Genomic DNA, 144,179 nt, shown 5'->3' with positions numbered 1-144,179 from the left:
AGTAATGTCGGGCTAATTGGCTACTGTGGGCAGAAGGGATACTGTCATACCCAAATCAAAGGCACATGAATGTATTAGTTGCATATTTATAACGCGCTTAATACCCGGAGGTTTCTAAGCGTGGACCCGGGGATCGAACCTGGGTTGCTTCATGTCGTCTTGTTTCCATGGCGAGCATGTTGCCGTGAGCTATCCTCCCGGGACAAGGAAGCACATGGGTGACCCATGACACTCAGGAGTACACACCCTCACAATGGCACTCAATCAGAACCCGTCACCCAAACAGCATACACATGGATTACACACACATGCATGGGCACTCACCGGACAATGCCTCGTAATCAGGTAGCTCTCCCACGCCTTGGATCTGTTTCTCTGTGACGAAGGTCCCAGCAACAGACTCATGTTCAGTGAGTTTGTTGTCCTCTGGTGGAGACCAACCGCCAGTCACCAGAGTAGCGGCATGATTTGAGGCCAGCTTGTTCTTTGCTCTGCGTTTCAAATCATTCCACCACTTGTAGCAATCATCAGCTGTGCGCCTCACAAATCCAAGGGCACTTATGCGATCTGCGATGGTCTGCCAGTGAGCCCTACATTGACCAGGTGTGGTCTTGCACCCTGCAGTCACCACCATTTTGCGGCTATGTGCCGACACATAGGTCACACGTGCATCAAGTTCGGGGTCATTAAAGCTAGGCTTCCTTGACGTGCCGGAATGTGTAGCCGTGTCTGGGGTCTCAGCCTGTAGTGCCAGAGCACCCTTCTTCCTCTTCTTCAAAGGTGGAGCAGAGCCTGAGTGGGTTGCGCCGCTCTGGTCAGTAGGGGCAGAAGCACAGGTGGACTGGGTACTGGAAGTGTGCAAATGCACAATGACCATAGGTCTTGATGCAGGCATTGGCTGAAGTGTGATGTAAGCAGGGGCAACGTCAGTTTGATGGACCAGGACTGACACTGTCCCGGCTGAGAGACTCAGAGCTGGGGTGGATAGAGCTGCAGCTGCCCCTGCAGCCTCCCCACCCTGCCTACTTGGGGCAGCAGATGACATCGCTGCCCCAGATCCACGTGGCCTGGTGACACCAACTTGCACCGGCACACGTGGCTTAGACTTGCTGACCTGGAAGTCAGCCTGGGAGTCATCCTGCGCCAGGTCAGGTGCCACAATGGGCTGGTCCAACAAGGGCTGAGCTGGGATGGTGTCAGCCAGGTTTCGCTTAACCATGGGGCGGGGGAGCATGGGTGTCCCTGATTGGTCCTTCACACATGGGGGTCTAGGGGCACCCTGCAAATCCTGGCCATGTCCCCTACCGCGCCCACCATGCCCACCTTTTGGAGGTCGGCCACCTTTGCCTCCCTTACCGCTTGGTCGCCTCCCAACCATGGCACTGATGTTGTTGTGCGTGTGGGAATTGCAGTAAACAATTGTCCTGGGCAATTGGGGGTGAAAGGGGTAGGGTACTAGATGGAATTCGTACCCTAGTGCTTTAGCAAGGCTGTCTGTGACCCATGGGGGAAGATGACGGGTCACGCAACGCACAGGCACCCCGAAAACAAAAAGTAACGTGCACGCAACCCCTCGTAGACCACGTGCGTGGAAAAATGAACCTGCACTACGCTGTGGCACCCAGAAACACAAAAATAAGTGTATGCATGTTACAAGCAGCCTACAATGACCTCTGAAGGGGTATGCGACACACGGGGCAAGGACAGTTGGTAAATCCGTGCGCGACTCACCGTCTGCCTGGAAAAAGAACGTGAAAAAAACGCACATGTGCACGTTGGCAACACCCCTGCTGAAAGAAGATTTGTACACTGTCTGAGGAGACAGGACAAAAGAAGAAGTGAACGCTGTTTGAGGAAACAGGCCCAAAAAAAAAATGAACGCTGTCAGAGGTAACAGGGAGTACGAACTTGAAACGCTGTGAAGTAATTGCGTGTGAACCGACAAGAAGTACAGAATTCATCCACTCGCTCTCCACGAAAAGCACGTACAAGGAAATGGGGTCCACGTACCTTTTAAAGTGGCCCACATGTACAGCGTCACTTAGGCGTGTACGCGCTAAGGCCCTTTCCTCCAATTGCACGAGCTGACACTCGGACGTGCAGTTTTTGGACGTGTACGATGAACATGCACCGTGTTGATTTAAAACACCCATGTGCGGGAAAAGGGGGCGCTGCTGCGCAACAAGATGGCCGCATAGCCGAGGAGCTCCGCTCCGGCATGAATCCTTGTAAACATCTTCACCCGGATCCAGAGTGCGTCGAACCCCCCAAATAACTGGGCTGCCTCTCGCCATATCCGGACTCCTGTGGGGAAAATCCCGGCTGAAATCGGACATTGTGAGCCCACGAATGAGTGAGGGCCGCGGGCTCGCTCGCCTGGGCCGCCACGCAGCTCCACGGACTGCTGCGTAAGAGCCGCGGCTGGGACCGCCCCTGTACTCCTGTCCTGAGGCCCTTGTGGACGTGAACAGGCACCCGCTGAGCTGCGGCCCAACTTCCCGGACTCGATCCTTCGGTGCGAGACGAGACGGTGAACCCCTGGCGCTGCCCTGGGGCCGGAGAGGGCGAGCGGAGACCGCGCTGCCCCACAGGTACGTGGTCGGGCAGGCGCCGGCGTGGCGATCTTCGAGCCCTGGTGGGTTGTCGGGTCTAGCCCTGCGCCGCTACGTGGGAGAGCAGTAAAACAAACATACTGAGGGACATCCTCGAACCGCCGATACTCTGCGCGGCGTCGTTGGGCCCTCCGGCTAACACACCCGCCACTTGTGGACGAAACATTTGGCTGGGAGAGGGCCCATCGTGGAGCTTACCCTGCCCCGACGCTGTGAAGGAAGTACTGGGGAGATCATCCTGTAACGCACACCAGCGCTGGCTGGGAACCAACCTGTTTATTGCTGACTCGCACGTAGTTCGTTACTTTCCTGCATTGGAGCTGGGCATTGTCGTCCTATGTGTACACTTGGGGAGACAAAGTGCGTCTGATATAATACGACGAGCCCCTGGACGACCCGTGGTGGATGTGACCAGCGCCTTCTGATTCACTGCGGGCCCCCTCGCGGGTCAGCCCTCGATCCCGTTGCTGCTCCACACAAGTGTCATTAGACAAATCTCCTACTGCGACACGCTGAGGCACGAACTCCAGACTCCCTCGTATCCCACACTATGCCCAGCAAGAACTCAAATAAGAACAGAAGGACCGGCCCTATGGATTCGTTCACCAGTTCGCAGACACCTCCTGTAAGTCCGGATACACCGCTCCCCACCACATCCGTACTGTCGGAGGACTCCAAATTCGACCACCTACTCACCACAGTGCAGAGCGGATTCCTGGCCATAAATGTCAAGCTCGATGACATCGTATCCACAATTGGTTCACTGAAGACCCGAGTAGACAAGGAAAGTGCCAGGATCACCGAAGTGGAGGGTAGAATTGGTTTGAACAAGGACTCCACCCGCCAAAACACCCAGGACATTACCCACCTGAAGGGGGAAATGGACAAACTCCGTAGCAAATGCGACGATTTGGAATCTCGTTCCAGGCGGAACAATATCCGCATTGTCGGCCTTTCAGAAACGTGCTGCAGGGGCCCAATGGAACTTCGGATTGAGGACTTGCTGAAATCCCTCCTTGGGGAAGAGGCCTTTTCATCTCAATTTCTGGTAGAGAGGGCCCATCGCTCTCTCGCCCCGCCGCCTAGACCTGGGGCCCCACCCCGTACTGTTATAGCCAAACTGTTAAACTACAGGGACAGGGACGCTGTCCTACGACTGGCCAGGGAGAAAGGTCCCCTAAGAATTGGAAATGATCACATCCATATTTACCCGGACTTTTCAGCAGGGGTCCAGACTCAAAGACGGTCCTACGAAATAATTAAACGTCAACTGCGACTACGACAAGTCCCCTATGCCCTTCTGTATCCTGCTAAACTCCGAATACAGCATGGCGGAAGAGCGCACTTCTTCGAATCCCCTGCAGCCGCCCTGTCCTACATGGAAGCTTCGATACCCCTTCTGCCAGGGACGCAGGGTGCCGACCAAGATGGCCTGCAACAACCGGTGTAGCCTGAATACTCATCTTACAACGTGCGGCCGGATAATTTGGGGGTCAAATGAATTGCCAACGGCAAGGGAGTCGAGGGGGGGTGGAAACGCACCTCTGCCTTCGATCCTTGAATGTAGCCGGATGTGTTGCTGCGCACGACCCCTTTCTTTGGGTTCTCCCACAAGTTAGTAATAAGAAAAGGGATCATCATCAAGTTTGGTTCGATGATGTGGGAGGGGGTGGGTTATGGTGTTATGGGTTGCCACCTGGTTCAAGAGGCCGCTGTTGATGCCTCAAGTTTCCCCTGTTGGGCTCTCGACACAAAGCTTCTCTTAGCTGGTTATCGGTTACTTTTGGTTAAAATTGCACTCACTGGCTCGCTCGCTGTTCCATGTTATCACTATGTATACAAATGGCACAAACCACTAGAATACCCCAGGGGCTGCGATTGAAACTAATCACGTGGAACATTCGAGGGTTAAACAACAGAGCAAAGGCTAGTAAGGTGGGCGCATACATTAATAGACATCATCCGCATATTGTAATGCTCCAGGAAACCCACGCACTGAAGCCCACACACGAAAAAATACTTAGGCAATGGGGTGGCAATAGACATTACACGGAATATTCCTCTCAGAGTAGAGGAGTCATCACACTGATACACCCCTCTTTGGGGTTCTCCACCGAAAAATGCAGGATAGATCCACAGGGAAGATATGTGGTGGTCTGGGGTAGCTTGGCTGGGACAAAACTCGTTTTGATAAACACATATGGCCCGAATGTCGATGATCCGCAGTTCTACATACAGCTTCTTACAACGATAGGCCTTACAACTAACGCCTGGGTCCTTTGGGGAGGAGATCTAAACACCATTCTCGATACTACATTGGATAGGTCCTCCAGCAGGCCTAGAGCTCTCACTAAAGCGGCAAATGTTATTCGACACGCCCTTGAAGAGTTCACCCTCTCTGATGCCTGGAGGGGTATACATCCCACTGAGAGGAAGTACTCATTTTACTCCTCAGTGCATGACACTGAATCTAGAATAGACTATTGGCTAATTTCGTCCCCTCTGGTCACTTACACAGAACAATGCGAAATCCTTCCCCGTACGCTCTCAGAGCACTCCCCAGTCACCTTGGCCATACTGTTCCCTGGCACAGATCGCCCAGCACAAAGATGGAGGATGTCCCCCAACATATTAAAAGACCCAAATGTCGTGGAAGCTCTCCACACTGACATAGAGGAATTTTTCCAATTGAACAATGGCTCAGTGGACAGCTGGGCGATCTTATGGGAAACATTTAAGGTCTGGGTGAGGGGCATTCTGATGTCCAAGACGACTGGTCTCCTTAAAGCCGTGAGAAACGAACTGGACATCACAGAATCGCACTTGCAGATACTCGAAACTGAATACAGTATGACACACGACAGGCATATCCTGTCTGACATCAGTGCACATCTCCAAACGTTCAACGATCTGGCGACCAGGGAGCAACAGTACATGGCCACTCCCGTCAGAGCACGCAGATATTGGGAGGGTAACAGAGCAGGTCACCTCCTAGCCCGTATGCTCCGCAATGAACGCTCCCATACCCCAATTGCGAGCATCTTGACAGAGGGAGGTGCAGTTGTCAGTGGCGAGAAAGAGATAAATGACGAATTCTCACGCTACTATGCTGACCTATATTCCAATCATGATAGTAGTACACAAGAAGAAATACGTATATACCTGAGTAAAATTGATCTCCCTAAATTAAGCTTGGAAGATAACCAAATCCTTGAGCAGCCCGTAACCTGTGATGAAATAACTGAAGCAATCAAATCACTGACTTCAGGTAAAACCCCGGGCCCGGATGGGATAGGTGCTGAGTTATACAAATCCTTCTCAACGATCCTTGCTCCTGTCCTCACCCACATATGGGAAGAGGCTATCGTATCTGGCTCGCTCCCAGAATCAATGACAGACGCTGTCATCACAGTACTCCTGAAACCTAGACGTCCAGCCCATGATCGTTCCTCTTATCGTCCCCTGTCATTGATAAATACGGACGCCAAAGTCTACGCAAAAGTTCTTGCTAATAGGCTGCTTCCTAAAATGGCTACACTGGTTCACCCCGACCAATGTGGTTTTATACCCACCAGATCCACGGCACTAAACTTGCGTAGACTGTTTTGCATTCTAGCACAGATTAAACCACAAGCGCAGGTTGTAGCAATATCCCTAGATGCAGAAAAAGCGTTCGATTCAGTTTCTTGGGTGTATATGTTTGAGGTCCTCCATAAATTTGGATTCGGCCCTTATTTAACTAGTTGTATTGGGCTCCTGTACGCGTCACCCAAAGCCAGGGTATTGACCAACCGAACACTGTCTAATCAAATCTCACTACACAGAGGGACAAGACAGGGATGTCCCTTCTCCCCTATACTATTTGCTCTAACAATTGAACCTGTGGCGGCAGCAGTTAGGGCAGTACAGGAATCCAGAGGCATATATATGTCAGGGGCATACCAAGCCATCTCGCTGTATGCTGACGACGCTCTGTTTTATGTTCGAGAACCTGAGAAAAACTTACTTCCTATACTGGCCTTAATAAATGACTTCACCCTACACTCGGGGTACAAAGTTAACAAGACCAAATCCGAAATCTTCCCATTGACCAATGCCACCACCCGTCCTACAAACACGTATGGTCTCGCATGGGCTCCTGAACACATTCGATATTTGGGTATACAGGTCTCCCGTGACAGCACCTCTCTATATATAGACAATCATGAGACCACTCTACAAATCATATATTCAAATCTCCAGATCTGGGCTAATCTCCCCATATCCCTGGCTGGCCGAATAGCGGTGCTCAAGATGACCGTGTTACCTAAGCTCCTTTGCATCTTCTGCAACGTTCCTATCTGGCCGGGCAGACCATTTTTCGACAACCTTCGATCTATGGCTACAACCTTCGTTTGGAATGGAGGGGCAAATAGGATAAGCTGGGCCAAATTGGTCGAACCTTATGAAAAGGGGGGCTTCGCGGCTCCTGATTTCGAACTATATTGTCAAGTAGCACAAGCCCACTATGTGAAATTCTGGCAGGACCCCTCGGACACTACACCACACGTACCCATAGAACGCCACTCAGTCCGCCCAACAGACCTGCGTTCAATCATTTACTCAAAAAGACATAGAGATGACTGCAAATTTGACCCAACCTCCTGCACGATCGCAGCATGGAATGCAATCAGTAAACGACTTGGCATAGATGACCCCTACGACTCACAAGCCCCGCTTTGGAATTTCCCAGGCATCGCACCCACATATGACATTGGCATTCAAAAGAATTGGCTCCCAGAATATGATTTCACAATGAAAACTATGTTCCCAAACGGTAAATTTGTGACTCTCGAAGATTTCGCAGAATCGGTCGGTGAGACTCCCCTCACAATCCTGCAGTTCCACAGAATGAGGGCAGCGTTCAAGAAGCGCTGGCCCACATTTCCAGACGAACCTCCAGAGCACGCATGTTACCAATCTTTGCACTCCCAGACTGGCACGGGGTTGTCCAAACTGTATACCCTAGTCCAGACGCATACTGACACCTTGAACACCATTAAGGCATCTTGGGAAAAAGATATGGGCACTGTTATTGAGACAGGGAAATGGTCTAGATACTGTCTACTATCCAAAAAGATATCGTTGAATGCGGGCTTAAGACTAATACAGTTCAAAATCCTGAACAAACTTCACTTCACCCCGGCAAAGATGGCAAAGTGCTACGCTAATGTGCCTGACACCTGCCCAAAATGCCACGCCCCTGGCGCAGACTCCTTCCATATGTACTGGGATTGTCCTCCTGTAGCAAAATTCTGGAGTGAAGTAGCAAATACCCTAGAAAGCATCACACAAAACCCTGCAAGCCTTCACCCCCCGAAATACCTATTTGGAGACATCGGAAAGGTCTCGGAAAAAATTAGGCGATTATTTAATGTTGCCTGTGCAGTTGCAAAGAAATGCATCCTACAGAAATGGAAAAGTACGCAGGCCCCGACATTGGGACAATTTCTCTCTACACTGGTATATGTGAATGAATGTGAAGAAAAGTATGTGGGATTGTTGCCCACTCCATGCAAACCGAAAGACATTTGGGCACCGCTCAGGACGTATCTAACCGAAAACTCCTCGGATACAGAGAGCTCTGATAGTGACAGTGTAAACGAACTATAATGCTTTTCAACCCTATGTAGCACTTTTTCTCTCCTTACGCACACTTCTGTCTGTTTTGTACCTACGACGTCGTATGCCCGAAAATATAACATTAATCAGGAACAACTGATGCAAATCTGAATGTACATATTATGTTTGTAAAGAATGTGTGAGTTGCTCAGCGAGATAGCCGTGTTATGCAACCAAAAATAAAGTTTTTTAAAAAAAAACACCCATGTGCGTCACGTCACTTACGCACGTAGGCCCGTACCTCGGATTACACGCATTCACACGCGGACGTGCAGTTTTTCACACGCTCTGAACCACTATGCCCACGTCACGCTGGAAACACCCGCGCGAGTCACGTCACAGACGCGCTTACGCGCTAAGGGCCTTTGGTCCAATGAAACCACGTACTTGTGCTGATGCGCTTACGCGCTAGGGGCCTTTCCTCGAATTACACGCAGACGTGCAAGATTTTCACGTGCCAAATCACTCTGTATCAAGCTGGCCACGCAACAACACATGGAAGACCACGCTCCTGCCCAGAAGGCCAAATTACTGCCCCCCAGTGCCCTGAGCACACTCCCTCCTGCCATCTGCTGCTGCCTGACTGCCTGCTGCCCACTTGTCCTGCTATTTGCTGCCTGCACGTCAGCCAGGTGTGCAGTTGCTGTGACCACCCCTGCTGGAACCAAAAGCTCCCGACTGGGATACCATCCCTCCACAGCCTAGCCCCAGGGCCCAGTTGCCCACCCACTCCTGCCTCTGGGGTTGCCATGTCAGGCACAACACCATCTGCCACCACTGGCAACCCCCAGCCCCAGAGAGGCAGAGGGCCACCAGCTTCAGTGCCAGGAAAGTTGGTGTCCTGGTGGAGCAAGTCCTGGGGCAGTATGATGCCCTCTTTGGAAGTTCACGTGCAGACAATGAAGGGCGGACCAGGATCTGGATGGACATCATGACTGCCATCGACGCGGAGGGGGTGGCAGTCTGCGATTTACAACATGTCAAGAAGCGCTGGGAGGACTTCAGGTACAGGACCCTCAACAAGGCCCGGCGCCTCTTGAAGGCAGCGGATGCCAAGGGCTGCCGGGGCCACCTGTCTGACCACCAAATGAGGGTCCTGGAACAGATATGCCCAGCACTCCACGTCCAGGTCCTTGAGAGGCAGACCCATCTGGAGTCGAGCGGTAAGTGTACATGTATACTGATTGGACACTGTGCGTGTGTCACAACCGCGGGCTCCTGGCGTTTGTGGAAGAGGTGGAAACATGGCGGCCGTCAGACTGTGCCGCCACGTTATGCTCCCAAACGTCGCTAGCGGTCTAGTCATTTCCATCATGGCCGCCGCCGAGTGTATTTACCAGCTTACGCTCGGCAGCTCTGCGCGTTGCAACTTTCGGATTTTCTCCTTTGTTGCTTGCGCTCCTGTTCAGCTCACTTGGCGGTGATCCGCCCCTGTCCTCTTGTCCTCCCCCTTGCCTCTCTCTCTCCTAGTCTCTCCTCCCCTTGGCCACCGTTTCTCAATAGTGGCTCCGTTCCCTTCTCTCCTCTTCCTCTTGTTCTCGTACACCCATTTGTTTCCCTCTCAGGTTCTTTCTCTCCTTGCCTGCTCCGGTTCCCGTATTTCCCTGCTTCTAGTTTTGGCTCTGTTTTGCTTACCTGTCCAAGTTCTTGCCGGTCTTCTACCTACTCGGTTTGGATTGCCTCCACATTTGTTCCTACACATCGGATTCCTGCACTCTGAAGGGCTTTTTGTGCCGCAAGGCTTTTCCCCTTGTCTCGCTTTTCTGTCGTGGGGGAAGGTCACTGTTGATTCTTTCAAAGAGTCACGGTGGCTTCCTTCCGAGGCCGGCCCTATCTACACAAGAAAAAGGGAACTTCTACACGCCGATCCCGCGGAAGAAAGTTGGATTTCCCGTCATCATCAGGTGAGGAGGAAGGGGAGCTCGAAGACTCTCAGGGCTCGAGTGGGGTGGAAGATATAACGGATGTCCAAGTTGGTACGTCCTCACAGTCAGACATCCCTGATAGCGTGTGGTGGTGTGCCAGTAGTGTGCAGGTTGCACATGTGTTTTCGTAGGGCCATGTAGGGATGTGTATGAACAGGGGCATGAGGCTGCCACATGTGAGTCCTCTCAGGTGTGAGACACATCGATGGTGTATGTATTGGTAAGCATGCTGTGCAAATGCAGGTGTGGGAGCGCACATGTTTGAATTTCTGTGTGTGTACGTTGGCATGGTTGTGGTGTCACACATGGATGGTGGTTCCTGCTGCATGTATCTGCACTGTGTACATGTGCATGTGTGTGTATTTGACAAGTGTGCAACTGTGATGCAACATGGATGCACGTGACACTGATATGTAGAAGGCTGAATGCCAGATGTGACATGTATGGCGATCTCATCCCTGCGACAGTTGGAGGAGATGTAGACATGCATGTAAGTGTGGTGGCGTGTGTGCATGTCTAGTGCACTCCCTGTGTTTCATGTGATGTCAGGCTCACCTTCGGCTGTTCATGCTGTTGTATGTGTATGGATGGTGCTGCCTGGTGCAATATTGCTGTGGAAATGCTCATGTGTGTGAGTTGAAATGATATGTGTGTCGTGGAGTGTGATGCCATGTCTGAAGTTTGACACTGCCACTCATGTGCAACTGTCATGTGTGTATCAGTCCATTGTACAGTGCCCTAATGTCTGTGTTTTATCTCTCCCTGTCTGCAGTGTCAACTGATGAAGAGGGCGGAGAGGGTGCTGAGGAGCACAGCAGCAGGGATCGCACCACCAGCCAGAGATGCAAGGCCCGGCTCCCCTCCCAGATTGTCATCTCATCGGGGAGTGAGGAGTCTGGTGCCGTGTCCCAGGCCGTAGCTGCCGAGGGTAGGTCCAAGAGGCGGAAGTCTGAGGTGGACTCCTCGGCAGCAGAAGGGACAGATGAGACTCCACTGGGTCCAACGGAGGAAGATGGCACAGAGTCATCCAGGTTGGTGGGGGGTTTGGTGGAGGAAATACATTATTTCAGCACACATATACATTTAGTGGTATACATTATGTGGTATACATTAGGTTGGTATGCGTTATTGGTGGTATTTCTGGTGAGCATAATTCCTTTGTTTTATATGTGGCCCCAATATCCAGAACCCCTTATTTTTGCTTAGTTTGTTTGTGTGATCACTAGAGAGGCCTCAGGCTTACATTTCAGGAACACCACATTTTCAATTGGAGTGCCACCATGGGCTGTCCTCACTGGCTTATCTACAGCAGCGAGCTAACATGTGGTATTCATCACCAACTTATCTACATCAGTGAATTATGTCCAGGGCCTCTCGTTCTGCTGATTCATGTACCTCCAGCAGCAGTCTATTTCATTATGATATTATTATGTTCCGTTCAGAAAACATACACTTATATACTGAATGGAATCATGCACACAGCTACCGCTCAGTCTTATTTTTAGCTAGCTTAAAAATGACAATTGCACTGTCTAAACCTCTCCCCATATTATCATTACTGTAATGGTAGATGCACAAATAAAAGAGAAAAATAAAACACACTATCCGTCTGCTTTCAGATATTTTTTGTGTATTATAAAAATTGCATTTCAACACGATCTTACTCTTTTTACAGTAATAAATGGAAATTGCACAGTAACAACCTTATCTGTAACAAAATGAGAAGAGAGCGGCGAGAACATATTCAATTCGCAACATTAAACATGTTGATAAAACACTGCAGTTCCCTCTTCCACGCTGACTGAATAGTTTCGCACACAAACACACTGCCCCCACACTCTGTAATATAATTAACAGGCCTGTTCAGCATGTGAAATACGTCGGCCGGTCGCCTTCTGGAAGTGGTTCAATGAATTCTTCTTAAATCACCTCAGCAAGGACGAGCATCTGCCGTCACTCAAACCGGGGCTTATTGACTGGAATTCACAGTCTCCGCAGCAGTGCACTGGGATCTGCTTTTTCAATCAGGAAAATCCCCAGCCACTAGCCAGGTCTTTCTCCCAGCTGTGTAAAATGTCTTCTCCTCTCTTCTTCCCCGAGATTCATTAGCAAAGCTCTGTTACAGCCTGCCAAACGAGTTCAACCAATGAAATTCTATCATGTCCTACCCTCCTTTTCTTTAACAATGGCTTGGCTTATACAGTTGCAACTGTAACCAAACTGATTTCCTGCTTATTCAAGTCTTTGCTTCCTGCAAATACTGTGGGCAGAGCGCAGATAGAAGCAAAGAAAAAAAATCTGGATGCGCGTTTAAAATGACTTTCAGAGCCTGTCATTTTCCATCTCATTTTGCACTGGAGAACACATTATATTATTAAAAGCCTTAGTGGATCACATTAGACAGGATAAAGATGAGATTGTTTCAGAAATGCAGATTTCATGCAGAACAAGAAATGGTTAAAATGATTCAAGAAAGAGACAAGAGAAACAAAGAATTCAATGAATGCCAAATGCAAATGTGCGACATGCAGGAGGTAATAAATAAAATGAGTGATGAAAACAATTATCTGCAAAATGAAGCATGCAGGCTCCTTAAGACTGCTCATTAGACTGTGGACAGAGGGCAAATAGAAGCAAAGAAAAAAAATCTGGATTCGCGTTTAAAATGACTTTCAGAGCCTGTCATTTTCCATCTCATTTTGCACTGGAGAACACATTATATTATTAATGAGTTAGAATCGTTAGTATTGTTAATGAGGTTAGTTCATTAATACTCAAATGTGTCTCCTGCAACAGAGGAATTTCAGGTGAGAAAAAAATATATGCTTTTAACTGTAAAAAAAAAAATATTTGCATTTTAGATGTAGAAATCGTTTTTGACTGAATAGCCTGTTTTCATTTACATGTCCATGTCACACTGGCAACACATGCCTTGCTGTACCGCATTATAGCAATGCACCAAACCCATGCAGTGGTGTTGCATGAAAAAAATGCTAAATACTCTTACAGACCACATTGACATTCTGGGACAGGTCACCAGTGCTGGATTCAACCGTGTGCTGGACCATCTTGCGACCCCCTCCTCACCTGAACCCCCTGCGCGCCAGTCGTCCTCCATGTATCACCTGGGTACCCTGTGCAGCGGCCAGGCTGGTGGAGGACACATCCCTGCCACAGTTGGGAGTCGGACGTCCAGCAGGGGTGGCCACCACGACAACTGCACCCCAGCCGGAGGAGGATGTGCAGGCAGCAAGAGCCAGGGCGCAGGCACAGCAGCAGCAGCTACATGGTGGGAGCAATGATGGCTCGGGGCCTTCAACATCGGAGGGGCAGGCATCGGCCAGAGGGCAGGAGGACCCAGGATTTCAAGTGTCTTCCGTGTGGCAGCGGTTGGGCCACGCCATAGATGCGGAGCAGCAGCGGGCAGAAGAGGCACAGCTCACAATGGTCAGGGCGGAGAACTCCATGCGGAGGGCACTGAGGCGGGCCAAGTGCCTCGAGGCAATTCGCAGGGAGTTGGAGGTGAACATGTCGTCATCCCTGCGAAGCCTCGGGGCCATGGAAGCGGACCGCCTCCAGGACATTGAGCAGGAGTTTGATGATGACCTGGCCCGGGACATCAAAAAGTGAGCCGTCGGACTAGCCCGCTGCCATTGTAAATAGTTTTTAGAGTTAGGTTTCCTTTTCCTTTTTCTTTGATTTGTGGTGAATAGACTATGCCACACACATTTGTATATAGTTTTTTTATTAGGTAGTTTATTAGGTAGGTTTCATTTCTTTCGTTGGGCTCATGGACCCTTGACAATGGATTGTACATAGTTGGACAATGGATGATTTTGACCTTTTTCATTTGATTTCACCACGGATCAATGGATTTTTCTTTTTACGTTTCCTTTGGATTTGCGTTGTTGGAGGGAAAGTTTGGACTATTTTTCCTTTCGGATTTCTTTGGATTGGTTATACTTTTCATTTACTCATATTTTGCACATGCTTTTCATTTCATGTTTGCTATTTTTTTATGCTTTCATGTCATTGCTGATTTTTTGTACATAATACATTTTCATATTTTAGTTCCATGTGTGGGATTCGCTCATTGGGTTGATGCATGTGAAAATGTGGGTTTACACAATCAATGCCAACCAGTATGTGTGTGTGACGGACATGTGTTGAAGTACATAGTTGGCTATTGGTTTGTGTCTTGAGATAGGCATGTCAGTGTGTGGTGGATTGGGAAATCATTGTGTCTCAAGAATGGGGTGGCGTGCTGTGGTATTTTGGTGTAGAAGTGGGCCATGATTGTGCATCAGTATTTCAAGTAGGGGGGGACATGAGTGGGGGCCTGCTGGCAGGTGCCCCTGACTGCTGGGAGGTGGGGGTGCTGTGGGACATGAGTGGGGGCCTGTTGGCAGGTGCCCCTGACTGCTTGGCAGTGGGGGTGCTGTGGGACATGAGTGGGACATGAGTGCGGGCCTACTGGCAGGTGCCCCTGACTGCTGGGGCGTGGGGGTGCTGTGGGACATGAGTGGGGGCCTGCTGGCAGGTGCCCCTGACTGCTGGGGGGTGGGGGTGCTGGTGGGCATGAGTGGGACATGAGTGGGGACCTGCTGGCAGGTGCCCCTGACTGCTGGTGGGTGGGGGTGCTGTGGCACATGAGTGGGGGCCTGCTGGTAGGTGCCCCTGACTGCTGGGGGGTGGGGGTGCTGTGGGACATGAGTGGGGGCCTGCTGGCAGGTGCCCCTGACTGCTGGCTGGTGGGGGTGTTGTGGGACATGAGTGGGGGCCTGCTGGCAGGTGCCCCTGACTGCTGGGGGGTGGGGGTACTGGGGGACATGAGTGGGACATGAGTGGGGGCCTGCTGGCAGGTGCCCCTGACTGCCGGGGGGTGGGGGTGCTGGTGGACATGAGTGGGACATGAGTGGGGGCCTGCTGGCAGGTTCCCCTGACTTCTGGGGGGTGGGGGTGCTGGTGGACATGAGTGGGGGCCTGCTGGCAGGTTCCCCTGACTGCTGGGGGTGGGGGTGCTGTGGGACATGAGTGGGGCATGAGTGGGGGCCTGCTGGAAGGTGCCCCTGACTGCTGGGGGGTGGGGGTGCTGGTGGACATGAGTGGAGGCCTGCTGGCAGGTGCCCCTGATTGCTGGGGGGTGGGGGTGCTGGGCGACATGAGTGGGACATGAGTCGGGCCTGCTGGCAGGTGCCCCTGACTGCTGGGGGGTGGGGGTGCTGTGGACATGAGTGGGGGCCTGCTGGCAGGTGCCCCTGACTGCTAGGGGGTGGGGGTGCTGGTGGACATGAGTGGGGGCCTGCTGGCAGGTGCCCCTGACTGCTGGGGGGTGGGGGTGCTGGTGGACATGAGTGGGACATGAGTGGGGGCCTGCTGGCAGGTGCCCCTGACTGCTCGGGGGTGCAGGTGCTGGGGGACATGAGTTGGTGATCACTAGTGCAAGGTGACATGTGGCCTGGCTGGGGGGCATGCCCATGGTGTATGGACTGGCTGCGGCACATGACCAGGGGTGCAGGGTAGTCCCCTGTGGTGTGGGCTGCCTGCAGGGGCCCCGTGGAGGGGGTAGACGGGACACCCGGGAGGACCTACAGTGCTAATTCACGTGTGGGACTCCACGCGCACCCCACTGGATACACGTACACCGCTCTGACAGCGTAATCGCTTGTGAAAATTCCCACGCACCCCCGAAATACACAAACCCCGCTCGCACTGGGCCAATCGCGTGTGAAACGTCCCACACACCCCAGTAATACACGTACCCCACTCGCACAGGGCCTATCGCGTGTGAAAGTTCCCGTGCACCCCCGAAATACACGTACTCTGCTCCAATTGTGTGTGAAACTTCCCGCGCACCCCCGAAATACACGAACCCCACTCGCATAGGGCCTATCGCGTTTGAAAGTTCCCACGTACCCCCGAAATACACGTACCCTGCTCCAATCACGTGTGAAACTTCCTGCGCACCCTGAAATACACGTACCCCACTCGCACAGGGCCTATCGCGTGTGAAAGTTCCCACGCACCCCAGTAATACACGTACCCCACTCGCACATGGCCTATTGCGTGTGAAACTTCCCGCGAACACCGGAAATACACGTACCCTGCTCCAATCGTGTGTGAAAGTTCCCGAGCACCCCCGAAATACACGTACCCTGCTCCAATCACGTGTGAAACTTCCCGTGCACCCCCAAAATACACATACCCCACTCGCACAGGGCCTATTGCGTGTGAAAGTTCCCGCGCACCCCTGAAATACACGTACCCCGCTCCAATCGTGTGTGAAACTTCCTGCGAACCCCAGTTATACACGTACCCTGCTCCAATCGTGTGTGAGACTCCCTGTGCAGCGGGGTACGTGTATTCAGAGGGGTGCACGCAGAGTTTTACAGGCATTTTCGTGGTTGGGGGCCTGTGCGCCATGTACAGGATTTGTGCGCTGTGCATGGCGCATGGGGAGGGGTTGGGGGGGTAACTGGCGCTGCTGCAGGGTTGCTGTGCCACTCTGTGCCACGGCTAGTTTTGGTAGCTAAAATCCATGAATACGCTGTGCGCGGAAATGGATTTTAGCGCACACGGCTGGTGCAGAAAGTCGCACGTGCACACTGTGCGCCAGCCGCGTGCGCCACTTGTGCGCTGAATTCTATGAATTACCCTGAAAATGTGCGTCACAGTGTCCTGCTGGTAAATTTTAATCATTGTATAAATTAAGTAGAAAAGCACACGTTGAATTTGGGGACTCAGCATAGATGTGGAAGGCAGGAGCTGAAAAGGGAGGGAGACTGTTGGCTAACTACATGCACCATTGAACGTTAAGAGAGAGTCTGTAGGTCCTGAAGCCACATGTCTGTATTTTGTTTCTTCTGCTTTTCGTTTTTTAAACACTATTGTTGAAATGTTTCGCAGATTCAACCTCAAATGTATTTGATGTGATATATTGTACATTGCTGACATTTCTCATGTGCCTGCATTTATTTGCATTACATAGCTATTCATTCAATTAATAAGAGGTTTTATATAAAGTTCATTGCTCTTTCCAAAGCCATGACTCCGGACAGGATAAAAAGGAACCAGAATCACATCAAAATAAAAGAAGGACCTGCAAGAACGAAATACTACAACATTGAGCAAAAAAATTTCACTAGAGACTATGGGCCCGATTCATGGAAATACTTGCGTGGAAAACAGGGTACTGGTGTTCCAAAGTGCGTGCATTATCCCGTTCTTCGATTCATGGAATCGAATATGCGGGATATTCCTTGGACTTGCATAGATTTTGCGCATGCTCGGCACGGCTCTGCAAAGTCCTGAGGGCCTTGCGCGAGACTCCAGACCGAGTGTGGGCGAGGCCTGCACAGAGTGCGAGTAGGTGGCGGAACTGAAAAATGAGGAAGAACAAGGGAAAAGGTGGGCGTTACGGGGGACAGGCCACAGTCAGTCCATAGCATGCCCACAAATTCATGCAGCAAAGCGTATTAATGGATGTGACCATGCAACCTCTCACTTGTGAAATACACACGCAAATCCCTCAATCTCTGCACCACCCAAAGGCAAACGTAAGGACACTTGCACATAGGATATGCAGTGCGGAGATGAGTTTGCATGTCGGATTTAGGGTTTGTGCATGCTAACATGGTTCCGATCGGACTTAGGGGTGCGTGTATGCTGCGTAGAGGGGTGCTGGGCTGGTTTGCGGGGTTCGCATGCAGAATTCCTGAGTTTTACACGATTTACAAAGTGTCATACGCATGTTCTCGGGGTGCCTGTAACAGTTATGTGGTAGTCTGTTCAGGGTCCCTGAGATGCAGGCCTGCTTCTGGGGGAACACACGGACTGTTTGAAGGGTGCGTTTATTTGCGCCAGGTTAAGGGCGGCAGCTATAGCTGTTCTGGCTGCAGGTAGCCCCCACCACATGGGACACCCCAGCCCCCATCACCCATGACACCACCCTGTAGGCAGCCCCTTCCAGGCGGGACACCTCCAGCCCTCCTCACCCGTGACGCCACCCTGCAGGCAGCCCTCACCACATGGGACATCCCAGTCCCCATCACCTGTGACCCCACCCTGCAGGCAGCCCTCTCCAGACTGGACACCCCCAGACACCCTCACCTGTGACTCCACCCTGCAGGCAGCCCCCACCACATGGGACACCCCATCCCCCATCACCCATGACGCCACCCTGCAGGCAGCCCCCTCCAGACCGGACATCACCTGCATGCTGAAGCTGACATGGTGACACGTGCTAAATCCATTGATGGTGTGTCGAGCACCTGCCGTGAAGTGATACAACCCTGAACCTCCTGGTCAAAATGTAGCCTGCAAACAGAAACAAAAGCATACACCTGGCCCACATCCTTGAGAGTGCCAGCTGCTCAAAGACAATTGCTGTCTGCAACCATATCCAAACATACACATCTCACAAGTGAATGGTAAAGTGAGGCCATGCAGCCCATGTGACAAAGTCATCTCAATAATCCCCATGTAGAAATAGTCACACAGTGACAGATTTTTAAGCACCCTCAATGTGTGCCACAAGATAGATCAGACACTGCCCACGCGTGTCACAGACTGAGCCTCAATGAGCCGGCATTAACTGAACAGATAACCTAATGAACACATCACTGTTCCTCCCATGTGTTTATGACATAACATGACATGTAATCAAATGACATGTCATTCATAATGTACATATATACAAGTGTCCAAAGGCCCAAAGAGTCTGTGGAGGGGGAAGGCAGTGAAGATAGAGACAACAAACATGTAAGGGCAGGTGCCAGTCAGATGGCGCCAGTGCATGGGAAGTGGGGAATGAGAAAAGGTGTGGGGGGAGGAGTCAGTGCAGTACATGTGAAGGACATCATAACAAATAGAACATGAAAGGAAATGAACAAACTGTGGCCTGCTGGTGTCAAGTGCGAGCCTGACTTCAGTCAGCAGTTGTGAAGTGCCGGCAGGTGTCTTTTGACATACATAAAAGCAGTCCAAGTTTGTGGGATGCCAGGGAGGTAGCGCTGGCATGCAAGTGGCAGGTGAGGGGACCTTTGACAAGTTCAGATGGTATCTAGGCGACCATTTAAGATTCAGACCGGAGTTCATCAGTGCAGAGGAGTACCAAAAGCACAATGAAAGAGGAATAACTCAAGTTTTGATTGAGTACATGGCAAAACAAGCAGTGTGCTACCCACCACAACTGCTGTATTGGTCCGGCGATGTGTAAAAACAAAATAACAGCGAAATTGCCTGCCAGTGTAAGAAGCAAAACAACACCAGAGACAATGATAACGGCACAAACACATGCTGGTGAAGGTCAAAGCGCAGCATGTGCATTACACTGCATCAAGAAAATCCTGGTCAAATATTGTGAACATTTTACACTCCAATCAGTCACTCCCTCCAAACCCCCCAAAAACACAGTGAGGACCAATACACGGTAATGCTGCACATGTGAAAGCCAATGACACTTCACCATGCACACAATCTCCCCATTGACACACATCCACTGGTCATCCACATGTGTATATGCCAAACATGACACATGCATGCAAGTAAGCACACAAACAACCAACAATGGTCCTTACCAGGGACACCAAACCAAGAAACAAATCAGTAAATTTTGCACACAAAAAGAGAAACTATTACTGTGAGTAATCAAAATAAATTATATTATATCCAAAAATACAAAACAAGTAATGTATATACAAGTAAACATAGAGCAAAGTCCAAATAGCACTTCAAAACATAAAATCAAGAAAAATGAAATCACACACAAACTATGTACAAAAGGTGGAGTATAGTGCAAAAACTCCAAATCATAAAAAAATAAAGGAAACTTATTTCTAAAGAAAAATTTACAAAGGCAGCGGGCTAGTCTTTCTCCTCACCATGATCTCTCAATGTCTCGGCCAGGGCACTATTGAACACTGTGTCCAATTCCCCTAGGTGGGCCTCCGCTCACTCCTCGAGGGCTTGCAGGGACTCCAACATGGTCCTCTCCATCCCCTCCTACTCCCTGCAAGTCTCCTTGAGGACCTCAGCCCACCTCTCTACCAAACACAGTGAAATCTCTGCCCTGGCCATAGAGAGTTTTGCTCCCATGCCTATTGCCGCTTTGCCTCGATTTGCCACTCCATATGCTCTAACACAGAAGACATCCTTTGGCAAAGGTCCATGTTTTCATCCTGCCCAATGCCCGATACCTTTCTCCCTGAGATGGTATGCCCTGAGTACCGTAGCCTCCTACTCCGAGCCTGCTGCTGCCAAATTGCCCAGTGCCTGCTCCTTAAGGACAGCCTCCGGGATGATGACAACACCCGGGGCTGTCGTGCATGTGCTCTGCTACTTGGTGCCTGCTCTCCCTCCATTGCCACAGCTCCTGTCGTTGGCTGGATCGACGTGGTGACCACCTCAGCTGATCCTACCTCGACTCCCGACTCTGGTGTGATCTCCACAAGATGGGCTGCTGGGGGTGTGAAAGGTACACAGGGGACCCTGGTGGTATCTGGCACCAGGGAGGACGGCTGGCGCACAGAGGAGGAAGACGAGGAGGGGGTTGGACAAGTGGCCAGCCCACTCACCCAATTCGAGACCAGGAACTGAGCTAGCCAGTTCAGGAGATGCCAGACCTCATTGTGATGATGTGCAAGCCCACCACTGTAAGCCTGCACATCATCACAAATGGTGCCTGTACACCGCATGATACTGGCTAGCACCGGTTCCACCCTGTCTCGAATGGCGACATCCGCAGGTATTGGTGTTTCCGTTTGGAAACATCCGCCAACTGCAGACGGGTCCGGCCTGGTGCAGGCCCAGGGGCAGGATTGGGCACCGGCTCCTCCATGGCGACCTGCACTTTCTCCTGCCCCTGGGTCTGGACTGCACCAGTCACACCCACCTCATCACCCCTATCGGGCCCCATGGTCTGGGCTGATGCGGCCTCCTCCTCCACCCCTTCCAACCTGGATGCCTCCCCAGTGTGCTGCGCACTGGATTGCCCCTGTGCGAGCTCCCCTTACCCTCCCGACGGCCTTCGCACTCTTGGACCTGACTCGGCATCAGTCTCCTCACTCCCCGAAGATGAAATTAGCTGGGGGTGTGACTGGGCCTTGCGTCTGTGCCTGGTGAAGGCATCCCTGCTGCCTTACTCCACAGCACCTTTTCCACCCTCTTCTTCCAACATCGCTGTGGAGAGGGAGACATAGAACACAAACATCAGGGCACTCTACCTATGTGTGTTTGGCACAAAACATATGCACATAAAGTGCATTGGAAAAGGTCACAACCATCATCACCCTCCACAACACACAGGTACGTGCAATTTACACACATGCACATACATGTCTGTCCTTCACAACAGACAATCACATCCTTAGACAAGGCACTGTCAGCACCTACAAATTGTGCATGCTACACACACATGCATCATGGCCCATACACATTTCATATTCACACTACACCTGACAGTCCTGAAGCAGTGCACTGAGCTTTCATATCAGAGTCCCCTCAACGTCAATCAGGCAGCAAGAGTAGTGCACACATTCAAATGCACCAGTTACATCCATCCTGCAGTGTTGGCCAGTCACACAGTCACATCTCAAACTCATACACATTTACACCATGCCTGTTCATGATGTTGACAACAATACCCATATGTCACACCTCTCACATGGCCATGTATCAGACACATGTAAGCAACCATGTTCACGTCATAATATGCTGCATCACACCACACGTTGCAAAAGTAAACCATTGGAATCAAGCATGCTTCATAGAACACATATGCAGCACTGTCTGGGATATGCAAACAGACATCGATACAAGAGGCATACTTGCCGTAAGGCTGAGGTGCACACTCCCACCACACATCAAAATACACATGCACTGTGGAGGACAGCAACACATGGACACTTACCAGTCGACTCCAGTCGGTGCTGAAAATCGATGACCTGGGCGTGCAGTGCCAGGTAAAATTTCTCCAGGACACGCATGTTCATGGCGTTCAACCGACCCTGGTGCCCCCCTTGGTCGAGACCAGCCCTGAGGAAGCGCTGGGCCTTGTTGCGGGTCCTGAATTTCAGGTCCTCCTAGCGCTTGTGCACGTGGTTGAAATCCCAGGGTGCCACCCCCTCTGCATTGATGGCACCCACAATATGGTCCCAGATCATCTTCCGTCGCTCCTTGCTGACTTGCGTTGGTCTGTGGAAGAGGGCATCATAATGCCCCAGGACTTGCTCCACCAGGATGTCAAATTCTTTGGCACTGAAGCTGACAGCCCTCTGGCTCGGTGCCGAGGCAGGTGTGGGTGGGCAAGGTGGTCCTGGGGCTGGGCTGTGGAGTGGTCGTCTGGCACATTAGGAGTCTTCTGGATCAGCAGAGGTGGTCACAGGTCTGACGACATTAACTCTGGCAATGACTGTACAGCAGGCAAAATTGCAGGGCACATGGGTAACAGGCACACACAGTGGGCAGGCAGCAGCAGGTGGCTCGTAGGAGGTAGCTCATGGCAGTTGGAGGCAGGTAAATTGGCTGGTAGGCAGGAGCATGGGCTTTCCCTGTTACTCGCGTGAGCAGCTGGAAACAGCGAGGCTCCGCACGTGCGGAAACAGCATGTTAGCATGAAATCAGAGGAAAGGGCCTAAGCGCGTAAATTACACGATACGCGCTGAACGTAGGGCATTCACACACAGTATTGGGATAAAGCAGTGTGTAGGAGACCATCACACGCTTGTGCGAGTTGTAGCAGATGGACGTGTGGACTTCGGTGATAATAGCGTTTCCACGCGACCTCTTCACTACTGCGACAGTGCAAGCTTTTTCTTTTGGTGGGGGATTTGCCTCTGTACACACACGTGTGTATTTTTCCCTTTTTGGTGAGGCTAAAAGTGAGTCGCGTACTCATTTTGCATACTGTGGGTGCCCCAGTGTGTCGCGTAGACCCATTCTTAACATCACAGTCCTTCGCGTATGCATTTTTTGTGTTACTAGGTGCCACAGGGTACTGCATAATGTTTGTTTTTTTCACATGAGCTACTGAGGGGTTGCGTACACATATTTTTCTTTTTTGGGGTGCCTGTGCGTTACGCATCCACTTTATTTTCCCCCAGGGGTTACATTGAGCCTTGCTGGAGTACACTGGTACATGTAGCATCATGTACACTTCCCCCTCACTGAAATTGCCCAGGAAAATTGATAGCGGTACCTCCCATAGCACCAATCCATTAGTGCCATGAGTGGGAGGGAAACAAGTGGGAAGGGTGACAGAGGTGGCCGAGGTGTCTGATGTGTCCGAGGTAGACAGGCTATGCAGGGAGAGACATGCCCCCCACCCAACATGGTCAGGGAGATGCAGCTGATGCTGATGTGCCCAGCACACAGGGTCCAGGAGCAGCAGTGTCATCGGCAGTCTCCAGCACCTAGGGTCCTGGAGCAGCAGGGTCATTTGCTGTCCATACCAGCCATGGTTAAGAAACAGCAGGGGCAGCAGCAACACCCACCACCCAAGCTCAGGGTCCCCCAGCCAGGCCTGTAGTGATCATGGCCCTGGTCCACAGGGACGCAGGTGCAGATGTTGTGTCCAAGGGGAAGGGACGTGCTGCGAAAGGTCCTGGCACCAGCACCCGAGGTCCAGGAGGAGTGGGTTCATCTGCTGTCCACATCAGTCAGGGTCAGGAAGCTGCAGGATCAGCTGCAACACCCATCACCCATGTTCAGGGTCCCCCAGCCATGCCTGTAGTCCACAGGGACGCATGGGCAAATGTTGTTGCGTCCAAGGGGCAGGGACGTGCAGTGAAACAACCTGGCACCAGCACCCAGGTACGGCTACCTGCAAGGCAACCTACTGTCCCAGTATCAGTGTGTGATGCCATAGCCCGTCCACCAGTGCCCAAGCCCCTACTGACCCAAGTGGTCCCAACCACACATAGTCTGCATGACCTTGCAAGAAGGTGAATCGTGCAGTAGCAAGACAGGCTCAAACCCAAGGCACGGCACAGGAGACCCAAATGTCGAGGAAGAGGAGGTTCAATGATGAAGAACTCCAGATCCTCGTGGACTACGTGCAGGAACATGAATGTGACATGCTGGTGCAGGCAGTGAGCACACATAAGCCTGCTCAGCGTATGGCCCACTGGCAGCGTGTCACAGGTAGAATCAACGCCTTGGGCAAAGAGAGGCGCACCGCTCCTGAGGTAGTGAAGTGTTGGAATAACCTTTGGCGCTGAGCCAAAGAGAAGCTGGGTGCCAACTTCGCCTCTACTCTGGTGACTGGAGGTGGGTCACCAAGAGAGGACGATGAACTCACTCCACATGAGGAGGCCATCAGTGATATCACTGATGTGGAGCAGATCCAAGGCGTGGGAGACCTGCCAATTTATGAGGAAATGTCCTGTGAGTGGTGAAGCGTGTGCATCCAGGACATTTGTACTTTGATTGAATGAGGTGTTACAAATGTCTGGCACTTATGCCTGTATTTGCATGACTGACATGGGTGAACCATGTCATGGTGGACTGACATGGGATTGTTGTCCTGCAAACTGCATACAAACAATGTTCTACATATCGTGACAATCCTCATCACCACACCTGCTCCCTCTTTTCGAGTCACTCTCTGTTCTCTGTCCAGCCTCTCTTGGCTCTATTCCGGGCTCCAACCTGTGATGGCAGATTGCCTGGGATAATCTTCCACTCCACACTAGCCTTCTCTCCTCACATCTCTGACGTCTCTGAGAGGTCACCCTACCAGCTGCACCTCCTCAGAGGTATTCCTCCTTTCTTTTCCTTCACCCAGCAGCTCAATGGCCCTCATTACAACCTTGGCGGAGGACCATGGTGCTATTAGCACCATGGACCATGCCGCTAAGGTTGCAATTCCGCCATGGTGGATGGCGGAATTACCGCCCCATTCCAAGGTGAGTGGGGAGGTAATTCCCCATTCACCAATGGCCCCTTCCCCATTCCCATTTTTGCCCCATAGGGCATAATGGGAATGGGGAAAGGCGATAATTACGGCACCGTAAATTACAGTGCCATAATTATCGCCAAGGTCCCTTTGCGGCATGGCTTTTAACGCCTGCAAAAAGCAGGCGTTAAACAGCCATCCCGCAAAGGGAACCTTGTAATCAGGCGTTAAGGGTCGGCGCCGTTTACCGTGCCGTAAACCCCTTAACGCCTGAGTCGGAATGAGGCCCAATGTCTCCTGAGGACTGGTCATTCATATGCCAGCCTACTGCAACAGCCTCTACCAAGATTTCTGTGCTTCTACTCTCTTCCCTCTGCAACTCATCCAGTACAGGCCTGTGAGAATTGTCCTTTTGTGATGGGGCCAGGTATAGTATCTCCCCAGGACTGTGATGCTGGCACTTGCTCCCAGTGGCCATGACTGTTCATTTCCAAACCCTGTGCATTGTCCACAAGGCCTTATGTTCCGGTGCCGCAATTCCTTTTACTCCATCTTCCATGTTCACTTCCTTCTCATGGTTTTAAATCATCCCACTCCTACTCCCCCTGGGTCAGTAGCTACTCCTCGCAATGAGTTGGTGATTAATGTCTGTCTTCAGCTGGGGCCTCCCTCTGGTACAGCCTCCCTGCCTCAATGTGACTGGAGGTGAACGTTCTACGGGTCTGTAGGCGCATCTGATGCTTCCTCATGTGTTGTGCTTTCTCTCCTCCTACCTCCTGCTGGAGTCCTGGATGACTGGGAGAATGCACTAGTCACCTGACCACACTCTGATCTCTGACACAGTCCTCAGAACCCATGCACTGCCGGCTGGGCATCCCCCACACTTGAAGGCTGTTTACTATATCCCTACAACCCACTACAACACTTGATACCTGATGTCTGCAATCACCCTTCCACTACCACCAGCCCGCAACATTTACATTACTGGACTTGCATTATGTCAATGTGACCTGCCCTCATGGAATCGGTGTGCCTGGCTTCAATCTATTCGACCACCCTAGCATTGTTGCACCTTGTGACACCTGCGTCTTTTGAATTTGTGAATTCCATTTAATGTTATGTCACAACCATTGTACATGGCTCTGGGACAGTAGTCATCGAGTTCCATCTCATGCTGTTTGATAGTTCACGCATGGCTGTGCTATGTGGCATCTGTGTATTTGCATCAGTGAAGTCGGTGACTGAACTATGCCAGTCAGGTGCTTTTTTGTGAAGCAGGTGCTATGCACCATGCACTACATGTGTTGTTGAGCCCTTGAACACACATCTGTGGCTGCTTTCATGCTACCCATCCCTTCCATTGACACTGCATACACGCAGGAGTTTGTGCCGTGAGTGACATGACATGTTAATGTGATGCAGGACACCATTGTGATACCTATTTGTGTGGGCTACGCTATTTACATGTGTCTTCATGTTTTTTTCTGTCCGTGTGCAGGTGATGAGGCACTGGATGCAGAGGAGGAGGTGGAGGAGGAACAGCATACTGAGCAGCCACCGAGCATCAGTGGAGGATGTGGTGTGGCAGCCCATGAAGATCCACTGGTGCTACAATCCATCCAGGCCCTCACTAAGTATGAGTCCACCTCTGATGAAACCTGTGGCTCTGGTGGTGAACCAGAATTTGATTCCTCTGTGCTGTCGCAGGTGAGTGCATCAACTGGGGGTGCTGTTGCATCCCAAACGTCTGCAGGAGGGGAAGACCACTCACAGGGCCAGTCAGTGTTGGTACATCCGGCTGTGGTGGCAATATTGGCTCCTGGTTCTAGGACAGCTGATCAAGTCTTGCTGCATCATCAATAGGGCAGTCTCCATCAAGTCACCCAACTACTACGTAGAGAAACTAAGCATCTCTGGCGGTACGACCACCACCAGAAGCCAGGACCCGTGCAGACTTGAAATCCGCTGCTGCAAAAAGGAAAGAACCAGAAAACAAGTCTTCTCTTCCTGTGCCTCAAGACTATGGAACCTCCTCCCCGTCAGCATCAGACTTGCCCTCACGCTCCTACAATGCAGAAAATAACTCAACACCCTTCTTTTCAAGGAGACTCTCATCAACACCTAAGCCATCAGGTCGTACAAGTGCCACCTGACTTACTAGATGCTGTCTGCCCCTCTCCTCCCCGCCAACCTGTACAGCTGTACCCCTCCTATGCATCACTCTGTATTGTACCCCCTGCTGTATATCTATTCTGTTGCTTCCTCTGAAAAGTGCTCTGTAATTCATCTGTACCATTGTATACCTCTGGAAAGTGCTCAGTTGTGTATCTGTATTGCTGTATACCTCTGTAAAGTACTCCAAAGCTTCTCGAAGCTAGGTCCACACTGAAGAAGAAGAAGCAGAAGAAGAAGGCAGTACTCCTGAGTACTGCCAGGTAAGCAATCATGAATACAGAACATATGTTATCACATTAAAAACAAAGTAAGTCTGATCAGTCCACTTTTGTAACTGATCATATAAAACAACATCAACAATTTTAACTCCTAACAGATCTGTGTCTTATTATGCTATGCCTGAAAATCAACGATTACTCTTTACTAATTCTGAACTGCAGTACTTCAAAGCAGCTAGATAAAGATGAACATGGGGTATAAAACGCCTTTTCACATCTATGTATTGCGAAGGATCAGACCAAGCAGCAATAAAGTGTAATGGTTTATTGAGAGGCCACCCTCAACACAGGGAGTTCCTTCCCTCCCCAAGCTAAGTGTCACACAATTAATGTTTAATGTTAGTTCTTTAGTTCAGCCCTATCTCAGCCTGATATCATGCACTTGGATCTCTTGCCCTGAGCTACCAATGAGCCAAGAACCAGGCAGGTGTGCAGAAAATATATGTCTTTATTTATTTTGATTATCGGTAATAGACATCGCAATAAACTACGCATGCCACCTTCTTTGTGACTCACAATTAACTTCTTGTTACACTAATACCTCACACCAATTGGTTGGGAAAATTCAAATCACAGTTATGTACTTTATACAAGTTTAAATCGAAGGAATACTGTGCAGTGGTCAATTAACAAAAACAATTACGCATGCAATGCTGTGCAATTTTGATTTTCCTATGCGCTTACAAGGCTAGCAGTTTTGTAAACAGACCCAGACAAATGCATTTGGCAATTGATGATTTCACTGACATTTTTCCTTAAAGTAAACACACAGTGCAGTCGGTTTTTGCGACCCCCCATACTTTGGTCTGTGTGGGGGAAGTCAGAAAGAAAAATTAGGATGATTTAAGAATTTGGGGTTTCAGACCACCCTCCACTTAAAGACTCATGCTGTGAACCTGGACCCATAGGATTACACATTTAAATTACAGTCTATAGTTTTCAGCACACACTGGAAATGAGCTCTGTTATTTACAAATTTTAACAAAATTCTCCTGTTGTGTTCTACCAAGGGGAATTAATTAAATTAATATTTTTTGTTAAATATGCTAAGGATCTAGTCAGTATTGGCTCCACCTGTCCACTATAAAGTGCTAGAATTTAGGGCATGCAGATCCCCCCACCTTTTGGTTGTAAAGGGTTCAATTCCACTTACATAGAAAACCTCTGTTTCAAGTTCAGGAAAGGCAGCTACATGGACCATCTGTAAGGGCAGAGGTGTGATCACTCCACTCTCAAGGATGGTACCCAGCTCTTCACCATTATTATAATTATAATTATAATGGTTATTTTATAAGGCGCCGACTGGACCATAGCTTCCAGTTCGCTTTTTTAGGCCTCCATAGCAATAGACAGCTCACCTAATTGCAATCTCCTTTGGTGAGTCCATGCAGCTGTCAGATGGTAAGTTTCAGCAGCTCTGTCCCTTCATAATAGTGAATCCACATTTTAGAGCAGGGATGACACAATCAAGTTTACAATCTTGAGGAGTACCCTGCCAGAGTTCTTGCAAATATGATTGCACACTTACCCTTCTCTCTCCACCCAAATCCATCCCCTCTCCAAGGATTGGCTTAGGAGTCTGTAGCAGACATGTGGCAGCTTCTATTTGCAATCCCCATTTCTTCTCATTTCACATTTTTAGCAAAAACTACTTGTGTGTCAAAAACGTTGTGATTTACTAGTAACTGCCATAATATGTATATTTTCTGATTCAGCTATTCAGGAGAAAATTAATAAAAACAGCCGGTCTGCACCATGTTGCACAGCCTTTTGGCAATTATCTGCCATTATTACAAAAAGCATAAATGTTAGGAACATGCAATTTATTCTGCATATTCCTAACTTTACCCTCCACCCGTTCACCAACTCTCAAATTTGGAACATTTTCAGATCAGCCATTTTGGATGGCCATTACAGTTCCCTGAGTCACAGGTGGATGAATTTTATATCACCAGAATCACCTGGAAATTACCTAAAAATGAAAACATACATTTAATCAGTGTGACCTGTGGTTGCTGAGTAAAAGGCTGGAGATAATATAGTCATTTTAAATTAATAGTACATCTTTAGGTTAATTCAAATAGGAGGCCTGCTTCCTCCAAGCCATTAAATAGGAGCTCTGCTTCCTTCAAGCGATTTGTCTCTCTCGGACAGTGTTTTTATTAGTCTCTTTGTTGTTTGAGGTGTAGGGTGCAGATTGTAAATGGGGATGCATTTGCTACACAGAGATCCCCAATGCAGACATATGTCTTCTTATCTAAATCTGACCAACTTTTTATCTGAAAAGATTCTATATTCCTGTATATTTTCTTTCTAGAGCTCAACCTTGATTATAGCTCATGTGTTCACACCTTCCACATACATTCTGGACATGCACCAGCCGATACATATACATATTTTAGTTTTCATCCGATTTTTCATCCTTCCTTTTCATTCCTCTGATGGTTCCCCTGCTCAACTTTCATTTGGCTCCTCAATCAGTCATACAGCTGGTCTGGGATGACAGCTTTCAACTGATTAATATGGATCCATTTTTCTTCTGTCTGTTCTCCTATTGAGATGTGGATCTTGTAGCCAACAGGTGATATTTCATCTAAAATTTCAGAGGGCACCATGCCTAGATGGAATACATTTCCACTCCCGCCGGTTCCTTTGAAAATAGTACAAGTAAACCTTGTCCCCTACTTCATACTCTTTATTGGTGGTATTTAGGTCATAATAGGTCTTCATTTCTTCAGACAACTTTTCTAAATTGCGCTGAGCATAAGCAAACCCATGCTGGAGGTGCTTACTTAAATTTCCAATGTACTCTTCAGTAGTGAACACATTTATCAGGGTCAGCGCTCCTGAGTTCTGTAGAGCAGATGCTGAGGTAACACCATTTTTTGCCTGGTCATGAGCTCAAATGGACACATCTTTGTTGCAGAATATGGTGTAGACCAAATAGCCATTGATTTTGATATTTTATTTGTATCAATATTGTAGCCATCAGGACAAGCAGCAATGGGATGTCCCAACTGTGTCCAGAGTCTGCCACAAACATCTTTAAGATATTCACAATTGTTGGGTTGTATCTCTCTACCAACTTCCTCCCCACTTAAGGCCAGGCAGTAGGCAATGTGGAGTTTTCTTTTTACTCCTAGAATCTCCTACATCTTTGTCATCACCACATTGAAAAATTGGCTTCCTGAGTCCGAGTCAATCCTTTGTGGGAGGCCGAAACTAGAGAAGATGTAATTGATCATTAGTGCAGCAGCTATCTCCGCCTTAAAATTTGGGGCTTGAAGACACTCTACCCACTTTGTGAACAAGCATGTCACAGTCAACATACACTTGTTTCCTCTAGAGGAGTGAATCACTAGCCCGATGAAATCGACTTAGAAATCTGACCAAGGCAGTGTCATTCCTCTTTTTTGTAGGCGAGCTCTGTGTGTGAGTGAACTGGGTTGGAACTGAGCACACGCAAGACAACCCTTTAGGTATTTGTCAAGGTCCTGGCCCATATGTTGCCAGTAAGCAACCTCATGCAAGATTTCTAATGTTGTGTGAAACCCCCAATGACCAGCAGTGGGCTCATCATGAGCGTGGTTCAACATCAGGCTCCGGAATGAGGTAGGTACCACCCACTGATCACAGCCAGATAGGTCACTCCTTACCAACAAACCATCTTGGATCTGGAACATCTTAGAAAACTTCATCAACACCTGTGGATTCTCTTTGATGGTATCTGACTTGGTTGGAGGAAAGCTCTACACGGTATTCAATGTGTAGATGAAATTTCCCAATGATTGGGTCCCTTTTTCTGTGCAGTGATCAAATCTGGATCGGTGCTATCTTGACTCCAATGGGCAGTCGAGAGTTCACTATTTGCACAAGTTTGTGACCTGGTGTCAGCAGTGACTTGGATTTTACCCAGTAGGGATTCTGTGTCTATGAAATCCCCCTGCAGATCTTCGGTTTGAGCTAACAGGTCAGCCAGGTCATTCCCAGTCTTATCTGGGCCATTCATTTGGAATGACCTCTTATTTTCTTCCAATAGATGGTCATCTCTTTGGAGGCCACCAGATCGTCAATTGACTGGATCAGTTTGGCATGCTTTGCGGGTTTATTGATGGCACAAAGCATGCCTGGATTCTTCCAGTTAATCAGGTGCTCCACAAAGCCATTCCTCACATAATCGGAGTGAGTGATTATGACCAGTTCATTGAGTTGGTGGTGCACTGCAGTGAGGTTGGCTTGATGAATGTCCATCAACTCTGCAACCTGACTACTTCAGGGTCCTATTTTATAACCAGCATAGGGTTCCTGGATATCTTTCGCCAGTCATTCCCAATGCCACTAGTTATTTTGTCCCATTGTTATCAACATGGTAAGAGCACCCATCCACATAAGGTTTGGGTATCCCCCGAAACATGTCTTCTTCAGAGACATTGTGTGGGGAAGTTAAGTACGCCTCCATGTTGTTGCTGGTCATTAGACATTTGTCCTCGAGACAGTTTTTTTTAGCACAATCATGTAAGTCCGCCAACCCTTGCGCTAGAAGACTCTTCTTGTTTTGGCCATATCTGACCTCCGCAGGAAAGCCATGCATGAACAGAATCTAGGAAGTAATTCTGGAATTACTGACATTCCCCACCCAGATTGGAAATATTGCAAGGGTTGGTGGGGAGTCTCAACAATGATGTGCTCCCACTAGATGAATGGGTAGTAATTTGTCAAAGCCCACACCGTTGTCAGGAGTGCCTTATCACAGCCATTGATTTTTTCATCCACAGAGGTCAATCTTTCTCATGTACAAGATGAATTTGTTGACCTTGTCATGCTTTTGATACAACACCATCGTTAGGCAAGTATCTGAGAACCTTGTCTCCAAGAAGAACTTCTTGTTCTTTGATATAATATGATATGATATGATATGATATGATATGGCATTTATAATGCGCCTGTACACAAGTGTTTCTAGGCACCACCAGACAAGGGAGGGAATAAATAGTGAGGACAGGACAATTGATCCTACTAGGCCTTGTGTCATTCGAATAGTGCAAGTGTGACAATAGAAGTGCAAGGCGAAGGAGAGGGCGAAGTGCAAGCGAGAGGTAAAGAGGGAAGTACGATCAGGGCAGCACGGCACTGAGTAAGTGCAGCCAGGGCAGCATGGCTCTAGGTAAGTGCAGGAGGCAGAGGGGCTTTAGGGGTTACAGTTACAGACCCTAGTGTTCAGTAGGCCAGGAGGCAGGGCAAGAAAGACTGATCATGGGAATGCCTGGTACCCAGTGAGACTCTGAGGGAACCAAGCAACCAGTCTCTGCAGACAGGTAAGTTATCAAGGGAGCGAGAGAGATAAGGCAGAGGAGAAAAGGAGAGTCATGAGCTGCTTCCAGAACTTTATGTGGTCCGGCTCAAGTCTGAGATGTCAGGGAGGCCGTTCAAAAGGGAGGCACCTGCAGAGGAGAGATATCTACCCCCCCATTCTCTGCCTGGAGAAACGTCTGACCCTCAGATAGTTGGAGGTAGCAGAGTGAATGGCTCTAGAGGGAAGGTATTTCAGAAGCGAGAGTTAGATGTAGTGGGTGCCCCGACCCCAGAAAGACTTGTGGACAATACAGAGGGTCTCAAACTTGATCCTCGCAGCCACCGGTAGCCAGTGGAGAGATATGGTCCCTGGGTTTGAGGCCAAGGATAAGTCTCAAAGTCCTGCTCTGGGGTAGTTGCAGGGGGCAAAGACTAGAAGAAAGCAGATTGAGAAAGGAGCTGTTGCAGTAGTCCAGCCCGGATAGAACCCGGGCACTGGAGACAGTGACCTTCTGGGGAAAGGGAGTAAAGGTAGAATAGCGCTGAGGAGGTGCAGCTGGAAGTGGGCCTTTTTGGCAAGGTCTGTGATGTGTGGAGAGAAGGAGGGGGTTGAGTCGAAGATGACACCTAGTTTTTTTTCCTCGCAGGAAGGCAAGGGTAGGGGGCCCAAGGCGGGCAGCCAGAGTGAGAAGGATCTCCTTCTTACTGGCATTAAGGCAAAGATTGTTAGAGGCACACCAATCCTGAATCACAGATAGACAGTCAGGAATGAGCGAGGGAGGAGAGAAGGCTTTGGGAAGCCTGAAAGAGAACTGAATGTCATCCGCATAATACTGAAAGTTAGAAGAGAAGGTGGAGATCAGGTGGACCAAAGGGTCCAGATAGACATTGAAAAGCCGCGGTAAGAGAATAGAGCCCTGTGGGACGCAACATGTGGAGTGAGAGGTGGTGGAGAGGAAAAGCCCAAGTTGGCCCTGGGAGGAACGGTCCAGGAGGAAGGAGGTCAGCCATGCCATGGCCTGAATCGTGATACCCAGGTTCACACAGAGTCTGTTGAACAGGGTGGTTTGATTGACTATGTCGAAAGCAGACAAAATGTCAAGGAGGATGGGGACAAAGGGAGAGCTGGAGTCAAGGTTAGAGAGCAGATCTTCACGGGTGTTCAGGAGAGCAGTTTCCGTGCCTCTGGCTGCTCTGAAGCCAGACTTATGGTCATGGAGGCAGGGAACAGATTCCCCATTGAGTTAAATAAGGGGGAGGAGCCAGTGCCCACCAGACGATGCCTGAATAATGGAAGGAACTTCTTCAGCGAAGAATTATTCAGGAAACTACCAAAAGATCAGACCATTCCCACATTTAAATTGATTGACAAATGGGAAGTAGGTCTGAACACCCTGAATTCCAATCATCTCCTGTATATCAGGTGTATTCTGAAAAATGTCAATTGGCAACAAAAGCATAGAGGATAATTGTTGAGTTGTGAGAGATGTCCCTTGTGCCTTTTATTTGGGGAGTGACATTGTCAACTGGTTCACAATCAATTTGGACCTAATGAACAATAAAGCCTGGTCCTGACTGGGGGGTAACCCCATGGACTTTGACAATACTGAAAAAACGTTTTCGTCAGCGCAATTGCTGCCTTATGTCATTGAAGTTCAAGTGCAAGAAGAGGTTACCATCCAATGACAGGTGCAACAATTCACTATTCCCCTCAAAATTAAGTGAGGAAAGAACCTCAAACATTAGGACATATATATATACATTGAAATTTCCATCCCCAACAAAGGTTTGTATTTAAATCAGACACCTCTAGTAGACCTAGAATACGACACCATTTGAATATTGGTGGATAGCACCGATCCTCAAAGTATCCCTTTGGGCGAAGACAGCTTTATTGGAATGGCTGTTGATGCCCACATGGACCCAAAACCCCTTTGAATGCATCAATTTCGGCAATGAGTGTAACATCTTTCTACATAAGGCCATGTTTGACTTGGGCAACAGGGAAAACCTGACATCTATGGGTGATGTTTTGATCAGTAGCTCAACTGTGGAGGAACATATAGCAGAAATCTGCTATGTTCTGACCCAGTTGCAGAAAGACAGAGAGAAACTGTCCTTTCAAAATCCACAGTGGTGTAAGACCCAAATGAATTTCTTAGGGCGCGAGATCACCCCGAGGGTCTTAATCACCAGGCAAAGAAGATGTAAGCCTTATTGAAATTAAAATACCCTACTGCTTTGCGAGAATTAAGAATCCTTCTTGGACACACTAATTATAGTTCTTAGTTCATTGAAGATGACGCAGAGGTCACTCAAACTTTGCTCCATTTATGAAAGGCCCGAGTCGAGGGGGAGTGGGGTCCAGAACTAGCCAAAGCAGTTAAACTACTGAAAATAAAACTTTCCTGGGCTCTTTGGCTTCCCCCATAAAGCTTACCTACTTTTCTCGACCTCCCAACTTCTCCTTATCAGAGACCTCACCATCCACCTGTATGCTTCTAATCTCTCCAACAGGTTCTTCTGCATTCTTTGCAGCTCTTTCTCCCTTTCCATGCTACCCTCTGGTCTGACACACTCTGCGGGACACACCTTGGATATACTCATCTCCTCAGATATCTCCCTCTCTAACCCTCTCACCACTCCTCTCTCTTTGACGGATCACTTTCTGCTCTCCTCTCAAGTGAAACTTCTTGCCCCTCAAGCAAAGCCTACCCCAGCATTGCCACCTTCCTTCTCAGTTATTCGGTCCATGAAGCAAGTGTCAGTAGATGCCTTTGCCTCTACTTTCTCTGCTCATCCTATTCCTGCGGCTGACTTGCACTATGACACAGGCCTCTCTAACCTGCATCTTTCTCTATCTCCAACACTCTTGGCATCATTGCCTCTATCGTGAGAATCCTTCTGAAGCCTACCTCCAAGTGCAACTCCTTGTATGACTCTGACCTTCTTGCCCTGAAACGCAAGTGCAGGAGGCTTTGGGTGCATCCTCTGAAAAAACTAACCTGCCACCTGCTCCAAAGGCAATACAGACTCTCTGGCCTCTCCAAGAAAAGGGTCCATATCCAAGCCTGTGTCTCTGTGGCCTCTAACAACACGGCCAAACTCTTTAAAATCTGCAAGAAGCTGACCAATCCTACCGCAGTCTCCACCTCTACTGTTCCCTCAGAGCCCTCTGTAAGGCTATGGCTTCTCATTTCACCACTAAAACTCAAGACATCCTGTCCTCACTTTCCTCTTCCTCGCCCTCTCCCTCTAACTCTCTCAGGCCCCCTTTGGCCACCTCTCTATCCCCTCTTCCTGTTTCCTCCTTCATTCTGACAACAACTCACGATGTCTCTAGACAAGTCCGATCTATGAAGGTGTAGTCCGTACAGGTGCTCCGCTGCTCCTCTAGAACCTTCAAGGACCACATTGACAACCTCGCTCCAGCCTTGGCCGATTTTTGCCTTTTGCCGATCCTACATGTCCGGCTATCGCCCAATTTCTATCACTCCTTTCCTGGCCAAACTCACTGAAAACCTGGCCCTCGCCCAGCTTACCCTCCACACTTAATCTGTTGCCTGCCTCCATGACCATCAGTCTGGCTTCAGAGCAGCCAGAGGCACGGAAACTACTCTCCTGAACACCCGTGAAGATCTGCTCGCTAATCTTGACTCCAGCTCTCCCTCTGTCCCCATCCTCCTTGACATTTTCTCTGCTTTCGACATAGTCAATCAAACCACCCTGTTCAACAGACTCTGTGTGAACCTGGGTATCACGATTCAGGCCCTGGCATGGCTGACCTCCTTCCTCCTGGACCGTTCCTCCCAGGGCCAACTTGAGCTTTTTCTCTCCACCACCTCTCACTCCACATGTTGCATCCCCCAGGGCTCTATTCTCTTACCGTGGCTTTTCAATGTCTATCTGGACCCTTTGGTCCACCTGATCTCCACCTTCTCTTCTAACTTTCAGTATTATGCGGATGACATTCAGTTCTCTTTCAGGCTTCCCAAAGCCTTCTCTCCTCCCTCGCTCATTCCTGACTGTCTATCTGTGATTCAGGATTGGTGTGCCTCTAACGATCTTTGCCTTAATGCCAGTAAGAAGGAGATCCTTCTCACTCTGGCTGCCCTCCTTGGACCCCCTACCCTTGCCTTGCTGCGAGGCAAAAAACCTAGGTGTCATCTTCGACTCAACCCCCTCCTTCTCTCCACACATCACAGACCTTGCCAAAAAGGCCCACTTCCAGCTGCACCTCCTCAGCGCTATTCTACCTTTACTCCCTTTCCCCAGAAGGTCACTGTCTCCAGTGCCCGGGTTCTATTCGGGCTGGACTACTGCAACAGCCCCTTTCTCAATCTGCTTTCTTCTACTCTTTGCCCCCTGCAACTAACCCAGAACAGGACTGTGAGACTTATCCTTGGCCTCAAACCCAGGGACAATATCTCTCCACTGGCTACCGGTGGCTGCGAGGATCAAGTTTGAGACCCTCTGCATTGTCTACAAGTCATTCTGGGGTCGAGGCACCCACTACATCTAACTCTCGCTTCTGAAATACCTTCCCTCTAGAGCCATTCACTCTGCTACCTCCAACTCTCTGAGGGTCAGACGTTTCTCCAGGCAGAGAGTGGGGGGTAGATCTCTCTTCTCTGCAGGTGCCTCCCTTTGGAACGACCTCCCTGACATCTCAGATTTGAGCCGGACCACATAAAGTTCTGGAAGCAGCTCATGACTCTCCTTTTCTCCTCTTCCTTATCTCTCTCGCTCCCTTGATAACTTACCTGTCTGCAGAGACTGGTTGCTTGTTTCCCTCAGAGTCTCACTGGGTACCAGGCATTCCCATGATCAGTCTTTCTTGCACTGCCTCCTGGCCTACTGAACACTAGGGTCTGTAACTGTAACCCCTTATTAAGGGCCATCCATGCTACAGGCCAGTAAGCTGATTTATGTTGATGTCATGTTTTGCTTTGCTTGCCCTTGAGGCCATTCGTTTGTGTATTCATATGGGAAAGATTCCCTGGCGTGTTTCATACTGCTTGCTCAGTGTTGTCCATGTTTCCATGCCTCATCTTGTTTCATGTCATATGTCTGGTGTTCAACACACATGGTCACAGGGTGAAGGTGTATGATTACTGTATGGTGGTTTAGGTTACAGGAGGTTAGAAATATAGGGAGGTTGAAGGTAGGAGCAGGGCTGGGAGAACTGTGTCAGGTTCATTATGCATATGTCTTTTTCCCGTTTTCCCCATACCTATCCAATTCCGTTTACCCTTCACCTCTTTCCAGTTTTCCTAACTTCTTCCTTCCTATCCACAACCCCTCTCTAATCCCCATTCTCCCCCATTGGCAGCCACATGGTTACCTATGGTCTTGACATCATGTGCCTGTGCCAACCATGATGGGAGGGTCGAATCCATTCGTCTTCTGGGGTTCGGGGGAGTCTCGATGCTCTCTTCCCTTCTGAGTTTGACATATTAATCCGCCCCATAACAGGTTATATTTTACCACACAAGCCAAATGGAGACAAATCCTCCTCCTTTAGCCGATGTGCTAAAGGCACTCCAGGATATTCCCATGGAGTGAGCACATACAAGACAGGAATCCACTGCCTTAAAGGCTCAGGAGCAAGGTTTGGTGGCACAAGGGACACCGTTGGAAGGGGTCAGCGCAGGACCATCTTTGGGCACAGCAGCCAGTCGAGCCCCCACTGTAATAGTACAACCACCAAGTAGTGATCCGCTGGCCGAACATTGAAAGGTTTTCTGGGGACCCTACAAAGTATATGATGTTTTTGACACAATGTTGATTACATTTCCTGTTTAAACCGGCGGCTTTTGAAACAATTCAGGCTAGAACAGCTTTTGTGAGATCTTATTTGTCTGGAGATGCAGCAGCATGGGCTATGCCATTGATCCAAAAGGATTACCCTTTTTTGTATAATTGGGATGGTTTTTTGACTGAGTTTGGGAGGCTGTTCAACAGGAGGGAGGTGTCACTGGCTCAGTATAAGGACTTGCTGGATCTAGACCAAGGGGCACGTGATTTGGTGTCATACGTGACACAGCTCAATCATTTGGTGAAACTGAGTGGCCAGAGACCAAACAGACACTTTTATTTTACCAAAGCCTACAGGAGGAATTGAAGGACGCTATAGCTCAGGTAGAGCCATAGCCCCCTACTTGCACCACCGTGAATGATTTGGCGTTATGATTGGATCACCACATGAATGAACATAAGGGGGATGAGAAGAGAAACAGAGGTAGTACCATTTGTGAGGTTGGATAAGAGCTGGGGAGTTAGAACCTGTGAAGGAGTACCCATGTGGATTAGGAGTGTGAGGGGGCCATTGTCATCAGCAGAGAAAGAACAACGCAAAGTGTCTATATTGTGGGCAAGCAGTACACTTTATTCGTACCTCTCCCAACACACCTAAGGGTGCAGGTGTGGATCAGAGCAAGGTGGAGACGGGAAAGGGACAGGCCCAGCCTTAGGCCCAATGGAATCAAGGTTCCCCGATTGGGTGGTAAACACAGTGGGGAGTAAGACCTTTCATTTATATGTATATATTTGGTGACTTTGTTCTTTGCAGTAACCAAGCAAGTAGTGTTGGCAATGGTTGATTCAGGAACTACTGGTAATGTTACTGGTAATGTTATTGACATAGCTTTGGCGGAACAATTGGGATTACACCTTCAGAACAAACAGCTGGTGGAGGGAGTGCAATCGGTGGATGGATTTCCTCTAACTTCGGCAAACCCTACCCTTGCGGATGGTATGTACTTCAGGAAATGAGGAAGAGATTACTTTTAATTTAATAGTGGCTCCCCAATTTGGTCTTATTCTGGGAATGCCTTGGCTAGTGCAGCATAGTCCAAGAATGTATTGGGTTACACAGGAAGTATGTTTTGAAGCTCATGGGAGTCAGGCACATGTGCAGGAGGACATGGGGCCCACTACATTTTTGGCAGAAAAGACTCAGGTACCACAGGTTATGGGGGCGGTGGGGACAGGAATTCCAGCCAATATACAGAGTTTGCGAGTGCGTTTGACAAGGGTGGGGCGGTGATATTGCCACCCCATCGACATATGATTGGGTAGTCGACTTAGTACCAGAATTCAAGTTGCCCTGTAGTTGGATATACGCCCTCACAGAAACTGAGAACCAACATCTCAGGGAATATTTGGATGAGATGCTGGAAAGGGGGTTTATTAGGCACTCTACATCGCCTGTATCCTCGTCATTATTATTTGTGCCTAAGATGGAAGGGACACTTAGCACATGTGTTAGAACAACAACAGGTGTAGACAAAGGGTGTCTGATAAGTGCTGGAAGGGGACTGTAGGGTTGCAGATACAGACCCATGTGTTGGGGTTGCTAGAAGGCAGTGCGGGTGTATGGCTGGGAGGGCAGGCATCTGTGCCCAAAATCAGAGGGTAACCAGGTGCCCGGTACCAAAGCAGAACAGATTAGCAGGATAGAGGAAGAATGTATAGGAGTATAGGAATTCCTGGGGCAGGTCAGTTGGCAGAGTTGTTCTTAGAGCATATTATCAGGTTGCATGGTCTCCCTAGAAGTATTGTTTCTGACAGTGGGCCACAATTCACCTCTACATTTTGGCGTGCCTTCTGCCTGATGTTGGAATCAATTGTGCTCTGTTTATGAGTTATCATCCCCAGACTGACGGTCAGACAGAAAGAGTCAACAAGACATTGGAACAATATCTGCAATGTTATTTGGGGAACAGTGTGGAATCTTGGGTGAGACCCTTGTGGTTTCACATACAATAATATGGAGCACGCATCACTGAGCATGGCACCCAATTAATGTTTTATGGCCATAGAGGTTTCCTGTTCCTCAAGAGCAGAAGGAGTTGCTTCTAGACATCAGACAGAAGGTACAGTTTAATCTGGCACAGGCCAAGGTGGCGTATAAGACACAGGCTGACAGGAAACGTCAGGAAGCTCCCAAGTATAAGGTGGGAGAGAGGGTATGGTTGTCTACTCAGAATCTTTCACTGGTAGGCTTCGCAAGTTTGCAACTCGATTCATTCGGCCCTATGAGATCATACATTGTGTGTCATCTGTGGCTATGAAGTTACGTTTGTCAAAGACTTTAAAGATACATCGAGTGTTCCATGTGTCTTTGCTTAAACCCGCAGCTTGTGGGACGATCATGCAACAACCACCAGCTATTCTGAAAGAAGGCCAAGTGGCATATGAGGTTAAATTAATAATGGATTCCACGAGAAAGCAACAAGGCTTATGGTACCTCATTCAATGGTCTGGTTATGGTCCAGAAGACTGTTCATGGGAATGGGCAGGGGCTGTGCATGCTCCAAAGTTGGTGCGACAATTTCCTTTGCAACACCCTGAGAAACAAGGTCCTGGCAAGGGCTCTGGGAGAGGAGGTACTATCAGGGTTAAGGGTTGGGGCAGACGGGGACGCTTTACGCAAGGAAGATGCTAACGAGCTGGAGCAGGAGGAAGAAACTACATTTCCCAGTCGGAATGGGAAGCGCTGTAGTTCTGTGCACACGTGGTGGCAGTTGTGTGTAATTACAGCAGGCTTATCAGGACGCTGGCTGCCCGTGCCTGGTGCAAATTATTGCGAATCGGCACGGGTGGTTGCGGCAGCTGAGGAGAGACACGGAGGGAGAAGCAGGAACACTGGCGGAAGGGTCTAGAAAGAAACACCCTGCACCTTGACTGGTGCATACTATCGGCCTTCTTTCTCCCCCAAGGTGCAAAGAAAGTATGAGTTATTTGACAGCCCAGTGGTCATTTTCTTAATATTTAACTCTGACACCATGTGATCTTGGGCATTTTTCCATGTAAGAGTTTGAGAATCTGTAAAGAAAACCTTGCAACTTACAATGGGACTCATTGGGGAATAATTATTTTCCCCCGGCTCCTTGGCTGTCAACCTTTACCTGGCGACAGTTCACAGAACCTGGTTTGAGAAAAGACCCTCCCTAAGTTTCATTTCTGTCTGGCACACATTTTGCGAGTCAAATTTCTTGCTCTGGGTCAGTCGCCATAACTTACTTTGTCCCATTCAGGTTCTTTTGAGACCCATTTTTGTTTGGGAGGGATCCCCCCGTTCCTGAAAGAGAAGATTTCCTTACCTGAATCTTCCAGGGATTCTTCTCTTTCAAAGGGAATGATCTGGAGCATCTCCACAAAGTGGGTTCTCTTTTGACTTCTCCTACTTACACTCTGTTCTTTAGGTTCCAGCTTTTTGAGGGTAGAATATTCATATTCAGGCTCAGAGGTTTCCAAGGGTTTTGTTCCGGTGGCAAAGGAAGCTTCGTCAATGGCTTGTCATCACCCTTCCCCACGTGCCTCCTCCTCAGGATCCTGTTGGTTGTTAGAATTTTCCTTCAGTCATCCCCCCCAGGGTGTCAGACCTGGGTGTTGGGATGTTCTGGGCATTAGGTTCCAGTTGAGGGTTCAACTGAGCGCTCAGCATGCGTCCCAGATCGTTGATCAGTTGCTGGACCTATTGCTCCAGTTGGGAAACTTTGTCTGAGTTGTAAGGAGGTCTCTGGTCATACCTCTGCTGCTCCTGGAAAGGGTAACTGTCCCTTCTCTCAGAGCAGTTTCTCTATTGGAAGTTCCCCCATAATTTTGCATCCTTGGTCTCCCTTGTCCGGGGTTCAGGGATCTATTTTGTTGGAAGCAGGGAGAGCGAAGAGGATTATTTTGGAAGTTCTCATTCGGGGGTACCTGGGGAAATGATTCAGGTTGGGAGGTGGAGTAATACTTCTTTCGTGAGGGAATTTCGGAGGGAAGTTTCACAGGGCAGTATTTCCTTGGTTGGATCCCCCTCTGTGCCGGGGGAGTATATACATACCCCAGGATTAGCGTACTACCCTTGTATCTCAGGCTTACCTAGGTGGCAGGGTCAGATTGGTCACCATTCTGGTATCCTGCCTGACTACTATTCGATTGAACTGGGTCAGTGGATATCCTTTGCATTTCATTGTGCTTGTTGGCAGAAGGAGTATATTTAGGCCCCCCATCTCCAGATCCAATGGAGAGGTGGTTTTCACCTCTGCCACTTACGTAGCAGCAGGTGTAGTAAAGGGTTTAGTTTAGTTTAGTTTGTTTATTTATAGAGCGCGTCCGAACCCTCAGGTAGCTGGGTGCATAATCATGTGAACAACATAGTTACATATCGTTGCGCGCAGCATAAAGAAAGAGTACATTCATTCAATGGTATAGTATCTGGCATGAGATAAATACAGTAGATAATATAGGACCTGATTACATGGTGGTCCGTTACAGGTTAGTTAAGGCATACAGTTCAAATTGGTAGAGTGAAGTGGCCTGGGGTGGGTAAGTAGCAGAGTGTTAGGCAGAGAGCCAGGATTTCACCATGGCTCTGAATGGCCAGAAGGAAGATTCTGATCTGATTGCAGGCGGGAGTGTGTTCCAGCATTGTGCTGCGAGGACTGGGAAGCTGGAACCTCCTGCTGTTTTTAGATTGAAGTGGGGGACTTTGAGTTGGTGCAAATATGGAGTTCTGGTGGGTCTGGTAGTGTTGTGTCTAGAGAATTTGTCAGATGGGTAGCGCGGTGCAGTCAGTGACAGGCACTTGTGTGTAATGACAAGAGTTCTTAGCTTGATTCTGTCTCGGATTGGGAGCCAGTGGACATCTTTGCTGGCAGTGGAGATGTGAGTCTTGCGCGGGAGGTTAAGAGCGCATTTTAAGGCATTATTTTTAAGAATCTGGAGTCTGTTCAGATTTTTAGTGGTGGTGCCTAGGAAGAGTGTGTTACAACAGTCTAATTTAGACAGTATCAGTGCTCTGGATAAGGTGAGGCAGCTGGTTGAAGATAGAAAAGGTCTACAGGCATTGATAAGTTTGTTAGTGTATGTGGTAGATGAGATGGTAGCATTTATTTGTTTTTTCAGTGATAGGGTGGAGTCAAGGTACACACCTAGAGTTTTGACCTCTTTGGAGACTTTTATGATGTTGCCATTGATGGAGAAAGATTGGTACCTAGAGTCCAATTTATTGAGGCGGGCCTGGGAGCCTACGATAAGCAGTTCCGTCTTATCGTCATTGAGGCAGAGACTGTGTGTAGCCATCCAGGCTTGGATTTCTAGGTATATTCCGTTAAGCTTTGCAGCATCTTCTTCATAGCAACCAGTGAGTGTGATGGGTACCTGGGTGTCGTCTGCGTAATTAGTGTAGCTGACACCCAGATCGTCAAGAGGGTCGAAAAGAAGCTTAGTGAAGATGTTGTAAAGTGTGGGAGAAATGCAGGAACCTTGGGGGACTCCACATTGGATTGGGATAGGGTTGGCAGCCGCTGAGGGGGCGAAGACCCTAGTCGACCTGTCAGACAAAAATGACTGAATCCAATTGGTGGCATTCTGTGAGAATGCGGCAGCCGATGAGAGGTGTTGTGTAAGGATCTGGTGGTCAACCAGGTCGAAGGCAGGGGATAGATCCAACAAGAGCAAAATGGCAAGTTTGCCCTTGTCTTTGGCTTCATCCATTTGGATTTTTAGATCCAGGAGGGCGGTTTCGGTCCCATGCCTCGGTCTAAAGCCGGATTGTCGCAAGCCTAAGAGGTTATTATCTTCCAAATGTTGTTGCATTTGGAGGTAGGCTACTCTGTCTAATATTTTGAGGAGGAAAGGGACCTTAGTGATGGGTCTGTAATTCGTGGGAATGTTAGGGTCTAGGTTGGGTTTTTTGAGAAGGAGGAGAACCCACGCTTCTTTGAGGTTGTTAGGGACTACTGAGTTCTTGAAGGAAGAATTGATCAATGAGGTGATGAGTGGGGCTAGATCTTTAGCTCCATCTTTGATGACAGAGGCGGAGCATAGGTCACCTTTACAGTTGGAGGGTTTAAGGCTAGCGATTATCTTGACTACTTCCTCTTCGGTGACTGGGGAAAAGTGGAAAGGTGGGCAGTTGGGAATGGTGGGGTCTTTTTTGCTGTTGAGAGTATCTTTGGTGGCAAGGTTGGATTTTTTGGCTTCTATCTTTGCTTGTAGAAGGGCAATTTTGTTGGAGAGGGCTAGTTGGATATTGTTGCACCATGCCTTATCCTTTGTGCAGTCCTCTGTGGGTGGCAGTGGAGATTCAAGTTCTCTTAGTATAGAGAATAATTCTTTCGTACCAGATTTGGCATTGTGTATTCTTGTGTTATAAGTCTCTTTTTTGGCATTTAAGATAGCAGATTTGTAGGTGGAGGCAGCTGTAGTGAATTTGTCTTTAGTGGAGAGAGATGGGGCTTTTCTCCAGCAAGTTTCCGCTGCTCTTTTGATGTTGCGGAGGGCTTTTCGTTCTGCTGAGAACCATTTGTTGGTGTGGGCGATGGGTTTGGCTTTACGTTGTTTGAGTGGAGCTATCTGGTTGAGGGCTAGTTCCAACGTGTTGCTGTGTGGTCTACAAGGGTAGACGGGTTGTCATTCTGCATGGGAATGTTGGCATTAGTAATAGGCATGGGAAGTAGTCTAAGATTTTCCATGGTGATGTTGCGATTGTTTCTAGAGATTATATATGGTGTCCTGGAAGGCGGTGTTGTATTGGGTACAGTTCTGGGTAGAGAGATGGTGATAAGGTGATGGTCGGTCCAAGCACAAGGTGTGATGTCTGTCAGTGAGACGTTGCAGTTGGCATCTGCGAGCCAGTCTAGGGATCTGCCTTTTATATCTGTAGGTTTGTTAATGTGTTGAGTGAGGCCTAAGTGAGTAATGGTGTCATTGAGAGAGGTGGCGTGATTGTTGTTAGGGTCATTGAGTCCTAGGTTAAAGTCACCCATAATGATGATTTGAGATTTGGGTTTAGTATTCGTGGTGAGTAGGAGAGAGATATCTTCTTCAAAGGTGGATAGGGCGCCTGGGGGTCTATATATAATGTGTAGGAGGATGGTTTGGGTGTCTGATAGTGGGAGTTTGATGGAGAGGAGTTTAGCTGAGGGTAAGGTTGAGTTAGTTGCTTCTCTGATGTTTAGGTAGTTTTGGCAATAATAGTAGTCGTTATTACTCTCAGTGGCCTTCTTACCTTGTGGATCATGGTGGCATGTTCAATCACCCTATACAGAGTCCTGTGCTCATGAAAATCCTGCACCAGCTGATCTATTTTGTGATTGCATAGAATTAGGTGGTCACAAACTCCCTACTGTTGGTGTTCACGCATCGGGAACTCTGCTCAAATGCTTATTTTAAATACTGCACAAACTCCGTAGGCGCCTGGTCTTCCCCACATTAAAAGTTAAATGCTGCCTTATGGGCCTCTTGTGGGTTCCGGTGGGTTGGAAAAAGTTTCAATATGGCCGCATTATAGGTTTGATTTGATTTGATTGGTTATTTGTAACACGCTCAATACCCGGAGGTCTCTAAGCACTGACCCCGGTATCGAACCTGTGTAGCTCAGTGTTGTCTTGCTTCCAAGGCGGGCACCCACTGCCCCCATGTTTGGTAGTGATTACCCAAACTGATCATTCACAAACAATTGAATGGTACTGGCCGAATTTGGCTAGATTTGCCATACAATCATTTGTAAATGATCAATTTGGGTAATACCATGAGATGCTGTGCAATTCTGATTTTCCTTCACTGTTATAAGGCTAGCAGTTTTGTGTACAGATCTTGACAAATGCATATGACAATTATGCTTTCACCACACTTTTTTCCTTAAAATAAACACAGGGTGATTTAGCAGTGGGTTTTTGAGACCCCCACCCCCTACTTTGTTCTGTGTGGGCAAATCGGACAGTAAAATTGGGATGATTGAAGAATTTTGGATTTCAGACCCCCCAACCCCACTCCACATAAAGGCCTGTGCTGGGGAAGCTGGATAGCAGAAATGGGGATGATTTAAGAATTTTGGATTTCAGACCCCTCCAATTAAAGGCTGTGTTGGGGAAGCCAGACCCATAGGATTACCCAATTAAATGACAGTCTATAGTTTTCAGTACAGACTGGGAATGAGCTTTGTTAATTTCAAATTTTAACAAACATCACCCTGTGGTGTTCTGCCAAGGGGAATTAATTCAATTCATATTGTTAGTTAAATAGGCTTAGGATCTACACATGTTTGCCTCCCCCCACCCACTATAAAAGGAAAGGATTTAAGGCCAGCAGATCTCATCACCTTTTGGTTGTAAAGGGTTCAATTCTACTTACATAAAACACTTTGTTTAAAGTTCAGAAAATCCAGCTGCATGCCAGGACCCTGTGGAAGGACAGGGCAGGGGTTTGGTCACTCCACTATCAATGATGGTCCCCAGCTTTACACCATAGAGTCCAGTCAGCATTTTTATACCTCCCTAGCAATAGTCAACTCCACCCAGAAGCAATCTCCTTTGGTGAGTCTTTGCAGCTGTCAGATGGTAAGATTCAGCACCTCTGTCCCTCCCTCATAGTGCATCCACCTTATAGAGCAGAGATGACACAAGCAAGTTCACAATATTAAGGAGTACCCTGCGAGAGTTCTCGCAAATATGATTGCACAGTTAACCTTCTCTATCCTCCCAAATCCATCCCCTCCCTAAGGATTGGCTTAGGTGTCTTAGAGCAGATATGTGGCAGCTTCCATTCCTAATCCCCATTTGTTCTCATTTCACATTTTTGGCAAAAATTAGTTATGTGCCAAAAACATTGTGATTTACTAGTAACTGCCATAATATGTATATTTTCCAATCCAGCTGATCAGGGGGAATTTAATAAAAACAACAGCCAGGCCTGTACCATATTGCACGACAGTTTGGCAATTTTATGATGTTTTTCCAAAAAGCGTAATTGGAACATGCACTTTATTCCCCACATTCCAAACTTTACCCTCCACCCCTTCACCAACTCTCAAATTTGGAACATTTTCAGATCAGCCAGAAACCCATTTTTGATGGCCATTACAGTTCCCTGAATTGGCTGAATTTGCCTGGAAATTACCTAAAAAATAAATCAGTGTGACCTCTGGTTACCGAGAAAAGGGCTAAAGTTATAATAGTCCTTTTAAATTAATAGTACATCTTTAGGTTAATTCAAATAGGAGCTTGGCTTCCTCCTAGCCATTTGTCTCTCTCAGCCAGTGTTTTTATTAGTCTCTTTGTTGTTTGAAGTGCAGGGTTCAGATCATAACTAGAGATGCATTTGCTTCACAGAGATCCCCCAATGCAGACATCTGGCATCCTGTCTTCTTATCTGAAGGAGACCACTTTTTGATCTGAAAAGCTTCTATTTTTCTGTATTTTGTTCTTTATAGAGTTTAGCCTTTAATATAGATCCTGTGTTCATACCTCCCCCTAGATTCCAGATATGCACCAGGGAGAGCATTTGGCCAGCTCAGAACTGCCCTTAGAGACAGCAAGTCTGGCAGACACTTGGTTTTCAACACCCTTAGCAGGACACACTTTATTGCAGTTGTAAATAGCTGGGGGATGTAAAAGCCAGGCTTGCAGTGGGGGAGTTCTTTGTGAAGTTTGCCCACCAACAGGTCGAAAGGGTCTGCCTTGGGCCAAAATCAATCTTTATGAGACCCATAGAACAAAGTTTTTCTTTACTCTTGTTGCCTAATATTTTGCACATGAAGTTTAATATACATTACATCTTGTTTACATACACCATTTCTTTTCCCTGACATCTTTATGTTGGCTGGGGAAACATTTTCTCATGTCTTGCTTTAACTTGCAAACACACATGGAAATCCGTTTTGATGTCAGTGTTTAAAAACAATGTTCATGCGAAGGGGACCTTTGAATGTATCCTGCCTTTCTGAATTAAAATGCTGCTTTTCCTTTGTCAATGACAGGTAGGCCTTCTTCACATGGCCCTTCAGTTCCGTTAGTTTAGGGCCTTTGATTACACCTCACAAAACACAACTGTTTTCAGGAAGGTGACCCCAATCTCTTACTCATGCTGCCTCTTATCCGCTCCACAGAAAACACTGAGATTTCTTAGGGACTGACAATATGGAAGTAAATCTTCCACCTTTCTTGTAGGTCAGGCCATCTCTGCAAAATGTGAACCTCTGCTGACTGGTATGTCTCTGCAGCCATTTGAGATTAATTTTTATAACATTTTAAAACTCAGACATGCGATCAAAAGGAAACAATGCAGGCAATAGTAACTTTACTTTGGTGTTATCTGAAAATACTGTCTGTCCTTTGTGATTTTACATCTCTAGCAGCAGGATATTTAAAATGAGGCATTAAGCCCATGAAAATACTGCAGGTAGTAACATTAACAAAACAGATAGGAGTTCTGCCAAAAAAAGCATTCACATTCATAATGGGCCCTCAGCTGTCAATAGGTACCCTGTCTTCTTTCTGGTTTCTTAATGATCACATTTACTCAACTCAGCAAACAACATTAAAAAAAGCTTTTTATATAATCCAGCCACAAAACTGCCATGTTGAAAGGTATCCATTACTCACTAAATCCAAAGGGTGATTCATGCAATATTTTGAATTATTCACAACCACTGCATTTATTTTTAATAACCTTCCATTCCATTCCATATTTAAAAAAAAATCTCGCCTGCACCTTCACAGGAGACCAGCTACCCAAAACATTCTTGGTCTTGCCAACCCTCAACTATGCACTGCCTACTCGTGCAAAGAGAAATTATAGATTTCAGAGTTTACAAAATACAAACGCCTCCTTTAAGTGGCAATTTCTTGCATTTATTTTTGGGAAAGAGGTCGCCACACTTCCTGCATCGTGATGAGTCTACCAAAGTAAGGTCGAGCGGTCCACTCCTATGTTAAACGCCTACTGTTTGAAGGTGCAGATTGACCATTTGACGAGTCATTTGTAGCAGCAGCCCATCTGGTTTCTAATCCCTTGGCACCCCTTTTCCCCTCTCTAGTCTTTTCCAGGTGTGCTTTTGCCTCATGTGCATTTCTCTTTACTAGAGCAGCCGGCTGCGACCCTGTCAGGATTGCTACCAGAGGGGCGACCTCTGTAATGACCATCCTCGTGCTGCCATGCTATCTTGGTCAGTGTTAGTTGATTAAACTTTTAACAACATCCCCTGTGCGATAAAGGGCAAAATGACAACTTTGCCCATCGTCAAGGTGTCTGTATAATAAACTAATTAGTAAACCACACAGTCTGTGGAGCTTTTAATGAGTGCTATCGGCTGGCCTCTGTAATAATAACCCTGACTGCCCTCTTTGGGGATTCAATTAAGGCAGAGACTGTCATATGCTTGGTCTGGCTGATCAATGAATCCATTCCGACCTTTGCTGGAGCAGTTTGCAAGGTCAGTGGCACTGGCAAGGACAGCCAGCTCGGTAAAAGAGACATACTCAGTGGCAGCCGACAGGCACCAGTTAATAATGGTGCCCAGGTCATATGACATCTGCAGACGTTCCTCTAACATACTAGATAATAGCAAAGAAATGCGTGAGGTGACAAATACAGTTAAAATACGTCCGAAAAAATGCTATTGCATTTTCAATATAAATAATGATAGACAGATTGCGGATACAGAAGATAGAATATTATTTCTGGCAGGACAGGACTTCAATAGAAAATGTAAAGTTTGTTGTTCCCAGAAAAAGTTCACTTTCTCTAGCCGTTTGGGTCAAAATTCGAATTTAGCAAATGATCGAAACAAAAACAAGGAACAGTCGCCTCTGCGTGGACGTCCATTGATGATGCGTTTCCTTACATTGCAGCCTTTTCAGCCATCTTTCAAGGCAAAGCACTATAATGTGTTCTTGTCTGGCCGTATTGCTTTTTAGCCAGTTGGTTTTGCGAAGAGGTTTTCCTAGGACACAGGAACATTTACTTTGCGACTACAAAGGAATATGAAAAAAGAAGGAAGTTAAAATAACATTGATACCAGTGAGTACAACTGAAGCAAAGCCAGAGTGTTCCATATGTATACCTGTTTCATTGGCTTCTGTGCATGGTTGAGACTCCACAATCCCTAAAGGAAGAAGAAAGATATGAGTGTTTTTCTTCTCCCTGAGAATCCATAAATTTTGGGTATGCCTGCCTCACGTTTTCTAATAGAACGTGAAATCACTTACAATTCAGGTGGTTCAGCTAGGCCAAAATGTGAACGCACTTTTTTCAAAAGCTTATCGGAAGTTTGACCACATGGCTTAAAGGAAGACAAGTGGCTACAGCTCCTTTTCAGTGTCCGGCAGCTTTCAGAGCAACATGAGGTCATCGAAGAAGAGAGACTCAAGAAAGTTGTGCAAGGGTTAATAAACTGGAGTGGAGTAAGGGTATAGAGAGGTAGCGTGAGTAGGACCCCGTCAGAGTGAGATTTAAAGTTTGTTTTGGTTACACAGACCTATCCCTTACCAAGGGGAATAATGAATTTATTATTTAACGTGTCTTATGGTAGTATTCAAAGACTATAGACTTTTTTAGTATCCCATTGTATTCTTTGTGTGAATGTTAGTGTCTAAAGACTGTTAAACGTGTGAAATACAAATCCAAAATGAATACTTGTGTTCTATTGTTTTAGTCTTAGTACTGAATAATACATTACCTCTTCAGACCATGACTGAGACGACTAAACAAGTTTGCAAGAAGATCTTTGTTGTGGCCTTAAAGGACGACAGGATGCTGCAGAGGATTCTAACTGTCTTTATTGCAAGACAAATAGGTGGGCATAAACTTGGCTGAGTATAACAGGGGAACTACTCACAGTTAAGTTCAGGGCCCTCCCAGTTGCATCACTGGGGGCAAGGTGTGCACAAGGATGGCACGCTGCAAGCTTCCAGGGCCCCCATGTGGCCTCCTATGGCTTTGGACTTATGCCCTGGAATCTGGAGTCATTAGGTCTTCAGTGCCTCAGTTTCAATGGCTCCTTAACAGGAGCAGCGCTCTCGTTCGACCTGCTTGGTCTCGCGCTTTACCAACACTGGGGGGAAACGGTGTCTCGTGGAGCGCGGGCTCGGGAGATCTCGTTATGCCCAGATCTCGCGAGACCACGCTCCCGCAATCACGTGACATCCCCACACACCGCCTTTACTGGGAAAAAGGATGGATGGTCACTCCAGGACAAAGTCTGCAAACTTGCTGGCTCTCCTTCTCTCTCTCTGGGGTCTACTCCGATCTGGACATGGGGCAGGACTGCGGGGACGCGCTTGAAGAGGTGCAGGTGATTCGAGTTGAGTGGGGTTGAGGAGTTGGGGCTTGAGAACTCGTTGCTGTAGTGTGACTCCGAGTTATCTCTTTCTGAGAGGTAAGAGTTTTCAGATGTCTCCTGGTGGTCTTTATCTTCTCCGGCTTCGCAGTGTGGCTTTTCAATGGATCCTTTCCTGCGGTACATGGCCACCCTTTCTAGATTCCATTTCCTTCCGTCGCTGGTGCAAATGTGGTTTGACCCTTTCTCCAGGACTTCTATGGGACTGCTGTATCTGGAGCCAGTCGAAGTGTTTATGTGGGGAAGGCGTATCTTTACTAGGTCGCCTTTGTTAACTACTGTGTGGCGAGTGGCTTGACGCAAGTCCCCTTGAGTCTTCATGGCTTCTTTGTTACACTGCATGCGGAAAACTACGTCTTCCATGTCAACTTCTTCGTCGGCCCTCACTTGGTGGAGCCACGGTGGTACCAGTGTGGATGCTGCCCTTCTCCCCCTTAGCAGATGGAATGGCAAAACACCTGTGACGGCGTTGGGGGTGATGCGGTGGGCTGCTACAGCTTCCTTGACTGTCTTGTACGGGTCTAGGCCCGAGGCATGCGCCAGTTGCAGCGCCCCTTTGATGAAGCGGTTTGCCCTCTCAACCAGGCCATTGGCCTGTCGGTGGTAAAGACTTGCTCTCCGCTGTCGAATGTTGTTGAGTTTGAGGAATTTCTCCATTTCTCGAGAGACCAGCTGTAATCCGTTGTCCGTGACAAGTTCTTCTGGTAGGCCTTCCCGCTGGAATACGGCGGTGAGTGCTTCGATGACTGTGCTTGTGGTGATGTCTGAAGTGAAGTCAACTTCGACACATTTGGAGAAATAGTCAACCATGACTAACCCGTATTTGTGTTCTGGGGGCATGTTGTCCAAAGGCCCAATGAAATCCAAACCTAGTTTGTGCCACACCCCTCTGGGGACTTCGGTGGGCAGCATGGGAGCTTGCCTCACGTTTAGGCGCTTGTCACTGTTGGTGCACTCATGGCACCTTTCGACCATTTGTCGTATGTCCTGGTCCATGCCCGGCCACCAGTAGGCGTTGCATATCCTGCGTCTGGTCATGTTGCATCCCAGATGGCCTGAGTGTGCTCTGCACAGTATCACTTTGCGGATTCCGCTGGACGGGATGACTTGATCGCCTCTGAGAATGAGGCCGTTCATGGTGGTGATTTCCTCATTCACCTTCCAGTAGGGACGAAGGCCTTTGGGGATCGCTCTGTCGTCGGGCCACCCTTCGCGAACCCAGGCACTTACGCGCCGTAGGCCATCGTCCTGCTCGAATTCCTCCTGCCAGTGGCGCTCACTCAGGTCCATGTACTCGCCGTTCCTCAAGTCACTGATGGAGGCTACGACACACTCATCTTCCAAGAATGTGGTACCAGGGGCGCTTTGGTTCAGGAGCCTGGACATGAAGTCCGCTTGTGTGTTTTTCCAACCTGCAATATGGACTATCTCGTATGTATATTCTTGAAACTTTGCGGCTATCCTGGCCAGCCTCGGGGTGGCAGTCTTGGTGCCGCCCGGGCTCAACATGTGAATGAGGGGTTTGTGGTCGGTGACCAACCTGAATCTCGTGCCCCAGACATAAGATCTGAAGTAGTCGACGGCCCAGGCACATGCCAACATTTCTTTCTCAACGGTGGAGTAATTCTTCTCTGATGATGATAGCGCTTTTGATACAAACGCCACAATGTTTTCAGTGTCTCCCTTTTTCTGGGTCAAGGTGGCCCTCAGGCCGTATGCGCTGGCGTCAGTAGTAATGCAGGTGTCCCATTCAGGGTTGAACAGTTTCAGGCATGGCGTGTGTAGAATTCTCCTTTTGATTTCAACGAATGCTTTGTTTTGCTCTGGGCCCCAGGAGTAGGCTGCCCCCTTCTTCAGAAGCTCCCTCATGGGTGACGTGTTTTCGGAGAACCTTGGGACAAATTTAGCATAGTACTCGGCTAGGCCCAGGAATGAGCGTAGTTCCTCTCTGGACATCGGAGCCGGGGCTTCTGTATGGCCTCCATGAGGTTCTTCTTGGGGCTGACGCCTTCACTTGAGATGCAGTACCCAAGGTATTCTACTTTGCTCACTCCAAAGACGCATTTTTCGTGGCATAGATGAACGCCCGCCTCTTGAAGCTTGTTCAGGACTGCCCTGAGTGCTTTGTCATGGGTGTTGTTGTCTTTTGCATACACGAGAATATCGTCTTGAAAAAAAGAAACATTTGTGAGTCCCTTAAGTAGAGAGTTCATCATCCTCTGGAATGCGGACGCTGCCGACGACAACCCAAATGGCATGCGGGTATATTGAAAGGTGCCGAAAGGAGTGATGAACGCTGTCAGGGGACGGGAGGATTTGTGTAGAAGAATCTGGTGTAGGCGTCACGCATGTCCAGCTTCGAGAAGATTGCCGCCTCTTTCATCATGAGGACAATCTTGTTGATGCTGGGGAGAGGAAAGCTATCCGTGACTACCTCTAGATTAAGGCTCCTCAGGTCGATGCATATTCTGAGGTCGTTGCTGGATTTCTTTTTGACCAACACCACTGGACTCAGCCACTCTGAAGACTCCACGGTCTTGATGGTTCCTTCTTCGACCATCTTCCGAAGGTGGGCATCCAATGCGGGTCTCGCCGTGGCAGGTACTGCCCTGACTTTGTGTTTCACCGGGACAGCGTTGGGTTTCAGGCGAATCTTGTGGACAAAGTTTCTCACTTTCCCTGGGTTCTCGGAAAACAGGCTCGGGAAAATCTTCTTATAATTTTGCGCTGCTCCTGAGGAGACCATGAGTACCTGTTCTGGAGTGCTGGGATCTAGTTTTATGCTGAGTTTGTGTTGATCGTCCCATCCCAGCACGGCTTGGCCTTTGGGTGAGAAGTACACTTTGGTTGTGGTAGCCCTCCCTTTGAAGTCAATGCGGGCTCTCATGTAGCCTAGGAGGTCGACAGTTGCACCTCCGAACACCGTCGGTTTTTGCCTGGTCGTTCTGATCTCTACTTGTGCTGATGGGAAGAATTGTGAGGTCAGATCCCGAATCTGCCATGACACGTGTTTCCATTCCGTCCACTTTAATGGTGCAGTGGGGCTTTTCCCTCCTGGCATGGGGGGCGTTGACCATGACGACCATGGGTCTGTCCTGTAGTTCGTCATCATCGCTTGAAGCGCAGTCACCCTCGACGCGGGAAACGGTTTTCTCCCGCCACGTACATGCCGGGGCCACGTGACCAATGTGTCCGCACTTGGAGCACTCCTTATTCCTGGCGGGGCAGTCGCGGTCATTCGCCATGTGCTTGGTGCTGGTGCATCTATAGCTTTTCGGCACCTCCTTTTGCCTGGGGCCTTTGTCTCTGGGGCTGTCGCGGGACTGCTTGTCTCTGCGCCCTCTCCATTGTAGCGCCGCAAGTTCGGGCACGGGCAAGTGACTTCCCGCCTCTTTGCGTCTGCTGGAGGTTTCTTCCTCCGCACTGGCAATTTGGATGGCCTTGTCAAGGGTGACCTCCTTTTCTTGGATGAACTTGTCCTGGACTGTCCTAGAGTTAGTGTGAACGACGAGCATGTCGCAGATAACTTGTTCTGCATTTTCGCCAAAGGCGCAAAGAGAAGCCAGCTCCCTCATCGTGGTGACGTAGTCGTCCACGGGTTCATTCCCTTCCTGTTTGCGGGTGTAGAACCTCAGCCTGTGCAGTACCACGTTCTCCTTATTCGTGAATCTCTTCACAATGCGACAAGTCGCTTCCTTGTAAACGTCGTCGTCGTCAGCCGCAGGTATTGCTTCAAACTGGCAAAAATGTGCTGACCTTCAACCCCCAATGCATCCAGCAGCATCGCCCTCTTCCTGACGGGGGCATATGGTGTGCAGCCCACCGCCTCCAGATAGGTGGAGAAAAGGGGCTCCCACTGCATCCATGGAATTGCTGGGGTCCCTGGCGAAGGGAGAAACGCAGGGGGCGGTATGGCGCCTTGCATGGTGGGCCTGTGGGTCTTTTGATATCCTCGTCACCAATTATGTTGTGGCCTTAAAGGATGACAGGATGCTGCAGAGGGTTCTAACTGTCTTTATTGCAAGACAAATAGGTGGGCATAAACTTGGCTGAGTACAACAGGGGAACTACTCACAGTTCAGTTCAGGGCCCTCCCAGTTGCATCACTAGGGGCAAGGTGTGCACAAGGATGGCACGCTGCAAGCTTCCAGGGCCCCCATGTGACCTCCTATGGCTTTGGACTTATGCCCTGGAATCTGGAGTCATTAGGCTCTTCAGTGCCTCAGTTTCAATGGCTCCTTTACAGGAGCAGCGCTCTCGTTTGACCTGCTTGGTCTCGCGCTTCGCCAACACTGGCGGGAATGTTGTCTCGCGGAGCACGGGCTTGCGAGATCTCGTTATGCCCAGATCTCGCGAGACCACGCAACCGCGATCACGTGACGTCCCCACAATCTTGCATTTTATTAAGCGGTTTGATACTTGTAGTGATTCGAAGTGAGTGAACACTACCAGTCCTGCCGGGAGAGAGTTTAGGGAAAATTAATCACTATTAAATTCAAGTACTTTTAAATTTATTTTAAGATATGGTAAGGTGGCTTAACTCTCTCTAGTGCCCAAGGTAAAAAGAATGGGGACCAGAACCTTGGCAAGCTCTGTTAGGGGCCTTTAGGCCAAAGAACACTAACTTAGTTTGTTTATCGTTTTCTGGACAGTGTCGAGAAGGTCTTGTTGTTGCTTTTCCATTGGGGCAAGTCGTAGCTGAACAAAGCAATGTGCATCTCGAAGTTGAAGGAAACAGGGAATGTTGTTGCCTCGTCTCAATGGGGCATGTCGGTTTGAACTGGGTTTGCTCGGCGGAAATTGAATCTGACCTCATGGATTGACTGGCTTTGTAGGAGGCTTGACAATGCAATGTGGGACATAAAGGCACAGATCCAAAAAGAGCCAGCGCGACAGCAGCTTGACACTGGCCTAAGGGGTTAAGGAGTTTGAATGTGGTTAAATCAGTAGAATGCTTTGGACTTGCATCACACTCTGCACCCCTTTATTAGTCCCCCGTAGAAAATAAGGCCCACTCCTGTTTTTTCCAGGACAGGGATATACTCCAGAGCTGCTTATGGGGAGCTTGATACAGCCCTGTGCAGTGCTTACTTGGTACCAGCAGTCATTAGTACCATGAAGGCTTTCCTTCCAGCAGTAACCACTCATGTGTGACAATGTCACAGGGTCAACTGCACACCCTGTCTGCTGCCTGGCTGAGAGTAGGACTAGAAGGACCCTCATATGCACCCCAACTAAACTAGCTAAGTATCCTGAATATAATCTGGTGCAAGGCTAAGAATTAATGCATAACCCTATGAGATTCTGCCCAAAGACTCTATCAAAGTGCTCCCTCTAAATCACATCTTGTATATCAGCTGAACCAGCCTGGAATGATTCCCTAACCCCCGGAGATTGGAACTAGTTAGCAACTACCAGGTCAGTCACAAAGATACAGGCTATCAAGGATCAGGATGCATCATGTTTAGAGCTCCAAAACCCAGAGCGGATTCTGGAATATCTACTTTTCACTGTTGGGGTTTTTACCTGAGGCGTTCCTATTTTTTAGAATGGCTTTTCAGATATCATAAACACACAAAACAGACTTCTATCCAGGTTGACAACCAGGAGGCAAGGGATGAGCAGAGCAGCAGACAAACATACGCTCCAGCACTGGAAACCAACTGAAAGAATTCTAAAATTGCATCAAGCCTTTTAAGAACTTCCCTCCCCTAGCTTGCAATAGGAAGCCAATTATCCAATCAATTTTAAGGTTTTCTGCAGCCGATGGGAGGATATTGAGGGCTTTAAATTTAAAACTAAGGCTAAGAAATACAGGCGGTGTCTTTTGGGCTTGGAGCTGAGATGAGTTTGCTCAGGAAATAGGAGAGTACCAGATCAGGGGAGCCCCTTAAGGGAGGAGGGGAATACTCAGTGAAGAGGAGAAGAGTTATTGGATCCCAAAGCAATTTCCATGCAATATTCTTATGTTTCACCTTTGTTTATTTGAATCCTTCAAACTTATTCTGATGTCAGTAGTTGTATGTTCCCCGAACAATGTGACACATGTATCTGAGAGTCAGCCAAGTTGAGAGTCTTGAAACTGTCCTGGAAATCTTGTCTTAATCCTATCCAAGGGACATTGAGCAGCTGTGTCTCCTACAAGGTTCCGTGTTGATTATTTTTCAGTTCTGGAGATGATTCCCCAGGGTGAAGAAAACTCATTCTTCTGATAGCAAAAGTCTGACCAGGGGTTGCTTAATTTTAAGGCTCTCAAAAGGAGCCACATGCATCCAAAGCAACAACTATAACCTCCTTTGCCAGTACATATCCAGAGCCTGAAGTCTGTAGGAAGTCAGGGGGGACCTAGATATGAAATGGGGCAAACACATTTTTCAAGATGGCAGGACTCTTCATCGTTAGATCACAATAGTTCCTGGCTACTCTATTGCTTCCCTCTTCCCCGTCTGCTATAGATTTAAGGGTCTACAGGGTGACTTTCCTATTTCAGCTACGTCACAATTTCATTGCAGTCTTCATAGAAGTTCACAATTTTCTGGCCCATGAAAGGAAGCTGGTTTCCGCAATTGCTCAGAGGTGTCAACATCTTCACAGGATTTCCTTGAGGAGCGACAGCCTCATGTATTGTGTGTACCCAGGTCAAAGGTAGGAAATCTCCAAAAGATGAATCTTTAATTTGCCCAGTCAAACTATAAGCTCTTTTGCTGAATACAAATTTTCTTTAGCAGCAATTTCGGTTTTGCAAAATTAACATAATTCCCTAATGAACCACTCTCTCTCGAGCCTTTAGATAAGGTATCACTCATATGTACTTTAGCTCAGTCTCTAGTTTAGAAGGAAGTGTAGTTCTGACACCAGGTTCATGAATCTAGCATTTGTAATAAGGTCAGTAATCTGACCTTCACACGAGGGAATGGGACCCATTCTTTGCTTTTGGAGGGAGGCCTACCAGGGTAGAAGCCACAGCCAGTTCTACCCCAGAGTGGGTTGGTGGCAGTGGAGAGGGCCCAATTCCTATCCCCTTCAAAAGCGCCTATTTGCATCTGGTTGGTACCATGTTGTATCACCCTATACCTCTGAAAGCCACCCACAAGAGCCTAACCTACAAGAGTCTCCTGAACCAGCATTTGAGTCAGCAGCAGTCTTTGTAGCACAAGAAGAGAGCATATTGCCAATCCGAGAGAGGGTGAGGATCCATGCAATGCACTAGCAAACATTTTCAGCACATGCGTCGCTCTGGCAGCATTGACGTAGTTCCCAAAAAGAGACTCACACCATTGTGCTTTGGAGTGGCTTGCTACTTCCAATTCCCAACACCCACCCACTATAAACTGGGACACTTGCCAATGTGGGATGTCATTGTTGGGGCATGGGAGCCCCATGTGGAACAAAGGGGTGAGGCTTAAGTTTTTTTGTAAACAGTGAACATTGTAACACCTACTGGGTGGGAAGATGGAACCAGATTAGTTACGGACAAAAGTCCAATGGGAACCTGAGGGGGTGAATAAGAAGGGAGACTGGGAACAGTAAGATTTGGATTATTCAGGTGAGGTCAGAAGAAGAGGAGGTGGCAAGCCAAGAGACCAGCATGATGCAGGACTGTGGACTGGAGTGTGGAGGCATTTAGAAGAAAAGATTAGGTATTGGTTGTTTAGGGCAAGTGGGACTGTGAATGCAAGGCAATTGAGAGTGTGAGAACAAGTGTAGAAAGTGTTTGGAAGGTGATTGAGAGAGTGAAATATTGACTAAGTAGCAGGAGGGGTGGAGTGGGAATAGTAGTATGGAGTCAAAGTAGTAGTGTGAGAAGGGAGAAGTAGTGTTGAGGACGGATAAGTAGTGTGGAGGAGGGAGTAGTAATGTGGAGGAAACAGGTAGCAGTGTGGAGGAGGGAGTAGTAATGAGGAGGGAGTGGTAATGCAGAGATAGGGAGAAGGAGAAGATAATATCGGAGGATGAAGAAATGCGGTAGAAGGAGAGAGAGAGAGAGAGAGAGAGAGAGAGAGATCTGAGAGAAAAAGATGGAACAAATAGGATGAGAAGGGAGAGAAGGTGGGTGGAGTTGCAGGGAATAGAGTAGCCAGAATAGAAAGATAGCAGACAGACATAGGGAGAGGAATAACAGGTCTAAGTGGAACAGGTCCAAGTGGGGCTTGATTGTCTGCAAGGGACATACTAACAAATCCTGTGGAACTAACCTGAATGTTAGAGTATGTTTAGCCTAGAAAATCACTGAGAGAATTTAGACAGACAAGGCTATAGACATCAGGCCCTAGGCAGTATTTACTTAGTATGGGTAATTATGTGCTATCTACTAAACAGGTAAGTAGGGAAGTGTGGGCTCGGGTTGGAACTACTTATTTAAGATTAGAGAGCCAGGGACAGCCATTAGTGCCCTGACAATGATTGCAATCAAAATCATTTAACATCTCTGGGAGTTGGCTTGTTCTTTAGGTCATCTGTGACACAGTTCTGTTAGGGCTGTATGGAGTCCATGGACAGCAGCGCTCCCTGTGTAGGGCTCCTGGCACCTACAGTGGTGGCTCCGGGACTGAGCTCACCACAAGCGACTGCGCCTCCCAGCACGCCATAGAGGCCACGAGATGATGACATTGCCATGCCCACAGAAAGCCATGGGGCGATGTTGTCATTATGTCATTTTTGAAGATTGCAAATCCACACGGCTGTATATGATTTCCCCCAAGGCCATTTATGCCGAAACCCATTTTCGCCAAGTCCAGTTTGGTGCTACAGGGAATCACTTCTTGTGGCCCTGCTTCCCCTCTAGCTCTCCACTTGTGAGGAGGATAGCCTGGCACTCCCTCTAGGTGTTTTGTCATACCACCTGTGAAAAACCCATGGTTCTTTCGGTGCCTACTCCCAGGGGATCTTCTATGCAAGTGGCCAAGGGCAGGCCATTGCTTTTGGATTCCAACCCTCAGGGTGGACAACCAAGGGAGGATCACCTATGTACATGGTCCCCAGGGATTGGGAAAGGAGGGCCCAAGGACGAGACATGGTATCCCCCTTTTTCTAGTCCTGGTCTATCCTAGCCTCCCTCTACTGTCACAGGGTATTGTCATGCATGTCCTGCCCTACATGGAAACCTTCCAACAAATATTCACCTCCAGAGGACCATTACAGTACTGAGAAGAAGAATATGACATTTTTATGTCCCATTAACGAGGCCAGGGCCAGGCAGAGTCAGGCAGTTGACTTTCATAATGCACACTTGCAGCCTGTAAGCTTGTCAAGACAGTATAAAAAGCACTTAGGCACTCAATGGTTGGAACGAGTAGGAGGTTGGATGGAAATTGCAGTCTAGCCAGAGTATCCCAAGACCAGAAGGCAGAGAGCAGGACACCAAGACTCTTGCCCCTGCAGAGGAAGACAGGGAGGAAGAAGAGTGGCGAGGGAGCCATCTCAAAGGAGCCAAAGTGCAAGAGTGGGAGGTGAGGCGATTCCTACGATACCCAGAAGGTTGCTTGTGCCCCTAGGCAACAAGAGAGAGAGCCCTGGAGTGTCTGAGGAGCAAGGGGTGAGGCTCTGCCCTCGCCGCAGAAATAGAAACCAGCCGAAGTAACTGAGTGACCATTGAGTTTCATTGAATGAGAGAAACACAGTATGCGAGTAAAGGTTGCTAACATTACAATGTATCCAGATGAACGCATGCAGGCGGCACACTAATGGAAAGCTCTTAGTTTAAGTGAAGCGAACGAATGAAGAGTTGGACAATGGATGTGGGAAACAAAGTAACAGAGTGGTCACATGCAGGCGTATACGTTATCGAAAGACTCTGTAATTAGAGTGGAAGCTCCTGTGAGAAAAGGGGAGCTGTGCAAAGTGCTGAAAAGCGAGCAAAATATAGAGATCCAAAAAAGGGAGCTGTGCGAAAACCAAATTGGGAGCAAACTCCCGAAAGTAAAGGAAGAGAGACTTTTCATAAAAATAAGAGTATTGAGAAGACTTGGGGTGGCTCTTCAGGCAGGACACAGATCCTGCAGGGCCGCGGAGACCACACCAAGAGAACAGAAGAAACTCTAACAAAGTAAGGCACCTGGTTGCGCGACTTGTGGTGGGTTGACCACGCGGTATGACAACTGCGCCACAACCAGGGGTTCCTTAGCTGTGAAACAAAGCTGGTGGAAGTACAAAGGAGGCAAACCCCAAAAGGACTTGCTCAGAGGAAGGGCTTCCCACCAAGAACCAAGGGGAAGAGTGACATTTTGCTAATAAGACTGTGTGAATTTAACTTTTGTGTTTACCAAGAAGCAACCTTGAAACAACTGAGTGTTTGTGAACAGTCCAGAGGGTCTAGCTGTGGACGAGGGAAGCCCAAATGACCTGTTGCCAAGGAGTACCTCAACCAAAGAAGGTATTTTGAACTTTTTGTCAAGTCTACTGAGTTGCCAAGGGAATCATGTGACCCTCCAGAACTTTCAAAACCTGAGTGCCTCGAACTTGGCGGAAGGGAGCTGCAGAAGAGCTCCATTGTTTACTAACTTTAAGTTTGAACATTACTTGAGTGCCTTGAACTAGGGGTAGGGAACTATGGAAGAGTTCCACTGTTACCCTGAGTTCAATTTGAACACTATTGATTTGGTCAAATCCCATACACCCTGTTATTCTGTAAAATTGAGGGCAAGCATAGGTTTTGGTGCAGGCAAAGTTTTACTTTTGACTAACAGACTTAGACTCCCCTTAGTTTTCCTTTTGTTAGGGAACAGTCCCTCCTTCGAGTTAGGGCAAGTTAGGTATTTTCCCATTCTAACTACTGAAATAAAGGTTGTTAAAAATCTATAAATATGTCTGTGTCATCTCTTGATGCCATGCCTGTTTCACACACCCTTATACTGCGTTCAATTGTGAGGCTATCTAACCACTGCAATCCATGGACTCGTGCAAGGGCCCAGTGGAGAAACGTTGCTGAAAAAGTTGGGTGGGGACCTGACCTCTGAAGAAAAGGTGTCCCATTCAAATGAATGTGTACAAAATAGTGTGCCATGAAAGTTGGAGGGGGGACAAAAGCCACCGCCACCCCCTAAAATTACACCCATGCAAGGGCCTGCTCCCTTACCTCCTTGGACACCACCCTATAGTATGGCCACTAATCCATTCCCTGGCCGCACACCCCCACATTTGTTGGATTGCCTACCACAGAAGGTTCCAGGTCTGCACAAGCATGTACCAATTCAGGCAGGCACTCTTTTGACAGGTCACATTTCGTGAATGGTGGCCTGTCAGGATACATTTTTTTTTTCAATCGAGTGGGCTATCACGATCCACGCCATACTATTCCCCATTCTATAATAATTTTTGAAGTAAGACCTTTCAACAGACATCTGTATAGTGGAAAGATATTCCCTTAGAGACCATTACGCTTTTGAAAGGAAACTTACTTGGGAAACTGTCACTCAGCTTCTGTATATGCTAATTTCCTTGCTGTGTATAATTTTATGTTAGGTTCTATGTGGCCTAACAGCAACTGCCATGAAAAAAATATTTGACACCCAGCAGAAAGTATAAGTGGATTGCTTACATATTCAGGTTAGAGATTTTGTAAGTGTCCTTTTGGGTGACAGGCCCATTTGTTTAAAAACCACCAACATTATTTTCTAAGACAATGCACACATTCTAAAATTGAGGCTGCCTGATGAAGGCTTGAATTCCAGTCCAAATTTATTTATCTGAGATCTAAAAATGTTAAAAAATCCTGGAGATTTCCTGTTACAGAGGGAAATATATCACACATGTGGTATTGGGTGACAACTGGGAGGGGGTGGCAGGAGGAGCTGGAATCTCTGAGGTCAAGTTGTGGGAGAGCCATAGTAATTGTAATTGTTTATTTGTAAAGCGCTTACACACAAGGGAAGTGTTTCAAAGAGCTTCAAGTTGGGAAGGGAACAAGGGAATACAATCGTCATTCTTAGGCCTTGAAGATTCCGAATGATATAACAACAATAACTAGCATACTAGGCCAGAGGCATATCTACTAGTGTAAGTGCTTGACAAAGAGTAGGGGAGAGGGAGGAAGGGAAAAGGACATACAGAACAATAGACTTCTGTACTAGGACGTGCAAGTGCGCAGACAGGAAGTGCGAGGGAGGGGGAGTGGAAACAAGTGCGCACAGGTCTGTAGAGGCCTGGGTTAAGTAGAGTGGTTGCCCCTCTCATGGAACATATTCCAAGTTCAGTAGTGCCAAGCAGAGTGCAGAGGCCAGGAGGCAAGAGCAGGACTGGAGGGGGAGCCTGAAACCTGTGAGGCTCTGCAGGTGCACCAGACGACCAGACAGCGAACTGAGCAGTTTGGGGAAGAGAAAGAAGAAGGGAAGCAGGAGAGAAAGAGAAGGAGGTTAGCAGAGTAGAGGGAGAGAGAAAGAGGAAGAGAAGAGGAAGGCCTTAAGGAGTTTCCAAAACTTAAGGAGGTCAGGCTCAAGACAGAGAGAGGCAGGGAGGCTGTTCCAGAGGGAGGTGCCTGCAAAGGATAATAGCCATCTAATTCTCCTGGGAGGAAGAAGCAGGGATTCGAGGAGGAAGGTCACATTCTAGTCAATGTCCACCTCTTGAAAAGAGTCAATGACACATGCCCCATAATGTTACACATTGGCAGAGGAGGAGCAGAAAATCCCTGAGGGCAGCTTGTGGGAAAATTATAGTCACCTGATTTTTGTAACTGTGGGCATGTGATGGGGGATTCGACATACCAGCAAGTGAGTAAATGACACATTGTCAACAGCAAGACAACACCCAAATGAGCCAAAAGCAAGGGTAGAAGAACTGTTCATACTCTTTTCACTTCTACAGCAGTACTTGCTGTCTTCATTGAGTGTGCCAGAATTGCCAGTGGTCTATTGAAGGTATTATCCCAACCAACTTGTTACAGATTGCTTTGTACTTCATCGACAGTTTAAGTAAATGCAATGGCGTTGTGAATATTACATGCAGTAATCGTCCAAGTTCGTAGACATCCTGACTTGTCACACTCCTTACTGAATGAAGGTGATCCATAATTTAGACAGCTTTAAAGATGGATGTATACGATTTGTTTGTATCAATTTGGCTGTGCCCGATTTGGACGTTCTATTTTTTTACTGTTTTGAATGCAAATGTATGCGGAGGGAAACCACCTGCAGCCCCTCCGCCCCCCAAATCCCCCTATATTATTTATTACCCCAAACCCACTCCCCCACATATATTTGCAATCAAAAACAGCCTCAAAGAAGGTGGCCAAATCAGTCACGGGCAAATCGCCCACTGTCAACTTGGGTAAACCCTAAAAGATTTGTCCTCAAAGTCCCTAATTGGGACTATATAGCACCTATATTCCCCCAAATCCATCTGTGCTTGACCCCTGGCCAGGATAGGTGATAGGTACAAATGGGAGAGTAGAGGAGACATAGGGACTGTATTGAGTCTGGGGGCTAGTTGTAATGATGATTACCATACGTAATCTGTACAGTTCTTCCTGCCCTCCCATTCATCATCACAGTCCTCAATCATTCATGATATATTAAGCAGTACTGAAAACTCTCAGCCGAAAACAGAAGCAGAACACACAAGCAGGACATCACCGAAGCATGCTGAAGTGAATTTTGATTGCATCTTCTTTTAAGAATGAGAGGTCTGAATCATTCTGGAACCAAAATCTACTGACATGTCTATAGCGGGGCCAGGGCAGTCACACGGCTGGCCTCACGAGTGCTTGGGGGCCCAGCACCTTTGTGGATTGAACCAGGGTCACCTGGACTTACGGTCATTGCAGTGCAGGAAACTGGGGGCCCATGGGGACATGGGCCTGGGGTGCCGGGGCACCATGGATGTCGGGAGCATCCTAGATGGACTGAGGCCTGGGTGGACCCAGGGCACCAGGCTGATCTGGGGGACCCAGACCAGCAGGAGCTGCAGGACCGTGATCTCGACTTGTGGGTCTTAAGGCCAGGGCTTCAGGACCTTGATCAAACGGTAAGGGCATTCAGGCCCGAAATGAGTGACAGAGTCAAAAGTTCCATTGTTGGAGTCTGCAGCCGTTCTGAAGCACCTGTGTGCTGGAGCTCCTTTTATTAGGTCAAGCCATGAGGCAGTCATGGACAATCTTAAAGGGCAATACACTTGGGAGGGTCACATATAACAATGCTCATTTTTCATAATGAACAAAGACCAATGTTACTGAAATATAAACTGATCCCCCACCCACTTACAAAACATCAATACTTAGACCAGTAGGGAATTGTAGAATTGACGAATAAAAGGATAAACTGCTGATACATACATAGGGACTCAGGTAGTTGCAGACATATAACACGTATCGAACACTTGGCTGACAGTCGTGGTTGGCGAACTGCTGGTGATATGTTGGCAGCTCTACCACATTCTAAGAGACCCTTTATTAACCTGGTGTGTATGGAACTTCAACCACTGAATGACACTATTTTCTGCCCCTTTCACTTCCTAGAGCATACTGACAATCTGCAGGAGCACAGCTTCACATAGGTATCCTTACTGAGATCACTTTAAGCATGGAAATACCATGCATGCTCACAGCATCAAAATACAAGTTTACTGAGTCCTCTATAAGCATGTGTGGGGTTGCAAGCAGCCAGTTCTACCTTGCACTAGTATCAGTTCAGGACAGTTGATAGCACAATTCAGCTGCTGGCAAAGCTACACCTGGGGCACCGTGGGGATCCGCAGCCACATCGGCTTAGTCTCCTTGATGTTGGTGCAGGCAGTGAGACACTGGTATTAGGGCATCTATGCAGCACCCCTTTCAGGCTCCCCCAGGCAGGAATGCTTCTGGATGTTGACAGGGCAGGGGGTGACCGCATGTTACTCAACCCCCTTCTCGGGCGCACAAGCACCCTCTCAGTAGAGGGCCATGCCAAGGTTGGGCTGGCATGATGATGAGCCGGCTTTGGAGAGGGAGCACTGTGCAGCAAGCAGGAGTCACATTCTTGCCATGTTGGTGTGTGGGGCAGCGAGACGCTGATAGCATGGTGTTTGAGCGACACTCCCTTAGGCAGGAATCACCTTCCTCTTGATGGCAGGTGTGTATCAGCAAGATGCTGGTTGGCAGGGCTTTGGCCATGCCATCCCCCCCAGACAGGAGGTCTTGCTGTCCTCTTCGTGACCTGGTTGCACAAGCACTCTCTAGGGTTGTGAGCTGCAGCCAGGTGAGTGACTTGAGGGATGGAAATCCCTTTTAATTCATGCTCTGACTTGGAGCGCTGAGCAATTCACCACCTGGTGGCCTGGGATATTTCCCTGGGGCTCCAGTGGTGCAACACACTTCAGGCTTCCACTGCCGTTTGTGGCCACTGGTGCTGGGCTGCACATCTGCAGCAGGAGCCGCTTCTCCCCTCGACATGGGAGACTCCCATGCATATGTGCGGCGGTCACTGCCACCTCCTCCTTTCCCTTGCTCGCCAGCCCAGGATCTCTGTGGAAAGAGAAAGCTCCACTCCCAGAGCCAGCACATTCTTCCCCAGCAGGAGCAGGCAAGATGACTTGGTGGCAGATGCTGCAGGGGCTGCATCTGTTACAGGGCTCTGATCTTGGAGCCGAGCATTTTCTCCCTCTGCGGGAGCAGATAAACAGAAGGCACTTGATGTTAGCTGCCGCAGGCACTGCAGGCTGGCCCACACCCTGGTCACACGATGCAACGTCTTCACAGAGGGCTGCAGCCAGGACGATCTGCTGCAGAGTGCTGGGCATGGCATCCACTCCTCCTTTTAATGGCGGGGGATGCTGCTTCCTCCTCTTCCCCTCCACAGTTGATGAACCATGCCGTGGGGGTTCTTTTCCCTGGCTGCCATTATTGTGGGCCCAGAGGCAGTCACACAGATGACCTCACCACTGCTGGGGGGCCAAGCACCTTTGTGGATTGTGCCAGGATCACCCAAACCTATTGACATTGCAAGGCAGGACCCCTGGGGCCATGGAGACATGGGTCTGGGGTGCCGGGTCACCATGGAGGCTGGGAGCATCCTGGATTGAATGTGGCCTGGGCAGCCCCTGGGTATCAGGCTGATCTGGGTGTGCTCAGACCAGCAGGGACCTGAAGGACTGTGATCACACAGTGTGGGCCTGCAGGCCAGTGCTGCCGGACCGTGATCCTGTGGTATGGGCCTGCAGGCCAGAAATGAGAGACGGAACCAACTGTTCCATTGTTGGAGTCTGCAACCATTCTGAGGCACGCGCATGCAGGAGCTCCTTTTATTAGGTCCAGCCATGACGCAGTCAAGGCCCATCTTAAAAGGGCAATACACTTCCGAGGGTCACACATAAAATGTCTTCCCCACAAAAACAGACAATAATGTCTAATACAGGTGTGAGCAGAGGCCAACATTAAATATTGCTGATGTAATGTATCAATATTCCCTGAGACTCTTGCCATGAAGCTACAACATTTCCGATGGATCAACCCTGCAGGATTGTTGGCAGAGCACCCTTCCCTGTCATCATGACATTTATTTATTTCCTCCAGCACTCAATTAGCGTTTCTTGTGAAGTTGGAAAACTTAGAACTTAGTCTTTCTCGCTGTGTTCATATATATTTGTACTCCAACACACTAACAACAAGCACATAATGACATTTTGTTGAGGCATTCGCTGCCACCTTCTCACCTCCCCCCCCCCCCTGGCTGACTCTCACCCTGACACAGCCCTCTCCACTTTCCACTCTGCTATATCTGATACTCTTGACATCCTTGCCCCTGTCATGAGAATCCGCCTGAAGCCCAAAGCCAAGTGCAACTCCTGGTACGACTCTGACCTCATCAGCCTCAAATGTAAGTGCAGGGTTGCCGAGAGGAAATGCCGTGCTTCAAGTTCATCCTCTGACAAACTTGCCTGCCGCCTGCTGCAAAGGCAATACCAGCTCTCCGTTCTCACCAAGAAGGGAGCTCATATCCAAGCCCGCCTCTCTGCGGCATCTAACAACTCGGCTGAACTCTTTAAAATCTGCAAGGAACTGGCCAATCCTGCCGCAGGCTCTACCTCTCCCGTCCCTTCCCAGGCCCTCTGCATGGCATTGGCCTCTCACTTCACTTCTAAAACTCAGGACATCCTGTCCTCACTCTCCTCCTTTCACCCCCCTCCCGCTAGTCCTTGCTCTTCCTCTGGCCCTTCTGCTGCCACCCCTCCTCCCTCCTTCTCTACCTTTCCCCTTCTCTCTCCAGACAAGGTTTCTAGACAAGTCCGATCTATGAAAGTCTCGTCGAAACAGGTTCACCCCTGTTCCAAAACTATCAAGGATCACACCGACTCCCTAGCTCCTGCCCTGGCAGATTTCTGCAAGCACTCCTTCACCACTGGAGTCTTTCCTTCCCCCCTGAAGCACTCCCTTGTGCACCCTCTTCTTAAGAAACCCTCTGCCGACCCCTCCTGCCTGGCTAACTATCGCCCAATCTCCATAACCCCCTTCCTTGGCAAGCTGCTGGAGAAACTGGCCATCTCCCAACTCAATCTCCACACTGAATCTGCTGGTTGTCTTCATGACCATCAGTCTGGCTTCAGAGCTGCCAGAAGCACAGAAACCGCTCTCCTGAACATCCATGAAGACCTGCTCTCCAACCTCGACTCTAACACCCCTTGCGTTCTTATCCTGCTTGATCTCTCTTCTGCCTTTGACACTGTCAATCATGCCATCCTGCTCAACCATCTCCGTGACAACCACAGGTATCACTGGACTGGCTCTGGCATGGCTGACTTCCTTCCTCTCCGACCGACCCTCCCAGGTCCAACTTGGGTCCTTCCTCTCCGACATCTTTTTCTCTACCTGTGGTGTCCCCGAGGGATCTATCCCCTCTCCCTGGCTGTTCAACCAATACCTGGCACTCCTTGGCCACCGCATTGCCACTCTCTGTTCCAACTTTCAGTGCTATGTGGATGACACCCAGCTCATTCTCAGGCTACCCTCGGCCTCCTCCTCCTCCTCTCCTTCCCTCATCTCTGACTGTCTGTCTTCCATCTAGGAATGGTGTGCCGCCAACAACCTCTGCCTTAATGCCAGTAAAACTGAGATTCTACTCATCGGCACACCCCTTTCCAACACTTTGTCCGCACTTCCTTGCACTTGCCTGTTTTTTATGTATTTTATTTATCTTATTTATTCCACTTCCCATGTACTGCACTTTCCCCCCTTGCACTCTTCCTTTCCCCCCTTCCCATGCACTTGCGCGATCTGAATGACACCTGGCCTAGTAAGATCGTTGTCTGTCCTCCCTTTGCCCCCCCCCCTTGCCTCGTCACGCCTTGAAACACTTGTGTGTAGGAGCGTTATAAATGCCATATCATATCGTATCAATTCATATCATATCATTTCATTAGCCAACCCCTGGTACTAAAGTGGGATAGCTAAACATCATCATTATCTTTACCACTTTGTGTGTCATTCTAAAAACCCTTTAGTCTTCTTTTTATATTATTGTACACAACTATGAATCAATTTAAGGTCCACTGCCTCGCTAATTGTAGATGTGATGCCATCCAAAACTTCGGACCAGTACATGGATATTCTCTTTGACACAGAAGGGATAGAGGAAGGTTTTAAATTGGTCCTTAACCACAGTGACCAGATGCTCACTTTGTCAAAGGGAGAAGTGCAACATTTTAAATGACTTCTCGTCCATGTATCAGAATGTTTAGCTATCTTCTAGTTCTCTTTCTATTCAGCATTTGTTGAGTGCACTATCACCTCACAATCTCTGGGTGCTAAATACCGCAGAGGGAAGGATCAGAGGAGATTAGGCCATGTTAAAAAAACAAGCAATTCTTTTGGAAGGAATTGAAGGAGAGATGGTCTCGCCAAGAGTATAAGAAGAAGTGTGGGGTGTTCCAGAGCTGAGGAGCACAATCTAAGAAAGATACCCCACCATCCTTTACTTTGAAAAATAAGGGAAACCTTTTGAGAACCACTGAGACCTAAGTAAGTGGGATGAGAGATATGTTTTAAATGTGTTGTTAAAGTATGGGCCAGTAAGCAAAAGGCCTTGTGGGAGTGTACACGGGACCTTAAAGCAGATGCTGTAGGTGATTGGAAGCCATTGGACAGCACAGAGAGGCAGGGAACATGTGGTTGAAGAGACCATGGCCACAGAGAAGTTGTGTTTCAGCAAGAAAGCTGGGCTACGCAGGTAGAGTGAAGTGCACTATTCCTGCCTAATGGAACAGAAGCCATAACTACAGTGGTCCATTGTCCAGTGGCAAATGTGCAGACATTTTGGTGGATTTCTTCAGCTAGAAATAGCCTGTGCTTGCTACCAAATCTATTTAAGGGGAGAGTGAAAATAATGTATCAAATTTAAATCTAAGATGTATTCACTCGTCTGGGGGGCGGGGTGGCGGGGTCGAGTATATGTGGGAGACCCATTGCAGAAGGCAGTATCCCAAAATGTGAATGGGCAATCTACTACCAGGCCTACTGCCTAAACTAGCGCTGGCTCATCCAGTCACGGACCACTAACAGGCACCATTGAAGGGGGCATGTCGACAAGGACACATCATAAATGGCTTGCAATTAAAAATAAGACAAGATGTTATGCCTTAATCAGTGAGACAAAACCAAATGCTGCCAGTGTAGGGAACATGAGGGTCCCACTAACAACAGGAAATGTTCACTCGTATGTAGTAATTATAAGTCTGCCTCAGGCTCATAGGGAACTACTACTTCCTGCTTCGGTACCATCTTAAAAAAGGTTCTTACTCAGATTTCCAGGATGGACATGCAGACACTGACATTGATTCATCAGGTTGCCTACAAAATGCATGCAAACTGCCTACGTTTTTTTTAAGCACACTGCTATTGTAGCTATGAACAATAACAATTTCACATTTTAGCAAGTGACACATTTCACATTCTTCCACTTTTAAGTGTTGTTGTCACAGCTCGGATTCAACAGCATTCCATTTGAAATAGGCAGAGAAGTCTTTACTCGATATTCAGGCCCCCCTCCAATATCATAGCAACAGGTGTCCGTTCCCTGGCAATTCTCGCGAGACCTACAGTTACCGATTGTAGTAGCGGCATCCATGAACATCCCGTAGCTGTAAAAGACAAGACCTGATCCTGCCTTAGAACGGAATTACTGTGCCAACGCCCTTCAACTCTACAAGGCTATTCAACAGGGTTTTCCCACAGAGGGTTTCCCTGTAGCCCTTGCTTTTCCCTGATTTGTATGTTTTAAGGAGCAATGGGGTATAAGGTGTTACACAGTGCTTCTCACCGACTCCCGCTGTTGCATCTGATAAGGTTACTTCTATCACAGTATTAATTTGTTTGAAAGTCTATTGAATTCAGAACTAGCTTCAATTCATAAGTTTGAAATTCAGCAAATGACAGATAGCAACGCCTAATAAAGTAACTATGGATCAGATGCAACTGTTGGTGGCAGCAGTGCAAACCTTGACATTGGGGGTTCAAAACCTTAAACAAGAAAATATAATACTATGTCAACATGTAGCTCGTCCAACCATACACCTGGAAATGCCGCCAGGACCTCTAAGTGCAGGCAAGTATGATGGCAATCCATACAAACTAAAATAATTTGTAGATGGCTGTACAGTTCAGTTTGCATTTAAAGTAGGATATTTTCCGTCAGAAAGAGATAAAGTGGGACATCTGATTTCTCATTTGACAGAGGCAGGTTTAGTATAGGCCACCCCTTTAGTGATCACCAGCAATCCCATATTAGATTCCTCCCAGGCTTTCGTTAATAGTCTCAAGGCAATGTTTGGGAGACAGGAAATTACTGTGTTATCTGTGATGAATCTGAGGGCGTCCTCACTTCTTTTTCCAAAATATCCTCCCCCAGATGGCCAGGGAAAGGCCATCGCTTTTGGATCCTGACCGTGGGGGTGGATATGCGAGGAAGGGTTACCTGGCAGAAGGAGACTTGGAGAGTGGTGAGAGGCACCCTTGGGTGGGACACGGCATCCCCTATTTCCATTTCATCAAGAATCAAATGTCCCCCAGGCATGTATGGGATTTTTCCAATCCTTTCCCTATTCTGTTAGAAAATCATCTCCCAATGTATACCACTATGGTACTGAGACGAGGAAGAAACCACACAGGAACTTACATCCATTATTTATTAACTCAGACATGCACACACACACCACTCTGGCACTGGGATGAGGAAGAAAGACGCGAGTACCAGGACTGTTGTGAACTCAATGTGAATAGCCTGCAACTGGAGCCAGAGGGGCGGTATAAATGGCCCGCTCAGGTGAGGCTAAGGATGGAGACAGAGATGCAGGAGAAGGATACCAGGTGCTTGCAGACAAAGAAACTGGAGGAAAAGGCAGGGAGAGGCTTGTCCAGGATGTCGAGGTGCTGCAGAGTTGCTACAGCAGAAGCAGAGTGTGGCTGGCATTGTCAGAAGGTCTCCAGAGGCAGGGTTCAGCTGCCGATCACCTGTAGTCAGGAAGACTACAGCTCTGGTGACCTGAGTTGTCGGATGCCCTGGACGAGGGGCTTGCTGAGCTGGGAACAGCTGCAGCAGCAAAGAACCAAGAGAAGCGGAGAAGGGCACAGGAAGACAGCGTACCTGGTGAGTCAAGTGAGTCTGAGTCACTCTGGGACGCTGTGGTGCGAGCTATGTGGTGAAAGAAGGTTGAAGCACTCACAAGTGAGCTAGCAACAGCAGAGGCAATGTGATTTCCAGTATTGGAATTGTAAAATACGGATGTTTAATGGCACGAGAATGTGATAAAAAAGCGTTTTTGGAATACCAAATTGTACCATAATTGAGAAGGCGGCAGAGAGAGACAGAAAAAGCTGTAAACTTGAAACTTGAAAGTGAATGAGCAGGGTCCAAATTCCCAGCAGGAGAGTGAATTGGAAATTTGTGATTATGTTGTTTTGGAAGTGAATGAAATCAATTTTGAATTCTGAACCAAGGAAAGTAAAAATGAGTGAATGCCACACAAATACAAAGTGGAGAAAAGCGTTCCCTAATACTAAGGAACTGTGGATCATACGAACTGAAGGAAGCAAGTATTTGTGATGAATTTAAAGAATTGTGAATTATACAAGTTGAGAAAAATCAGGCATTGGCAAGAGCCATATGGAAAAGAAGAACTATACAAGTTGCAAGTTGAAACTGAGGCAACATTTTGAGAAAGCCTGATAATCTGACAAGTAAATGGTGGCAAAAGAAGTGTTGAACAAGAACTGTGAGAAACTAAGTCCAATACAACTGTTGAAGCAGTGATGGTGTAGATGTGGAAAAGAAACAAAACAGGTGTGTCATTTGCGTGACCTGTAATGGGTGGACCGTGTGGTCGGACAACTGCACCTAGACCAAGCATAACCCAGGAGAAGCAAGCCACTTGATTCCTCTACAAGTTTATGGTTGAATATCTTGAGAAGCTTGCATATGGTGAACTGGCAGAGTTGGACTTTGTGATCTTGATGAAAGAGTCAAAAGGACTGAAAGCTGGAAAGAATCCCAAGAAATGGTGTTGTTGTGTAAACCGAGAGAGACTTGAAAGCTTGGGGAAGGGAACTCCTTTATGAATGAAAATGAACTATTTGGAATCCTGGGCAAGAGCTGACCTAGAGGTGGAAGAAGCTCTGTACTTTTGTTTGAACACTTGGTCAGTTGATGCTTAAATCCCTACACGGTTTGAACAAATAGATGTTAGGGCAAGTGTAGGTTTTGGACACAGACAGACGTTTACTTTGGACTTCCTGACACAAGCTATCATTAGTTTTAGTTAGGTAGGGAAATCCCACCTTATCATAGGGCAAAGTAGGCATGACCCTAAATTCTTTGTAGTTTTTAAGAAAAGTTTATAGCCCATACTGTACTCTGTTGTCTGTGTCTACTTAACAATGCCTTCACACATCCCAAGAACATCTATTAGACTTCAAACAAGAATATCAGGATGTATTGAAGTACATTACTAGATGTAAACAGATGTCTGCTGACACTGCTTGGCCCAATGATGCGATCATCACTCTGTTTTGCAGAGGACTCTGTAAGGAATTTAAAAATGAGATATCTCGAGTTCCTTGTTCAGTCAATTTAGCTGAAATGATCACACTCACAATGCAATTAGATTATCGTTTGCAAGAACGACATTTCGAAAAGCGACAATGTCGACCGGCACATCTTTCCACGGATCAAGCTCGCTTGGCCACCAGAGTGGTTGAAAAAGAGGAGCCCATGCAGTTGGGGGTCACTCAAGGTCTGTTATCAACTGAAGAACAACATCACAGGAGGACTGTGGGTCTTAGTATGTATTGTGCATTCAAAGACCATTTGGTAAGGGATTGCCCATTTCTTCACCCAGAAGACAGGGAAACTCTGAATCCCAATCGTAGGGAGTCCCCTGAACAAACAGCAGCTCCTCAGACTGCATCCCCCATGAATTATCCTATGGTGGTCCTTAAAGTGACCTTAATACTGTCTAATCTAGAACTCCATAACATTCCAGCATTAGTATATTGCAGAGCCACTAGGATTTTTATTGATGATCAATGAGCTGACAGCAAACACAAGGATACCTCAGACATCCAAAAGATTATCCATCCCAGTGGAAAGCATTGATGGTACTCCTTTAATTTCAGGACCCATACGTGAACAAACAATGCCACTCCTCATGTACATATCCTCTCATCATTAACAAATTACATTCAACATAATTAAAGCTGCCCATTTTATGGCAATATTGGGGATACCTTGGTTATGACAATATAATCCTTATGTTCATTAGACTCTCTGTGCTTTGTATTTAGTATCAGAATATTGTCTAACACATTGTCTTACAGAAGGCTCGGTAAGTTTACGTACATCCACGCCTCCATCTAGTGTACCCATGTCTACTGCTATGAATGACAATATACAAACCATACCAGAATAATATCTTGAATTCCAAGATGTCTTTTAAGCAAACAAATTCTCCAAACTACCTGTCATCGAAGACTGCGTCATCGATCTATTCCTTGATCATCCTATTCCATTTGGTAGAATGTATATTCTTTCCGATAAGGAAAAAGAAGTTCTGAAGGAGTATTTGCATTCCAATCTTCAAAATAGGCTGATCACAGAATACACCTCACCCGAAGGAGCATAATTCATTTTCATACCTAAAATGAACACAGAAAAACTACGTCCTTGTATAGACTTTCGAGTTCTTAACAGGATAACTTTCCTGGATCGATATCCAATGCCACTGATCCTGGACATATTAGGGCTGGCTAAAGGGGCTTCCATATGTACTAAATTAGATAGCCGGGGAGCCTATCATCTCATCCGTATTAAATCAGGAGATGAATGGAAGATGGTGTTCTGCACTTTGAATACAGAATGATGCCCTTAGGTTTGTCAAATGCCCCACCCATATTTCAACATTTCATTGACCACATATTTTCTGTTCTTCTACTACATTCAGTAACTGTATATTTGGATGGCATGCTTGTATTTTATCATAATCTGACAGAACGTATCCAGCATGTCCAGACAGTCTTAAGTAGATTACGAGAGAATCATCTTTTTTACAAGTTGGGGAAGTGCGAGTTCAATCAACATGAGGTCACTTATCTAGGATATGTATTATCTGAAAGAGGTACCTCTATGGATCCAGGGAAAGTGTCAGCAATTCTGGATTGGCCTCCTTCCCTAATGGTAAAAGAATGCAACAGTATTTGGGTTTTGCCAATTTTTATAGGAAGTGTATTTCACACTTTTCCTTGACCATTCTTCTTTTGACCGGTCTGCTGAAAAAGGGAGTTACTTTTATGTGGATAAAGTGTTATGTTTTGGTTAGGTTCCAAAATTCCTAGTAGTTCTGGAACAGATGTTAGTGAGAGAAGGAGCCTGGTCACCTTTGGTTGCTGTGCCGGCAGCTCTCTGTGCTTGTTGAATAAAGGACTACAAGTCTCACCTACTAATCGTATAGTCCTTAATGCGGAACTCCACACGGGTGACGAGCGGGGGCCGCAGTACTAAGGGGCAGAAAGTGAGCGCAGACCCCCTCCCTGCAGAAGCTCTGGTTCCGGTTGGCACAACCACACCAAAAGCAGGTGAGGAAGTTGGAAAGGGCCAAATATCAACCGCCCATATGAAAGGGGGTTGGCAGACAACATTTGAGTCAGACAACAAGGAATGATTAAAAGTAAAGCGCAACAGAGCAGATGAGCTACATATTGCACATATTAGGAGGAGAATAGGAGTGCTACAACCAGGAGGAACCCAGGGCCCCTACCTCACCCCAGCAAAGGCCAGTAAGCTCTGACACTACAAGGCCAAGCTAAACTCCATTCTAGTCCAGGTTATGGAGAAGACATTGATGTATCTGAAACAGAAATATCACAAGAAGGGGAGACAAGGCAGATAAGATACTGGCATGGAGGCTGAGGGAGGAAAGGAAAGGAAAAGAAAGGCGATAGGGGCCGTTCAGTTGGAGGGGGTGCCATGGTGCATGATACTGCCAAACACAATGATGGAAGCAATCATGGTGGCTATCCATAAAGATGGAAGGGACTACACCCAATTCTCATCCTACCACACTATTTCCCTGCTGAACAGTGATGTGAAGATCCTGGCTATGATTCTGGGCAGTAGGCTGGAGAGCCTCCTTCCATCCCTTGTTCACGGGGATCAGGTGGGCCTCATTCGGGGGCAATGGGGATCTGACAATGTTAGGAAGACAATCAACCTGATGTATCACAGTCAGGCCTCCAATGCTGAAACATGCCTAATAGCAATTGATTCAGAGAAGGCCTTTGACAGCGTGGAATGGCCATTTCTGATGCATATCCTGAGGAATATGGGATTTGGGCTCAATTTCGTAAGATGGGAAGATGCCTTGAATGGGGGACCCACAGCAAGGTTGCAAGTCAATGGGGAACATTTGGACTCCTTTAAGCTTTAGTGAGGGACAAGATAGGGATGCCCCCTCTCGCCATTACTATACCCATCGGAACCTTCGAGGATCCTTCGAGGATGACATCTCAAGTATCCTCACTAATAATACTAAATAAACCTCACAGGTACTCCTACTGGGGGACTTCTACATCGGTTTTAATGACCCAAAAGACAAAGATGCTAAGGGCATTGCCAACATACTTCTAGAACAAGGCCTCACCCAGAAAATTACTCGCCCAACCCATACTAAAGGTAGAACCCTTGACTGGGTGGCCGACCTAAATTGTGAGCTATCAACTCATTAAGCTCATTACCCTGGACAGACCACTATCTGATTACCTTTACGATGGCAATAAACAAACAGCCACAATCTAAATTGGTCATAGCCCCTCCTCAACACACAAGGAACAAAAAAGACATCACAGCTGACAAACTATTGCCTCATATCCTCCCGGCACTGAATTCACTCTTGTCTTCCTCAGACCCTAACATATTAGTCAATACCTACAATACCACTATGTCTAAAGCCCTAGACTCTATTGCACCCCTCAAACTATGTAAAAGTAACAATCACATCTGAATGCCTGGTTCACCCCTCATTTAAAAACATGCAGGCTACAAAAAAGAAAATTGGAAGCTATATGGCGACAGACCCCCTCTGAAGGAAACAAAACGAATCCAACCAAATTCTCAGACGACTATAAAAAATAAATAATTAGTACTAAGAAAGACGTATACAATGATAGGATTGCGAACGCCAGATCTAACACTAAGGAGCTATTCACTATCCTACGTGAAATGGAAGCCCCCATCCCTCCAGCCGACAACATTACTAAAGACAAAACCTGGTGTACTAACATACAGCATGCTCTAGCTAACAAGAAATCATCTCTACCCAAACAGGATACTCATACTCCTATCCTTGAGACAGTGACCGACAAACTCAATCAATTTAAATTCTCCAAAGTTTACATCCTCGAGGTGGAGAAAATTATCTCCTTGTTGAAACCATCAAGATGCCAAGGCGATAATTGTCCTGCACAATTAATTAAAGACACAGCCAGAGACCTGGCACCATTTATATCCAAACTCATCAACGCGTCATTCTCAACTACACCATCCCACGTAACGTAAGGCTCACTTCTCTAAGGATGCAATAGCATGGGTCCAATCATTCTTCAACAATAGAACTATGCGAGCTTACATGTGCAAACTAATTAGAGTTTGCAGGCCACACCTATCCTCATCCAGCTGCAGCACCTTAGCTAATGCCTGTCATGATGCCCGTTCCCGGGGAGCTGGTTCAGGCCCTGCGTCCCCGAAAGCGGACATCCAGTCCCCAGAGAAGGACCCAGCAACCCCATATAGGGGCCCTTTGGACATTGTCCTGGCGCCATAGGCACCAGGCTCATTATGGGAGTGCTTGGGTGCACTTACCTGATGCAGACCATGCTGCAGGATCCCGGCCTCCTTGAGGCCTGAAAGGAACTACTTTAACTGTGGGACTAATTTACCATCCGGGCATGGTCGGGGAAGGATACATACCTGATTGGAGGAAGGATACATACCTGGAACTTCTTCCAAGGCTATTTAAACCCCACCCGAACAGCCACACGTGCTTCGCGTTGTTCTGCATCTAGCAGCTGGATGCTCACCGTGTCTGCTCCTGCATCCTGACTTCTGCCACGCCTACCAGCATCCTGGATCACCTGCAAAGGAAGAGAAGAAGAGAACAGAAGAAGGAAAACTCCTTACCTGCTAAATCCGCATCCCGGAGACATCTCGCCGACAATCCTGAAAAGGAAGATTTTTATTTAAAAGCTCATCGCGTCGATCGCTGTAGCGCCGCATTCCACTCACCTTTACAGGGCCCCTCCATGTTCAGCAGCGATCATCCGGATTCGCAGTCACGCCCCAGCGCCTAGGGAGGAAAAGACAAGAACAAAAGGTGAGAGAGAGAAGGGAATAAGGAAAGCTAAATCTCCATGTTAAGACTTACCAGTTGGTTCATTCCCTCTTCATTTCGGGTCAGCGCCGCATCCTGGCATTTCTGGACCCCGGCCTCTAAGGGGAAAAAAGAGACATCAGCGTTAATGAGCGAATTAAAGACATTACCAAAACGCTCATTAAAGACTTACCTGATTGCTACAAGGATTTCACCTCTCATCTCGGGTCGGTGCCTTTTCCCCGGCATTCCGTACCCCGGCCCCTATGGGGAAAAAGACACTAGCATTAGCGCATTAATGCATGGACACAAGGGGAATCTCTCATCAAAAAAACTTACCTGGAAGCCAAGCAAATTTGGTTCTCACCAATCTGAAAATCCAGTGAAGTAACTGGATGCCAACGCGCCCCTGCATCAGAAGCAGGATGGAGAGCTCGTCCTTCCAGACCCTAAGAAGGGTACCTCTGCGAGCCTGACAGTCAAGATTTGGGGGCCCGGTCCAGTCCGTCTTCCGAACCCTGCGCATCACCTTAGAAGAGGTCACAGCAGCGCAAACCAGGCCAGCGCCTCCATGGGAGTCAGGTGAGCGTTACAATGCCCATATACTCTCAAGACTGGACTACTGTAATGCACTTTACTTGGGAGCCAACAAGTACATTCTAAACAAGATCCAAACTCTTCAGAATGATACCCTAAGAACGACACTAAACATTCCAAACAAAGATCACATATCTGAGCTCAGAAGACACAACCATTGTTTGACATCAAGGAGAGAATCTTGCTTAAAACAACATCCCTGACTCACAAATGCTTGAACAATGCTGCCCCCCAATACCTCACCAACTGGATAGTCAGGAAAATGGTATCTCGTAATATTATCCCCAACAAAAATATCTCTGTATATATGGTCGCCAGGAATGGCCATAGGCGATATTTTTATTGGGGATAATATTTGGGGTTTTTGGGAGCAGAGTGTCCCCTGCTCTCTTTAAAATTATACAGGGGTTGGAAGGGAGTCCCCCGCAGGTTCCATGCCTTAATATCACCGCAAAAATATGGTGATATTTTTGTATGGCAATATTTTTGCGGGAATATTAACACATGGAACCAGGAAAACTACCAACCGCGACACCCAGGACTGCCAACTCATTCTGCCTCAGTGTACCACAATTCAACTTATCCAAATCTGCCAGCAGAAGCTTCCCAGTTATGGCAGCACAAACATGCAACTCACTCCCGCCCTCACTCTGTGCTGATCAAACTTACCCCAGCTTCAGACGTAACATTCAGAAATGGATCATAACTAAGGACGCTCACCCTAGAATCTAACAACAAAAAATACCATTCAGCAACTTTTCTCCATGTCCATTTATGCCAATAACCCTATGGCCCTCATTACGATACTGGTGCTAAACCATGGCGCTATTAGCACCATGGTTGGTGCCGGTATCGTAACGAGTCCGCCAATGTTCAATGGGGAATTACCACCCCATTCGACGTTGGCGGGCGGTAATTCCCCATTGAACATTGGCCCTTCCCCATTCCCATTTTTGCCCCATAGGGCTCAATGGGACTGGGGAAGGCGGTAAGTATGGTACTTTGCGGTACCGTACTTACCTCGAGAGTCCCTTTGCGGTTCCCTACTTTAACGGCCCGTTCAGGTCGGGTCCCGCAAAGGGGCCTTGTAGTAAGGCTCTAAGTGTTTAACGGCACCACAGCCTTTTACGGCGCCATTAAACACTTAGCGCCTGGGTCCTAATGAGGGCCAATGTATTTTATACCATTGTTTGCCTCTTCACTCTCTCCTGTTGCCTATGTATCCTGCTAACTCTGCAATTGTAAATACTCCTAACCTTGTTCCGTGCAAATAGTGTGACTGTTAACTGCTGTTATCTATTGTAATCCTTGTAATTGTAAATATCTCTAACATTGTCCAGCATAATATTATGTATGATATAATCTGTAACTAAGCCTAAAGCCTACTTGTACTGCTTGTGCCCAGTTACCTTTGGGTTTGGTGCACTATACAAATAAACAAACAAACAAACAAACATATGCATACACTATGGAGCCATTGGCTATATCGATTAGGGCAGCCCACACAATTCACGACATTCGATGCAGGGAGGTTTTTGTTCAAGCTATTCCTCTTTGCTGATGAAGTCTTGGGCTGCCTCACCAATGTAGGCGCATCATTCCCAGAGCTGTTGGTGCATATTTCCAGCTTTGGGAACCTGTCTGGACTTAAAATCAATGAATACAAATCCTGCATAATGCTCATAAGCAATGGCCACTCTACCTTGGGCACTCAATTTAGATTCCTGGGTATGAGGGTGGGAAGCATGGTATACAGTATTTGGGTGTGCACTTGATGAGGGACTTGCAGACACTTGCGAAAGAAACTTTTACCCCTCGATGGAAGAAATAAAGGCAGATCTCAAATGCTGGGGAACCTTTGATTCCTTCCTGGCATGGTCACATGACGGCAATAAAATTAATGTTCTCCCTTGTCTGTTGTACCTATTAACAGCCATTCTGACTAAACTTCCGGAAATGTTCTTTAGCGATCTCAATGGTGCACCAAGTGCATTTGTGTGCAGAATAAGGTCCCCAGAGTGAAGAGTGCTGCCTTTACGCTCCCAAGGGATCAGGAGGCTTACCCAACTTCCAGCTTTACTATAAGGCTGTCCCACTATGTGTTATGTTGGAACGCAAGAATGAAGATACGAGAACTTACTGGACCTACCTTGAGGATTTAGAAGCGCACCCACTGAACGTTCAAGATCTCCTCTGGGCCTCACCCAAAGATATACCTGGGAAACCTTGAAGGCATCACACTCTGGGTGTACTCTGGTATACTTGGAAAAATAATAGTGCAAACTTGGCTTTCTCCCAGTTCTTAAGTGTGGGGCCCACCCTTTGTGCTAGCCCATCAAGGGTTATGATGCTCCCAACAATGGTCACATGGGGGCCTTGAAAGGGAAGCCAGCTGCTCAGGGAGGGGATTTTCTGGACTTTGAGGATTTTCGTGTTGTCCTGGGGGAAGGCGTTTTCTCTATTTTTGACTATTTAAGAATCAAGGGTATTTTCACTGATCAGAGGTGGGGCGGCTCCCTGACCTAGGAGTTGACCCAATTTGAGAAAACACTTGACTCCCCAACCACACGTAGGGGGTTCCTGTCAAGTTTTTACAGGGTCCTGGTAACCTCCAGTATGACAGGGAGAACATCTTTTAAGAGGTATTGCGTTGATCTTGATGGAAGGGGACCTAACTAACGAGGAGTGGGAAAAGTTCTTCAGCGTCACATTCCATGGCAACCTTTTTACCTCCACAATGGAACATAACTTTAAGATGTTACTGGGCTGGCACAGGCATTCCTTGAGGGTCTCCTGAATGTTTCCAGGTGCTTGCCCATTCTGCCCACAGGAATGTGGTCATGTAGGCTCGCTTTCTCACATGTGAATGTACTGCCCCAAGATATGCATTTTCTGGAGGGAACTTCTCAGTTGGATTAAAGATATCACAGGAGTTCAGTTCCGCTTGGATCTTGGATCCCATGCAGATGCTCCTGGGCATCCCAGCTAAGGATACTGTAGGTTGTGGGAGGCCATGTTTTGAGCGGGGGGACAGGCGATAGCTCAGCATTGGAAGGGAGGTAGGGTTCCTGAGAGAAAGGAATAGGAGCAAAAGTTGCATGAGATGTTTGTTATGGAGACAGACATTGATAATTAATAACTTTACTGGCTCCTTTCAGGAGGAATGGGGTCCACTGATATGTAGGTGAGACAGATAGTTCCCCATTCAGGGAATGCATACTTTGCTATGGTAGCAGACATTGTAAGGGGGAACCAATCCACAAAGTGAATCATGCTTGTTTAATGTTATGCCTAGTTCTCTGCACTTTCCTGGTGGTGACATAGCTTGATACGGAATCAGCGGTATTGCGATGGGGGAAGGGCAGAGGTGGGGGATTGATGTGTTGTTTCGGACTACAGCTTTGAACTGTGGTGGATTTGATTATAGTTAAAACAGTTTAACAAAAAATGCCCTTAGCACCATTATCTAGCTCTCTAACATCAATCAAACATGAATGGTGCACAAAAACTGTAAACATAAAATTTCACTTTGAGTCTCAAAAGCTTTTGTTGCACATTTGAGCCCTGTTTTAACTATCTTTATTATAGTGCTCTGCTTGTGAGCAAATGTGTTATTTTATCACATTCTCAATAGCAAGAGTTGCCATTTCCCAACTCAGTGGTATGTATTTTAACACAGATACATGGATAAAAGACATTTCAGTACTTGCCCAGATTCCAATCCATATCGAGAAGAATATTTGCACGTCTCGGCATCAAGTTCCTCACTCATTAGGCTATTTTGCAGTAGCACTGGATGATCCTCTCCAAACCCTACCAGTGATAGCAGACACATCTTTTAGGAAAGATTTATTTCTACCATGAGAATGGGCTAGGTTTTGGCAGTACCTGATGAACTTGCGGCATGCTTCTGAATTTGGCAAGATTATTGGTTGTCCAATCAAGAGTGGCAGATCTCATGATGAATAACAGATTTATTCATTGGGTTCATCTGGTGAATCAGAGCACTGAGTTGATTTGTCAAGTTTGTCTGCCAATCATAACCCGCAAATACCCTAACAGAAGTGTGTTCCCCTACAAAAGGTCCAGCTCACTTCCTGTTCCTTTATGGGTTTTGTTAGCCAGGTACATATTTGGATGGGTGTTTTTGCAATTTGACATTTTAAGAAGCGTTTGGGGAAGTTATGTCTGTTGCTTACTGGTCCTTTGTGTAGTTCCTTGCTGTTTAGTATATATTTGATGCCGTTTCCGGTCCCCTTTGTCTGTTTGATCAGTTTGTGATAGTGTCTATGTTAGTTTACTGATTAAAAAAAACAAAAAAGTAAAATGTGCCTTTGTCTTCTGTGACTTTTCTTCATAAAACATTTTAAAAATCAATTTCTACACAAAAACACCAAACCTAGTTTACACCTCTCCCCCTGTGTATGTTGTTTAGTGTTTTGTAAAGTATTGTAGTAGTTGCATTGTATTAGTATTGAGTACTGTTTTAGTTTTAACTACAGTTTTTAGGAGTATGATTACTTGTTATCTTGAGTGATCACTTGGGGTTGTGCTATAGTCCTCTCTGCTTCCCAGGCTACAGTTTTTGGGTTCTCTTGTTGAGTATTGAGTACACAAATACTTTTCTCACTTCACTGTCATTGGTGTTTGTTATTGCAAGCCAAATGTGACACCAAGAGGCAAAGGGGAAGAAAGCTAAGGGATTGGGGGGTGATGGGTTTGGGGAGAAGTTGCATTTCTCCACACAATGAAAGGACGATTCACCCATGATTGGTGGCAGAAGGACCCTCCTGCTCTTTCCGAGTGCCGGTTTGCAGGCCCAACCCATGTAGCACCGCTCACCTTCTGAGTAAGTGAGGGAAGGTGAAGCATTAGACAATGCCTCAGGAGAGGAAGAGGCACCAAGACCTTTGGAAGAAGCACCAGATGAGGCAAGTGCAGAGGCGGAGGAGAGAGAACTTCATGTGGACAGCCATAGAGAGGTAGCGAAGGCAGGGTCTTATGTGGACACCACTGTATAATAATTTTGGGAGCATGAAGGCATGCTCCTCATGTGGGAGGAGAGGATGGCTGCAGCAAGCACTCTAGATAAGGTGTTAGGTATAGGTCCTGACTGGCTTGAGGTCATATGGGAGTATGTGGTCTCGAACCAACAGGGTAAGGGTACTGCTGCAAATAATGCAGAGGTCTGTCAGGTAGACTCAAGTGGAAGACCAACTCAAAGAGGTGCTGCAGGGGTGGAGGACCTACCTGAATAGGAAGAGGGACATGTAGAGGAAGAAGTGGAGGAGCATCATCTGCCAGCTCTTACTATGGTAGAGGGGGACTATCACACCCAGGAGGAGCCAAAGGGAGTGGCAACATCCACCCACCATTCACATTCCACATGGTCCTGGGGGTGGGCCTATATTGAGCTGCCACCAGGGTAAACCATCGTATGGAGAAGCCTAGCATCATCTTCATGATGGGGGGCTGTGGAAAGAGGATAGAGTCAAACTGTGACAAAAGAGAAGGGGGAAGCTGCATCATAGGAATGATGGCAATGAGGAACTAAGTGCACCACTGGCACAGAAATGTTTATCAAGTGGACCTGTCATTGGAGGCTACTGGTAACCAGGCAGCCACTATGACTCTTCCAGCAGTGGTAGGGAGAAGGGTTCTAGCACATTGCTGATCCAGGGTGCAGCATAACGGTGACCTTACACATGCCATGCCCAAACAGCCACTTGCTTCCAGCGTGCCCCATCGGCATAACTGGAAGCAGCATCTGTGGCCAGACAGCAGTTGGTAGTGGTGCAACACTTTTGGGCAGGGCCCTTGGACTACATGTGGCTACATGTGGGCACCCATTGCCTTTATTGCAGTTTGTTGATAAGCTGTGGGGAGCTGGCACTTTTAGTTGAAGTAGGCAACCTGAGGAGACATATATAGGTCCCCCAATCTTTCCGTCTATAGAATGTTGTGCGAGGGGCAAGACATGAAGCAGTCACAGGGAGAAACCAGCTTCACGGGGGCCTCCTCCACCTATTAGAGTGATAGTGGTCTGTGGGAGAGCTGGAGAACCTTATGAAATGCTCTGTGGGGGAGCCTGAGAACTTTAGTGGACAGATGTTCCCTGTGGAAAAAACTAAGGAACTGAAGTTGTGGCCTCACCCGAAGGAAGAACCTGAAAGCTCAGTGAGTGGCTCAACACCGTGAAATGGTCCATGAATCTGAAGTGGTGGCACTGCACTTTTGGAGAACATGAGAACCATTCATTCAATTAACTTTATTCTGCCTTTGGGCCATCAAAGTATATCCTAGCACTACATTTCTAAAGAATTATTAAAACAATTCAAAGAAAAAAAGAAAAAAGAAACAAAGGAAAAAACAGCACCCTCCTTCAGTGCCACATAACAAATCTCTATCAAAGATTCGGTATCACCAGCCCGAAGCCCCTTTTAAATCCTAAATTGGCAGGGGCCCAAAAGGGTGAGGTTTGCCCTAGAAAGAGGTCCATTGCTAGTGGAATCACCAGGGAGGGCAGCAAAAAAAACAGATTTGGGGAAGGGCTAGCTACAATTATGCTTCTTCGGGTCTCCCCATGCCAATTGCATTTACTCAAGACATCCCTTGCCATATAATAATCCCTAAAGACGAGTTAGATGGAGTCAGCAGGCATTTCATTAGTCTATCTAGTGCACTCGAAGTAGGGGCCTTAGGGGTCTCTCTGGGTACATTTGGAATTGGAGATTGGTCAGCCGCAGGATGCCTCTTCAAGGTTGGGGCTTTCTGGCACCAGAAGCAAAAGAAGTGTTAAACATTAATTATATGGTGCCTCCTTAGTATTTATATTGGCCTAAGCCTAGTCACGCTACATGGAAAACCGTGTTGCAAAGTTCTGATTTTGAGTTAACTTTGCCGCCATTTTAAGATTCATCCGCCATTTTGATTTCTACTCGTGTGTTCTTTGTTCTAAAATGGTGGACTATGTTTTCAACTTGCAACCAAGCCTTCCAACCTTTGAGTTCTGTTGATGTTTAGGCTGTCCGAGAGCCAACTGTTTAGACTAAGCAATGAGACCTTGTGCTTCATGTGAACTGTTATTTAAGTGTTGTCTGCGCTCACAAGACTCATCCTTGTATAAACATTGGGACAATGAAGAACAAACCTCGAGCGTATGCATCGGTCGAACTGTATTGTAATGGAACTTGGTACAAGGCTTACTGCGGGATCTGAGAACATACATCACCATTGTGTCTTCATGGAAATACAAACCTATGTAATCCTTTGCATAATATCGTATAATCTGTATGAGAACTAGGCATGAACTCTAGACCACTAAATATTAATGTGAAGAGAGGCTGGACAATATTACACAAATTGTATAAAAGCACAAATGTTTAGAGGTCCAGCACTCTCTCACCTCTCCTTGTCGGCTGGTACATATCGCGAGGTGTTGGGAGCCAGATAGCTATCTGTTTTGCTTTGTAAACTGTACAGTAATAAAAGATTTGTGAATATTTTTAGCTGTGATAGGTGTATTTCCTTTGTGGTACTCAGCCTCGATATTTCTTTGTTCTTTCAGAAGGACGAGGACACCGGGGATATGACCCTGTGCCAGCAATTGGACCTAAGCCCCTAAGCCAGTTCCTGCAATAGACCCTCTCCAGCCCTCCACACCCGTCACTCCCCCTTGGCCCCTCTCACACCCTTAATCAAAGCCGCTGGTAGTTTTGGGATGTCAGCCAGTTCGGAAAGCACACAGCAGCCTGGGGTAGTGTTGGGTTCTGTGAGTGATGAGTCTGGCAGGGCCAGATTCCCTTGGGTAGGGGGCTTGGATACCCAAAGTGGGGTTAAGCGTAGGAAGGAGCTAGCCCCGAGAGTGCAGCTAACATAGACTCATTCCAAGTGCTTCAGGGAGGACTGAAAGGATGCTTTCCCTCACAAGATCCTCCCGAACCCAGGTCTATTGGATCCATTTCCTGGGGGATGGAAGAAGACGGAGGGTGGACATCCTCAGTGGCCGGTGCCATGCATAGATCAGGGACCAAACATGTAGTACCAAGGGTCAGCTTTAGTGACAGCCCAGAAGAATGAAAGGGTGCAACCGGCGTCAGAGAAGGGGCCGATGGATCACAGCCCCCATTGAGTTTAGCTATGCCCAAGGTGATCCTCTCGCAACCATTGCCCAGAATACCAAGAAGATCAGCACTGGCCATACGGTCAAAAATCCCTCCAGGGGTTAACAGATTAGCATTGGGCACATGTTCCTCTAGATTTATGCTTGGATGGGTAATGTCAGTGAAAGGGTTCAGGGCAGGGCCTTGGATAGTTCCATATGGTCGTGGGAAAAACTCCCCATTAAGGCTGTGTGTGCTAAAGTTCTTGGATGGTGACTCCCTCATTACCCCCCCACCCGCCTCCCTCGGGTCACAAATAGTCACTGGGGCAGGTGGTCTGTCGGCATTGGGACCAACAGAGTGAACTCCACTTCCCTGGCCACTTCCCCAGCACTTTGCTTGGCAATGCCCCCTCTTTTCGTTGGCCCGCTTTAAACTTGCCGTTGGCTTTAAAGTCTGAGGGGCCTTGCAGATTAGACAGAAGAACAGATTTGGAGAGAAAGACCACATTTCTCTGGCCATTTCCACAGCAGTGTCCGGACCAGACCAAACCTCTGGTATCAGAGAGCCAAGGGGCTCAGCTCACCTCCCAAATGCTCGTCTCACCTCACTGCAGTCCAAGTCTGTGGGACACTGTGGGGTCTGCTACACTTTTACTGTTGATGCTCCACTGGCAGATCACGGACACCCAGGTGGACACCTGCACCCTTGCTTCCCACAGACGTACACCCTCGTGGGTGAAGCCTATTGTGTTTGTCCTGTTGGTGGCTGCACCCTGTGAAAGACCCAGAGAGGCTTTGTGGGCGCCTACGCCCTTCAGATGAACATGGCAACTTTTGACAAGTGTGTTATCATTACCTTCACCATAGTCAATGCCATGGCATATATTATGTTATGTTATGTTGATTTATACCGCGCACCAATACAACCCGAGAGCAGTCTTCAGGCGCTCACGTGGCTCTGCAAAAGAGGAGGGATAGGTGTGTTAGTGGGGATAGGATTATAGGATAGGTTCAGAACCAGGAGGAGCTGGGGTCTGTGAGCGTTGTTTTGCATATGGGAGTTGGTTCAATTGGCCCTGAGTGTTGTATCCGTATGGGTAGAACTCAGTGCCTCGGATGTGTGCTAGTGTTTGTGTGTGTGTCATGTGACGTTAGGGTGGATTGTAGTTGTGTGCACTGATTAGTTGTATCCATAAGGGTCCAGAGTAGTGGAGGGCTGTTGGTCTATCACTATCTATTTTGTTGATGTGTGATTGTGTACATGATGGATTTATGGACTATATGCTGGGGAGTTTCCTCTAGGTTTGCTTCCAGCATCTCTGAGATGGTAGGGTGCGAACATTAGATTGATTCTTGGTGTGTTTATGTGTAGTGTGGCTAGCCCCTAGTCAAGTGTTAGTTATGTTGGAGGAGTGGGAATGGGAAAAGGGTTAGTAAGTCGGTCGGTTTGGTGAAGCCTCTGGTGTGAGTCTTTGGTCGCCGCTTAATGGTATCTACCATTGTTATTGGTTGTGGTTTGTCAGACCATCTCACCTCCTCTCTAGGTCAGGGGACTGACTTCCCTGTGGGTTATGGTGGCAGGTGGATGGTTGTACTTTCTGTGATAGTGGTGGATTTTGGGTGTGTTCTTAAGGAAAATAAATGAATGTAAAAAGGAGAGCCCAAAGGGCTCCAAGCAACACGGCACAAAAGGTGCTGTGTGCTGCAAAAGTGAAAAACAGATTCCTTTAAAAAATGTTGAGGAAAGCAAGTCTCAATAAAACAAATAAAACATAATGATCAGGGTTGCCATGGTCAGAGAAAAAAAGAATGAATGAGGGGGAAATGGTTCTCCTGATTCAGGAGAACTAGAAAAGGGACCAGGAGTCCAGCAAAAGGTGCTGTGGGTCTCACAGCTAGAAGGGATTTGTCATAAAAATGAAAAATCTCTCTAACACCCTGCACTGAGTTCTTCTGCATTTTCCATCATGAAGAACTTGCCAGCTATGGTCACCCTCTGGACCAGTGTTCCAACCTGCAACCCCTGGGCATCAGGGACCCGATCTGATGGTGGGAAAAGCCACGTTGGAGCCTCTTCTGAAGACCTGCCAAGTCCTAAGAAGAATCAGAGTATGGCAGTGAGTTATAACAGTACTTACCTGAACCCCATATCTCCCCTTCTAAAGTTTGGTAACTTTTAGAAACGTTTTTAACAGTCTGGCTTTGCCATAGCTTGCGCCCACAGGCATTCCGTAAGAGGGGGACACTTGCATTCACTAGAACAACTTGTCCTCTACACCTTGGAACTCTTCATTGGATCCCAGAAGCCCTCCACTAACACTTTCCCATCTCACAAAACTGTGTGGAACTTTGTTAGGTTAGATTAGATTTTCATATTTATTCTAAATCTCCTTCACATGAGAGATCCCCCAGCACTTTTTACTGGACTTGTGGATTATTTGTCTATGTTCCAGAGTGAGTGGGAACCTTTTACTCTTCCCATGAAAGTTATTTTTGTGACTTTTCTTACTTTATTTGGGCATTTGTGTTTTATTATTACAGCACACTGCACCTTCTGTCTAATTGTCTCTTGGGATCCTCATGGATCCCAAGAGACAATTAGAAGGGTGGTCCTGGTTTTTGATTTTTGTCTTTGACAGGATTCCTTTGTGTTACCTGCTGAGGCTCCAGGGTGCCTATAAAGATAGGAAACGTGGGATGAGTCTGAAACCCTGCAGCTCCTTGTCTTCTCGCATGCCTGCCTGGACCCAGTCCTAACTGGGAGGATGGCTGTCCTGAAAGGACAGTCACCCCCGTAAGTTTGGATGCAGCATGCGTGCTGATTGGCTGGGTTCCTGGATGAAGGACCTGGATCTGAAAGCTAAAGATAAATCGAAGACTGGAGCTGAATCCAATGAGGAAGCAGAAGAGAATATGACTTTAGCAGATTCCAGCTACTTGAGATGACTGCAGTGTAACCGCTGCTTGTAATGACCCCTTCTTCCTTGCAAAAGAGGAGGCCCAAAGATGATGACTCCGACCTTTATGCTGGTGGGACCAATACCTGCATTTTGAGCAATCCCATGACAAGCTGTGACCTTCCTGGGCTTCAAACAGTCAATACCCTGGGCTGAGTGCTATGCAACATCTTCCAGTGAACTAATCCTGCTGAAACTTTGGTGGACTCCTGTTGAACCTCTAAAAGCAAGATTCCACTCCTTGAAGTCCCCTAAACAGAGTACTGGATTGAGATAACAAGTCGAATTGATCAGACAATGACCGTTCCACATCTGGAACCATGAAAAGGGCACCAAATCCACAGAGCTGAGAGAAGCACTAAAGAATCCCCTGCTGGGAGCCTTTTCTCTCAACTGCTGGTCTAATTTCCTATCAAGTGTCCTTTTTCTCTACCACAACCAAGAACCAGAGACAGGGTTCTGTGCAGGTGCATTGTGAAGACGTCCATCTGCAAGATCTTCTTCACTGCTGAGGTACTAAGTACCTAACATTTTGTGTCACTCCTGTGTCTGATGTGGGGATTCATGTAGTTGGGAGTTCACCCATCCTTTTCACCCAGGCCTAATGCTGGAATACATCTAGGCAGCCTTCTACGAAGTCCCTGAACACTTCCACTAACTCTAAAGTCTGTTACTTACTTGTCTGACAAGAAATGACAAGAAATCCTCTGGAACTCTGACTTTCCTGCATGTGTACCTTATCCTGACCTACCTACTCTTGGCCCCTGGACCACCAGGAGTCCCCTTCTGCCTCTGAGAACACTCATATTTTAGAAGTCCTTCCCTATTCTAGGGCAAAAGGCCTCTGTCTAGAAAATATAACACATGTTGTAAAGTAAATAGACCTGGCTACAATACAAAATCTCTCGGACTGCACCCTTGGCCGAGAGCTGCTTACTGATTCTACAGAAACTGACACAAGTCTCACTGGCCAGATTGTCTGCTTGCTGAACCAATATGGTAATGGGTCATCATTCCTTCCCATACGTGAAATGTCCAACAGATAGGAATCAAGAATCTGTGTGGCTGATGATCTGCTGGCTGTTTTTTGGGATGACCCATCTATATTCAAAATTCCACAATCACTGATGTGGGTATCCCCCATATTGTCATCTCTACAGGCTGCATCGGCACTGCTCGCACAGCTTTCAAGATGTGTCAGTGAGGTATTGTCTCTTGATGTTATCATCGTCCATAAGCACCTCCTTCTGCCCATGAGATAGTTCCCCTGTGTCTTCTCATTTGGATCGTGACATTTGTTCTTAGTTTCTCCAAAGATGTTTCACCCACCTCCACCCGAATCTCTGCTTGCACACTCAAAATTAGATGAGTGTGCCACTCTCAAGTATTCCCAGACTCTCCTAGTCTTCCTTACAGTTACAATCAATGGCACACGTTTTGCCCACTTGCCGCAAAAGGCAGGCACTGACTGGTGTATCACCTGCTGCTTCCTCGAATTTCTGCTGCTCACTACCAGCAAAAACAGACGAGAATAACACTCCCACAGATGCCCTCAGGGATTCCAAGCTCCTCTTCCTCCCAGGTGTCAAACAATGCCATGTGTCTTAGTCACTCTCTTCATGAGATGGTCTCTGACTGGTCTGTCACCTGCCACCACTGCATATTTCTCCTTTCCTTCTAATCAAAATCAGGTGAGCAAAACAGTGTTTCCCTACTGTGCCCACTATCATACATTTCCAGCTCCTCCTGCTCCATCTCGCTGATGTTCCCCGATGGCAAATCTGATTCACTTGTTTCAGGAGGCAGACACTGACTGGCATGTCACCCGCTGTCCCATCGAATCTTTATTGCTCCCTCCCTGAAAAATCATGGGAGCGTAACTCTCCTGAAAGCTGCACTTGGGAATTCCAAACTCCTCCCTTTCCCCCCTCCAAGATGTCTGCTGATGGCGCATGTCTCTTCCATTTGCTTTAAGAGAAAAACACTGACTAGTGTGTGAACTGCCACCTCCATGAATCTTTGATGCTCAGTGCCAGAAAAATCAGGTAAGCAGGCCTCTTTCCCAAGCTGCCCTAAGAAATTCCCAGCTCCTTCCCACGTGTGTCCACTTGATGGCACGTGTCTCGCACACTCACTTCAAGAAGAAGGAAAGGGACGTGTGTGCCTCTCACCTCCTGACTCGCTGCTAATGGTACTTCTGCTTTTCTGCCACTCCAAATAACGGAAAGTGTCGCGCAGTGCTGCATGAGCTAAACACACCCTAAATCTCACTCTCTGGCTGGGTCCTAGACACTCACAACCTCTCCCTACCCTTCTTCCTACAACTACTCTAAATGCACTCCACTTTGTTAGGTCTTCCCTGAATATCCTAAACCGATCCAGCAATGACCTCCTGACTCTCTAAAAGCTTCCTGACACTGAAGGAGAGCTCAAGCCATGTGTCCCCCTTTAAACCCTGTGGTCGAATTTCAGACACAGTTTTTCAAAGGTTCATCTGAGGTTGAATCTCCAAAAATTCGGGTGATTCAGAAGTGTTGCGAAATCGTTCTTTCAGGCCTAATTACCAGCTGATTGTTAAAAATTGCACAGATGTTTAGAAGCCTGAAAGCATCACTAAGGAGGAAATGCTAAAATAGATTTAAGCAAGGGAATCGGAGGACTGTGTCTTGTACTGTGCCCTAGTCGTGCATGCTTCATTGACATCAAGCCTCCCAAGCCTGCACTTTTATCCACCTAAATATTATGCATTACCTGCTTTCATCAGCGATCAGAAGCCTAATTCACGGATTACAAATGTCAAAAAAAGGCAAATGGGAAAATCAGAAGCAAAGATCCACACAATAGAACTTTCAAACCAGGATAATTAGAAATGGAACCCATTACCCAGGATCACAATTAGCGACTAACATATAAAATGACCTTTAACATTTACTTTAAGCCCTGGATTTCTGGAAAAGGCAGGCAAGCTATGCATACCATATTAGCCATCTTTAATCTGTATTACTGCCGCGGACGGAATTTTAATGATTTTTTAAAAGGCAGCGGTCACTAACATTTCCCTATTAAAGTAAAAAAAAAAAAAAAAATCACATAAAAAATTAAATGGATTAAGACTTCAAATGTACCATCATCAAAAGTATGATCTAATGATGGAGTTCAGTGAGCGGGCCAAGTGAAATGGTTGGTAATATTAGTTTCTGGCCACTTGGGAATGCCCAAGATTTATGCACAAATAGATTCTGCTTCTGTTGCAACATAGTAATTAAGAATTTGTCAGGGAAATTCGACCCTCTGGGGTAGAAATTACTTTGTAATATAAGAATGGCAGTGCCCTGGTTGTCTTGCTGCACATAATTTAACGCGATTATTTATACATCAAAGGGAGTCTGCAGTCACTACAGTCTCCCATTTAAGTGGAGGGGAATTAGCAGGCAGAACATCTCGTGCAATCTTTACCCAAATCTCCATGAGGATACGGAGGACATTTTCATGCGGCATTTCATTTAGCATATAAATTGGCGCCCTGATTGTGCCGGCGAATTTACTGCTGTCAAAAATCATTTTTGTTTAATTCTTCAGGCATGAGTCTGAAAGGCTGGCGGTGCAGGCTGCAGTCTCCAGTGCTTACAGGTAGGCCCTGGATCGATAATATGTCTTTATGAGAAATTACAGCTGATGTTATTGAGTCTGCATGCTGGTCCATAGGATAACAAGGTAATGGAATGGCAATTCATTCATTACAAGAAGGCTAACTGCTCAAATGAAATGGGTGACAGCTCTGAGAGAGATGTAGTTATGGGCAGGAAGGCAAGAATGGATTTTAATGATCCAGTGCCAAAGGTTTTAACCACTTAGAGAATTTGCATTCTATTTTCACCAACCAGACCCAAATGCAGAAGGCCTATGAATATGTACGTGCAACCACAATCCACAGACTGCGTTCAACGGTAAGGCACAGAAACTGGGGGCCTATGACCTCGCTGCACCCTCCTGCTCCAACCATAAAGACGCATTCAATCAGCTATAAACACACATTAATATGATTAACTGCGTTTGTAATTAACATCTGTGTATTGACATGTAAACTAATTACTTAACTGCTTCTCAAGCAAAGTTTACGAATGTCTTGGCCTGAGACACTATGGGGCTTTTTAACGCAATCTAGGTAAGGTTTGCACACTTCCTCAGATTAAATGTGCTCCATTTAATCACATTAGCAGCGTATGTGATGCACGCATTTATCAATAAACGTTTGCAATATGAGAATGGCTGTGGAAGACCTAGCACTAGACCATTTGCTGGCTAGTCAACATAGACGTGTGCACAGCAAAGGCGGGCCAGAGGATCACAGTGTGTACGATTATAATATCACATTGTTAATTGGCTCCCTGGGCGGGGGAAGCAACCAATCAGGTCATTAAGATCGGGGGCAGAAACCCACGATCCAAGCCTGCATTCCGAGCAACCTGACATCAGCTTCCCTGATCCACCATCTTCCCCCTCGCCCTCCCTTCCTCTTCCCCTTCAATTTCACACCCATCTCCAGACCCTCTTGCCTGATGTCTTTTGCAGCAGCGGCTGTGCCCCCACCTCCGACGCTGCTGCCACTCCTTCTTCCTGCTGGCCGCCATGGAAATAGAAGAGAGACTCTGCTTGGAGCCCCATCTTCCAGCTTCGTAGCGGCCAACTTGGGTCTGTTTTTTGTTTGAATAAATGGGATGCCATGATACGTCCCATTCATTCACTCCAAAAACATGGCTATCAGCACCCCAGTACAGGATTGGCCACCCAGAGTGATAATAGCAATAATGACCTATTCCACGTGCTGGAGCGGGGGGTAACGGCACTGGGGACCCTGGTTAAAGGCCCTCACTATGCTTGAGCCTATAAACTTGGGCCATTACAACCCATTCAAGCCCGTTGAATGGATGATAAATGCTTAAATAATGCTTAATACACTATTCCACCCATCACTAAAGTCATGGTCCTTATTCATTTCGGAAGGAGAAATAGCTGAGTTGGCCCTACTTGATTAAAAAATATGTTTACTGGTTGCAGAGTCCTTTGAGGTGAGTGCTTGACTCACTGTTCTATCTTACAAACAGGTACACATGTGTAAGCTTATTGATATATTGAGGCTCATTATAAGTTTGCCAGTATTCTGACGGTAAATCCTCCAGAATGTAAACTGTATTACCATTACCGCCACTCGGTCCAGTGGAATGTCCAACGGATTACGAGTGGTCGTAGACAGTGTTGATTCCCATTCCATGAGTCCCATTGGACTCCATGGGGGAATCTGCGGTATTACAGGCACCAGTATTACCAGCATCTGTAATACCAGTGACTTTTGTACATAAGGTGGCGGAATGACCTTCAGCCCTTAGCTGCAGGTCATTCCCTCAACTCATCTGCAAACCTGTAGTTGGCCGGTGTGGTAACGTGCCGGTATTCATTAATACTGGCACTTTATTACCGCACGGGCCACCTTGTAATGAGCCCCATCTAATATATAAAGCTGAATGCATGTATGTGTATATGTTTATCGGGCTATACAAATCCACACCGTTGAACCCACTGCTACCAAATTTTGCATGGATTCCTCATTTGTCTGGGGCAAGATTATAGTCTATGTTTGGATGCAAAACTTTCAATCCGTAGACATCCTCATTTACTGATGCTCATCCTGAATCACTACACTAGGTACTTGAAGGAGGCAACATTTGGAAAAGTGTCTGAAGCAAAATGTACGATGTGTTTGATATTCCTTTGAAATGTATTACTACAGTTCGCAAGTGTTTATTAATGCTTTTTTTAAGGGAATTTACATTTTTTTTAATTGTTTTATCATGCCACTGCAAATATGGGAAATGACAAGGTTACAGATTCCTTGCGCTCATTCACGAGAAGAGAACACAATCAATCTTTCTTGGAAATTTTCTCAAATGTGCTGAAGCAAATGAGTGACTGAAACATGCCGCACAAAAAACAAACATCACTTGGAAAAGCTCCATCTGATGCAAAGATAAGGCAATAGCAGACCCCCACGTGTGTTGTCAGCTACAGACCCGGGCAACGCCGGGTGGTACCACTAGTTGTGTCTAATGTTCTTATGAAGGCAGTACAAATCATACAGATTTCATCGGGGATTGGCGCAAATGATGGAAAAGGAGAACCAAGTTTTTAGTCAAATGTCCACTGACATTTAAGTTTATGAAATCTCAACAGGTTTGTGCTACTGATCATTGCAGGCAAAAACACCATAAACACATACTAAATGTGTACAATAGTGTTTATTGAACTACCCAATATTGACACTGATGGAAAAGGTTCAAGTAACATACATATTCACATGAGTATTCTGTTGTTCTTGTCTATTGTGCTAAATAGAGACTATATTACTCATGGTTTGTATTTTATAAATGTTGGATACTGTGGGCCCGATTCATGGAAATGTGTGCAGAAATCCTGCAAGGGCAGCGTGCCGAGAAAGACATTGCACGAGCAAGCACAGAATGAAAAATGTGCGCCCAGTGTATTCATGGAATTTACAGCACAAAGTAACCGTAATCGCAAGTTGCGGCTGGAACGCCCCGACACGCCCACACGCAAAGCATAAACAGCCAGACCAGCATCCTTTGAGCACTCCCCTGGCGCGAATACATGCACTCTTCAAACAGTGTATGGGTCCCCCTGCAAGCAGGCCTGCATCTCGGGGACCCTGCGCAAAGTCCCCGTAACTGTATTTGGCAGCCCAACAACATGCATATGAAAAATCATAACTCAACCCCCTGTAAACTGTACCTGCACCCCGCTACACTGCGTACGCGCACCCCTAAGTTGGATCGGAACCCGGGTTCCATATACCCACCCCCCCCGAAAATCCGACATGCAAACCTGTAACGCTCATCTGATTCCCACAGAGACGCTGACCCGAACTGGACTGCTATTGTTTCTTCTATCGTGAGGCGCAGGGCCCGGAAGATGCTCTGAACGGGGCCTCCGAATTTGGATTGCCTGGCTTGTAGAGTAAGTTTTCTGCAGGTGGAAGAAAAGGGATTGATTACCAGCTGGGGTGGATATGTGTTCCCACCAATCTCCCTTTTCTCACTCTTCTTGACCCCCAACTTGGTTTCTGCGAGCTCTCACCTTAGGTATTGTAAAGATGAGCTCTCCATCCTGCTTCAGGTGCAGGGGTGCTTAGGATCCAGTTACGTCACTGGATGGGAAATAGTTGCGGACACCGTGTCCTTTCGACTCTCCTGCGGTAGCTGTAAGTATGAGTGTCTTTTCTCCACAGGTGCCGGGGCCCAGAAACCTAAAGCAGGTAAGTCTCTTGGTGAGTATTTGTTCTCAGTGCTTAGTTAGTGCTCACCATGTATTTCTCTTATGCAGGTGCTGGGATGTAGCTGGCGTCGTGGCCGCGGTGGAGGAAGGTAAGCGAAATAAAAGCGACTGCTTACTTCTAATGATTGTCTTTTTCTGCTTACAGGTGCCGAGATGCTGCCGGCGACACAGCCGCTGTTGCGCGTGATGAAGCACGTAAGTAAGTGGAAGAAATGTGGCCGCTTTAGAGCGGGCACCTCTAATGACTGTCTTTTTCTGTCTTTCAGGTGCCGAGATGCTGCCGGCATCGTGGCCGCGGTGGAGTTTGGCGAGGCCACGGATGGGTAAGGCAAGGGGGCGCGGCTGCAAGCGTTTGAGAGCGCTGCTAATCTTGTACCTTTCCTTTGCAGGATCGTCGGAGGTAGGATTGCTGAGGCCGGATTCCGGTAAGTATAATTTCTAATGCTCGCCTTCTCTTTTCTTGTCTGTTTGCAGGTGTTCCGGGTGCTGGCGGGCGTGTCATGAGCCAGGATGCAGGAGCCGACTCGGTGAGCGTCCTGCTGCTGATGCAGAATAATGCGAAGCACGTGTATTCCATCGGGCGTGGTTTAAATAGCAGAGAAGTGCTTCAGGTGTGTGTTCTTCTATCGGCCCCACCCAGTTAAGAAAAGAGTTCCTGAATAGAGGAAATAGTTCCTCCCAGCCCTGATGGCTGGGGACTTTAGCCAGACTGGATTGTTCTGGGTAAGTATGCAGCATGGTTTGCCTCAGGTAAGTCCACCCAAGCATTATTACACAGTTTATCAATATGAGCCCGGCGCCTACGGCGCCGGGACTGAAGTCCTTTATGAGCCTGGCGCCAAAGGCGCCAGGACACGGTCCAAAGGGCCCCTGTAGGGGTCTGCTTCCGGGGGCGCTGGGCCAGTCCTGGCTCCTCGGGAGTAGTGCTCATGACAGCACCCCCCCTCAAGGCCCCTCCCAAAATTGTCTTCCCTGGGGGTTTTGGTTTATCCGGAAAGGTTCGGTGAAATTTCTTGATTAGACGAGGAGCATGGACGTGGTTATAGGGTTCCCATGACCTCTCTTGAGGCCCGTAACCCTTCCAGTCAATCAGGTAGAACAGCTTTGATCTGATGATCTTAGAGTCCAAAATGTTTTTAATCTCGAATTCAGGTTCTCCATTCACTTGAATTGGTTCTGGAGGTTCGGTTAGTCTGGTCCCAGATTGCATGGGTTTCAAAAGCGATACGTGAAAAACAGGATGTATTCGCATATGAGCTGGCAATCCTAGTTTAACGGCCACTGGGTTTATTATGGCCGTAAATGGATATGGCCCCAGATATTTGGGATTAAAAGTGCGAGGTCCTTTGAGTGATAAGTGTTTGGTGGACAACCAGACCTGGTCCCCAATCTGGCATTGAGGGGCCTCGCTTCGGTGTTGATCTGCTCCTCTCTTGCACCTTTCTTTAGCTTGTTGTAAATGTGCAGCAGCTTCCTTGAAGGCTTTGGTAATAGCAGTGTGTAACTGATCCACGGCGGGTGTTCCAAGATCTTGAGGTGATTCGAGGTTGGAAGTTCGAGGATGAATTCCATACAAAGTGTAGAAGGGGATTTGCCCGGTTCCAGAGTGAACGGAATTATTGTATGCATACTCGGCTATCCAAAGGATGTCCTTCCAGTTGCTCTCTGACTGTTGTAGCATGCATCGTAAATATTGTTAGAGAGTCTGGTTAGTTCTTTCAGTTTGACCATCGGTCTGGGGGTGATGGCTGGTTGAGAGTCTTACATCGATTTGAGCCAATTGACAGCAACTACGCCAAAAATGGGAAATAAATTGGCTTCCTCTATCTGAGATTAGTACCGATGGGAATCCGTGTAACCGGACAATGTTTTCAAGGAATTCTCTGGCTAGTACCGAAGCTGAGGGTAAGCCTTTTAACGGAATGAAGTGGGCCATCTTGGAAAACAAATCCACAATAACGAGAATAGTGTTGTACCCGGAGCAGGAGGGTAAGTCTGTGATAAAATCCATAGAAAGGGTGTGCCAGGGAGACGGTGGAATGTCTAATGGTTGGAGAAGACCAGCCGGTCTTTTCTTTTGACCCTTGTTTTGAGCGCACACACCACAGGACATCACAAATTCTTTTATGTCTTTTCTCCACGAAGGCCACCAGAATTGTCTTCTCACTTTCTCTTCTGTTTTGGCAATGCCAGGGTGGCCCTCTATCAATGAATCGTGATAGCAGGAGATTACTTGCCTTTGCAAATCGGCGTGTGGTAGGAATAATCGTCCTCGGAAATAAGGCAAGTCATTGTTTAAAGTGAAATCCATTCCTTTTTGTAGCCAGATCTGCAAGTCTGTTGGGTTCAGAAATTGTTTAACTTTTGCCTCAATGTCCTCGGATTGTGAAGAAATCAGGCCCAAGATCCTTTGTTCAGGAATTATTGGTACAGACTCTGGGTTGACAATGGTGTCTCCCATTCCAATCCGGGAAAGAGCATCTGCTTTGCCATTTTTGCTGTCGGGGCGGTAAGTGATCACAAAGTCAAATTCGGCAAAGAACAGGGCCCAGTGGAGCTGTCGAGAGGATTGAGCCTTGGCGGTTTTCAGATACTGTAAATTCCGATGATTGGTGATCACTGTGATGGTGTGTCTGGCCCCAAGGAGATAATGACGCCAGGCCTTAAAGGCGGATTTAATAGCTAACAGTTCCTTGTCTGTGATGGCGTAGTTAACATCAGGCGCCGAGAATTTTCGAGACCAGAACGCCACGGGATGTAATTGGTTAGTCTCTGGGTCTGTTTGTGAGAGGACTGCTCCCATTGCTAAGCTGGATGCGTCAGTTTCGACGATATAAGGGAGATCTGGGCGTGGGTGCTTCAGTATTGGCGCAGAAGTAAACTTGGCTTTTAGCTCTTGGAAGGCTTGTTCAGCTTCTTCAGACCACTCAAAACGTTTATTCTTTCTTAAGAGAGCCGTGATGGGTTGTACCACTCGTGAAAACTCCATAATGAATCTGCGATAAAAATTGGCAAAGCCTAACATGCTCTGAACGCCATTTACAGAAGTAGGTGATGGCCATTTGAGTATAGCGTCCACCTTTCGCGAGTCCATGTGGACTCCTTTGGGTGTCAGGATAAAACCCAGAAATTCGACTTCAGTGGCATGGAAAATACATTTTTCAAGTTTGGCAAATAGTTTGTGTTGGCGAAGTTTTTCAAGTACTGTTCTAACATGATTTCGGTGATCTGCTTCCGAAGAGGAGTAAACAAGAATGTCATCTATGTAGACGACAACACAGACGTCAATGAGCTCCCTGAGGACATCATTCATAAAATTTTGGAAGGCGGCCGGTGCATTACATAGTCCGAAAGGCATCACTTGGTACTCAAATAACCCATATTTAGTGCGAAACGCCGTCTTCCATTCATCGCCTTCCTTGATCCGTACCAATTGATAAGCCCCCCGTAGGTCTAGTTTTGTATATAGACAAGCATCCTTCACCTGGTCAAGGAGTTCCGGGATCAGAGGTAAAGGGTATCTGTTTTTTACCGTTATCTGATTCAGAGCGTGGTAGTCTATACAGGTTCTGAGGTCACCTTCTTTTTTTGGCACGAAGAACAGAGCTGAGGATGCAGGGGACTTCGATGGACGAATAAAACCATTGGCCAAGTACTGGTCCAGGTACTGTCGCAGGTGAAGGTTCTCAGGCTCGGTAAGGGCGTAGATCCTGCTGCAAGGAGGAGTTGCACCGAGTAGTAGATCTATCTGGCAATCGTATGACCTGTGGGGTGGTAAGGTGTTAGCCTGTTCCTTTTGGAAAACATCTTGAAACTCTCGATACTCTAGCAGTAATTGCAAACTGTCGGCCGTTACTGACGCTAGGCCAATGTCTGATCGTAGATAGCAGGTTTGTGCACACTCTGGGAACGTTATCGTCTTTGCCCGCCAATCAATCTGAGGATTGTGTTTTTCCAACCAAGGGACTCCCAGAATTATTTGAAATTGCGGAGCCTTGATCACATCGAACACTATTACCTCCCGATGCCCGTCTTGGCTTAGTAATGTCACTTCAGTAGTGGTATGGGTTACCGGCACGGAGGCGATCTCAGTCCCATCCACAGTGGTGATGACATCTTTAACAGCTTTTGGGCAAAGAGGTAGGTTCATCCTGGAAGCCAACTCGCGGTCCATGTAATTTCCTATAGCTCCACTGTCCACGTATGCCTTAATTGCATGCAATCTTTCTGGCTGCTTCGGATTTACGAGGACCATTGGCATAATGAAGTGCGAGGTCAAAGAACTGATTTTTAAGCTCGGCAAGCGGACCTCTACGCTTGTCGGGCAAGGTCGTTTCCCGGCTCAGACTTTTCGGAATTCTCGTCGGAAGCTCCTACGGTCTTCTTAGGTGGTTTTACGGGGCAGTCTCGAAGGAAATGTCCCGAGTTCCCACAATAGAGACACAGTTGCATTTGCTGTCTTCTGTCACGCTCTTTCTGGGTTAAGGGGCCCTTTACAACCCCAATCTGCATAGGTTCGGTGCCATCAACACTTTTGGAGTTGCTCTGAGTCTTAGTGAAGATTCGGGTTTCAAACCTGGATCGATCCGCCTTCCTGTTTTGAAGCCTGTGATCAATTGGACCACCAAATCAATATAATCCGAACACTCCTGAGGTGGATTTACGACCTGGGCCAGGACGTCTTTGAGTTCGCCGCATAGACCTCGGTGAAATAGCGTGATTCTTTTCTCCTCGGGCCATCCAGTTTCCACAACTAACCTATTGAAGGATGCAATGTAGGCTGAGAGATCCTGGTTGCCCTGTCGTAGGGAAAGGAGTTCATTGTCCAGGGCCTGCCCCTGGGAATTCCTTGCAAAAAGTCTTTCCATACTCGTCTGGAAGGCTTGGAAATTCCGAAGGATTGGATCATCTTGTGTAACCAGTGGAATTGACCAATCGGCGGCACTGCCGCTAAGATACGAAAAGACAAATGCTACCTTGGTCTGGTCATTCGGGAAGGCCGCGGGCCTGCAGAGAAAGTGCAATCGGCATTGATTTATGAACACTGCAAATCTTTTAGGGTCTCCAGCAAAACGTTCAGGTGTTTCCAGTGGCACATTTCCAGGTAGGTTGATTTGAACGGGATTGGTTGAAGTAACTGGGGTAAAATTCCCCCCTGGATTGGGCAGAGGGGTTTGCCCCGCTTGGCTCTGTAATAACTGTCTGGCAAGATCGTCAGTTCGTTCCTTTGACACTATTAACTCTCTCCTGAGGGCGTTCGTCTCCTGGCGAGCAGCATGAACTTCAGCCCTTAATTCCCCCAGTTGATCTGTATCAGAAGTTTCCATAGCGCCTGGGTAGGAGAATATTGGTAGGCTTCGCATTCTGTAACGCTCACCTGATTCCCACAGAGACGCTGACCCGAACTGGACTGCTACCGTTTCTTCTATCGTGAGGCACAGGGCCCGGAAGATGCTCTCGACGGGGCCTCTGAATTTGCATTGCCTGGCTTGTAGAGTAAGTTTTCTGCAGGTGGAAGAAAAGGGATTGATTAACAGCTGGGGTGGATATGTGTTCCCACCAATCTCCTTTTTCTCACTCTTCTTGACCCCCAACTTGGTTTCTGCGAGCTCTCACCTTAGGTATTGTAAAGATGAGCTCTCCATCCTGCTTCAGGTGCAGGGGTGCGTAGGATCCAGTTACGTCACTGGATGGGAAATAGTTGCAGACACCGTGTCCTTTCGTCTCTCCTGCGGTAGCTGTAAGTATGAGTGTCTTTTCTCCACAGGAGCCGGGGCCCAGAAACCTAAAGCAGGTAAGTCTCTTGGTGAGTATTTGTTCTCCGTGCTTAGTTAGTGCTCACCATGTATTCCTCTTATGCAGGTGCTGGGATGTAGCTGGCGTCGTGGCCGCGGAGGAGGAAGGTAAGCGAAAGAAAAGCGACTGCTTACTTCTAATGATTGTCTTTTTTTTTTTTTATTTTGATTTAATTGTATAACAATTTTTACAAAACAGAAAAGCATTTGTAAACTCCTGTCTACAGCTTGTGTGAAAATGTCCTTGCTTTGGCTTGTAATTGATAGTTAGTCCTGAATCCCTTGGACTTAATGTAGTGAGTTCAAGTTTTACTTTTGTCGCAGTTCTTCTTTGTTAATGAGTCTCTATCCATACATTAAGATAGACCTTTCCAGAGGGATCACAGTTGGGGTGAAACATTCCTCTCCTGTTCAGTTTCTTCTGCTATAGATTCAGTGTTTTGAGAAACAAGGTTACTCCTATGACGCATCTCTTGTTGTTCCCATTATTCAATAGTGACCAAAGGTTTTCCAGGTCCAGTGTTGAATAATGTTTCAGTGGGTCCGTGAGAAAGCGTTGCCTTTCTGTTACCAAACCTGGACATTCCATTATCAGATGCTTTGTGGTTTCTATGTGCTCATTTGGTTTGCAGAAGCAACATAAATTCGTTTGAGCTTGTTTACGAATTGCCAAAATCTCATTCGTTTTCAGTTGGTTTAGTTTGAATCGTAGAAATAAGCGACTAAGTCTCTTATCCGGAAATTTGTGAAGGTAGCCTCGGACTGCGTTTAGCTTCATTGGAGCGTTTGGCAAACTAGCTGTCAGTGAGTAGTCATTTGCCATCTCTTGCGTGTGAATCCAGTCCGCTTCAAACAGTTTTTTCACTACTCTGTTTGGGTTTTGGATTAGAGTTTCTATAGACAGGTCCAGTTCTTTCAAGATTGTTTGATTATTTTGTTCCCATTCCGCGAGCATCCAGTTATCTCCGTTTATGATTTCTTTACAAATGAGGTCTAGCACTCGTGCTTCCGGTTTGTTGATAACTTTGCGATATAACATCAAAGTGGCTCTCATTTTGATTGCCAACATTGATGTTATGCAAAGTTCCCTCCTTATTAGTGCCATTGGAGTTGATGTCGCTAGGCCCAGGACATTTCGCCAAAAAAAACTTTCATATTTCACCCAGATAGAATTCGGGACCAGTGGCATTGCGTCTATGCCATATATCAGAGCTGGCACCACCTTGGCCTTGTAAAATCTCAGGATGGGAATTATTGAGAAGCAGCCGTGCCTCCTATCCACCGCCTTTGCTTGTGCTGTGAGGTTCTTTAGCTTTATCCAAAGTGTATCTAGCATGGTCTTTTCGTTTCTGTCATTGCTAATTGTGATTCCCAGATACTTGAAAGCTTGTACTGTTTCCAGTCTCTTACCCTCACAATGCCAAGAATGTTTTTGATTCCTTTTATCTTGCCTGCCCAGAACGAGCACTTTGTTTTTTTCATTATTTAGCCGGAGATTATTTTCTGACATATATAATACCAGATTGTCCAGCTGACGCTGAAGGCCGATGGGCGTCAGATCCACCAGGATGATATCATCAGCATATAATAGACGGTCGATCTTTTCTTCTCCCAACGCCGGTGGAAAGTGTCTGATAGCAAGACTTGATTCCCCATAGTCTGCAATGTACGCGTTGTATAAAGAGGGTGCCAAGGGACAGCCTTGTTTAACTCCTCTGGCTGTCACGATCTTCTCAGACAGACGTCCATCCGAACTGAGGCGGACTTGAATGGAAGTTCCTTGGTGTAAAGCCTTTATGGGATTTAGAATTGAGGCCGGACATCCTTTTGCTTCTAATTTCGCCCAGAGACGTTGTCTGTTGACCTGGTCAAAGGCTTGGACCAGGTCAATAAAGGCAACATATACCGGAAGACCACCTTGTATTGCTTTTGCTTTCAGGGCACTCATAAGCAGAATGTTTGTGGTTGTCCCCGAGTTTCTGACGAAACCATTCTGGAAGGGATCCATAGAGTTAGTTGAACGAACCCAATTTTGGAAGTCGTCCAACACAAAGGACGAGAAGACTTTTCCCATAACATCCAAAAGAGCAATCGGCCTGTACTGATTTGGATTATCGGTTGCACCTCTCTTAAAGATTGGGACGATGTTTGCCTTTTTCCAGGTAGATGGAATTTCTTTCGACTGGTTGCAATTTGAAAAAAGCTTACTCATAAAGTTTGCCCACAGCTCGGGATGTTTTTTGAGTTCCAAATTGCTAATGCCATCGGGGCCCGGCACCCTGGAGTTGTTCAATTTCATAAGTTTGTTTACAATTAAGTCTTTGTCGACAGGAATGTTCCACGTTGGATCATTTGTGGTACTTTCTCTGATAGAGGGATAGGTGGTATTCTCGTCAAGGATTGGTGCAAATAGTTTGGAAAAATGCTCAATCCAGCGGGATTCTCCCACATTATTCTGGATGTTATCGTTGACTTTGCTTTGGGTCCCCTTGATCAGGTTCCAAAATTCTTTTGGTTTATTTCCACAGACTGCCATCAGCATTTGTTCTGAATCGTTCAAATGGAGTTTATAACGATAGTGGAGCAACCAGTTTATGTACTCTCGCAGAGCCTTTATCCAACGTGCCATATTCTCAGGAGAAGGGAACTTTTGATAGTATTTCTTCAACCTTCTGTGTTCCGACCTTTTCATTACCAGATCCTTATTATGTGAGTGTCGGTATCCGTTCTGTGGTTTAGATGTTTTGTTTGGGTCCATCTGGAATCTGGTTAATAAGGGAGTATAGTCCAGATCACTAACATCCCTTTTTCCTTGTGTATTAGTTTTTTTTTCAGATCTTATGTATTGTGCCTCAAGTTTCAGTAGCCCTTTTTCTGAGATCTTCACTCTTTTGCCTCTCTCTGATGGCTCGAGCGGCAAGGTGCACCTGATCGATTGAGTTCTTGACGACCAACCTTCTAGAATTAGGAGGTTATGGTCGCTGAAGACTGTGGGACTGACCCTAAAGGAGTGGATCTCTGGCAAAATTTCTCTTGAGACAAATACGTGGTCTATCGTCCCTTTTTGGTCACCTCTTTGCCATGACGGAATCAGCAGATTTGATATGGAGCGATGCCAATGATGGTTGTGCATGTCCCTCTCCGCCATTATCTTATCGAGGAGTTTCCCTCTTTCACTTACAGGGGACTTCTGGTTCGACAGCTTTGAAGACGTGCCGATCGCTTCACATATGGCGTTAAAATCTCCATTGATGATAATGCTGTGGTCAGCCCTGTTTGTGCTTCTTCCCAGAGGTTATTAAGTTCTTTGACAAAATCTTTGTTTGTAGTCGTCTCCGGGTTCCAGTAAACGTTTATTAGGAGCAAAGTGCTCTCTTTATGTTCATTGGGCACAGGCTTTCTCGTAAGTATTACAGCTTGGATCCAATGGGGCGACAGGAAAATTTCAGAAACCTCTAGTCCTGAGCTGGCTTTAATCGCAATTATAAGACCCGCAGATGGACGTCCTGTTGCTCCTTTCCTGGCACTCTTAAAGATTATTTCGTGGCCATCTAGCTGGGGTTTGGTGGTCAGCCACGTCTCCTGTAGGCATAGAACATCGAAGGTACCCAGGTTGACATCGGTTCTTTTAGTTAAATGCATGAAACCCCTCGTGTTCCAGCAGCCTAATTTTAAAGGTTGCAATGGATTAGTTATCTTGTCTGATATCTTCTCCTTAGATGTCTCAAGGTGGATCTTCTTTTCCAGAGATCGTTGCTAATATTTTTGTCTACGATTGCTCTCAGTTTTTAGCCAGGACCAGGGCACAGTTTTATCCGCCCTTGGTGTTCCATGGCTCCTTAGTGTTTGATCACTTCGTGATGAATCTTGGAACCTTTTGCTTCGCGCATACTTCTGATCCTGATTGCTTTGTGCATTCTGATTTCTCTCAGGTTTTTCACTTTCCACTTGATTAGGTCTATGGATTTTTAGTTTATTTGTTATTTGCATTTTCTGCGTGGGGCAGGCATGAGGCATCCTGCTGATGTAACGGACACGGTTATCCCTGGTCATTTGCGAGGGATCCTTTCCGTTACTTACTTCTCTCTGGGACCTTGTTTTTTCCTGGGCTTGTGTGTTTGTATGCCTAATGTCCAATAATTCGAAACCCACTTCCAGAAGGTTTTTGGTTTCCTTCAATAGACGAAGTTTGGTACTTTCAGAGTCAAGATGTATATAGGAGTAGTCTGTTCTACCTGACGTACTTGGTTCGACTATCCATAGGTCCTTGTTTTGAATATGCTTCAGACTGGGGATTTGGGTTAAGATTCTAATAATATTAGTTCTATTCATGGTCAGATTGTTCCGTCTTGAGTTGATGTTTTTCAACCTTAGAGTAAAATCACTCACAATGCGCTTTGTCTCCTGTTTCCGATCACTTTCTGATTCGGGTCTTCTGTCATTTTTTCTCTTCTCATTCTTGGCAGAAATATGTCGGGAATATGAATCCGAGATCTTTTGGCCTGTTTCCCTTACAGGCTTTGGACTTTTTCTCTGGTCAAGCCTTTCCCCGTTTCCGAGGAAGGGGAGGTGCGTTCGAGGATTTGTTCCTTTTCCAGATGTTTGTGCTTTCTCTACGCACCGGGTCCAGTCTTTTCTTGTCCGCAGCGTTTGTCCTTGAAGTTGTACTCTTCACGGACTCCAGTTTTTGAGATTTTTGGGTATTCACTGGGGACTTTGACGACAGAACAGGTTTTTCGACGATTTGTACTTTCTTAGGGGGTTCATTATTTGAGTTTTCTGTGGTTGATACAGTTGCTTTTCTCTTCGATTATTTTTTTTGGGTGGTTTTCAAGATCGGTATCGTCGATTGTCAGAATACTACAATCTGACTGGTCCTCAACAATAAGGACGGGAGTGGTTTTTTTTAAACAAATAATTTGTTTTTCCATCGTAGGATTCTGGTGTGTACTTTGAGTCTCTTTTATTTTATGCGGGACATCTTTTTTCTTCGCCGCAGCATTGGGTAGTCTCTTCTGAGCTTGTGATATGTTATCCTTTTTAGAGTTTTGACTCACTATCGATTATTGCTGACTAAATATACCATACGTGAAGTTCTTGGTTTTTTTCTCGAGGCCTTTGTTTGGTTTTTTTGTGCCTTCTATAGTTTTTATATAAGAAAAGGGGTTAGGCACTTGTTCCACCACTGGTTCTCTGGCAGCGAATTGACTGAGCGCTGAACGCACATCATCCTCCTCCAATATAGCTATAATGGCGTCCAGAGATTCGATCACTAGATTACTGGCTGGAGTCACATTTTCTTGATCTTGTAGAGTTATCACTCTAGTTGCCTCGTGTGAGGTGGTAGACGGGGCTGCTGTAGTGCCAATTGAGTGTTGCGTCCGTCGGTTTGTGCGTTCCTTGACGTCTAAATCTGTCGGATGGTTATAAGGTTCTTGCTCGGCAGGCCTTATCCCACGTACTCTATCACCTGCTTCAGATCCTTGGGACCCCGTAATGAAGCCTTCCAGATATTGCAGTTTTGACTGCATTGAGGCTAACATGGTCATCTGATCTCGGAGCGTGTCGTTAATGCTCTCGTACAGCTTAGAGAACGGTGCCAATGCTATCGTTACTGTCGACGTTATAGTTGTTAAGTCCAAATTTTGGTAATCCAAGTGTTGGGGAGAGGAGGGCAGAGTTCTACTTAGTCTGCGCATGGGTGTAGGCGTAGGGATCAGTGAAGATGTTTTTGTTGATTCAATAGCCATTTCCTTCATGGAGTTATTTAAGTCTAACTCAGTGATCTGCACAGCGTTTTTTGCCATAAGTAGTTGTGTCGTAATTGGCTGCTGTTCAAGGCTGATGGCACTATTCGTCACTTCATTTTTTTGCTCCGAGACGTGGCGGTATTGGTTGAGTGGGATCTCGGTCACTTTATTACTTGGCTGTTGATTCTGCCACCTAACTTCAGAGTTTGCAGTTTCCATTATTGTATTATCAGGCATTCTCTCTTGATTAGGCTTTTCGCCTTTCCCCTCCCGGAGTTCACCATTTGTAGCCAGAGATGTAGATTTGTTTGAATAGTGCCATCTAAGTGGTGGAGGGACAGATGCCTCTATAAGAGGATTCAATTCAACACTACAGCTAAGTCAATGCCTAGTCTGGGATACTGAATGGAAACCCTTATTGATATATCTTTACATCCAGTTCATGCGTTCTGGATGACTACCCCTATATAACACCCCTCTCTTGGAATCCCCCTGACCCCACTGAGCCAAGAAGTAGTTCTGTTTTTCAAGTTTAAAGGTTTATTTGATAATTTAAACAATATATATATATATCACGCTTTATAATAAATTAATAATTGAATATCACACTGAATCTGAGCAGTAATCAATAATGGATAGTCTGGCACCAGCACACTTGTGAATAGGAACAGAAGAATAAGGTGGTAGAGAATGCTTTATATAAGTTCAGATGGATGTAATGTTGAATGAAAATGCAATACAGAAAATACTCAATATGATTTCAACAAAACAATGTAATCACTTTTCTCTGGCAATCCCCTCCCCCCTTTATGCAATGCAAGGAAATGGAAGAAAAGCACACAGTTCTCAGAAATGCAATCAAATGTAATTCAGTTCACCCCAGCAAGCTTAGACTACAGAAGTTGGAAACACAGGCCCAAAATGCTTTTATATGTGATAGCACTATATTGGAAAATGTGCTAAAATGCTTTTATATGTGCTGGCACTGAAGTGAAAAATATGCTAAAATGCTTTTATATCCCTCTAGAGGTTCAGGGTGAGTGGTACCTAGTTAATATAAGTCCAGGCTCACTCTAGCAATGATTCAGGGATGGTTCTTAAGAGGCAAACGAATGTTTTAGCAAGGAAAGCAATGAAGCTGCGGTTTTCACACGTGGAGAAATTTGCGTTTTTCGCGATTGCGGCAAAAATGTAGGGGGTAGGAATGCGGTTCTAGGTTCGTTGAAAAGCCAAGATTCCCAGCTTTCAGGGGAAAGTTACTGCAAGTCTCTAAGACAAACGGTCACGGAGATATGAGCAATATGGTAAAGGTCGTTTTTCAGATTTTAAATTTTAAAGTTCAAAGTGACAAGTGACAGCTAGCAGCTAGAAAATGACAGGTGACAGCTTTTAGGCAGTTCTACTTAGATTAAAATAGATTGAATTATATTATTTTAACCAAGAGATTGGTTCTGCACAGTTCTGCTAGGTACTCACAATATATTTTTGAATTAGAATGGGCCTCGCCACGGATCTGGTCAGGTTTTAGACTGGACTCCGGTCTGGTCTGGGTCTCTTCACAGTGATCTGGGTCAGCTCTCTGGTTCTGCTAACAGTGGTCTGGGTCAGCTCTGCTCTGCTGGTCTAGCCTCTCTGGATTCTGGAGATTGATGGATTTGAAGTCTGGATCTCTGGATGTTGTATGGTCCGGCAGCATGCTCCGCAGCAAATGGAATTGAATGTCCCTATCTGTCCTGACTGTCTGCTTTTATGTGTTTTGAAAATGGGTGGAAAGGCTAGCTTCCTAGGCCCTACCCCTCTCCACTTGTCATTGGCCACTTCTTCCTCTTCCCCTTGATTGGGGGAATGAAATGAAGTGTCATCATGATGAGGTCTGTTTATGATACAGAGAACCCACCCCTGTCAACTTTACACACAATCTATATTTGATCAAAAAGCATATTTGCACAGGTACACATTTGTTTAAAATTACATGCACCCATCACATATCACAGGAGGTATACCCTGTCCAAATCTGCTCTTCCTGGGAGCTTGCATTGAGAAATGGCAACATATTTCACTTTTTGGTCAAGTTACCAATATCAGATTCTTACTCAAATTTACCCAAATGTGTGCAAGGCATGCAGGCATTGATTGATGAAGTATCAGACTGTTCACATGCATACATTTTAAGTAATACCCTCTTAACTGCTAGCTTGCCCCCAGATCATGCCACTGATTCTAAAAACCTCTTAAAATGTGGGCAGAAAAATCACAAGAATTATGGTATCATTTAAATAATCATGACAAGTCCGTACTATGAGTTATTCATCTTTTTCTAAAACCATATTCTGGCTACAGAGGGGTGTGGTTTCAGGTCACATGGTACAGAAACCAGTTTTTCCACTTTCTTCAAGCTCAGCCTCTGTCTCCAGTTTCTCCCCCTCCCAGTTTCTGCCAAGCCAGCTTGCTCTCACATGCAGTGCTCCTCCCCTTTCCTTCCAGGAGGAAACCACATTTACGGCCCCCATAATAAAACATTTGCCTGGGCCCTGGAAGGCCCATTGTTCAAGAGGAAGCCATTTATGGCCACTTCAATAAACCCTCTGCCTGGGTCCTATGTTTAGCCTCTAGCAGTCCCTTGATAATTCAATCGGAGAAGTGTCAGATCCCTTTTGGTGGGAGCAGCAAAAAGGCAGCTAGGCCTGGGAACACAGCAGTTGTGCAAGTCTCAACTCCTGTCGGGGGTAGCTGGTGGGCAGAATTCAGTTCCTTAAGCCAGGCCCCAGCTAATGTCACTTTTAGTTACCCAGTTTTCTGCATTCAAATAAAACTAACCATTTTTACATATGCTGCTAGAATTCTGATTCTAAGTCTAAAACTATGACATTTAAACAATTGCAACCTATGTGACACTCAAAAGTAGGTCACTCATTTCTTTTAAACATTTAGATTTTTAGTGTCTTTCAGTCCAAATTTACTTAAACTGCTGAAATCCACAGCTCAGCCAGTCTTGTTATAAACCTTCAAGTCACTTCAGAATATAACTTTACATTGGATCCACCTCTCAGTAAGTCTTTCTTTGGCCTGCTTTGGGTTCATTTATTCAGTTTTACACGAAAAAGAAAAAAGTCTGGTGTTGTTTTAAAACGCCGGCTTTCTGATAGTGGTGAGTACTGGTAATGCACCCATTTTTGGGATTTAAGAAAATGAATTCCCCACAATTCTAGGTTGCTTTTGGCAATCAGCATTGCCATTCCCAATGGTTTCAGGCTACTGTGTGGGCAGTCCAATGGTGGTTTTAGGCAGTGCCCTTCTGTGCCCATAACATCGGCAAAATGGGTGGCAGCCTATTCTTCATGCACTTCCCTGGGCATTTTCTGGGAATCTCTGGCCATCATGATGTTTTCCATGTCAGTACTGCACAGTTTTGAGGTAGGGCTTGGATGCGTGGATAAAAACATCCCACACCGCTGTCATAGATACAGTATTTCCCAGGGGGCCCAAGCTTATCGTGGGTTCCTCTGGGATGTCTCTGACAGTTGGTACATCTGTCTCTACATGAATGAGGCTCTCTAGCATTTCATTGTCCGACAGCTCCCGCTGGGGATTTGATCGCCTTTCCATTTTTTTCCTGAAGAAGTCGTTCAGTAGTGCCACTGTGCAGGGCTTAGTTGGAGTGGTCTTTGGGCCCATTTTCTTATTTAGGGGGACCTTTGGTCTTGAGGTCAGTCTTCTTCTGACCTTGTTATGGGTGTGTCGCTGAGTTTTCGTTGGCATCAAGAGGAGTGATTTAGGTTGGTCATCGTTATGTACTCCTTGTTTTTCTTTTCTTTTTTTCGGTAAAATTACCATTTGTGGACACACCACTGCAGAAGTTCTTGGGTTCCCACTTAAAGTGACTGCTTCTGTTAGAACTTCAATTGCATCTTTAAGTTTGCAGGACGCTGAATCTAATACAGCTGTATTTCGATGCTGACTTTTTCGTTTTATTAGCTCTTCGTTCTTACTAATTGAGGCACATGGTTTTACAGTGCTTTCCTCTGCGGAGCACTCCCGCACTTCCGTACTTTGGACCGTATGGACTTGAGCGGCACATACGAATTCCACAGTAACCTTCTTTGAGGATGACGTTAGCTTCTGTTCATTGTCATCTGAAGTTATAGGCGAATATCCCGTTCTTTCACTGGTCGTTGTCATCCGTGGCTCAAGCCCAAAGGGGCTTTCCTCTCGGTCGGTGCGTTCTGCCTGCTTCTCGGTGTCCAGGGTCAGCAGGTCTACATTCTCAGTGCTGGTCCATTCATTTGTGCTGTGAGTACCCTCCTCTAACGTGGGGATATGTATCATCTGCTGATTCAGATCCACCACTGGAAGTGACATACATCGAGTGTCTATTTGCAAATGATCATTCTGAGTCCCCGACACCAGTCCCGGGGCAAAAGATGTTACAGCATCAGAGAGGAGAATATCACTGTTGTGAAATTTAGGCAAAAGCCTAGCACTTTTTGATTGGTTTTCCGCAGTCAGATCTTGCTGGGTTGACGAGATGGTCCATTTCGGCACCCGTTTCGGCGCCGCAGACTTTTCGCCACACCTCTTGGTGTTCGATCTTCCCGTTAGCGTTTCTTTCAACGGTCGAAGGACGCGGCGAGTGGATTCTGCCTCTGGACTCGACGGCGCACAGGTAAGGCAGGGTGGGGGAAGCGGTACGGATAAGGAAAGTAGGAGAGAGGGGAGTGGAGAAAGCACGGGTGGGCAGGGAAAAGGGAGTGATGTCGAAGACGACGGGGCACGGGTGGGAGAAAGTAGGGAAACGGGAATAGTAAGACACTTTTCGGGGTATAGAAAGGGGAAGTGATGCCTTACCTGAGCCCGGTCTAGGGCTGTTCGATGGAAGCAATGCGGGCTTTGGAGGCGATGAAAAAGGCGGTCGCGGGCTTTCCATAGTATAGTTCGCCACTTTCGCCACCATGGCCATGGTTTCCATCTCAGGGTCGTGAGGCTGCGAGTCCATGTTGGCCAAAGAAACCGCGGAGACCAATGCCGCGGCCATGACACGGTCTGCACAGTCTGCAACTTCACTCAGCAGCTCACTCCGCGGCCGCTCCGCGGCTTGGACAGGCTTTTAAGGATTTCAGGTAAGCTGGGAAATTAGTGTCCACTGCAGAAAGACTCAGGGTCTGCACAGTCTGCAACTTCACTCAGCAGCTCATTCAGCAGCCGCTCCACGGCTTAGACAGGCTTTTAAGGATTTCAGGTAAGCTGGGAAATTAGTGTCCACTGCAGAAAGACTCAGGGTCTGCACAGTCTGCAACTTCACTCAGCAGCTCACTCCGTCTTTTTCTCCTTACAGGTGCCGAGATGCTGCCGGCGACACAGCCGCTGTCGCTCGTGATGAAGCACGTAAGTAAGTGGAAGAAATGTGGCGGCTTTAGAGCGGGCACCTCTAATGACTGTCTTTTTCTGTCTTTCAGGTGCCGAGATGCTGCCGGCGTCGTGGCCGCGGTGGAGTTCGGCGAGGCCACGGATGGGTAAAGGCAAGGCGGCGCCGCTGCGAGCGTTTGAGAGCGCTGCTAATCTTGTACCTTTCCTTTGCAGGATCGTCGGAGGTAGGATTGCTGAGGCCGGATTCCGGTAAGTATAATTTCTAATGCTCGCCTTCTCTTTTCTTGTCTGTTTGCAGGTGTTCCAGGTGCTGGCGGGCGTGTCAGGAGCCAGGATGCAGGAGCCGACTCGGTGAGCGTCCTGCTGCTGATGCAGAATAACGCGAAGCACGTGTATTCCATCGGGCGTGGTTTAAATAGCAGAGAAGTGCTTCAGGTGTGTGTTCTTCCACCGGCCCCACCCAGGTAAGAAAAGAGTTCCTGAATAGAGGAAATAGTTCCTCCCAGCCCTGATGGCTGGGGACTTCAGCCAGACTGGATTGTTCTGGGTAAGTATGCAGCATGGTCTGCCTCAGGTAAGTCCACCCAAGCATTATTACACAGTTTATCAATATGAGCCCGGCGCCTATGGCGCCAGGACTGAAGTCCTTTATGAGCCTGGCGCCAAAAGCGCCAGGACACAGTCCAAAGGGCCCCTGTAGGGGTTTGCTTCCGGGGGCGCTGGGCCAGTCCTGGCTCCTCGGGAGTAGTGCTCATGACAGCACCCACCTCCACGCTGCCATTCCTATGCACAAGTGTACTTACGCCTACCTTCGGTGGCAAATAGTATGAGGTACTTGAGTTGCTATTTCCTGGCCGAGAGGTTGCCTGATCAAATCCATGAATGAGTCTTGTGCCGCGCAATTGTGGAATGGCCACCTTTTTGCAAGTTCTACCCCATTTTTAGTGTTCTGCCCCCTTCCCAACTCTCTGCGCAAGCCATGCCCACGCACTACATGGTGTCTCACGCAAGGCGCTCGATGGCTCGCAGAGACTTGCTGAGCCTGCGCGAACTTCAAGTAAGTCTGGGAGAATTCAGCGCATTCGATTCCATGAATCAGTGAACGAGGACTTGAGCGGAGGGGCGCGCAAGTCCCTGATTTTACACGCAAATAAATCCATGAATCGAGCACTATTTATCCTTTACTAAAAACATTTGTCAAAATCAGTGAACCCCTTACAGAAATGGATGGAGACAGGGTTGTGTGCAATCACATGTCACATCACCACCAATAAGGGATTTGCTGGGGGCAGAGTAATGTGGAAGTGGCCCAAATGGAGGGCCAGGAAAGAGTGAAAATGGTGCAATATTGGTGGTTCGGTAGGTTGCACACCAAAGAAAGAAAAACTTGATGAGAGGCATAGTGTGAAGGTGGCACACTGGTGTAAGGGATGGATATGCGGTGTTATCGATACAGTGTATTCTTGTAGACATCCTCATACTTGCACATGCTTGTCTGTTTTGGTAGTCCCTGGGGAATGCCGCTTTAACCTTACACCTTACCGAAGGATGTGAGAATGATGGTTGTGAGGGACTGAGTGGAAAGATGCAAATGAACACAAAATGGCTCTAATTAGTGAAAGTGAAGAAAGTGCTGGCACAATGATAAAGGGGAGTGAAATGCTGCATGCACTCTTCTCATATTCCCATGGTTCAAAGTGAATCTCCAAAGTTCAATAAGGTGATCTCTCCTGAAATGTCCTGCTGTTGGGTTTGGGGAATCCAGCACCCTGCATCATGCTGGAACCTTCTGGTACAACAAAAGGTTCCCATAACTCATTTGAGTGATCCACAACCCACTTCTTGCCACGACCTCCTGGCATGACAAAAGGTCACCAACCTTGAGAACCCACATGACACTTCTACTCTTCTCACGGTCTCTTTGGATGATCAGGTGAGTTCAAGGTGGGGTAAGAACCAGGCTAGGAAGAGAATGGAGGAGCGGTTCAGGTCATCTAGTCTGCTTAAGTGTCCTCATTCCTTCTTCACCCTGTTGTGACCTGGTTTCCACATATGTGTCCTTTTCAACTTCTTCCCTCTCTCTCTTCACCCCTCTGGGACCCTCCCTTCCTTCTTCCCCCCCTCGAACGCTGACTCATCACTTTGGTCACTTCTCCTGACCTTCTCCTGCTGTGTAACTACCTCCTCCACAACTTTACACCATCTCCCTCCAATTTCTATTTCACCCAGGGATATAGTGCCCTGGATTGGATGCCCTCCTCACCGCCAAGGGATATGGTGCTCTACTCACCAGGCCAGTTTTCCTTGTACTGATTCCTCTAGTCCCAAAACCACTGCTCATCAGTTGCACTCTCCTTCCAATTTCATCATCTACCTCCTTCTTTCAGCTCTGGATAATACAAATATATATCCCACTCCTGATAATAACACTCCCCCTGAAAGGGGCCCCTAGGGGTCCCTTACATCTATGGAAACAAGGCGAGTCACCACACACGATAGATACGCCAGACACGAGGTTGTATTCCCAACGCTAGTGTTTATTGCAAAGCAAAAGTCTCAGTTGGCCAACTCGGTCTCACGCCCCGCGACGTATATCTCTAGACCTCGAGGGAAGCAAGAGAGTGAATTACGTACATCAGTTACATATATACAAAATGCATATCAAACAATCAGCTATGACATGTTTAACACCCCCCTTTATTGGGTTTCTTTGAACTCGGTGTGATGATGGACACTTTCGACAACTATGACACCTTCAAATATCTATTCTAGTAACAATTTGCAATTTGTGAATGCAGAGGCATCTTTCAGTTGTTGAACAGAACACCGCGCTTCTGTTCTTGGAAGCGAGCTACATACGGGGGAAGAGTTGCATTCCAGACCTTGCTATCTATGAGGTGCTATTCGCGTCATTGGAGCCGACACGCTCTAACGGGGCTCAGCAAAGGGGGGGACATAAGAAGAGCATAATTCAAGCCTGCTGCTTTATTCTAACATATTCTACCATATAACAAGACTGACTGGCAGCTGCGCAATCATTAAATGCCCTGCAGCTCTGCTTCAAGGCTACATTCGGGAGGGAGCCGGGCATTCTTCCTGGCGCTGCCTACGTTGTGTTTCAACAAACTTTTGTTATCCTCGCGGCCCTGCGGCATTGTCCTTTCACGTGCAGACAACAATGTTTTACAGTCGAGCAGTGTAAGAAGAAAATGTACTGCGAAGCAATAAGAACAGAAAGCAATGAGCAATGGTTAGGAAACAAAATGGCGATCCTTGTTACATCAAAATGGCCGTTCATTCGCAAACTCTGAAACCTATATTCTGTCATATCATGCATGAGACGGTTGGCCCACGGCCATCAAGAATACGTTTGCGGTCACATATGAGAGGTATCCATTTTTCTAGACTGACAAACCCTCCTTTGGCCGTATGCCAAACGTCTCATCCATTTATTGTAAGCTCCTCTAATGATGATAAGTCGGAAGTACTTATGTCTGAATTTTGCATGCTATCGTAAACATCATCATCTTCATCAATATCTACAGCCATCAATTATTTTACTGTTTTCATCTCATTTGTGTCTTGGTCAGCCCGACCATGAGTTTGTTTTCTTTTTGTCATCATATCCATACATCCCTTAGTTCATCCCTCAGTTACCTCAGCGCAAACTATTGGTAGGCAGTGTATGCAACAACAGCACGTTATGAATATTCCAAACACCACTGCTAATATCGAAATCAACTTCCATTCCCAAGAACGCAGTATTCCCCAAAACCAAGACCCTATTCCCCAGCTTCCTTCACCAGTAGGGAGTTCGGAACTTAGGACATGCATTTTCTTTATTGCTTCAAAGATTGTAGGGGAATAGTCATCTACATATACACAACACGCTGATCCCACTATTTTGCAAATTCCCCCACGATCAACCAGGATCACATCGAGAGCCATTCTATTTTGCAGCGTCATTAACCTGATTCCTCTTTCTTCCAACGTCATGTTAAATAGTATATCTGTTGTTGTGTTTATGGTATTTTTTAGTATTCTGGACAGCTGCCTTATATTATAGGAGTTCACTATCTGCCCCAAGAATGGAATGAATGATTTTGCTACATCAGTCGCTATCAAAACACCCTTGCTAGTCCTTTTGACTCTAGCTCTGGATAGTCTTTCCATGTCTGCTGTTTCTAAGAGGAATACTCCTGGGAACAGTAGACCTAGGTAACATGTACCTCCCCAGTATCTGGGCAACCAAGGATATGCTTTCTCTCCACATATAAAATAAACTGGATCTCCCACATATACTGGTTCTATTTCCCATTTCAATACCACTGTATTCATGCATCCAGTATATGTTCCGACTGAAAAGGAGCCTTTCTTTTTTAGACAAAAATGGACAGTTCTTGGGCTATAATTCACTGTGTAAGAAGGGGGAATTGTATCTTTGTCCCTGTCTGTTCTTACACGAAACATCATTACAGATGTTTTGTCTGGTGGGGACAATCTATCTCGTCTATTTTGTCGTGTTATCTGTCGCGTACTTTTCCTCGTGGGCTCTGGGGCCATTACTTGTGCTTTATGGAATATGGAACAACCCACAGGCTTCATTATTATTTCCTCAAACTCATTCATGTTTGTTCTGTCTAATTGACCCGTACTACTCTCATTCCATTTCCCATAGAACATTGCACTTAAAGATGCACTACATGCAGAACTTAATGGTAATGGCTGTACATACCAACCTATTCCTTTCCCAGCATGGTGTGGTAAATGGGCACATACCCAGCAATTTGTTTTCTTCAGAATTGCATGTGTCATATTCATAATTAATAACAAGGTGTTATTCCCAAACCCTTCTCTGTGTCTTTCTTCCATTGGGGGCAGGGTATAAGTAATCACCTGAACCGGGCTTTCAGTAGTGGATATATTAACTTTTGGTAAAAACATTTCTAATGGGTGTATCGATTCCACATACCATAATACTAGGGCTGTCGTTATTGGTGCTACCACGCTCATAAAGCAAATAATTATAGTCAGTGCCAGCATACAATTCTTTTTACCATGCGTTTTTCTTAAGCTTACAGTCTTTATAATTGACTCATTCTCAGCAGTGGTGCAGGAGGAGGCTGGAACCGGTCCCAACATGTTTCTCATCATCCTTAATCTTCCTTATTACAGTTCGTCGTGGATATCTCTCTTCGTTGCGCTTGCTCTGATGTCAATAAGTTCAATGGAATTGTCACAGTTCAGTTCTGCCAGTCCTTTATAGCTTGAATTTGCTTATTTATTTTTAGGCAAGATCACTTGTCCTTTCTCATACTGCTCAGAGGACTTTTGATCAGTTATCTTATTGCCTTAGTACCATGTGGGCCAAGCTTGTTCGCTCTGGTTCCAGACACATGTACTTTTTATGATCGAACCGAGGAGCCGCGAGTCTTGAATTGTCTGACTTGCACAAATCTCACGCTTTTCTCCTCTACACCTCTAGTTCCTTCTCCGTCCATGAAACGAACCAGAGGTTGATATAAACGCCAAAGAACTGTGGATCATTTTGTCTTTCTTGGCCGCAAATTATATCGCCTCACTCCTGGTATCGTGTGATCCGTGAACAGTGCCGGTGCACTTCCAGATTCAGGCTCAAAGTCAGCCTGTGGCGCTACTGCAGGTGCTGGTGTGCGCTGCGCCAGTGATGCAGATTCGGTCTTTGGCGTGCTGGCAAGTGCTGGTGGGCGCCAAAGGGGTACACATTTAGTTTCTGCTGGTATTTGCAAGACAGATTTCGTGTCGGCCAACAGTGATGTTGATTCTGCTGGGCAATGTTGGGGCACTCTTTGCCCTTCCCCTTTTTTGGCAGTCGTCTCAGGCTTTGTTTTGAGTTTCACTTCTCGTTTGGGCAGATTTGGTGGCTGCTTCTGGCAACAGTTTCTTCTGTTTCTGGGACCGCTGCCTCTTTCCGGTCGTCTGGGTCAGGCAAGTCTTTTAGTGACGTTAGAACCTTTTTGGCATGGGTGGCATGGATCCACAACTTCCGTCCATCCACCCGTATCGCGTCTGCGTTGCCAAGAATACTTGATAGGGGCCGCGCCACCTAGGTGCTAACAATGACTTTCTTTCAGAAATTTTAAGCAGCACCCAGTCTCCTGACTCCAGAGTGTGCCCCGGACCGGTGTATCTCACTGGTAAAGCCTCCTGCACCTGCTGATGAATCAACCGCATTTTCTGCATTAAAAGGCGACAATAAGTACTAAGCACAGGATGTTCTTCCTCTCTAAGTCGTTGTGGCTGAGGTGTGCACCAAACATTTGCCAGCCTCCCCATTACGATTTTGTATGGGGAGAGCCCAGTTTTAGCCTGTACAGACGTACACATGCATAATAGCGCTATTGGTAATGCATCCACCCAACTCAACTTGCTTCCTGCACATATTTTACTGATCTTTGACTTGAGAATCCCATTGTGCCTCTCCACAAGACTGGCCAAACTCGGATGCCTTGAACTATGGAATCTCTTATCGATCTGAAGACCCGCACATATCTGTACCAAAATTGCACCCACAAAATGCGGGCCATTATCTGACCACAAGACACGGAGCAAGCCAAAACGGTAAAAATATTCTTTAAGCATTACTTTTGCCGTGCTCATTGCTGTGCAGTCCTTTAAGGGATATGCCTCCACCCACTTACTGAATGCACAAATCACCACTAGGACATATTTCAAATTTTGGCATCCCTCCATCTCTATGAAATCAAAATGGATCACCTCAAAAGGCATAGAGGGCGGGCCAAAACTGCCTATTGGAGTCACTGTTCCCTTTCCTACATTGTGTTGTAAACACGTGATACAGTTCTGCACCAACCTCTCTGCATTCTTCTTTATGATTACATTCTGCCATACTGTGGATAGGTGCTGTATTATCTTTTTCGCAAAGATGTGGGTAGGGCTGTGGGCCATTGTGACCATTGCAGTCACATATGAATTTGGCAACATCCAGTTTCCAGTTCCCTTGTCCACCCAACAACCTTCCAGATCTAACTCAGAGGAGCTCTCTGACCACCCTTGTATTTCATCGGCCGTAGCTTCGGCCTGCATTTCTTTGACAGTGGCAACTCCATTTTCTATCATACAGGGTACTTCCTCAGTCTGAACCGTCATCATTTTGGTATTCAAATCAGTGGCAGTTTGTTTCGCAATTCTGTCTGCAAACGCGTTTCCCTCTCCTACTTTGCATGTTGCCTTTTTGTGTGCCTCGCATTTCACTATTGCTAGGCGTTTTGGAAGCGTGAGTGCAGACAGCAATCGTACAATCAAAAGCCCATGTTGAATTCTGGCACAATGTGATGTCACAAAACCTCTCTCAGCCCAGAGTCGACCAAAGTTATGAGCCACCCCAAAAGCATACTGACTATCAGTATATATATTCACATTAAAATTTTCAGAAATCTTGCAGGCTCTGGTCAATGCTATTATCTCTGCGGCTTGTGCCAAGTTGAAGGGGATTCTTTTGCTTTCTACAATGCTCTCTAGGGTAGTGATAGCGTACGCGGCAGTTGTCGTGCCGTCAGGTAATTTAAAACATGAGCTGTCACAAAATAGCTCTCCATCTGGCTCTTTCTGTGGGGTATCACTTAAATCAACTCTCCCCTTGGTTTCTTCCTCAGTGACCATTAAGCAATCATGGGGGGTGATTCATTCTCCCCAATTTCTTTTAAGGGTAGTGACATTAATTCTGCAGGATTCAAAGCGCTACACCTCATAATTTGGATATGGGGCGCGAACAAGATAATCTCATATCTTGTCAATCTAGCAGAGGTGAGGTGTTGCATCTGTGTCCTATTTAATAGAACGTCTATGGCATGTGGCACCATCAGAATTAAAGTATGCCCCAATACCATCCCTTTCCGTTTGTTTCACTGACGCAGCAGCCGCCGCGACAGATCACAAACATTGTGGTAGTGCGCGCGCTACAGAGTCCAGCGCAGAAGAAAAATAGCCGCATCGCCTATTTCTTCCACCTTGTTCCTGTGTCAAAACCACCAATGCACATCCTTCACTTTCACACACAAACAGTCTAAAAACCTTCTCATAATTCGGTGTGCCCAAAACTGGAGCCGAACATAGTGCAGTTTTCAATTGATCAAATGCTTTCTGACATTCCTCATCCCACCGTAAAGGCATAGCCGCATCCTTTCTAGTCAAATTCACCATCGGTTTCACAATTAACGCAAAATTACCAATCCATTGTCGGCAATATGAAGCCATGCCTATTATGGCTCTGACTCCTTTCTGTGTCTTTAGAATAGGCATACAACAAATACTTTCTATGCGTTCTGGCATTAGCCTTCTCCCTTCTTTCGAAAGTAGGTAGCCCAAATAGGCCACCTCCTTTCGATTATTTTGACATTTCTTCAAACTAGCTTTATGGCCATGTGCCGCTAGGTGTGACAGTAGTAATACAGTGCTTTCTTCACAAATCTCCTCTGTATCAGCAGCTAATAATAGATCGTCTATGTATTGCAAGAGTACGCAACCCACTAGTAAGTCTAGCATGCCTAGCTGCTCTTTCAATGCTCTACTGTAAATACTCGGACTTTCCGTGAAACCTTGCAGAATCCGCGTGAATGTAAATGATCGTCCTCCTAATGTGAATGCAAACAAATATCTGCTGTCCTTGTCCACTGGAATGCTGAAGAACACATTTTTTAGATCAACTACACAAAAATATTCTGCTGAAACAGGTATCATTGTCAATATTGTAGTGATATCTGGCACTAAAGGAAATTGTGGATCTACTACTTTGTTTAGCGCGCGCAAATCAATTATAAAACGGTATGGTACTTTATTGCCTCCTTTTTTATAAACTGGAAGAATCGGGCTGTTACATGTACGGCCTGTAATTTCTGCAATCACCCCTAATTTCACCAAATGTGTAACAATACTCTTTAATCCTTTCTCACCTTCAGCCGAAATTCTGTATTGGGGAATTTGCGGTAGGGTAACACCTTCTTTCAAAATGATTTTTACTGGCTCTATTTTCAAGCATCCTACATCGTTGTCATGCATTGCCCATATACAGGTTGCCACTTTACTTAGTTCTCCTGGTAAAGTTTCAGACATGAATTCTGACACAGGGGCATCTTGTGGCCAAATCATTAGGAACACCCCGTCTGCCGTGCAATGTATAACAGAACCTAATTTTTTCAACAAATGTAATCCCAACAAGTTCTCCCCACAATTTTCTGTTAAAAGGAAAGGACAATGTTCAGTGAATGGTCCTATAGTAACTGGGACTGGTTGGGACACTGGGTTTATGACTGGTGTACCTGCGAACCCTACAGAAACATTCTTTTGCCCTGACAGTGGTAAATCCGGAACCAAGTGGTGGTCTATTGAACACTTCTGCACTCCTGTATCTACAAGAAAGCGGTGCTCCTCATTCCCGACTCTCATTTCTACGTAGGGTCCTCTCTGATTCATGCGAATAGATACTGGTTCAGACCCCTGTCCTGGGCTGTCCTATTGGGGAAATAACACATCGTCCGATGTGTAATCATTGATGTTACTGTAATACGTGTTTGGCTGTGTATCGAAAACGTTCCCACTCTTCCCCTATTTCCCCCACTCTGGTTTCCATACTGTTGGTTTTGCTGTCCCTGACTCTGGTTAGGGGCACTTTGGTTTTGGGCTTGGTTTTGATTACCTCCATTATTGTGGTGCTGCTGCATACTATTCCTATTTGGTCCATTCGCTCTTTGGTGTCCTCTTTGCTGTCTCCTCTGACCTGACCCATTTCTTTTCTGCAGATGCGGACATTGCGTTTGCCAGTGTCCTTCCTCCTTACAATACGTACACTGATTTGTTCCCACTGTTCCCCCATGCATATTCGAATTACTCCTTCCTTGTGCGTTCCCTCTCCCTCTATTATGTCCTACTACTTGCTGCAGTAGTACCTGCGTTTTCAGTAGGCATGCTTTCAAGTCTGCCCCCATCTGTTTTAACAACGATAATTCGTCCACCATTTCCTTCTGCCCCGGTGATGGTAACTGCTGCCGTTCATTATGTGACCCCTGCATTCCCTTCGTTGTCTCCCGATATCCTTACCCCTGTACCCAGGTATAGTAAACATTTCGGCATAATCATTCTCTAATTCATCTTTAAGTTCAAAAAGTCCATATACATGTTCTCTCACTTCTTCATCCCTCTGCCTACAGCGTGCTAATGCATTCAAATCTAACAATCGCTGCGGTGGTAATTTCCCAATTAACTCTTTCCATTTATCCACCAAATATTCACCCATGCATTCCAGCACTACCTGTCTTTCGTTGCTTCTTCGGAAGTCATATATCGAAGCCAATGTTGTCGTCCCATCATTTCTGTCTATATACATCTCTGCCTGTTACAGCAATTCCACCTTCCTTTCTTTGCTGATCGCACTGCGAGTTACCCTTGTGCATCCCCGTTGTACAGTCACGCCTCTCGCCCCCGTGGTTTCAACCTCAACCCCGGGAGGAACGGACGGTACCGAGTCTGTGTCTAAGGCGGGAGGTGCAGATGGGACAATGGGTACAGGGAGTGTCTGTTGTGGGCCTGGTTGGCTAATAGGAAGTGTTACATGCGCGGTCTGTGGCTGTGGGAGGGCTTGAGCTACCGGAGGGAGAGCTTGGGCTACGGGCGGGGTTTGGGCACTAGTTACTGACGTGTCTGGCCTCACTTCTGATATTGGGCCTTGTTTTGTATGGGTCAATATGTTTTCTATCAATTCATCTTCTATGTGTAATTCTCGTTGTGGGTATATTTTTTCTATATTCAACTGGTCACGCCTACCTGCCCTCCTTAGACTCTCAGTCCACTCCTCCTCTTCTTTCTCTTCCGCTACTTCACCTTTCGATTTATGCCTGCGTGTATGCTTTGCTCTACTTCTAAATCGGAGCATTGCTTCCCTTCTCCAGTCCTTAACGATATCAAATGCTGCAGGACGCGCTTTCTTTCTTATCAACACCCTTTCCAAGTTATCTATTCTCGCTATCTCAAAACTATCATTAATCGGCCACTGATGGTCTTGTTGCTTTCTGGTTTGTCTATGCCAAGCCTCGCAGAATATTATCGCACCCACTCCATACTTCACATACATCTCATACGCCGGCGTTCCCCCAGGTGGTACAATTTGGCCATCTTCCAAAGATTGTCTACCACAGCGGAAAAACCCTGCTAGGGTGGACAATACCCCAGGCATGTTTCAACCTTCCCCCTGGTTAATCAACCTTACCTAGGGCGTTTGATTTTGCAAAGTCAACTCTCAACCAATATCAGGATTGCTTTGAATCGGGGAATTACTCACCTGATAAATCAATTTGTCCTTTCGGACACATGTCGTCTGTATACTGACGCACTCAATGACATCGTGTCTGCGTTTCTTGGCCTCTGCCATGCTTCGGGACCCTCACCTCCTTGTTCTCTAGCCAGGCACGTCGATCAGGGATCAGATGTGTGCAGATCTGCAAAGGAGTCTCTCATCACTTCTACAGGGTGCCCCGAACACCTCTTGATCCCGGCTCGATCGTCCTGTCCTCGCCGTTCTCCGCCTTACTCAATTACAACGTATGCGATGGAACAAGTGGGGGAGGGTCCCTATTTGGGCGCCATCTTGAAATCAGCCCCTAGGGGTCCCTCACGTCTATGGAAACAAGGCGAGTCACCACACACGATAGATAAGCCAGACACAAGGTTGTATTCCCAAAGCTAGGGTTTGGCCCCGTGACGTGTATCTCTAGACCTCGAGGGACGCAAGAGAGTGAATTACGTACATCAGTTACACATATACAAAATGCATTTCAAACAATCAGCTATGACATGTTTAACACCCCCCTTTATTGGGTTTCTTTGAACTCGGTGTGATGATGGACACTTTCGACAACTATGACACCTTCAAATATCTATTCTAGTAACAATTTGCAATTTGTGAGTGCGGAGGCATCTTTCAGTTGTTGAACAGAACACAGCGCTTCTGTTCTTGGAAGCGAGCTACATACGGGCGAAGAGCTGCATTCCAAACCTTGCTATCTATGAGGTGCTATTCGCGTCCTGGGAGCCGACACGCTCTAACGGAGCTCAGCAAAGGGGGGCCGTAAGAAGAGCATAATTCAAGCCTTTAGCTGCTTTATTCTAACGTATTCTACCATATAACGAGAGTGGCTGGCAGCTGCGTAATGTTTAAATGCCCTGAAGCTCTGCTTCAAGGCTACATTCAGGAGGGAGCCGGGCATTCTTCCTGGGGCTGCCTACGTTGTGTTTCAACAAACTTTTGTTATCCTCGCGGCCCTGCGGCCTTGTCCTTTCACATGCAGACAACAATGTTTTACAGTCGAGCAGTGTAAGAAGAAAATCTACTGCGAAGCAATAAGAACAGAAAGCAATGAGCAATGGTTGGGAAACAAAATGGCGATTCTTGTTACATCAAAATGGCCGTTCATTGGCAAACTCGGAAACCTATATTCTGTCATATCGTGCATGAGATGGTTGGCCCACGGCCATCAGAATATGTTTGCTGTCACATATGAGAGGTATCCATTTTTCTAGACTGATACCCCTTCTCTGTCACTTCTTTCACCTCACTTTCTACAATCCCCTCTGTTATTAATTTTGAAACTCACCCTGCACCAACCTTCTCCAATAAATTCCTCTTTCCATGATAGTATCCCCATCCCCTACTCTGATCTTGCTACCACCTCTGATCACCTACTTCTCCCCGCCAGTCTTTTCTCTCTTCCACTCCACTCTCCAGCCACCCTTTGCTCCTGCACCAAATTCCTTCCTCCTTCTTAGCAAACTCATCCATCCTCTGCTCCAAAAGGCCACCATCTGAGTTGTTTGGTTTGTCATTTCATCCTGTCTTTGCTCCTCCCCTTAGTTTTCCAAGCTGATGGTTTGTGCCTGTGGGGGAGGTACTCCATCATAGGTTGGGTTGGCTCTTCTCAAGCGATGCTTCAAGTGGTGGGGCTAGTAAAGCAGAGTTTATAAGAGGTGTGTCAGCCATTTTTAATCTCTCTGCTGCCCATCCCCACCCTGCCTGCATCCTGTTTGCTGTAACATTCTGTTGTGAGCCTAGCCATTAGGTGCCCTCCTTTATGGACCCTTACGGTAGTTTCCTTCTACTCTAATTCTCCCCTAAGGTGCTGAGGGGGCATGAATGGGTTTGCTTTTTTGGAAAGAGAGGGAGGCACTAAAGTCTGTTTTCCTCCTTGGTTGTTAATGGTACGGGGCTCCCTGAGCTGTCCTCCCTAACTGTTGAATATCACCCTCCTCCCAGTTCCCCTTCCCCTGTGCCTGGGCTGTAGTTACTTAGTGCAGACTGTGATTTCCTTAAGTAAACTCGAGGGATTATGGGAGATGTAGTACCCCTCCTAATATTCTATGAGAAAGACCTTGGATGAGAAAGTATTCCCTGGTGTTCTGCTAATGCTCTGGGACCTGACTGGTTCTTAGCTATGGTGTCTTCCCAAATCTCTACTCACTCTTTCTGAATCCGGTCTATGGCTTGCCTTTGACCAAGTGAAGAATTATGGGATTTGTTATGGTGCCTCATTACACGGTAGGCGGTAACCATGGCGCTATTAGCGCCATGGTTGCCGCCAGTATTTTACCGTGTCCACCTTGGTGGATGGCAGAATTACCGCCCTACTCCAAGGTGAGCGGGGGTGGTAATTCCCCATTCACCAAGGCACGTCCCCATTCCCATTTTTGCCCCCATAGGGCTCAATGGGAATGGGGAAGGCGCTAATTACGGTACCGCAAATTGCGGTACCGTAATTAGCACCAAGGTCCCTTAGCGGGCCCGTTCCTTAACGGCTGGTTAAACCAGCCGTTAAGGTCGGGTCCCGCAAAGTGACCTCGTAGTAAGGTGGTAAGGGTTTACCGGTACCTGTAAACCCTTACCGCCTACCGTGTAATGAGGCCCATGGTCTTTTCCCCTCTTTCCTTCAGTGGTCTTGCTATATGAAGATAGTGTTCTCTCAGGTAGAGTAGTTGTTTTTAGGTGCGCCATACTATGGCCCCTAGATATGAAGAGAGTGTGCTGCATAGGCGATTGGCAGGGTTTTAGAGTCACACCACTATGCACCCCTGAATCCTAGCTGGGGAACTTTGTCACAGAGAATTGCAAGAGTGGAGTGGCCCTTAGTGAGAGTGTATATACACTTGATGACGTCTAACTCAATAGGTTATTAGCTTTTTAAATTTAGAAATCAAAAGACATTCAGTGGCTGCACACCTTGTTAGGGCTGCTTTGGATGTCTGAGCTAGATGCCTAACAGAACAATGAGTAGGACCATAGTGTTGATATTACATTATTGCACATTCAATGGGGCTAGTACTTTACCAGACATGTGTACCCCCCTACAACTCATACTTAATCTATTCTCAATTACACGTTTAAAGGATTCTTTTTCAGTCCTATCTGCAAAACACACTACATGAAGTCTTAAAACCTGCCGCTGCCCACTGTTAGTAAAAGCAATGATGAAATCCGGCAGTCTAGATATACATGCAACCCTGACTAGCGCCTTGCAAAGCATCCTCACCACTTCCACTGAACAAGGGATTGTCCCTGAATTCTTAAAAACTGCCTTCACCAAACCTCTCCTAAAAAAAAAGAAACCAGCATCTGCCTCAAATAGCCCAGCAAACTACCAACCAATCTCAAACATACATTTCATCATCATACTCCTCAAAAAATGTATTTACCAACACTTCTTGATTTATTGGATATTTTTAAGGCACATATACAACAAATGGTGTTTCAAGGCACCACAAGGCAAAAATGGGTTTGGAGGGAACAGGGGAGAAAGATAACTACTAGGCCATGTGACATTCAGATCATGCAAGTGCAGTAACAAGAAGTGCGAGGGGGGGGGGGAGTGACGGTCTGCGCAAATGCGAAGTGCTAGGGTGGGAAGGGAAGGCAGGGCAAGGAGAGAGTGCAAGTGAAATGGGTGGGGTGATTGAGGACTCAGAGGGAACCAGGCAGCCAGTCTTCCAGCAGACAGGGGTGTTAGCAGGGGAGGGGGAGAGGGAAGGAAGAGGAGAAAAGGAGGGTGTTGAGCAGCTTCCCAAACTTAAGAAAATCTGGTTTGAGCCTCAGAGGGACAGGGAGACCATTCCGGAGGGAGACTCCTGCAGAGGAGAGAGATCTACTCCAGACTCTCTGCTTAGAGAAGAGTCTGATCTGAAGAGAGTAAGAGCTAGAAGACCGATTGGCTCTATTGGGGAGGTATTTGGGGAGATAGAGTTGAATGTAGTGGGGTCCCAGGCCCCAGAAAGCCTTGTGGATGATGCAGAGGGTTTTGAACTTGATCCTAGCAGCAACCAAGAGCCAGTGGAGAGATTTTAAGCCTGGAGAGATGTGGTCCCTGGGCTTGAGGCCAGGTATAAGTCTTACAGTCATATTCTGGATTAGTTGCAGGGGGTGAAGGAAGATTGAGGAATTGCTGTAGCAGTAGTACAGTGTAAAGATGACTAGAGCTCTGGAGACATTGAGTTTCTGGGGGAAGGTGAGGAAAGGGAGAATGCCTCTGAGAAGGTGCAGCTGATAGTGGGCCTTCTTCGCAAGGTCTGCAATGTGAGGAGAGAAGGAGGGGACTCAAAGATGACACCAAGATTTTTTGGCCTCACAAGAGGGTGAGGAGAGGGGACGCACAGTGGGCAGCCAGAGGGTAGGCGGGAAGGAGGGAGCAGGTGTTCCAATTGGAAGGATCTCAGTCTTACTGACATTAAGACAGATATCATTGGCAGTGCACCATGCCTGAATAGCAGTCAGACAGTCAAGGATGGGAGAAGAGGAAGAGGAGGCAGTGGAGGGAAGCTTGGAGGAGAGCTGCCTGCCATCTGTGTAAAACTGGAAGCGAGGAGAGAAGGAGGATATTAGGTGGGGCAGAGGGGCAAGGTAGATGTTGAAGAGCCACAGCAAGAGGATAGAGCTTTGATGGATGCTGCAGTTGGAGAGTGTGATAGGGGAGAGAAAAGGGCCCAGTTGAACATGAGAAGGTCAATAAGAGAAGAATGAAATCAATCAATCCAGTGCCAGCCCTGTGATGCCAAGGGTGACACAGAGCAAATTCATCAGGCTGGTATGATGGACAATGTCGAAGGCAGAGGAAAGATCCAAAAGGATAAGAACAGTTGGAGAGTTGGAATCGAGATTTGAGAGCAAGTCTTCACTGGTGTTCAGTAGAGTAGTTTCTGTGCCTCTGGCTGTTCTGAAGCCTGAGTGGTGGTCATAGAGACAACCAATAGATTTAGTGTGTTGGATCAGTTGGAAGATGACCAGTTTCTCCATGAGTTTGCCCAGGAAGGGGTTAATGGTGGTAGGGCGGTAGTTAGCCTGGCAGGAGGGGTAGGCAGAGGGCTTTTTGAGAAGATGCACAAAGGGGTGGTTGAGGGGTAGCGGGAAGGAGCCAGTGGCAAAGGAGTGATTGCCAAAATCAGTTATGGTTCCAACAAGGGAGGCAATGTTGTCCCTGATTGTTAAAGAGGAGCAGGGGAGCACCTGCTTGGAGGAGAGCTTTACAGAGAGGACTTGTCTCAAGCCTAATCTGGTGCTATGGGAGAGAAAGAAGAGAGTAGGAGGGAAGAGGAGAGGGGGCCAATGGAGGCCTGAGCGCTGGGGAGGGAGGAGTGAAGGGAGTAGATGAGAGTGAGGACATGATGTTCTGAGTTTAGGTTAAGAAGTGGGAGGCCAGTGAAGTAGACTGTCAAGGATGGCAGGGCAGAAGTGGAGACTGCAGTACGATTGGAGAGTTCCTTGCAGATTTGAAACAGTTCACCCATATTGTTAGTGGCTCCACAGATGAGTGCTTGGATATGGGTCCTCTTCTACGAGCGGATGGAGAGTTTGTATTTCCTTTGGAGCAGGTGGAAGACCAGTCTGTCAGTGGATGCGCCTGACGCCTGCTACTTTAGGTCAGCAACCCTGCACCTATGTTTCAGAGAGGTTAGGTTGGAGTAATACCAGGTGTTACGCTTGGAGGCAGGTTTCATGCGGATCCTCATGACAGGGGCAAGGATGTCAAGGGTGTTGGTGATAGAGAGGTGAAGATTTGCAAGGACAGAGTCAGTGTGGGAGTCTGTGGCAGTAGTGGGAGGGGGGATGAAAGTGGCACCAAAAGCAGCAACTGACACCCGCTTCATCAGACGAATGATGGAGAAGGAGACTGGCAGTGCAGGCAGAGGCTTAGCTGGGGGTCCTAAGAGATCCAGGTAAGAGGACACGAGAGCATGGTCAGACCTGGAGAGAGGAGTAGTGCGAGGGTTGGAGTTGGGGGTTTTCTGCTGAGATGAGAGCCTACAAGGTACATGCGACTGAGTGTGTCAGATCAGAGGGATGAATAGTGAGGCAAAGAATGTCACAGAGGCTATGCAAGAATCCAGTGGCCGAATCAGGAGAGTCTCTGAGGAGGGTAAGCTTGGAGGTGGAAGCAAGAAGAGAAGAGGTGAGGTCAGACCACTCTGAGAGGAAGAGGGAGACCAGCGGTCCTCTAGATGGTGGCCAGAGTCAACGAGAGGGTTGGAGAGACACCAAGCCTGCAGACGAGGTATTCAAAAGAAGAGTGGGTCTGAGTGAGAATACTGGTAGCAGGGACAGATCCAGGGAAGATCAAGGCCACTGCGCCTCCAGGCTGATTAGACCTGAGTTTAGAGAGGATCTTATAGACCTCAGGGAGGAGAGTGTCAAAAGCTGTGACAGAGCTGGCAGTGAACCACGTCTCAGTGGGAGCAAGAACATCAAGGTCAATGTCTTCAAGAAGGAGACAGTTATCAGAGGAGTGTTTAACAGCAGAGTGAGAGTTGAGGGTATCTAGCTGAAACTGGTTGCCACCTTTGAAGGTCTTCTGAGGAGGGGTACAGGGATGTGGTACACCTGTCTGTGGTGGAGAATGGGCATGAGTGGCAGACAGAGGAAAGGCAGGAGAAGGGAAGAAGTTGATGAAAGACAGAAGAGCCTATCAAGAAGGAGGAGGTTGGGCTGAGAGTCCTGCGAAATGACCGTGTCATCCTGACATTTATGATGTAGCAACAGGATGGGGAGCATGCCAAGAGTACTTTGCATTTGGTGCCACCCTTAATGGGTGACAAGGAGAAAGGGGAGAGGACTGAGACCATGGGGGGTGTCTATAGGTCTGGAGAGGGAGCGACAAAGAGGATGTGACAGTCTGCCTAGAAGAAGCACTTATGTAGGTGTCAGCGATGGGCAGGCCTGGATTGGACACCAGATCTTTTTTGAACTTTTTCCTTCCTGGCTTCGAGAAAGAGGTAGGATTGGTAATAGTAGCAGTTTGAGTAAATAAGAGAGATGGAGAGCACCATGGAGGGAGAGAGCAGAGAGAAGGAAAGGGGGAGAGAGAGAGACGGAGAAACTGCACAAAGCAAAATTAACTCACTAGGCGGACTAGCATCAAAACAGTTGCAGTCGAATCAGGTGCATGGGATGTCCCAGATCACCAAAAAAGGGTGATGTGCTGCTCCAGCAATGAGAGGGGGATTGTTCTAAAGGCCAAGCACAAGAGTGGAGTGATCTGCAACAACTCTTGATGGTAAAGGTGATGCGAGGTGCAAGGAGTCAGAGGAAGCAGGGACCTCACGCAGGTTCCAGAAGGCCTAGAAGCAGGATAAGCACCTGTGACCTTGCTGACTCCTAGGAGGGCATCTACTCCTGCATCTAGGGCCCGAATCTGAGCACCCACTCTCTTTTCCATCTCCTAGCCCATTAGAGTCTCATGTGGCACTACTCTCCCAGGCCCGCCAGAAGTCCAGCGGAGCTGGATCGGTCCGCAACTCTGCGGGACACTCTTCCTGTTACTCGCTGATGGGCCTCATGCTCTCCCCCTTGGCATCAAAGGTTTCCTGACCCTTTTTCCCCATCGCGCTGCACAGGCACTGCACCTCCTGCTGGGATGCTCCATGGGAAAGGACCCCTGAGATAGCTATGCTTGCTGGAGCATGGCCAAGCCTTCTGGTTGGGGTCATCAGTGTCCTTGGGTGAGCTCCAACCTGTGTTCCTTAGTCTCCACAGTACTGTCTGTGGGTGCCCCACTCTCACCCTTATCCTGCTCATGAGGTGGCACACACCTCTGTTCTCCCCCACTGAGATGGCCTCCCAGGGGATTGCTATCCAACACCTGCACAGTTCTTCAAAAGGGTTCCTCACTTATTGCTCTCAGGGCTCCAGTGCTCTCCCAGGAGCCGTTCCTCCTCCACCCTGCACCTGCCTCGGGTCCAGATGTATGCCCTGTCTCGGTAGAGCAGCCGTCACCTCAGCATACACTGCAAGTCGGTGCACCCCACTGCCTACACTCTCTGCTCATTCTGTGTCCTGTGTGTTGCTCTCCGTCCCCCTGAACAGCCGTCCTCCATGGCCAGGGCTTAAGCCTTTGGCCCCCTCCTGGTGGCTCCTTCTGAGGGGGGGAGAGGAGGCCCCCTCTCCTCCATCCGGTGCCCAACGGCTTCCTCCTTGTCAAGCCTGCTCCAGCACTTCTCCTGCGCCTCTGTAGGGGCCTGGTCCTCTGGTATTGGTGTTTCTGTGGGACCGGGGCACCTGGGAAAATGTAGACTCAAACAGCCTCTTCCACGAGTCACAACACAGATTCAAGCAACTTGCACCGTGCATTCATCCTGCTGGACATTTCCACTGCCTTCAAAACAACTAGTCATAAGATCATAATAAAACATTATAGAACATTGCAGTAAATGAAATCACCCTATGCTGGATCACCTCTTTAATAAGCTAGCAAACTGAAAAAAAAGGTGTAGCCCCTTTCAGGTCACATCTTTGCAAGCTGACATGACGCAAAGGATCCAGCTTACACAGCTACTCTTCAACATTTATGTGGCTCTTTTAATGTGACTTATAAACAATGCAGCTCTCTAATGCTGCAACTACAGAGATGACATGTGAACCATTTACAAGACCGCAAAACATCCTATAATGAACACACTTGACGCCATATATAACACAAAGGGTTTACCTGACATACATACATTTTTTAAATTGCTTCAATCGTGATCTTAATGCTAATTCAATTGATCAGGCAGTCGGAGTCGAAAGTATCTTAGTTGTTCTTTTACATTCATATGTTTTCAATCATTTATTTTCTTCATAATTATACAAAATGTAATATTTCTCAATTATTCATTCTTCAATATATACAACATAGAAACGTCACATATAACATCATTACAGCAAATTGATCTAAAAATAAAGGGCTTGTGTGCTAATAGATTCTGTGAAGAGGTAACCATCAACCAAAGTGCCTATGTGCTTCTAAATTGTTTTTTTTTTTTTTTAAATATTCCTTCCCAAATCTTCTAACTGTTGATACTGGATGGAATAGTGCAGCAAATAAGAAACAAGTCTTTTTTTATTGAACCGTACTGCACCCTTCCATTAGTTTAAATAGTGGGATAGTGACGTTGTGTCTATGATGGACCGTTAGTGAATATTACAGGGTCCAGTGAATTAGGGTCAACGTTGCCTTGTAAAGTAGATATGACTCTATCAAAGTTACACTCCACTAGCTAGACGTTTCGGCAGTTTTCCTGTTGTACCACCATCTTCAGGAACATGGGTAGACCCTGTATAGAAACAAACATATAGAGGGTCATTCCGAGTATGGAGGTAGCCATGCTTTTAGCGGCATGGCTACCCCCATACCAGGTACCGGGTACCGGGTCCGGGTTCCCTGAATGGGGAAATACCGGGCCATTCCGACCTTGGAGTGCCTGATATTTCCACATTCAGGGAACCCGGACCCTGTGCATCCCCATCCCCGATAGGGCTCAATGGGAATGGGGATCATGCTAACAATGGGCCCGTTAATGACAGGCCCGTTGTTAGCATGCTGGACTGCTCGCGGGTCCCGCTAAGCGTCCTTAATGGGTCCCGCGAGCGGACCTCGTAATGAGGCGGTAGGGGGTTAACGGCGTTGGAAATTCTTCCGGTACCGTTAACCCCCTACCGCCAGGGTCAGAATGACCCCATAGACCTTTATTTACTATTAGTTCTCTATACTATAAAAGCTGCCCTATGTTTACTATTGTCTAAACCCAAATTACTAACCTTGTTCATCTGCCTCTCTTCGTGGAATGCCCGGGAACTAGACTGATTATGTGCATGGTCTGTAACGACATATAAAAATAATGCTGATATGTTTTTGTTTCAATTGTGTCATTAATGAAGTCCATGCTGGAAGTTCACTATACATCAAATTACCTCCTACCTCTAATATTATGCCAGCTAGTGGCCTTGTCATTGATTTTCTTGGGCTAAGTTGTTTCTGTCATGCAGGACTGTTCCTACTTGCGTCTCCTGTGTGTGCAGAAAAAGAACATATACCTCTATCATATATAATGTGGGTGCTTAGAAAATTACTCAAGCACTGATACATTTTCTATTAGTACTCATTATCTGGAAATATATGTGTACCTAACTCGGGAGGCTCCTGCTCCTGTAGGGTTCTTTATGCAACTCTCTGTTTTTTTCAGGTGGGACACTTAACGCTTAAAAATGTTTTCCAAAAAATGGGGAGGGGCTGCCTGTGTGGGGAGAGAGCAAAGGGAAAGAAAGTCCCTCTATCATTTTTGATTAATCTTTTCCCCAGGTGGTCCAAGCTACATGACCTCCGTGGTCATGAAGTACATTGCAGGAAGTCGGAGAAAAACGCACAAACGGGAGAACCCACCTTGCAATATATGTGTCACTGGGCGTAGTCCAGTTCCTGGCTTCCTTTGCTTATGGGGCCTCATTACAACTCAGGCGGTAAGGGGTTTACGGCAGCGTTAACAGCGCCGACCCTTACCGCCTGATTACGAGGTCCCCTAGCGCCATGGTGCTTTTAACACCTGCTTTTAGCAGGTGTTAAAATCCATGGCGCTAAGGGACCATGGAGTTAATTACGCCACCGTAATTTACGGTGGCGTAATTAACGCCTTCCCCACTCCCATTATGCCCTATGGGGCAAAAATGGGAATGGGGAAGGGTAAATGGGGATTGGGGACTTACCGTCCCGCCTAGGTCGGAATGGGGCGGTAAGTCCGCCAACCACCATGGCGTAAAAGTAGTTTACGCCATGGTGGTAAAGTCACGGCCCAGGCGGTAACTTACAGTAAAGGTGTTTTGTCACTTGATATGGGGTTTATAGTAATTAATTCGAATTACATTATGTCGAAAATGTCGAAAGACATATTGTCGAAAAAAAAAGTTGAAAAAAAAAATTTGGAATGTCTTTTTTTTTGTTTTTTGTTCGAAATAGGGATGTTTCTCCAACCCCCCTTTTTTATTTATTTTTTTACCCTTTTGTTTTACTTACAGAACCCCAAAAAAACATATAAATAAAGAAATAAAACATTCCCCAAAACATTTTGGACTTTTTTTTTCGACGTTATGTCTTTTGACATAATGTTTTCAACTTTTTAACTGCACACCGTGATATGGTGTGTAGTGGCCCTCAATCTGTGGGAATCTAAATATATATAACGGGGTGTGATTAGTCGTTGTCTAGTCGCTGTCTTTGTTGTTAAGTGGTTTTGGTCTGCAGGTCTAAAAAACAAATGCTTTCCTTACGGCTCCGTTTGCAACACTTCCCGGTGTCGTATGATGCTGTGAGAAAGTATCATATCCCTGGTCTGCCTATTTCCTGGATTTAGGGACGTCGTCCGTAACATGAACAGAGTTTACTATGTGCCCGGTGTTTCGGAGCAGAACACCAGAGCTGTGCTGCAAGGTACTGAAGTACTGAGCTACAAACCCGTGCTGGGTGAGTTTTTTCTCTGCAAATCTCAGCTGGCTGTATACTAACCTGCGAAAAACAAGAGAGGTGATGGCTGGAGGATTTGGAATTAATCCTAACCTCTGGAATTGCTATGGGCAACCCTGCAGACCATCGCTCTTTGACTGCCAAGCCATTTCAAAAGGGGAAAGACCATATGCAAATCAAACTTGGTCCCACCCCAAAAAGGGCAGTCCAGCCCAAACTGCTTGGTCACAACCCTTCTGCACGAGACCACAAGCATCCCCAAACATGTTTCAGCTTGTTGGGCCTCATCATCTTTCTTCAAAGAGTCCAACGTTCAGCAGAGAGACTAAGTTACAACATCACCACGGTCCTAAATAGCGCTTGCTCGCTCCTGGTCAAATTGCGGATTCACTTCAAAACTCTATGCATCACCCAGCGTGACTTTTACAGAACGGACCCTGACTCCATCATAGGGACTTTTACTCGATACTAACCATTGAGAGGCCTTTGATACAATAACAGTGTATTAGAAGAGGTACCAAGTGGCAAACTAAAATGCACAGATCTCCTTTCGCGTTTTTTATTGCCTCAGTCCTCAAGTGGACACAGTAGAATTGCAGGTGTTGGAGGGAAACACTTCATACTAGATGCATTACGAAAAACACATGGTAAAACTCTGTAAACACATATATGGAAATACATATCATGCATACACTGTGTGTGTATATAAATACAAATGCATGCATTTGAGGAGGGTAAATATATTCAATGAACACAAAAACCAGTAACCAAAAAAGTGATGGGTGGAAGGTTTAGAATGAATCTGAACCACTGGCGTTGCTCTGGGCAACCTTCCACACCACCGTTTTTTAGCCCGTCTATGCCATTGCAAAAGGGGTCCAGCCATATGCAAATCAGTCAGGTACTGCCACCAATGGGAGCAGCCCTGCCCGAACTGCTAGGCCAGGTCTCCTCTGCACAGAAACACAAGCAACCCCAGACATGTTTCGGCCTTGTAGGGCCTCCTCAGTGAGGTGCAGCTTGGTTCCCTATGGCGCAGGGAGCAAGGGACCCACGTCTGGGCATACCCTCTCTCACATAGTAAGACAAACTGAAACCAAAAAAGTGATGGGTGGAAGGTTTTGAATTAATCTGAACCACTGGCGTTGCTCTGGGCAACCTTACACACCACCGTTTTTTAGCCCATCTCCGCCATTGCAAAAAGGGGTCCAGCCATATGCAAATCTGTCAGGTACTACCACCAATGGGAGCAGCCCTGCCCGAACTGCTAGGCCAGGTCCCCTCTGCACAGAAACACAAGCAACCCCAGACATGTTTCGGCCTTGTTGGGCCTCCTCAGTGAGGTGCAGCTTGGTTCCCTATGGCGCAGCGAGCAAGGGACCCCCCTCTGGGGATGCTTGTGGTCTTTTGCAGCAGGGATGTGACCTAGCAGTTCAGGCTGGACTGCCCCTTTTGGGGTAGGACCAAGCCTGATTTGCATATGGTTTTTCCCCCTCTGTAATGGCTTGGCAGGCTGAAAAACAATGGTCTGGAGGGTTGCCCAGAGCTTTGCCCGTGGTTATGATTAATTCAAGACCTTCCAGCCATCACCTTTCGATTTTGCCAAAGTCACCCCGAGTGGGACGGGTATGCCCAGACTTGGGTCCCGAGTCTGCGGGGCCTACAGGCCCAAGCTACTCCTCACTGATGACGCCCAACAAGGCTGAAACATGTCTGGGGATGCTTGTGGTCTTGTGCAGAAGGAATGTGACCTAGCAGTTCGGGCTGGACTGCCCCTTTTGGGGTAGGACCAAGCCTGATTTGCATATTGTTTTTCCCCTTCTGTAATGGCTTGGCAGGCTGAAAAACAATGGTCTGGAGGGTTGCCCAGAGTTTTGCCCGTGGTTATGATTAATTCAAAACTTTCCAGCCATCGCCTGTGTTGCCAAAGTCACCCCAATTGGGACGGGTATGCCCAGACGTGGGTCCCGAGTCTGCCAGGCCTATAGACCCAAGCTACTCCTCACTGATGACGCCCAACAAGGCTGAAACATGTCTGGGGATGCTTGTGGTCTTGCGCAGAAGAGTTGTGACCTAGCAGTTCGGGCTGGACTGCCCCTTTTGGGGTAGGACCAAGCCTAATTTGCATATGGTTTTTCCCCTTCTGTAATGGCTTCGCAGGCTGAAAAACAATGGTCTGGAGGGTTGCCCAGAGCTTTGCCCGTGGTTATGATTAATTCAAAACCTTCCAGCCATCACCTTTCTGTTTTCACAAAAACCAGTAACCCACTGTGCACTGAATTTTATTTTAAGTTAATTTGTAATATCCCAAAAAAAGGAATAACAACAAATCAATTATAAAATGCTCTTAGCCACTCTCATCCAAAGAAATACGTTATTTCTTTTTGATTACAACTCTGATTTTGTTCAGTACATTCAGAAACACTAATTTATCAATTACAGTCATCTAATATTCCTGCATCTGAGAAAGCATATTTGATGTATTAATTTATCTGCGTCTATTACCATCACGTGTTTCACTATTATAGGTCCCAATCTATAAATTGTGGCCTATAGTGAGATTCTTCAGGGCTTACTCATTTTCATAATAGATTATGTGTTCACCAAACGTGTTTCATATATAGTCTATTGTATCGTGTGAGAATCTGTTCAAACACTTGAAATGTTCCCTTCCTTTCACCAATTGATAGTTCGTTATTGATATTCCTCTTGCTGCTTCAATTACTATGTCTGCAGTGTTGATGAGTGGGGCATGATAACCACATGTATTTAATGTCCTTCGTGTTCTTTAAATACATTTAATCAGGGGTTACCAGTCAAATGGTCGAAAACATTTGGTCGACAGACAATTTGGTCGACACCATTTGGTCGAATGCCAAATGGTCGAATTTTTTTTTTTTTTTTTTTTTACCCATTTTTTTTTTTTTTTTGGGGGGGTCCCCCCCCCAACCCCCTTTTTTTTCTTTTTTATTTTTTTTCCCCACACGAAAACCCACAAAACACATATATATATAAAAAAAAAAAAATTCGACCATTTGGCATTCGACCAAATTGCGTCGACCAAATTGCAGTCGACCAAATTGCAGTCGACCAGTTGACTGGACACCTTAATCAGGCACTTAGGATCTGCCTTGGTTCCTCTACATGGGAACTTCTTGCCAGATTCCAGAAAAGAATGTTGAGAAATGATTGACTGTTGCGGAAGGCTGTAAGAGCTCTCCCGCCGAGGCTTTGGAGTGTAGGACTCAAGTATTAACTAGCCCTAGGCCTCATTTGTGGCCTACACTTTATTTAATCAATTGTGTTTCAGAGGCCACTTGGAAACACTGCTATGGCCGTGGCCCAAAATCTCCGCTTCAAATCCCCCAGGACCTGGGTCACACTCTGAGGGCTGCAGTTCTTTTGAAAATGCTATGAAGGAGAGAGAGCATTATGGAGAAAGCCTACCTCTGCTCTCACTAAAAACAACCCTGCTGCCTCGGTGACACTATTTGGTGAGAGAGCGAGGAGGCTCTCCTGGCCCCACTCTTTAATGAAGGTTCCTCTGCCAGCTGCTCACCTGCCTATTGAGAGCCCTTTCTTCATACAGTGGAAGGTTAAGTAGCTGAATACACAGTGAGTTATTCAAATCAAATCAGGAGCCCATTCTGGAATGGACTGAAGGAGCCATTAACCGTTAATAGCCCAGAACATGGCAGTCAGAGTGCAACTGTAACTATAAGGCAGCTGGGGAGTGTTCATTATTTGCTTGTAAAGTGCACACATGTTTTAAGACAAGCTGCAGCAGTGCTACCATTTTCCTTTATCGCATCTAAAACAGTTGTTTGTTATAAGAGTATTTGAATTTCAAGTTCAAACAAATCATGTGTACTTTGCCTTTCTCACTAGTAATAGTGATGTACATTATACATGAAACTTTAGAAAACACGACAAGAAAGGAAAGAGTTAAACACATTCTTGAGTGGCATGGTCAATTTTGCATATTTATTTGTTTAAGGATTTATCTGCAGGCAGCTTAGTAATATTTTTCTCATCCTTTTATGATCCTCTCTTCCTTCTTCCTCAGTGTCACTGAGACATATTTCAAGAGGGCTAGGGGTGAGTGTATACTTGCCTCAAGTTTATTTGTTATGTGCCACTCTACGCTCCAAGAAAACACCTAAACTTTCCTCTCAACCAAACTCTGCAACTCTATCTATTTTGGCACTAAACCTTAGGTGGAGTAGGGCTCACCTGAGTCCCGAACACTTTCTATTATTCACCGGAGTAGGGGGTTCTACTCCGTTACTTCACAGAATAGCTGCCACCCTTCTCTCATTCCAGGACACAGATGGTTGATATCCTAAAAAACACCCAGTGTATCCTCACTATCCCCAAACAACCCTGCACAGTAGAAGACCACCTAACATTCAGAAAATAGCTAAAGAAATGACGATTCAAATAACGCCTCCATGAAACTAGCGCCAGACCCTATTTAGCTAAAGCTAGCATGACACCAGAACCAAAACTACAACCGATCAATCATATTCTTGAGGCCCTTGGACCCAGTAAAAGCTGTCTCAAAAACTGCTGGCCATACGAGGAACCCACACACAACTCCCTCATAGACTATTGGAGTGGACTCATTCCTGACTAATTGCCTGCTTTCTAAAATATCCTACATCCTTACACTCCAATGATAACCCTCAAAACATGGCCGCCCCAGGCTTTTCTGTTACTGCAACAACATCGATCGAGCTATGATGAAGATCACCTATTTAGTCCTACCCTAGCATCAGCAGGATAACCCAGACCCTGAGCAGTTTAATTTATCAAGTCCTTAGCGCATGTCTCTGGATACACATATTCCTAAGTGTCTTCACCAAATAAATAGGACAAGTCAATCAGTGAGGACGCCAGCACTCCTGACCTGCGCTTATCAACACCACAGGTTTAATCTCTGCATCTTCCTCCATCCCACTAACACCCCGTTTCTTATAGGATCACACTTAGCAAAAACAGTAAATATGTCAGAAAGGACCTATAAAAGACAACTGTAGATCACATTACATTACATTTATAACAGGTGGTGAGATATGTTTTTTTCCTGTAATCCTTTAAACAAATCACACCCCTGGGATTTTGGGATGCTTGTTAGGCAGAATCATGTGCAGTACCCTTTGGGAACACTAGACACAATTAAGACTACAAGTGTAAGTACAATTTCACCTTTGATACAAGCCTGTACTACATAGTAAAGTGGTAGTGATGGCTGAGCAGCCAGACTTATCTCAACAGTAAAGTGAGCAGTAGAACAAGTTACACAACGGACCAACAGTTATAGTGATTCAAACAAACACTTACTCAAAGTTTCTTGGTAAAAGAATATACATTTATTTACACAGTCAGTTTGAAAACATTACACTAGCAAGAGCAGCTCAATATCACACTCTAATAAACCACAATTACACAACCGTTTTTGTGAATTAACAAGTTCAACTCCCCTGAAGTGGGAGCAAAATGGCACTTCAGATACTCAATAAAGGGGTAAAAAGACAAGGTTATAGAATAGACAACCCAAATACATTCAAAGGCAGGGCAAAGGGTTTCAGTTAACTACAACCAGCAATTCTTCTCATAGGCCTGGGCCAAAGTCAATGGTACTGAGTCTTTTGTATAGGATAGCACAGTTATGGTAGATAACGGTTAAGTCTTTGCCACAGATGT

Source organism: Ambystoma mexicanum, chromosome 12 (assembly GCF_040938575.1).
Source record: "Ambystoma mexicanum isolate Mex_15411 chromosome 12, UKY_AmexF1_1, whole genome shotgun sequence".
NCBI classification, from domain to species: Eukaryota; Metazoa; Chordata; class Amphibia; order Caudata; family Ambystomatidae; genus Ambystoma; species Ambystoma mexicanum.
Note: the sequence above shows the minus strand (reverse complement) of the source record.